Source organism: Epinephelus lanceolatus, chromosome 10 (genome assembly GCF_041903045.1).
Source record: "Epinephelus lanceolatus isolate andai-2023 chromosome 10, ASM4190304v1, whole genome shotgun sequence".
Taxonomy (NCBI): Eukaryota; Metazoa; Chordata; class Actinopteri; order Perciformes; family Serranidae; genus Epinephelus; species Epinephelus lanceolatus.
In genome coordinates, this window is record NC_135743.1 from 6,654,209 (window position 1) to 6,771,855 (window position 117,647).

The window sequence follows — 117,647 nt, forward strand, 5'->3', positions numbered from 1 at the left end:
AGCATTTTTAATTCAGGGGAGGGAGGGGAAGGTGAGGACCAGAGCGGTTGAGGGAAGGGATGGAGGGATGTGACGTGAGTGAGCGGGAGTATGGAAACTGATCATTGCAGGCAGAGCAGTGTTGGATAATTCTGCTCTCTCTCTCTCCCTCTCTCTCTCTCTCTCTCTCTCTCCCCACTCCACATCCCCAGCGTTGCTGCTCTGACCAGACACCGTTGGAGGAAAACAAACACCATCCACATACTCACACACTGACTTGCAGCAGAGAGGGCTGCCTCTGCTCCTTCGTCTGCTCTCTTTCATACACAGATACTCACACTCTGTCTAATTACAAACACACACTTCTTGCCTTGCAGCTGACCGAAGACCCAGAGGAGGAAACAGCAGGAATGTGACTGAGGATCTTCATCTGAAAACATCTGCCTGGAGGACTCCTCCCTCACCCTCTCTTGGCGGTTAACCCCAGCTCTGCAGCAGGTGAGCTTTATGTTGTTACCACATCTCATTCATGGTGCTGCATGTGTCGCAGTGGCCACTACCTACCGTATCTGTGTGTCGTGGCATCGGCAGTGTCTCAGCTGAGCTCTCCTGTCAGTGGGGTGCATAGCGCATGGATCCACGCTGAATTATCTTCACCGCATCGCTGGAGGACAGTAAAGCCGATCTGATGACATTTGTGGAAATGGATTTTGATTGTTGAAAGGATGCCAGCCGAGTGTTATGCGAGGATGCACTGCAGTTAGGCAACACCGGAAAGACAGAGAGGATGATTACAGTGCAGTGCACAGCAGGAGTATACTGCACACATCAGTACTATATTAGAGATGGTATCACTGTGTAAGACCTGTGGGAGATTTACGATTAATAATAAGATTCTCTTCCAGCTCCTTTTTTGCTGTATGAGCGAAACATTAAATGAGACCTTTGCAGAGTGTTTTCTGGTTGCAGCTCCAGCGGCAGATCAAAGTTTATGCGAGGGAGGCTGATTCCCACGCACCCAGCGTGTTCTCACAGAAACACTGGTGGCTGCACATCATGCTGGCTGTTGCTTTCCTTTTTTTTTTTTTTTTTTTCATGTAGTCTATATAATAACAATAACGGTGCTTCCTTAATAATTCATATGGCTTTTGTTTATGCCTTTGCCCTTTTCATGCAGCAGTGTTTCAAGGTAAAATGTGGGAACAGAAGGGATGTTTCTGCACATGTATTCACACATGGATGCACACACACACTTGCATGAACACGTACACACGAGTCCAAACAGAATTAGACACAGTTATACCTCGCTAAAAAGCACATCGATATCTTTTATTCACAAACACACACATCCACCCCTCACGTGAATGAACATGTCCACTTGTTGATCCACAGTTTCAGTAACTGGGGCAAATGCTTCACTGGCGATTTAACACACACACACACACACACATACACATACACCCCCACAGATGCCTGAGTGGCATCGACACAAACATACAATTACGTGCAAACTCGCTCTACACAAGATGGAAAGCAAGGTCATATAAATCTCAACAGCTGTGATGTTGTATTAATCAGTACAGCTCTTATGATCACATACATTAGAGTTGAACTGATAAATCAGCTTGACTCTAAGCTTGTATTAAATGTCAAATAACAGTGAGGCATGTTATCCACCCTCTGATATGAGGGAGGTTCCGTATGCACGACAGCTACATAATAAAACCCTTGGTAAAGAGCATCATTCTGTCTAAAACAGCTGCTGCAGATGCAAACCCTAAAATCATTTGTGTCTCTGTGATGGATTAAATGCTGTTTTAATAGCTTTAGAAGAAAAAATGCTGCTCTAGCAGGAACACTTATGGTTTCTAATTTACCTCCAGTGAAACACTAGGTATTGGACTCAATTCAATAACGTAAGTACCAGCCTACAAAGGCAGATTTAGCTTGAACTTGAATGTGTTGTCATCATAGCAACCAGTCAGGCTGATGATGCAAGGTCATTTGAAAGCAGCACCAACACAGCTTTGAATGCCGAAATCAGGCTTTTATTTTCACACAAGGACCCTTCCACTTGTTGCAAACATTTCACTATGCTTCACTCCGAGCCAATCTGCTGAACTGACAGCAGGTTTTTGTTGGTTTTCACTCCCATTTGCTGTTAATGTTTTTCTTTAATTCAAAATATCAGTGTGTATATAGAAAATCTGGATATTCCAATTGTAAAAGGAGAATAATAACTTCAAAAATCAATGGAATGATGGGCTGTATTTTCATTTTCCAGATGTTGCAATCACATTTCTATTATGTTGCTTAATACAGCATAGCACTAATACTGCACGTCCTGGGTTGAGTGTTAATTTCTCACTTTTTAAAACAAATGAAGCATGTTTTTTAATCTAATTATATATAAAAAATGTTGCACATGCATAAATAAAAGTTTTGCCTATTTAGTGTCATCTAGTGGTGAGGTTGCAGATTGCAACCAACTGAAACTTTTCCATGTGCCAAGTGTGTCGGAGAACTACAGTGGCTGACGTGAAAACACAAGTGGGCCTTTCTGAAGCCAGTGTTTGGTTTGTCTGTTCTGGACTTCAACTGAAACAATATGGTGCTCGTCGTGGAAGAGGCCCAAGCCCCTTGGAAAGGGCACTGGACTTTTAAACCAATTTGACACAGTGGCCAAATGTTAAATTAGAAGTCCTGGGACCATCACGTGATACCACTGTGTCCAATGAGACTTTCCCATAGATTTACATAGTGACAGAGATGTCTGTCATCCAGTAGGTACATATTTTGGAACATCACAACCCCCCCCAGAATTGATTGATCTCACCACTGGGATTTCATTCTTTTGGTCCAATAATATTTCGGAAGTCTGCAAGATTACATTTTTTTTATACCCATTCACGTTAGCCGAGCACTAAACTGGAAGTTAGCTGCTCAGCCACTATATGTTTCTACTGCGTTTGCTCTATGGGCCTAGTAATGCATAAGATCCGGTGAACTTCAGATTGTGGAAAATGAGCTTGTTTGGCTTTGTGCGCCATTGATCCTGTATCCAGTTCTCTGTATACATCCATGAGGAGAACCTGGTCCCTCTGTGGATATAAACAGCTAATTCTAAAGCCCTGTTCTCACCAAACACTTTCTGTATTGTACCTTTGGAACCAACAGTATCCCTTCAGACATGGTACCAAGACCCTAGGTCTGTTTAGCATCTCCACCGCAAACAGTACCCTTAAATATGGTCTGGGTTGTTGCTGTCCAGCACTCACTGTATTTCCTCATAGATGGAACATCTGCACCTCCTTTTAATGTCCACAGAACATGGTTGCACGCCGACATCTTCAGAACAAAATAGAACATGCTGCAGCGAGAGTCTTAAAAAATTGCGGGTTTGTGCATGTAGTCCTTCTTAGGCAAGCAAAGCCGGCCGAAGCCCACAGGAAAGACACTATATGATGCTTTTTTTCCCCTCCAAGTGAGGATTAGAATGTATAAGGTTCACATAGTCTGGTTGAAATTAATATATATTTTTAAACCCTTGAAGCTCCATGCATTACTAAAAGTGTCTGTCATCCAAGAGAGACAAAAAACAACAAAAGTAATGGTCAGAGTTGTCATATCGAAATTTAAGGTGTACTGATGGATTCACGTCGTCGACTCATGCATTGAGTAATATTACAAGTAAACGTTCCACCTTAAAACCAGCCACAACTCAGCCCTGAGCAGAGTGACAGTCCTCTACTGGCCAATCAGACTGCAGTGTTCACAGCTCCACCTTTTAGTACCAGATCTGTGTGCTAGGTACCCCAACAGAGGGGGGACCAAACATGGGGACGGTACAGAACGGTTCTATTGGTACCATCCACAACTTTTCACAGTGGAAACAGAAAAAATGTGTACGAAACTGAACCATACTGCTTGGTGGGAACGGGGCTTAAGGTAACACAGCACAGGAAAAAACAATGATTCTTTGTGTCAGGTGATAATATAATAATAAAAACATCGTTATCATTATTATATACCCTTTCTGCTATATAGCCCTCTATACCCTACACACTGCTCCTTTAAGAGATACATAAGTACATTATACTGGTTATACTCTCCGTTGTTATTTCTCAAGTTCAGTTTTTCTAAGCACATCCTGTAATGTGATTTTAAATTGTCTGTTAACATTTGTCTCAATCATTTTATAATTATGGTGGATTCTGTGCTCTGACTTCATCCTACACTGGCTGACAAACATGAATGTCAGTGCCTGAAATGTCAAGTCTTTGCAACAACTTGGCGATCGGCAGACAAAGGGACATTTTGTCTGTCATTTTGCCGGGTATGAGATGACAAACAGGCAGGAAGATGGGGAAACATGACATATCAGTGTTGTGGGAACTGAGGCAAACTGACATATCTGTATGTACTGATATATCTACAGTATTTCTGACCTTTTACAAGCCAATAACACCCACAGCCTCTAATTACAAACAAGCCCCACTCTGCTCATATTTGTTGTATTTAACCTGCTTTGTCATTTTCACAGCCTTTGAGTACTAAGAGATGTCTGCAGCTGTTAGTGGAGCAGGTAATCTGATGTCTGCTGTTGTTTTGCAGTGTGTGACGCCCCGCTGTGTGTTGCTGCCTGGGGAATGCTTGGTGGACGGACAGACAAGGTCTAAGCACAATGAGCAGCCAGGACAAATGGGTCACACTGACCCCAGCTGAATTCGCCTTGCTACAAGAATACACTCAGTGTGAGTAAGAAAGGTACTCTGTGTTTGTGTCTGACTGTGTAGAGCACAGTCTGTATCCTTCCAGGTGTTTCTCTGTGCAGTACGCATGTGTGATCCTGTTCTTTAAGAATTTTCCAGGTGACATGACGCTTTCAGGCAGCCGTGGTGCTCAGCCCCAGGCCAACAGCTGCAGCCCACACGGTTTCACATTGATTAAATGTTATAATCTTTAGCTTGTGCACCTCCGAACAGAACAGAGTAGAAATGGATATTTTCAGGGAGGTCTTTAAATTTGCACATGATGAAATTTGACAGATTGTGCATCAAGATAATGTTAGCATCTTTGCTAGCTTAACTGCTCGCTCTGGATAGCTCCATTCTTCTTAAAGCTGCTCTACAACCTTTTTTTTTATCAACAATGGATTCATGCCGAGTTCACACTACACAATTTTTGTTCGTTCCCACCATCACTATGACAGATTAGGCGATTGTGGGGTCAATAAATTGTGCAGTGACTTGGCCGACAGACGTGACACACTACATGTTGGTCCACGACCAATCATTCCTGGTTTTCTTTCACGATGTTTGTGATGTCATCGTATTATTCTTGTCCAATTTTTATTATTTTTACTATTATTTTAGTCACTGTGGCTGTTCATGTCCCAGCCGAAATGTTATTGTAGTAACGTAAAAAACACCACCAGATGTCAGGAGCTACATTTGAAGTGCCGCACGCAAACATGCAAGTTACTGAATCCTCCACAACAAGTTCCTGCAAATGTTTCACAATAAAAGCCTTTTTAGAAAATGAAGGGATTCTTCTTCTCCCATGTGCATTTTTATCAGCCTTGTTTCCAGCAGCAGCAGCAGCAGGCAGCTGTCTTTAACAAAAAGCATCAATTAACAGCAGACGGACAAAGTAAGTGAATGGCAGGTGATCATAGTGGAGCATTTAGCAGCTAAAGAGCCAGATAATTTCCCTTAGGAGCCGCTGGAGACCAAAAACAGGGCAAATTTTACAAGATGATATATTGTATGTCAATGGTGTGTTACTCCTTGTGCTGCCCCCAAGTGGCCAGAAAAATCAATGAATGCAAATTTATAGTCCGTGTAAAGCAAAGATAAATATGTCATGGTTTGTCACACCGCAGAAAAATGTGTCATTAACCACCGAGCCAAATTTAAATGGTTTTAAAAAGTCGCCAAGTATGTAAAATTAGGTTTCAAATTAGGTTTTGTTGGGGGGTGTTTGCTGAAGGAGCTGAACTGAATATCGAGCTGCTGCCATGCCGCTGCAAAGCCAGGGACTCTCATTAGGCGTTAACCCAGTAGCACACAAAGCACATATTTATATAGCAGGGGACGGGTTATGTTACAGGATGGCTCCAGAACGTCATTGAGCAGGCTTTTAGGCCCACCCAAAAATATAAATGCTGGACATATAAATGGTGAAAAACAGTTTAACAGTCTAAATCCACAATTCTGTACTATGCAGTTTGCAGACTTTTCACGTTTTCAACAAGTCTTCTCTAAAATGTATAATGTGGTTAGAGAGATTTAACTGATTTTGCTTTATTAAGACTTTAGCAGATACATTCACATGTGACACTATATTTTTTAACCTTGTTTAACATGTCCATATGGTGTTTTTTAGTTGCCACAAGAAATGTCATGAGCAAAACAAGCAGTCAGTGCCATAGCTGAGCATTTCTCCCTGAGGAACCAATCCTATCAACTTGAAAAAGACCTGGTGATCAAGGTTTATCTGACATTAGCAACACATTATAAGCAGTCTGATGACACAATGAAGCTAAAGGCTCATATTATCTATCACTGTTTCCAAGCAGAGGTTTGTGTGTTTGATGAGCAGATTTGAAGGTGAGCAGGTGCACTCAGCTGAGGGGCAGAGCCAATTTGCACATTCATAGATAATAATAATATTAATCAATTGTATTTGATATAGCACCTTTCACAGAAATGAAATTCACGAAGTGCTTCACAAAATGCAATAAGGCAGTCAAACAATGAAACATCAACAAGAAGAAAGTAAAACATAGAGCGAATAGGCCCCAGACAGAAACATACCAGGGAACGAGCGCTGGACAGTTTAGGGTGGGACAAATGCCATTTTGAAGATATGGGAATTGTTTTCAAAAATTTCTCAAGAGACCGCAGATTGTAAATCTAAAGGAAGAGAGTCCCATAGTGTTGGAGCCACGACTTTAAAGACACAATCACCTTTTGTTTTGAGTCTGGAGAGTGGGACAGCCAGTAGGTCCTGTTCTGAAGACCTGAGGGACCTACTGATGATATACGCATCCAGGTATGCTAAATGAGGCAAGATGTAGAGTTACATCTAAGCCATTTTCAGACATTAAGGGATTGTTTTCACAGACTCAGCTAATAATAATTCTAATGAACAGAAATGACTTTTTAGGGTTTTATTGAAGCCCAGAACTTTAAGAGTACTTGTTGCCTCAAATTTACTGGCTTGTTATTGGTACATTTGACATCTTATATTTGCCTTGAACCCATTTCAGGATTTAACACAAATCGCTCTCCAGGTTAGCGTACTCTATTATAACACCTGTTAGTGGAACATCACCTACTGTATTATATTTTACCATTCGTCTTCATGACCCCTGCGACCATCTTTGCTAATGGAACGCTCTGTTTTAACATGATATGTCTCCGGCGTCCATGTCACACCAAGTTCTGCCATGTGACAGCGTTGTCAGCTGTAATAATATATTCTCATTTCTTATTTAGGCTCTGCAGTGTGAAAGTCTTTATTTCACATGTGGATTACAAATTTTGTAAATGAAACTTGCCCCCAAATGAAGTGAATCAGATAGCCATAATTTGGCAGCTGATTATGCTTCTGATCAAATCTCACCAATGTGCACCTGCTGGAGTTATTCATCAAGTTGAAACGAGCAGTTTATGACAGTTAGGAGAGTTTAGTGAATCTGAGTCAGAGCACTCGTACGAGCAAAGTAAGAATTTCCTACTGTTTCCATTGCTGTTCATTGCCTTTTTGGTTGCAGTCACTGTGTGGGTCAGGGGATGAAAACATTCAAAGAGGTAAATGTAATAGAAGTTTCACCTGCAGAAATATTTTGTAGGATAAAAGAGATACTGAGGATTAGACGTGTGGCTCCTATTACTGGATTCTCTTTGTGAGGTTCTGCCGTCCTTGTACCATTTGCCAAGGTGTTTTATCACAGTTGGAGGAAAAAAAATACAGCAATGCAGAGTTGATTTTGCTTTGCCTGTTTCTCGCCTAATGTTTTCAGAAACATATTTTAGCTTACTGTTGAATTGTGGCAGCAAGAGGGCTCCTGGTTCAAACCCAGGGTGGGGGGGCCCTTCTGTGCAGAGTCTGCATGTTCTCCTCGTGTCAGCGTGGGTTTCCTCCAGGTGCTCCAGCTTCCTCCCACAGTCCAAAGACATGCAGGTTAATTGGTGACTCTAAATTGTCTGTAGGTGTGAATGTGAGTGTGAATGGTTGTCTGTCTCTGTGTCTAACGACCTGTCCAGGGTGTATCCTGCTTCTCACCCAATGTCAGCTGGGATAGGCTCCAGCCCCCCACGACCCCCGACAGGATAAGCAGTTACAGAAAATGAATGAATGAATGTTGAACTGTAATAACAGATCATTTGTTATCAGCTGGCTGCCATGCTGTTTTCGGATTGGCAACTCACATCACATCACCCACCAGCGTTTGTTGGTCCTCTGTGGCGCAGTGAATTTTGGTAGTTGTAGGTTTTCTGTATCTCAAGCAAAGACAAATGCCACAACTTTTTTTCTCTTTTTTTCTCTGGTCATGTAGCACCCAAATCAAAAATTAGTTCTGATGTGTAGACAGCTTAGTTTTATAAAAAAAAAAGGCCATATTTCCAACAGTGAAATACTTCTACCACAGTGTTGTCACAACATGAAATTGAAAATTGAAATGTAAAGTTTTAAAATATCTGCTACATTTTATTTTTTAAACAAGGTATTTTTTATAGCAGAGTATTAATAAACAAACACAGAAACATTAAGAACAAAAAGACAACCCCTCCCGCCCATCAACCCAGGTACAAACAGAGAAAGCCAGACTAGTCAAAGGAAATCTAATAGAGAAGGAAGAAATATTTGCCACAGAAATTAAAAGATGGTTGCCAGGTGGCAAAGAAGTGTGCAGTCGATCCTTTGATAAAACAACACTTGTTCTTCAGTTGTAAATATACATAACATCCTTGATCCAGTGTCCATATGTTGGAGGTGAAGAGTCCTTCCATTTACACAGGATGAGCCTTCTGGCTTGAGGTGAGCAGAGAGAGACAATGTCTGCTTTATCTGCTACATATTATTGTAACATTTTCATGATTTGCCGAAATGTTCAATACCAACACCATTTCTGGTGATTGGGTTTCCTCAGTTCATCAAAGATTGTTGACACAAGGCAACTTTTCACTTCATCAGTTATTGTTTTTGGAAAGTTGGTGTGAGTCTGATTCCTGCTTCCATATCTTCAGTAACCTTCCTCTCACGTTGAGACAATAACAGAAGAAGACATAAATTCTCTCTGACAGCATCAATCCACCGAGTTAACAATAACCGGAGCATTCCTCTTGTCTGCTGTGAACTGCAGCATGGATCAATTCACCGTGGTTAATCACCTACATCCCTTCCTCTAATGATAAAATTTTGACGTTGTAATTGTAGACTTGATGTTCATCTTGCTGATGTAGGAAGCTCAAGCTGCTCAAGCGTCTAATTCGTGTGGTGCCGCTTTAGCTCTGAATGATTCATTCTCGACCCGACAAATGGCTCCCCTGCTCAGCAGCCTGTGCTCTGGATGCCTGGAGTTTATGTTACGCTCCAAGATGTTGACACATTTCATCATTTGAAATGGTACCAGGGATGGAAAGTATGACGATACCTGGCAGGCTAACTGCGGGATGTTGTGCACCACCCACACGTATTTTTGGACAGACTTTAAAAACACAAGTCACAGTAAATCGTTTGTAGGAGGCAAAACAATGGAACTAACTGTGGACGAGGAATAGAGTCGTTAGGTGTCCAACTCTCTTGATCCTAAGTGCTTTTTTGCATCAGGGTAGACACGGTGGTGGAATATATTTTACAGCTATTTTCAGTGTCAAACACGACATCTTTGAGGCATTTCAATGGCTGCACTAAGTATGAATCTTAATAATTAATGCTTTTCACCCAGGATCTCTTGTTCCAGTGTTTCACTTAGTAATGACATTTCTCCCTTTAATTGCTCTGCGCCTGGTAACAACATTGTTCCTTACTCCGAGGAGCTCCCCTGCTCTCTCCGGCATATGCTACACTTGAACCAATCAGGTTCTGGCTTTTTGTCTCTGTGTTTTCCTCCTAATGTTTGCTTTGTGGGTGGCTAAGGAGTTTGTTGAATTACACAAAAACATGTTTCAGAGACCTGAGGTTTAACAATGTAGCTTGAAATGAAAACTGTGTGGTAATAAAAAAAGGCAGAATGACAAAAAGCAAAACAGCAAGAGAGAACCAAGGAGTGTGTGCACGGCTGCGTGCAAGCTTGTGTGCACGCTAGACAGATTTGGATAATCATGTTTCAACGAGCTCCGGGCGACTCTTTGTGCGGCGTGCGGCTACATGCTATAAAATATCCCATTCTCTGAGCAGCAACAATGGGCATCACGTTGCCTCACCTTCCCTCCTCATCTCGCCCTTCATCTCGCCTCCTACTGTATCCCTCCCTTCCTTCTCATTAAAGAGAGCCATGCACACTTTCATAACATTTTAATAGCTGTGTGCCGAGTCAGGCACCTCGGATCTGACTCACAACAATTAGAGTTTCTCTTTATGTGATATATTTGCTAATGTGCGTAGTGTAGCAGAGTGCTGCTTTACAGAGGGAAAATTCTTTGACTTTGAAAGGTAAAGAAGATGTTCAGTGTGTTAATGAACCTAAAAACATCAAATGAGTCTTGTCCTCTGATTATTACTGTGTGCCACACAAGGGTTAAATCATTAACCTGATTGAGAGAATACATTGTATTTCAGCAGCGCCTGCTGAATGTGACAGGCAATCAGTGGATACATAATCAGACGTGGTCAATAATAATGACACACACTCAGTCCAATGTGAAGCAATTATTTCTAGTCACTGTTGGTAAAAAGCATCCTGAGAAAATCAAAGGTCTGAAGCCATTAGTGTGGAGGCGACGAAATGTAACAAACAACTAAAAGCTGTTAAGAGAAGCTCAAATGGACATTTAAATGGCTGCAGCCATGACTTTAAAATAATTGTCCTCTTTTCTGTGACATTTATTCTACAGTATCTACAGTATGCAATCATAAAAATGTTACAGCTTTTGTCCAATGGAAAGTCTAAAGACCGATATTTTAGGGCCATTTGACCTTAATAGGATGAAAAACATAAACCAGTGGGGGTTAAGTAACGAGGTACATATATTCAAGTACTGTACATATGTACAATTTTGAGGTACTTTTACTTTACTTGAGTATTTTTTTTTATATAATTAATTTTTTTCATCAACATATACAGTACAGGCCAAAAGTTTGGACACACCTTCTCATTCAATGCGTTTTCTTTATTTTCATGACTATTTACATTGTAGATTCTCACTGAAGGCATCAAAACTATGAATGAACACATGTGGAGTTATGTACTTAACAAAAAAAGGTGAAATAACTGAAAACATGTTTTATATTCTAGTTTCTTCAAAATAGCCACCCTTTGCTCTGATTACTGCTTTGCACACTCTTGGCATTCTCTCCATGAGCTTCAAGAGGTAGTCACCTGAAATGGTTTCCACTTCACAGGTGTGCCTTATCAGGGTTAATTAGTGGAATTTCTTGCTTTATCAATGGGGTTGGGACCATCAGTTGTGTTGTGCAGAAGTCAGGTTAATACACAGCCGACAGCCCTATTGGACAACTGTTAAAATTCATATTATGGCAAGAACCAATCAGCTAATTAAAGAAAAACGAGTGGCCATCATTATTTTAAGAAATGAAGGTCAGTCAGTCCGGAAAATTGCAAAAACTTTAAATGTGTCCCCAAGTGGAGTCGCAAAAACCATCAAGCGCTACAACTAAACTGGCACACGTGAGGACCGACCCAGGAAAGGAAGACCAAGAGTCACCTCTGCTTCTGGGGATAAGTTCATCCGAGTCACCAGCCTCAGAAATCGCAAGTTAACAGCAGCTCAGATCAGAGACCAGATGAATGCCACACAGAGTTCTAGCAGCAGACCCATCTCTAGAACAACTGTTAAGAGGAGACTGCGCCAATCAGGCCTTCATGGACAAATAGCTGCTAGGAAACCACTGCTAAGGAGAGGCAACAAGCAGAAGAGATTTGTTTGGGCCAAGAAACACAAGGAATGGACATTAGACCAGTGGAAATCTGTGCTTTGGTCTGATGAGTCCAAATTTGAGATCTTTGGTTCCAACCGCCGTGTCTTTGTGAGACGCAGAAAAGGTGAACGGATGGATTCCACATGCCTGGTTCCCACTGTGAAGCATGGAGGAGGAGGTGTGATGGTGTGGGGGTGTTTTGCTGGTGACACTGTTGGGGATTTATTCAAAATTGAAGGCACACTGAACCAGCATGGCTACCACAGCATCCTGCAGCGACATGCCATCCCATGCGGTTTGCGTTTAGTTGGACGATCATTTATTTTTCAACAGGACAATGACCCCAAACACACCTCCAGGCTGTGTAAGGGCTATTTGACCAAGAAGGAGAGTGATGGAGTGCTGCGGCAGATGACCTGACCTGACCTGAACCCAATCGAGATGGTTTGGGGTGAGCTGGACAGCAGAGTGAAGGCAAAGGGGCCAACAAGTGCTAAACACCTCTGGGAACTCCTTCAAGACTGTTGGAAAACCATTTCAGGTGACTACCTCTTGAAGCTCATGGAGAGAATGCCAAGAGTGTGCAAAGCAGTAATCAGAGCAAAGGGTGGCTATTTTGAAGAAACTAGAATATAAAACATGTTTTCAGTTATTTCACCTTTTTTTGTTAAGTACATAACTCCACATGTGTTCATTCATAGTTTTGATGCCTTCAGTGAGAATCTACAATGTAAATAGTCATGAAAATAAAGAAAACGCATTGAATGAGAAGGTGTGTCCAAACTTTTGGCCTGTACTGTATATAACCATAATAGTAATTAAAGGGAAATTTCGGTTTATTTCAACCTGTCTCCTATCGTCCTAAATTTGTTTCAAGTGACTAGTGACATCAAAATAATAGTTAGCATGTTAGCCGTTAGCCTAGATACAGCCAGGGCGCATAGTAGCATCAGACCTGTTAAAACGTAAGTGAACGGGCAACCTTCAAGTGCAAAGTTAGTCCACTAAACAAGCTTTTTTTCCACAAAGACCGCCTCATATCGTTAGGATAAATGTCAGAGAACATATAGAAAACGACATGTAAATGTGTTGTCTTACCTTACCGGTGTGCTGCCATGTTTGTTTACCATCTAGCTCTGCTTTCCAAAGCGCGGCCGAAATATCGCGAGAACAAGCAGCAACAGCTGGAAGGCAGAACCGGACAGTAGCCTGAAAAGTTCATTCATTTATTTTATGAAAGATTTATAGAATAATGGCTGACTTTTTGCCAGACTTCGACTTTGTGGAGGAGGAATTTGATTTTGCAGAGTTTGATGGCCGCCCTTATTTATTTGAGCCAGAATACACTGACGAAGAGCTTCGTGAAACTGAAGAATGGAGGAGGAGAGAGAGAGAGAGAGGCGCAACAGGTAGAGGACGAGAGAGGAGGAATGGCTGCTGCAAGGCTGCGTAGCTCTGGAGATTGGTGGTGTACCTGTGAATGCTGTGCCCCAGTGCCCACAGAAGAGGAATGCCTCTATTGCAAGGAATGGGACCAGTTACAGCCTTATTTTCAAGGTCTGGATGTGACCGAGGACGAGACACCTCCACCTGGAGTAGTATCCAGCTGGGCTTTATCTAGAGCTTGCGAGATATATTTCAGCCGCGCTTTGGAAAGCAGAGCTAGATGATAAACAAACATGGCAGCACACCGGTAAGGTAAGACAACACGTTTACATGTCGTTTTCTATATGTTCTCTGACATTTATCCTAACGATATGAGGCAGTCTTTGTGGAAAAAAAGCTTGTTTAGTGGACTAACTTTGCACTTGAAGGCTGCCCGTTCACTTAGGTTTAACAGGTCTGACGCTACTATGCGTCCCGGCTGTATCTAGGCTAACGGCTAACATGCTAACTATTATTTTGATGTCACTAGTCACTTGAAACAAATTTAGGACGACAGGAGACAGGTTGAAATAAACCGAAATTTCCCTTGAAGCAACCACGGCGATACCACTGAACACCATATCATTACAGTTCAACAGACCTCATGACCTCTTAAAGCTTTCAACTCCATATCTGACCCGAGCTCACATGTTCATATGACACACTTTCTAACATAGACTCCTTCCATTTTTCAAAATCTGGAGGTCATATGCTCTCCCAGAATCTGAGAATCACTCGAGCAGCTGTGACGACCCCGACATTTATCACAACAAGGTCATATTGGATACATTCGGCAATTCTATTTGGTGTACTTGAGTATTTTAATTTGATGCTATGTCATACATCTATTCCTCCAAATTATATATGTACTATATAAATGCTGTACTTTTTTCTTCACTAAATTAATTTGATAGCTTTAATTACTTTTCAGAATTAGATTATTAATACAAAATATAAATCAACTAATAAATGATTATATATTATAAGTTAAGCTGCCTAGCACATTATAAAGTAGTTGAAATTAGCTCCACCTTTACCAGCTGCAATATTTAAGTGATGAATGCATTAATGCATCAATAATTATAATACAGTAACACAATATTTATCTCTGCCAGGTGTAAGCTGTGAGGGGAGGATGCATTTGGTCGTGTGCGTTTGTGTATGTGAGTGCGTGTTTCCATCTGTCCACAGCTAATCTTGCAAACTACTGGACCAATTAGCTGACTAAAGGACAGCCACTTAACACAGACAGCAAACCAGCACGACGACATGGCCAAATGCAAGTATGACACTGTATATTAAACTGTGTGGACCTTGAACTCATGACTAAGAAGAAATCTGGACCCCATGGCAGGACCAGTTGGGAACCACTGGTCTACCTAACGGCAATGTACATTCTACTGAGTGCAGTGCTCACATTCACACCTACGAGCAATTTAGAGTCACCAATTAACCTGCATGTCTTTGGACTGTGGGAGGAAGCTGGAGTAGCCAGAGCAAACCTACGCTGACACGGGGAGAACATGCAAACTCTGCACAGAAGGGCTCCCCCACCCTGGGTTTGAAGTAGGAAACCCTCTTGCTGTGAGGCAACAATGCTAACCACTGCACCACTGTGCCGCCCTGCTGAGGTAATTGTTGCTGCTGAGGTGGAAACACTTAAACAATAATCAAAAATAAGTGTACGAGAACATTTGAGGTGAAGAAGGCAACACAGTAACAGAATCTTGAGTCATATTTGATCAGCACTGCATAGTTTCACCGTTTGATCTCAGATTGGTCTGTATTTGAGCTCTCTCTCTCTCTCAGTCCGCTTTTACTCTTTGTGCCTGTGGTGGCGGACAAACCAAAATGAGGAAGTATAATCACTAGTTTGAACAACAGTCCTTGAGCCAGTGAATATCCATGTGTCATGTGGTAAATTTTAGTTAGAATATGAGCAGTTAGATCTGGGCGCTAGCAACATAGAGGTTAAATTAAACACAGTTCATTTACAAACTTTACCCACATTGTTGTGATACAAAGCAGAGTGTACCTTTAAGTATGATTTTCAATGCAGGACTTTTACTTGTAACAGAGTATTTCTACACTGTGGTATTACTAATTTTATTTAAGTAAAATATCTGAGTACTTCTTCCAAACTTCTAATACAGTTTCACCAAGTTCAACTGACTTTGAACAGAGAAATCCAGTAAGCACACTTTTCCTGTTTCCCTTGTGAGGCTGAAGCACCAACACACCTGCTGATTATCAATCAGTGACATGCTGTGCAGATTCAATTCAATTTCAATTCAATTCAATTCAATTTTATTTATAAAGCCCAATATCACAAATCACAATTTGCCTCACAGGGCTTTACAGCATACGACATCCCTCTGTCCTTAAGACCCTCACAGCGGATAAGGAAAAACTCCCCCAAAAACCCCTTTAACGGGGAAAAAAAACGGTAGAAACCTCAGGAAGAGCAACTGAGGAGGGATCCTTCTTCCAGGACGGACAGACGTGCAATAGATGTCGTACAGAACAGATCAGCATAATAAATTAACAGTAATCCATATGACACAATGAGACAGAGAGAGAGAGAGAGAGAGATGCAGGTAATGACAGTAGCTTACAACAACATTAATGAAAGTAATAATATTATAGTTATAGTTCTGGCTACTGTGGTACAATATGTTGAAAGTATGTATTAATATCTGACAGTATACTTGTGTGACAATAGTCATATGTGTATAATAACAGTAGAAGTATGACTAATGACTAATGATGGCAGCAGCAGCAGGAGGCATCTGGCAGGACCACGGCAGCAGCACAACCACACACGTCACGCTGTCCAGGCACCGCTGCGGTATGAGTTAATTCATCACCAGCAACTTTTCCTCAGGGTCCCTGGCTTCTCTGTTTAGAAAACGGCAGGTTGGAGCACAAACATTTCTCAGGTGCAGAACTGCACAAGAAGCAGATGTAATTTCATCAGCGGTAGGAGCCAAAGATCCACATTTTGTTGAGCTAATGAATCCTGTGAAGGGGTGAGAGAAGGTAGCGAACATGAAGCACTAACTTCACCAAGCGTCTTTGTGAGAAATGAGAGAGGCCCTCCAGTGCATGTGAGAAAATGGTACTTCTAATTAACTTCTGTAACATTCACAGCCTGGTATCTGTGGCGCAGCAAATTGATTTAGCAGTAAGGCTCATAAACGCTCTGCAGCATGCAGTAAATATCACAGCAAATCTCTGTCTGATCAAGTTATTTTTGTCTAGAACTGAGTGCCAAAACAACCCTCTGTTTTCTTAAAGCATCCGACAGTGTGGTCAGACTATTTAAATCTGTTTATGATACAAATGTATTTGTTTTTATTCATTTTTAAAATATCAAACTAGAACCTTTATTATGATTTGAGTTCCTTTATACACGTGTTTGCCCGTTAGCTAACCTGTGTGGCTAACAGCTGTAGCTGATATGGCACACCCCTTATGTGTAGTTTTTGATTGCAAACAATATTATCTTTGGTACTCTTTTTTTTCCAACTGGCGCACAGTAACGTAACTTAATGTTTGTTTTTCATGGTTCTCTCTTGCAACTTGATTGAATGCCTGTATTAGTCACAAAGTAGATGTGGGGAATTAAACGTCGACTTGCTGAGAAAAGCGTTATCTATAGTTGATTGTTGAAATAAAGGAAAATTTAATGATTTGTGGCACACTTTTTAAATACTTTTTTAATTGGACTTGGGGAAAGGTATCAAGTCTCTTTGACTTCTCCCAAGTCAATAGGCTCAAGTCCAAAAGAAGTGATGAATCATTTGTCTTAATGTCCAGGACAAGTTGCAAATCTTTATTGATTTTATCATGTCGAGTCTTAAGTCATCAGCTTTTTGACTCGAGTCTGACTCAAGTAATCAACTTTGGTTTAACTACTTTAAGATTATTTATTTTCCAAGTCTGCAAAGCAGTTAAAACGACCTAATATCTGTATGATTATGGACAGTACAGTAGGTCTGAAGTGAGATTCACCTCATGCACTGACACGACCTTGGTACTCAGTAGCCTGGGCTTCTTTTTTACATCTCTGACTCACTAATGGGGGTGAGTCTCCCTGCAGACATCATGATGCTGCATCCCAAACAAACATATAATCCAATCAGGGTGCACTGCATTGTGCTGAATGCTTCTGCAGCTCCAAGAGATGCTGACACAGTCAAGAAAATGTATATCCATAAATGAGATTGCAGCCTGGGCGACCACTTAGTTCAGATTACCTAAGAAAATGATTTTCGGTAACAAGATGCATTTGTTGCTGGAACTCTATAGTCCCCAGACATGCCGTTCTTTGCTAGATGTAAGCATAACTCAAACTTGTACAGTAAATGAATGTTTGATATGAAATATACTCTCAGTGTGAGAGGAAACACAAACAGATCACAACACAGAAACAGAGTAACCTGTCCTCATTTTTTTCCCCTCAGACTCAACCAAGAAGCTGAAGGATGTTCTGCAGGAGTTCCATGGAGATGGTGTGTTGGCTAAATACAATCCAGAGGAGGTATGCTCAGTTTGTAATCTATTAAACAGCAAATATTTATAGACTATTGTTTCCAACTGTGCTAAGCACGCCTATATTCACAAAAATGGAACAATGACTATTTCTGTGTTTCTGTCTCCTCTTCTCTGAAAACCACAACTTTATGCCATAAAAAAAGCTTGATTTTGAACAGAGAATTGAAATTGAACATATATATATATATATATATATATATATATATATATATATATATATATATATATCTTATATTTGTTTTCTTTTTTTGGAAAACAATTCCTTTGCATACTTTTTTTTAAAATAAATTTTGTGTTACAAGTAGAATCAATAGAAGGGACATTGAACTTTTTGCTGTAATAATTTGACTAGTACAAAAGAAATTGGGGATTGTTGTCAGTTGTTATAGTAACAATTTGAGAACTCCATTTTGGACTATTCTTAAGCGGCCTTCACATGATAAGAACAACATGCTTCGCTCACCGCCAGGTGCGGCGGAAGTAGTAAACTCGATCAAAGTTCAAATAATTTCAACTCTGAGCGCAGCGCTCGGGCGGAAAATCCAAGCGGTGCGTGACGCCAAGGGTAGCGGTGCCGCTTTGTCAGGCGTTGCCGCCCTCTCCATAGACAAACAATGGGACAGCCAGCGCAAAGCAGTTTTACAGCTGATCATGTGTAGAGGCCTTTACACCTGTTTTCCTTATTGAACAGAAAAATACAACCATACACCAATCCAACTTTTTCTCTTTCACTGAACCAAGACCAACATTAAATGACCTCTCACTAAACCCCATGCCCTAAGCATGGAGCCCACACTGTAACTAACTGCACTCCCTGAAGAACTATTATCATATTTTTTGAAACAGTGATTCCAGAGAGAAGCAGACAGAGGGGTCTACAGTCTGTGTTTGAAGGATATATCCAGGATGTCAAACTGACTCAGCAGCAACAACAGGTTAAAAAGACAAAGATAGTTAGAAGCTAAAGCCGAACTATAGGCTACAGATCACAGTGTAAAAGTGAACCACCACATCACTGCTGATCACCACACAAGACAATGAATATAAAGGGAAACTTTGCTGATATTGAACCAGCTGTGTGGCATCACAGTGTGTGCAGATGAATGTGTTTGGCTTCACACCTGTGCTACTGCCAGCACCTGGACCTCAGTGATCTCTGGGGGAAGTCAAACAACGTCCATCCGCACACAATGCAGTTGAATATCAGCAAAGTTTCCCTGCTTCCCTTCACTGGTTCCTGTACAGCAGGGTCGGCCTTTGTTTCACTGTTATAACCATTAAAAAGCTTGTTTATGATGAGCTATGCATGGATTAATAATTGTTGCATGACAGTTATAATACCCTTAATGTCGTGGCAGTGAATCAAATAAACTAGACACTGTAAACCTGCAATCACAGACATCATATCTTTGTGGTTTTACAAGCACTGCTGTACAGTAATTTGGACATTAAGCACATTTTAAATGTGATAACTTCATAATACGTCCATGAACATGTTCTTTCTTTCTTTAATGCTGCGGGTTTAGAAGCAGGAAATCCTCAGCCAGGTAACTGTTATCTCTTCCTCTCTCTCTGATTTGTTGTTGGTGTGTTTGCTGAGTGTGCATATAGCTTTCTCGCTGAATAATTCAACTCTCTCAAGCAGCAGTAAAGCAATAAAAAATGTCCTTAGTGAGAAACAAAATGGAAGGCATTTCTAGAGGACATGCAAACATTCACGGGGAAATGTTTCTCACCTAAAATGTGTTTTCTTTTTTCTTTTTTTTTTTGGATAAACTGATAATAACAGTTTATTAGCAAAATGTAAGACAACATTAACGACTCACAGATTTAAACAATCAGCCAATTAGACATTCAGAGGGGTGAATGACGCTGTCAGCCTTAATGGATGGTAGAAAAGACCACAGAGCATACACTGAATGAAAAGATAAAAGCTGCAAAACCACTGAAACCACTCTAAAGTAGATCTGCACCGCCCACAGCCCAAACAACACTTTAGCCATTTTCCTGAGTGCAGAAATCTGTCACATGAATTCTGCAACATTTCTGCTAACAATCACAGACCCCCCCCTCCCCCTCCCCAAAGTGAATCATACCAGCATACTCTCTTCATATTGAAAATCATCTCTGTTTCCTTGAGGCCTTTAAGGCGACGACTGCAGCTCAACATGACAAATAACACGCTATGTTCCTGTTATGGTGTTTTAGGAGATTGACTTTGAGGGCTTCAAGGTCTTCATGCAGACGTTCCTGGAGAGCGAACTCCCCGAGGAGTTCTGTCAACACCTATTTATGACGTTCAGCAACAAGGGACCAAAACCCAGTCCCTCATCCTCTGACAAACCCAGAGTCTCTGGTAAGTGTAGAAAGGAAGTCTTAACAATAACAAACCCTTGAGTTGTTTATCCCAGTGTGTTGGTGTTTTGTAGTTACTGATATGTGTAAAAAAAAAAATCATTGCAACTTTTGTTGCTAAAGTGCAGACAATTTGTCACTTGCCGTTTGCCCTCACAGCATTTTCTTAGTGGATTGTTGTTTTCGATTTTTTCAGATGAGCTACTTTACTTTCTTTGCTGTGTAAAAGCTGCACAATTTCTGTTTATCTCTTTTTTGTAATAACAGATTGCCTGCCAAGTTCAGCACAGTGGCACACAATGTAAATTGTAGTGTAGAGGCTGCCAATTGTCTTGGAGATGGTTTTGTTTGTTTACTGCACTTGTAATAATTTCATTCTGGTATAGTAGTGAGTTACCAATATTAAAGCCAACATTCCTCTGCACTGACACTCAGCTTCACACTTCATCAACTGCCTGATATTTCAGGTGAATAATAATAAGTGGAGATGCTCTTGCTATGGGATCTCTCCAGCAGTGATACAGCGATCTGTGGCTTAAAGCGAAAATGGGCCTGGGGTGTAAAGTAGGGAGGCAATAGCCCCTTCCCTACTTCTTACCCACCCACCTCTGGAATCCTTGCTTGGACCAAACCCATCATCCAGCTCAGCCTTCATTGTGATCTCAACCAACAGATGATTACTTATTTTTTAACATTTGGAATTTTACATTGCAGCTTTTAATAATCACCACAGTCTCAGGATATAAAATGACATGTAGTGGTTTTAAATAAGGATGCATGATAGCGATTTTTTTAAGCTGATACCGATAATTGATACTTACCGACTTCTCATGGCCGATAACAAAAAGCTAACCAATAATGTCACATTTTTGCATTTTCAAAAGATGTTAACAACCTTTAGTTTCTGCACACCTTGGGGTAAGAGGGGCTAAGATGTAGTGAGCAAAGATGGATGATTTAATATAGTAAATAAGTAAGCAGTGCACCCCACAGTCCACCTGCACACAAAGTGACAGGGCTAACCATTAGCATTACACAGCTAATATTACTTTATGGTTATTACAGACTTAGATCATTTATTTGTTTTTAAAAAAATTGATAGGACAGTGGTAGCATGAAGGGGGGAGAGAGAGGGGACATGCAGCAAAGGGCCACAGGTTGGAATCAAACATATGGCCGCTGTGCTAAGAGCATAGCCTTTGTACATGGGATACTTGCTCTTTCAGGTGAGCTACTCAAGGCCCTGGTCATTAATGAGCTTAGCGACACAGTCGGCCTGTTTCGCTGTTGGTGTGGTTTGTTGGGATCATTTAACAGCTTAATGTTGGATGTTGGCCGCTGTTGCTGTGTTAGCTCGAGCTAACCAGGCAGATGTTGAAACGACTGTTCACTGGGAGGGCAGTGACTTGCAGCACAGTCCTTCAGTGCTGTATCTGACTAGTGTTAGCGTAGCAACAGAAAGAGATCAGACCCCTGCCACAATGGTGTTCCTCGAAAATTGTGAAAAACATCCATACTGGCGAAAACATGTTTGGCTATCTAGTTAGCATGCTGCGCTTACTCTTTTTCTTCTACTCTGGATTAATTAGCGGTGTAGATGCTGCGCCACTTAAGTCAATAAAAGCAGTTTGGCTTTATATTGTTGGCTCAATTTATAAGCTATAGTTTCATTTTAGGAATAATAAATAATATAAATTTCCCATGATTGGCTGATCAGCACGATATGTATCATGCATCTCAAGTTTTGAGCTGCCTGTGGGAAGAATGGAAATGTAAGACCCTGTCCATTCTTGATTTAAACCTCTGTTTTTGCTATCTACTTTTCTCTCTTTAGAACATGTCGTGTGATCCGACTGTTGTTTCTCGTCTCGCGCGTGTGTGTATGTCACTCACTCAAGTCACAATGCTTATCAGAATGCACAAATTTGATGGGCTGAGTGGCATCCAGTGAGATTATTTACATTGCATGCAGTTATTGGCAGAACTGCCTTTGTGGTATTCCCTGCTACTATAGGTGTCACACCGAAACAAAGACCCTCAAGGTGAAAACAATACCAGCCTCACTGCTGCAGTGGGTAGTAATAAAGTCTTAACTCTTCCTGATTTGACCTTGAATGTAATGTTTTCAATATCAGCATCCACTTCGACGCTTGTGTTTTAGGCTCTAACAGCTTCGAACACTTTGTCCAATGTCAGCCTCTGATGAGAGTACACACAATTAGTGCTCATATTAAAAGTATCTTTGCATGAATTGCAGATGACTTTGGAAATAGGACACAAGCAAAGCCTGAAAACAAAATTATCATATCTGACATCCACAGGAAAACAATCTTGGCGAGGAAGAATCCTCAAATACAGTCTAAAATATCTTAAACAAAAGCAAATTTTAATATTTAGCTGAATGGACATGGAAAATGCATGTCCAAATGCTTGTGTAGTTAAAATAAGTAAGAGTCACCTGAGTCGTTGAACTGTGAGACTTTGTCTTTGTGAGACTGATGTATGGAAACCAACAAATTTAAAGGTCTATGTTTCTCACCAGCGTAAGCCTTTTGTGTTGTTTTCGCTCATTAGGGTGATAACTGAGCTTGATGCTTACAGCTGGACATGTTGTGTATAAACATATAGATGCTGATGTCCAGAAAAAGGCGCGGATGTAATGGTTAAAATAATGAAACTGCCTTTTCTTGGCAGAGATTGTCCTGCCATTGAGGATCTAAAGAGTGCATTAGAAAATAAAATAATGGTCTCCAGTTGCTGGCAGCATTCAGATGCTGGAAACTGAAGAAAAATCTGCCTGAGGATTGAGCAGCACTGAAGCACATATGCAGTAAAGTCAGGTCGCCAAAGCACAACTGTAAATCTGTGAATGCAGCAGGGAAATCCCAGGCTGGCATAATTTCAAACCTAAAAACAAGTTGTTAACCTTTTCATTAAAGCAGTTCTTAACTTGTAGTGATGTATTGAATAAACTATAATCTAGCATAAGTTTATCATCATAAAGGCAAATACTCCATTTATTTATGGATTATTGTTATTATTTTAGGGGGCACAATCCCAACTGGAAAAGCAGCAATGGTGGCTAAAAACCTGCAGGAAACACAGTGGCACGTCCTTAAAAAACACCTATGTTTGGGGGCTGAAAAGCACCTGGAAAAACAGCCAAATCCCCAAACCACTCATGTTTGGGGATAAATAACAGCAAGAAAAACAGCAATAGGTCCCTAAAAAACACCCAGATCTCAGGGCAAAAAAGTCACAAAGGAACCACAGCGGCAGGAAATAGCACCCATGTTTGGGGGCTGAAAAGCTGCTGGAAATGCAGCAATGAATTGCTAAAAAACAAACTGGTTTGGTTTGCTGTTGGTCTGGGAACAGCAGTTTGCAGCGTGGCAACCGTCATGCCATCCACCGTCCCCTCCACCTCTTGATGACAGTCAGCTCATATGCTACGCCACTTCAGAAATGTTAATATGATACATACGAAACTTGCACATGTTAAGTATTCATGGTTTGCAGAAATGCACAATGTTAACATATTCCTCTGGTGACCACACTGTTCTACATACACAGCAGGTAAGTTTGATATTACATCGACACACAAAATACACCCTACATTTTTTTTTAAATCTTTTTTTTTTTTTTAAGCAAAAACTATCATTACCATCTTTTTAAAATCTTCCTCTTGTTGAAAAAATAAACTATTTATTACAAGAAATGCGCATATTCTCATAAAGAATAAGAAACCCAAATTCTGTACATTTAATGTAAATTTGACTAAACCATATAATGTCAGGCTCAAATCTGTGAAGTGTTGGACTTCACCTCACATGACACATCCTTTTGGTAGCAGTATGACTTGTGTGCATTCAATATTTAATGCACATTGTTTGCCCCAGTTACCTCAGAGGGCATGACAGGAGCTGAATCAGTGCAGCCTGCTCTTTGTGAGGCTGTTGTTTAGGCCTCATTGATCCACTTTTGTTAATTGTAAGCCCTCCCACTACCCCAGATACTCATCAGATAGGAGAACTATGGAGTCCCATCTACCATAAACTGCTGCCGTCTGCACACAGGAGCCTCTGTTTGTAACATTATTAATGGGTTTATTTCCCTGTACAAGTACTTTTAGTAGCAAACAGCATAATAACTTGTTTGAGAGTAGAGTTTATGGCTGTTGTAGTTGCGTGTTCGCACAGGCTTTATGAATAAATTACCGTAGCACTGGTGAGAGCACTGTAGTGAAGAATGATAGCAGATTCATTAATGTGCCTTCAGTGTGTGGTGCACAGCAAGAGTTTCCATAAGTGTGCCAGCTTTTACCGTCTCGGAAATTAGAATTTACTGCATAGTTTGAGGGTGAATCCAGCCGTCCTGCAAAGAAAGCCCATTTTGGCTGCCTGTATTTACAATGTCATTTTTGTCATCATTACCCAAAGCTCATGACCATAAGTGAAGGTTATAAAGTAGATCGACCAGTAAATTGACAGCCTCACCTTCAGGCTCAGTTCCCTCCTCACCATAACAGTCCTCTGTAATCTTGATGTGTACCTACCTTAACAAAGACAAAGCCTTTCAAATACATGGAAGCCCATTTCCACCGGAAAAAAAGATCCTGTACAGGTGTGATTGAATGGTGTCCAATGTAGACAATAAATAATGCTATCATCAGCATAAAGATGTATAGATTAATTAATATTTTGACCCATATCATTTACATAAATAGTGAAAGTGGTGGGTCCCAAAACGGAACCTTGTGGCACACCTTTGGTGACATAATAAAAATGGAGGAAAGACCACCAGGTTTTACACACCTGTGGTTTGATATACCTGCAACTGTTTCTGTATTTAAGCTTGATGAAGCGCTGAGTGAAACATGTCACTCATGTCAGTGTTAATAAATCAAACTTGATTAAAATAATTTTAATAATGATCCATCCCATCCATCAATCTGTCCATCCATCCATCCATCCATCCATCCATCCATCCATCCATCCGTCCATCCATTTATTTTCATCTGCTTATCTACCCCAGACATCCCTCTTCCCAGCAACAATTTCCAGCTCCTCCTGGGGGGACCCCGAGGCGTTCCCAGGCCAGATGAGATATATAATCCCTCCAGTGTGTTCTGGGTCTGCCCTGGGGCCTCCTGCCAGTGGGATGTGCCTAGAACACCTCTAGCGGGAGGCACCCAGGAGGAGCCTGATCAGATGTCCGAACCACCTCAGCTGACCCCTTTTGACACGAAGGAGCAGCGGCTCTACTCCGAGCTCCCTCCTGATGTCCGAGCTCCTTACCCTATCTCTAAGGCTGAGCCCAGACACCCCACAGAGGAAACTGATTTCGGCCGCTTGTATCTGCGATCTCATTCTTTCGGTCACTAACCAGATCTCATGACCATAGGTGAGGGTTGGGACGTAGATGGACCAATGAATCGAAAGCTTGACCATCTGGTTTAGCTCCCTCTTCACCATGACGGTCCGGCGCAGCACCCGCATCACTGCAGATGCTGCACCAAACCGCCAATCCATCTCACGCTCCATTCTACCCTCACTCATGAACAAGACCCTGAGATACTTGAACTCCCTCACTTGAGGCAGTAACTCTCTCCCAACCCGGAGGGGGCAATCCACCGATTTGTCAGAGAACCGTGGCCACAGTAATGATAATAACTTTATTTATGTAACACCTGTCAAGGCGTTTGGTGACCTCACACTCCCACCAGCAGTGAAGATATAACCTTTCATCTGCCCTTCAGTACTACCTTGTGTTTTACAAATGAAAGTGCAGTTTAACATTAATTTAACAGGAGGTAGTGTGCTATAAACCTGATTTGACTTCTGACAGTAGCTGGTGTATGTCAGATGGTTATATTAGTTCATCAGAGTGGGGAATGGATGGGGGAAAGTGTTAATGACTTTACTGTGCTATGCCTCTGAACACGATGTGATGAGGGTGTCTCACAGTATAGATGTTGAATCGTTTAATTCACTGGCAGTAGCACAGCTCTGAAAACAAACTCTTTGGTTAGGCTAAAATTGGACAGTTTGTTTGCCTTTTAGTGAGCTGGACACCACCCACCATTGATCAATCCAACTGTATGACTAATGTCAGGCCAGCAGGTTGTTAGGCTAACATTAGAGGCGTTTGTGGAGGATGTTTTGACCTTTCATTGCCGTCTCCCCACAGGGCTGAAGCTGATCAAAGGCAACTCGACCCCTCTGAAGACGACCGCGCTGCCACAGCCTCTGGATACTGTGCAGCTGAAGGACATCGTGTGTTACCTCTCGTTGCTGGAGGGCGGGCGTCCTGAGGACAAGCTTGAGTGTGAGTGTCTCTCCAGGTCACATGACTTTTGGTTTTTCTGTTGATCTGCAGCAAGCATCTGAAATCCAGTGATCAGCTGAACGTAGAAAAGTCCTTGTACAAGGTTTATGAATGGCAGAGATACAAGAAACACTGAGAACTAATAAAAAGATTAAATGCACAACCGGCCAACTGAGCCATCAGGGGGCAGAAGTAATGTCACCGGCTGAGTCAAACCTTGGTGGGCGGAAAGCAGTTTTCAAGGCTAAGTGAGGTCAGACTGAAGCCCAGTGGAAAAGACAAAGGCTAAGAGAGGACAAACCATCTTTGCTCTGCCGCTTTATGGAAAAATGCAGCATCAAGCCGCACTAAGAAGCTCATCTGTCAAGTTTTAAATAACCGTGGTAGCCTTTAGTTGTAGAGAAAATCTAATGTTATCTAAAAGCTGCTTCTTGCCGTCCTTTTGTAATATGAAAAAGCAAAATATGCGGATATAAACCCCATTCAGACTGAATTAATTTCTGTAAGGGAGGTGGAGTGATTTTAGCATTACCTGTGCTGGTCAGTGTTTTTAATCGTGCCTGCAGCTCCAGTGTGGGCACTTACTCGCCCCCACCTTAGTAATAATCATCGCTGTTATTACTTGGTGTTTTTCAGCAAACTTGCTGGCATTTAAATACTGTCCAGATCTCTGTCGGAGAGATGCTCCTTCTTCTACTTTTTCTTTCAGCTCAGTGTGAAATTTAACTTTTGAAATTGTAGTACGTATTTGCTTATTTGACAGAAACACGTTGACACCATTACAGCAACAGTAAAGATTAAAGCCTTTAGGAAAGCAAGAGCTCATGAAATGGTTGCTGTGATGTCAGCTATAGGTTTGTACTGGTATTGTCTTTTGGCTTATCCTGCAGAGCCCTGCATGGGGCTGCTTTCTTAGTCTTGCTCCTGCTGGATTTCTGACCATAACCGCCCACTACTGCAGTGTGTGTATTCTCCTACCGCCCGCTCTCGCAATGTGTGTGTCTGCTCCTGCCAGCACCCACAGCCTGGATGGGGGCAGGGTGCTCGGTTCAGGTCGGTGAGGGCTGATTAGAGATGTGTAGCAGTCAGTTAAGGTTGCAGCATTAAACTATGCAAAAAATATCAAATGTTGATCTCATTTTCGATTCAATTCAATTTTATTTATAAAGTCACAAATCACAATTTGCCTCAGAGGGCTTTAAAGCATACCTCATCCCTCTGTCCTTTGGACCCTCACAGAGGATAAGGAAAAACTCCCCCAAAAACCCTTTAATGGGGGAAAAAAATGGTACAAACTTCAGGAAGAGCAACTGAGGAGGGATCCCTTTTAACAGTACAAGCATGATGATAATAACAGCAGCAGTAGGAGGCATCAGGCAGGACCACGACAGCAGCGCAACCACGATCCAGGTGTAGCTGCGATGTGAGTTAACCTGCAAGACATTGGAGCACAAACGCTCCGGAGAAGAAGCCGAGTTAGTGACATACAGTAAAGCTGACTTAGCGATATGCAGTAACAGGACATGAATGCTGAAGAAGACAAATGACGAAGAACCAACTTTTCAGAAACTAAGGCTCAGGGCTCAGTGTATCACAGGAGGCAGACTAGGCCTAAGTCAGCCTAACTAGGGCCTGGTCCAAGGCAAGCCTGAGCCAGCCCTAACTATAAGCTTTATCAAAGAGGAAAGAGGAAAGTCTTAAGTCTAGTCTTAAATGTGGAGACGGTGTCTGCCTCAAGGACCGAAACAGGAAGATGATTCCACAGGAGAGGAGCCTGATAGCTGAAGGCTCTGGCTCCTGATCTACTTTTGGAGACTTTAGGGACCACGAGTAACCCTGAATTCTCAGAGCGCAGTGTTCTAATGGGAAAATATGGCACTATGAGCTCTAAGATATGATGGAGCTTGACCATTTAGAGCTTTATAAGTTAACAGTAGGATTTTAAATAGGGATGCACCGAATATTCGGTCACCGAATATTGCAAAAAAACACACATTCGGTATTCGGTGGAATAAGTGAAAAGCAAGGTCGAATAATAGCAGCGTGTTTTGATAACGCAATCAAACAGCGTGCAGTGACGGACAGAGTAAAATGTCGGCAGTGTGGCGATATTTTACTCTGTCCGTCACCACACTTGCATTTGTCAGATTATTTAAAGTTTACCTGACTCAGTTGTGATTGACCAGTGAGCCCACATGCTCTCATGTGCACCACAAAATGGGCTGGTAAAGAGAAAGACTCTTAATATACTGATCAACACTAGCACTCCTATTTTTGTTGTATCCAAACAAATCGTGGGAACCAAAGTTTATTTTTGGACTGCATGCCCCTCCTTGCAGCAAAATGAAAACCGTCCGCTCCCGCAGTATTTCTGTTGGGTCCTCCAGGACACATGAGATCCTAATCCCAATGCAGTCCTCTACTGCAGTTTTCATGTCTATCAGAGACCACTTGAGTGAAATTACTGAGAAGCACAGTAAATATTTAATTCCTCATCTCCTCCTGTAATATTAATCCCGCCCGAATGGAGTTTTAGACAAATAAGGTTTTACTGGAGAGACAATGGAACAATAATATTCAGACTATCTGTATTCTCACAGGAGTCCTTCTTTCTTTGCTGCAACACAAACAAATCTATTTGATGTTTTTATGTGAGTGATAATACATGATGAAGATTTCTGAATGCAGCTGAGTTGATTAGTTGATCAACAGAAAATTAATCTGCAGCTGTATGGATAATCAATTAATCGTGAAAAATGCTGAATGTTTGCTTGTTTTAGCTTCTCAGATGTAAAGATTTGCAACTTTTCTCTTTTATATATGCAACCCAGTCATCAGCATAAATGTTGGCGTTGTGCGCTTTTGCAAACCACAGTTACGTCACAATTGTACATAATTATGTAGTGGAAAGTCGAGAGTTGCAGAAGAAAGTGTCAAGGCAACCTCTGAACATGAAACTGCAGTGTTTTGTTGTGACCACACTAATTATTTCTATGTATGAAGCTGAGGATGGAAAAGGACAATCACTAAGAGAGGATCAAGACTTTACGATGAAATCTTATTGAGAAGGTTGAATTAACATGCTGTGGAACCTGGGGATGATGGGACTGTGATGTCACCTTCCTACACAGCTAGCTGCTTAGCCACATTCATGATGACAAGCTACAGAGGAATGGTGACAAGTGTAGATGAGACTGATGCAGCTGCACATGTTGTTCTGAGTCAGTTTCGGAAGAGTCAACATATCAGTGTAAAAAAAAAAGGGTTGCATCCATATTGACCGTAAATGTTAGCAGGACTTAAAAGTCACTCCCTACTGACTGATGAAGGCAAAGCACAATAACGAACCCCCTTCCGACAAGAAACCTGCTAACATGAACACGATGTCAGTCTGGATGAATGAAGTGAAACAAAGTGGTAACTAGCTGAAGACGTAAAGCCAGAGAAGTTTAGAATGTGGTTAATGTGTGGTTAGGTTTTGGCACAAAAACCACTTGGTTATGGTTTGGAAAAGATCATGTTTTGGCTTAAAATACCTGCACAGTCACCGCTGGAAACACAGTGATGTGTCAGTAAAAAAACAGCCATTTTCCGTGCCACTATTCCCACTGGAAAAAGAAGAAGAAACTTGTTTTGTTATTTGTTGGTCTCAAGCAGTGCTCTGCAGCTTAGCAAGCGTCTTGCCATCATCCTCTCCACCTCCCAATGGAAAAGTCAGCTCATATACTACGTCACTTTAGAAACACTGATAATATGAGATGTATAAAACATGCAATGCCATCCCTTTTTTCTGGCAACTGGGCTGATAAATGATGGTCAACAAAATATCTTTAGGTTTTAGACTGCTGGTTGAATAAAACAAGACAAAAAAGTGAATTATTGAATCGAGAAAAATAAACAGCAGATTAATCAAAAATGAAAATAACAGTTTGTGCAGTCACAGTCCTGATGTATGAAAACAGCAGATGAGGTGGAGGCTGTTTGCAGTCTGTGCTTTTCTGTATATGTGGAACCTCTGAGTGTATTGTCATGTTGATGCCTTGGTCACTAATCCAAGGAAAACAAGTAAGGCTTTGTCCTTTTTTTTTTTTTTTTAAACAACTTTGTTTTGTAGTCAGTTTAACACTGTTACTGTTGCTATGGTTACCTGCAGTATGATATAACTTTCTCACTGGTTGAAAACACCACTTGAACTGTTTGACTGGATCTTTGTTTGACATGTTCTGTTAAACAGAAAAAGATTGCTTTATTTATTGTTTATTGTTGTAGTAGTAGTATAGTGACTGATCTGACTGACTATACACTTACGTAGGTCTGCATCAGTAGTGGAAGAAGTACTCAGATGTTTACTTCAGTAAAGTAGTAATACCTCAGTGTTGACATTCTCTGTTACAGTTAAAGGTCCTGCATTCACAGTTTTACTGATGTTAAAGGGCAAAACAATCAAATTAAACTTTAAGTATCAGAGTAAATGGGCTCATTATGCAAAATGGCCCATCTAAGATAAATTGATATTAAAGTCCAGTTCCTTGCGTATTTTCGTTCAAAATTCTTGTGGAGTTTGTTAATGTTTCCATTTCTTTCAAACTCTCTATAGTGGCCATTTGGGATTTTTTTTTTTTTTTTGAAATATCAAAATGTGGAGAGTGATTTCGCCTTTAAGTCACCACAGGAGGTGATGGCAGCACCAAAATGTTGTCTATATGAATACGACATCCAGCAGGACGGGACTATGGGCAAGACAGGTGTAACGTTTTGAGTGTGCGGCCAACTGCAGGAGATTTAAAAAGTAGCTACTAGTAGTTAGCGGCTAACTCAAAGTGGCCGAAAATGTCCTCAAATTGGGAAAACAGTGAGATCCGAGAGCTTCTTACCCGCAGAGGCGAAGGACGAGATCAGCTGCCATATGACAGAGGAGGTTAATGATGGTAATTGCCATGTTAATGCCATTGCTATTGTTTATAAAGCACAGCTGACACGTATGTAATATGTCACACGAGAGTCCAACGCTGTTGTGTTAAATGTCAGGCCCATCATGCTACTTTTGGTTCTGCAATGCCGGCATGCTGTCTAAAATCAGACACTGGAGAGGAATGATGCTGCCGTTGTTTGGTTTTGTGTTAATTGCAGAGGAGGCACAAAGAAATGATTTAGTAGCGGCCCTCTGGTGCGATCTCTGTGTAAAAAGGGCTTATGAGTCAGATCCACCCCTCATTCCACCACAGCTCCACCCTCTCATCTAAATGAGAGTTTGGCCAAAATGCCAAACTCGAGGCCTCAAAATGGCAATCCACAAACCAGTGGGTGATGTCACGGTAGATGCTTCCATTATTTTTAGACACTCTGTGTTGGGGATGGCTGCTAAGGGCTACAGGCGACAGAATTGCATGGTGAAAGCAAGGCTTATAGGGAACCAGTCTAAATGCTGATGGTGATAATTATTCTATAGCCATTACTTTGTGCAATCAACATTTCCTTTGTAATGAGAAGTTAAAGCAAAACATTTATCTCTTTGAGCTTTAGTGTTGCAGCTGGTAAAGGTGGAGCTTAGTTTCCACTATGATGCACTTGCTTGAGAGACTTTCCACCATTCCTTTGTTTATCACTAAAGCTTCAAATTTCGGTCACAAAGAAACAAAACAGACAATGTGAAAAAACACACAAACAACTTTTTTGTTCAGGTGTTGAGTCCAAGAAAACTGTAATTGAACTGTGAATTATATCTCCCAAAAGACTTGCAACACGTCTCTATCACACGTTTGGAGCTCAAATTGGCTCTGCATCAGCCACAAAAAAATGAAAGGACACAAAGAAGTGAAAAACCAATTAATCATTCATATTTATTAATCGTATTGTCCATGTTGACTTCTCCACTGTGGTTTTAATCAACCATTGAGATTATTTCTGTCTCTGTTTCTTCAGGCTGCATACGAATAACATCCAGTCTGTGAGGTTAACTTGACATCAGGAACAAGAACATGATAGTAGAGTTAGTATAATACCCTTTTAAATAGCAGTTAGATATTGGGTTTTCTATGAACAATGGCAGCATTGTATGTCGTATTGATGCTATCTATTTTAGCTTTTTTTTCACAATTTCCTCTCTGTTCCTTCTTTATTTCACTTCTCTGGAGACGATCTTTGCAGCTCCCACAAAGCTTCTCCACAGATGTTTTCTGCCTCGTGGTCGCAGTTTATCGACACGTCTTCACTCATCTCTTAATTGCATTTATCACATCATTTATTCACAAGGTTGCATTGCTTAATTGGTCATCAGACTTTTTATTCTGTGTTGCAGTAATTCTCATCCATCTGCTGAATTATTGAGTAGAGTAGCATTCATTAAGCACAAGGACGACTAAATAATTCAACTGATGCTGCCTGTGTGTGAGCACATCGTGGATTTAACTATGGATGATGCCTTATTGAGCTCTCTCTCTCTCTCTGTGATCTACACTGCTGTTATATCTCAGGTGGATGTTTCCCTCTGCTGGTCAGCTGAAGAACTGCTCTGGTTTATATGCAACTGATGTTTTTCTTACATTCGAATCATCTTAAATGAGTGAATTCTGGTTATCCAGCGCAGATGTCTGCAGTGCAAAAAAAAAAACAAAAACAAAAGAAACATGAACTTTTACAGAGCAAAATAACTGCAAAATCTAATTTCTCTTGCCCCAGTGCAGTTTCAAATTAGGGACATTAAATTGAATCAGAAGTGGAGAATAAGGCTGAGTCAAGCACTGGATGCAAAACAGTTCTTCAAACATAGTGTTTTGTGTTATAGGTAAGAAATAAATTAAATATTTATTTTGAACTTTTTATTATCCTGTTAAGATTATCTTATTTGATTTTTTTAACATCCAACCCACTTGCCAGAAAAAATGTAAAAAATACAAATACAAAAACAGGTCAGCACACCAGAAACTGCTCCTTTTGGAAATTTTAAATGTACCACCACACCACATGTGACGTTTCAGGCACCAGCCCTTCATCAGACAAGTACAAAATAAGAAGACACACCTCTATATATGTGACCAATGGTGGCTGCCCAACAGATCATGTAAGAACACAATCATGTAGCCATACAGAAACCTAGTGCAACACCGCAAAACTATTACAAAATTACACCACAAGAATATATTTACCAAAAAAAATACAGTGACAAAAAATAAAATGACAAAAATACATTTACAGAAAAATACATTTACAAAACATCAGGGAAAAAACATAATGACATGCAAACTCAAGGTGAAATTCTAGAAGATGTTTTTAGAATTCATATATTTATTTATATATTTATTTATTTATTATTTTCAAATAGAGGCGCCTCCTAAACCACAAAAAGTAGTGATACTCAATGAGAAATACCACAGCAATATAATAAGCTAATCTTGAGCAGCATGTAAACATCCCTCCCACAGCAATGGAAAAATACATGATGTAATATAGAACCATATGCTGGGGTTATATATCCATACAATTAAGGCACAAGCTTCACCCGTAAGTACAGAACAATATTTACAGAAAATTCCTCGAATCAAAGTCATCATTTAACCCGCTCAAAGCCAGAGTGTCCAAAGTATAAATCCAAAAAGCTTCCCTTCTCATAAACTGAGAATTTATATCATCTCCACAACAATGTTGTTTGACCAGTTCAATGCCACAAATACAATTTTTGTATTTGTTCTTCTTAAGTAGCAGTAGTCTGCAGTTTGGCAAAGAACAGCCTCTTGTTGTGGCACTGTCCCCACTGACAGGTCATTGGTAATTAACCATGTTCATGTTTTTAATGAGCTTGGCTTCTCAAAAGTTTCCGCTCGATGGGTCCCACGTCCTCTGCGCACACTTGTCGCTCCATGTCAGTAAAGAATTTGGAGTTTGAAGCTGATGTGGACAAAAGAACAGTCAAAGCAATGGAAGCATGCATCAGCTCTCAGCCTGAAGGCCAAGGTCACGCCTTCAGCCGGGAAGGGGATGGCATCAGTTTTTTTGGGATTCCCGAGTTTTGGTGCTGATTGATTTCCTTGGAATGGGTCCTACCATCACCGGAGACTATTACTCTGACCTACTGAAACACCTCAAAGAGAAGGTCCGAGAAAAGAGGTGAGGAATGCTAACCAGAGGACCAGAGGAGTCCTCTTCCACCGTGACAGTGCTCCAGCCCGCACCTCAGCAGTTGCCATGGCAATAACTCATGACTGCGGGTTCCAACTTCTGCCTAACCCACCCTATTCACCAGACCTCACCCCCCTCGGACTTCCACCTGTTCTCCAACTTGCAAAAAGCCAACATCATGACATCATGGAGGCCTTGGAGGAGTTCTTCGGGTCCCAACCTGAAGAGTTCATTTCCACTGGAATGAAGGCGCTTCAGCACTGCAGGAGCAAGTGTGTTGCCCTGAAGTGGGACTATGTTGAAAAAATAAAAGCACTGAAAAATCTGTGTCTTGTTTTGTGTCCTTGAGGCTCAAAACTTTTCAGTCACCCCTCGTATCGAATCTCACCTGTAGGAGCAGCTGTAAATGTCTTCTTACATTTTTAGTAGTAATTTAGAGTTGTTTTTTTAGAAACAGACTTTTTTCTGTCCAACCCATTTGTACTGCAGACAGACGTTAACAACACTTTTCATCATCTTTAGTAGTTTATTACCTCTTTAGGGCCGCTTTGGGTCACCACAATCACCTCCTCATGACACCATCAGCCTCCACCCAACACCAGACACCAGCATCACTTCCCCCTCCCTCTGTCCCCATCAGGAAACTGGCACTTAGCTCCTCGTTAGTGGCCTGACGAACCGCCGTCTGACGTCAGCGCCTCGTGATGTTAGCACCCACCCTCTGCTGCACCTCGACCACGCTCACATGAAGGCCCATGGGTGGAGGGTGGAGGTGGAGGAGGAGGTGGGGGGGCAGCCATGGGCTAGAGCGGCTCTTAAGTATAGACATTAGCGTGGAAACAATCTGCAGCCAGGTCATGTTGTTGTTGTCACAATTCTGATGTCAGACAGTCACAGCCAATCACAGCTGATGTGATAGCTGTCTGTTTCCATGGTGACATGTTTGAGTGGTAACTGGGGGACACTTAAAGTTGCAACATTCAGATGCTTAGGACTGCAGAGATTTGGGTTTTGGTAAACAGTGAAATAAAAACTGTTTTATGGAGCAGTGAGTGCTGCGTGCGCCTCCTGCCATGAACTGCCTCTAATGTTCACTTCAAAGGGTGGAGAGGGTGGAGAGGGCTGAGGCTTGACATTTTGTTTTTCTGTCTCCACAGTTATGTTTCGCCTCTATGACACTGATGGAAACGGGTCATTGGACAGCTCGGTAAATATTTTCTTCTAACTGTCATCTGAAATTTATTGTTTAAAAGTGAAAATATATATTATTGTTTTTACTGTTAAAATATTTTAAGTCACCAACAAGTCTTTTCTGATAAGTTTATATTGTGATGTGAGTACTCAAGACAGTTTGTCAGTTTATAAAATGTCTGTAAAATCAGAAGCATCAGCACAAGGACACAGAAAAACAAAGCACTGAGAGAAAGAATTCTCCTGTCTATAAACCAACAGTTACTCTAATTATCTGCTGATTATATTCTCGATTCATCTATAATTTGTATTGATTGTAAAATATCAGAAAATTGTGAAAAATGGCAGTCAAAATTTCCTAAATCCCAAGGTAACTCAGACTCAAAATATTCACTGTATTATCACAATGACATCACACTGTGCTGTGTTTCATCTTCTTCTAACCGCTTCATTCTCTTGAGGGTCGCGGGGGGGCTGGAGCCTATCCCAGCTGACATCGGGCGAGAGGCAGGGTACACCCTGGACAGGTCACCAGACTATCACAGGGCTGACACATAGAGACAAACAACCATTCACGCTCACATTCACACCTACGGACAATTTAGAGTTATCAATTAACCTAGTCCCCAATCTGCATGTCTTTGGACTGTGGGAGGAAGCCGGAGTGCCCGGGGAGAACATGCAAACTCCGCACAGATCCCACGCCCAGGATCGAACCGGCAACCCTCTTGCTATGAGGCGACAGTGCTAACCACCACACCACCGTGCCGTCCGTGCTGTGTTTCCTTTAAAGATTATTTAAACGATTAATCAGCCACTAAAATTGACGATTATTTCTCTCTTGACTAATTGATTAACCTGCTACTTATTCCAGCTCTTTGTGTTCGTGTATGTGCAATAAACACAGTGTAGTTATTTGATGTTGACAATCAGAAACCAATTCATAGACTCCAAAAATCCTTTGTAAGAATTGCCACTAACTCTCTATATTTAGCTCCATCCACACCTCTGTTTAAAAAATTACAAATACTAACAATCTACGATGTGAATAAGTATCAAACAGGAATCTTGATGTACAAAGTTATATGTTTTCCATTTTCTTTACCCAAGCATTTTCATAATTATTTTGAGTTTAATTCTTATTATCATTCTTATTCCACAAGAAAGAGGAATGATTTGCATATCCCCTTCTGTAGAACCGCTGTTGCAAAATTTTCATTTATCTACCAAGGTGTTGTGCTGTGGAACAGTTTAAAACATCTAAGTGAAACATGCTCAACATTATCTGCATTTAAAAGAAGGCTGAAGCAGAGTTTAACGATTTTTTAACACATTTGTGTTTTTCGTTTTATTCTTATTTCATTCAAATATATCTTTGGACTATTTAATTGTATTCTGAGGTATCATATGATTCTGAGATATCATTTATTGCATTAATTTGAGTGTGTTGTGTGTGTGTGTGTGTGTGTGTGTGTGTGTGTGTATAAGCTCAGACGTAAGCCTATGTCCAAAGCTTATATAGTTTTGTAATTGTTATTTGTTAGGAGGGGGGGCCGCTTGTAAGCCCATTCGGGTTTTTTATGACCTCTCCTGCACATCTTGTCTTATTTTCTTTCTTATCTGTGTAATGTTTCTTTTTTATAAGTGCAAATAAACAAACAAACAAACAAACAATAAATATACGCGTACAAATAATCAAACCTACATGATATTAATGTATGAGGACATGGCAAGAATAGTGGGTAATAATTAACTTGTGCTTTACTTAGGTACAGTTCTGAGATACTTCATTGAAAATATTGAATACATTTGAAACCATTTATTTCACTGCGGTAGAAACTTTTAAGATCAGATTTTTATAAGTAAAACATCTGATCAACTCATAAAATAAACAGTTATAGATTAAATAACTGCCTGTAAACTTGTTTAAATTAGCATTACCTCGATAACATGCTGCTTACACATCAGTGAATCAGTAATAATTGTCAAAAAATATGTAGGATTTAATATAATTTATTAGGGGTGTGAATCGCCATAGGATCCATGATACATTTTTACTGCAGTTTTAAATATGTTGCAATAAGCTGAGTATTGTGATAAAATACATATATAATGTAAAAATATTTTATGTCTATTTTTTGCAGCAATAAAACATACCTTGTGGACTGAAAAGCAGTCAATTATATTAGTATAGTAGGCTATAGAACATTTAATGTGTAAATGTAATATCAATAATTTTGCAATACTATGCTGTACCGAATTTTCTCCCCACCCCTGTAATTTATCCACGCGACTCTGAAGTATCTGCTCTGCTCTAATCTCTTGTGTGTGTATAGTGTAATCTATTATCTACTGTAATTTATTTTATCTAATTTATTTTTTCTACCCTATTTTATTTGATCTACTCTATTTTATCCACTATTATCAATTTTATTTACTCTTATCTATTTAGTGTACTCTGCTCTTTTATCTTTTCTGCTCTATTTTATCTTCTCTACACTGTTTTATCTCTTTTATTGTTCTAACTTCTCTGATCTGTTTTGTCTACTCTGCTTTATTGATTTACTCTAAACTATTTTATCTGCTTTACTCTGTTTTAACTTTTCTCATATGTTTTAGCTACACTAATCTATTTCTCATCTCTATTCTATTTTGTCTTCTCTACTCTAATCTTCTTTATTTACTCTACACCCGGGGTCTTTTTTTTTTAAGATATTTTTTGGGGCATGTTAGCCTTTAATTGATAGGACAGACAAGTGTGAAAATAGGGAGAGAGAGAGAGGGAGTGACATGCAGCAAAGGGCCACAGGCTGGAGTCGAACCCGGGCCGCTGCGGCAACAGCCTTGTACATGGGGCGCCTGCTCTATCCACTAAGCCACCAACGCCCCTACACCTGGGGTCTTTAACGTTTTTCAGGCCAAGGAGCTCTTAGTTTAAAGAGATTAAAGATACATACAATATATAAACACACCCTTATGTGGTGCATACAATACTGAGCTATTAAAATAAGAATTATTTGCAGATTCACATATGTTTATACATAATGTTTGTTTCTGAGGTGGACGGTGTGTCAGAGTCTCTTGCCTGAAAAAGTTAGAAAACAATTCTGTGTGGCTCACAAGAATGTCTATGCTTGAAATAATACAGCTAACCGGCCAATGTGTTTCAGTAGTACATAACTGTTATTAACTACGCACTGATTTAACATTAGATAGTGATAGTGATTCATGGGTAACATTTAGCCCATCATTAATGTTGTGTACTGTAAATTAAATCGGTTTGTTGTTTTTTTTTTTGTTTTTTTTACAGATAGATGAATTATCTTTGGTAAAACTATGTTATTATTGGCAAAGATAAATATTATTATATTTGCAGTAACTTCGAGGACCCCCTGTTGAAGACCCATGCTCTTCTCTGATATGCACTTACTGGCCACTTTATTTGCCTTTAGAACTGCCTTAATTCTTCATGTCATAGTTTCATGTTGTTTACACCAAATTCTGACCCTACCATCTGAATGTGGCAGCAGAAATCCAGACTCATCAGACCAGGCAACGTTTTTCCAATCTTCTATTGTCCAGTTTTGGTGAGCCTGTGTGAATTGTAGCCTCATTTTTCTGTTGTTAGCTGACAGGAGTGGCACCTGGTGTGGTCTTCTGCTGCTGTAGCCCATCTGCTTCAAGGTTGGACAAGGTGTTGTTGCTTCAGAGATGCTCTTCTGCACACCTTGGTTGGAACCAGTGCTTATTTGACTTCATGTTGCCTTTCTATCATCTTGAACCAGTCTGGCCATTCTGCTCTGACCTCTGACATCAGATTTAAATTTTAATTCTCATTTTAACAGGTAATACATTGAGTTGAGTTAAATCACCTTTCTTCATCATTCTGATGCTCAGTTTGAACTTCAGCAGGCCGTCTTGACCATGTCTACATGCCTAAATGCATTGAGTTGCTGCCATGTGATTGGCTGATTAGCTATTTGCATTAATGAGCAGTTGAACAGTTGTGCCTAATAAAGTGGTCGTTTAGTGTAGCTTATCTACTCTACTCTATCTTTTCTACTTTAATCTAAATTTTTAAAGTGTTTTAGGGGTAAATAAATTGCTCCCATTCCGTACATATAATGACCTCAACACGTGATGCATGTTCATGAATGGACGGGTGACAGAAAAGAAGAATTAAAGAGAAAAGTTGGCTGTGGGTTTATTTATGAATGAAAGCACACCAGTGCTTATGTGTATGTATAGAAAATGCGTAGGAGGGAGTCGGGGCTTGGAATTAGAGGGTTAAATAAGGAGAGGGCAAGGGTGGAGTGGGTGGAGGGGGATTTGTAATGTAACCCATTATTAGTGTCCCATTATTGGCTGGGAGAGAGAGTAATGAAAAGAGCACAGAGGAAATACAAAACAATGAGAGATATTCATTTAATGTGATGCAGATTTTAGAGAAAATATAACCACAGATTGTTTTATAATGTGTGAACTCTTGATTTGTGCTCAACATCTTAAAGAAATCCAAAGTGCATCATAGTGATTCAGTATCCCACTAGATAATAATATCGCCCCCCTCTGCCCCCAAAAAGCAACCACTGTAATTAAACCATCAGCCTCTGAGCTCTTCCCACGCTGCCTTTGTTTTTCTCTGTGCAACTCTTCTGTGCTGAAGAATGACGTTCCCAACCTGCTATTACACGCTGTTTATCAGTCTATTCACACCAGTGACACTAAGTGACATCGACTTGTAAGGCTGCAATATACAGAAAGGTAAATACAGTATTTTCGGGCCTGTAATTGACTCTCTGTGGTCTCACCGCAGGAGCTGGAGCACATTATCTCTCAGATGATGCATGTGGCAGAGTACCTGGAGTGGGATGTGACGGAGCTGAAACCAGTAAGAGACATTTCACCCAGTTAATAGAAATTAGTAATGATGTGAAGCAAACCTCTCGGCTTGTTACCAGACACTTCTTCAGCTTTCTGAGAGCTATTTTTTAAACAAATACATAATGCAGCTGAACTTTTATACTAAATTATGACGGTAAAGAAATTGACAATGGGCCTAACAAAGAGAATATATTTGTTCTTTATACACTCAGTGAATGTGTTATTCAGGTCCCACAGATTTTCCCTCAAACCCACGATGAGCCCCTTCTATGAATGCAGAAAGTTCAGCCTGTTCTCTTTTGACTTACTTTTCGTTTATACCGTAGATCCTCCAGGATATGATGCGGGAGATCGACTATGATCATGATGGCACAGTGTCACTGGAGGAGTGGATCCAAGGAGGCATGACCACCATCCCACTGCTGGTCCTGCTGGGCCTGGAGACGGTGAGTCCATACAGAGACCACTTCCATTTACTGGTAACTCCAGTCGCATTCTAATGCTCCAAGAAAGAAAGTTTTAGAGTGGACATTTCAGAGAAGGACTGGAGCACAGTGACTGATTTGCTCCCAGTTTTGTGTTTACCTCGCAAAATTACTAAATTTCACACGTGTGGTCAACGTGGAATAGGTGTGTACACACAGCAAATCATTCTAGCTGCACATTTGTCAAAAAGCAATATTGAAATGACCATTTACACAACTGAGTCTGCAGCACTGATACTCAACTCTAGTGGCTGGCCCGTGGGCCGTAGACTGCCACATGGCCCACTGACCATTATCCAATTCACAATGAAAACAAATTGATGTATATTAATAAGGTGCTAAGGTGCATAAAAAAGCATCTAACAGTGCTTGTTTATCAAAAAAAGGTGCAGGGGGAGGATCCCTAGGACTACGACAGAGGTCTGGTCTAATTATTTATATATTAATTATTTGTTTGTTTGTTCTTATACTGGCCCCTGGCCTCCTGTCATTTTGCAAAAGTGGTCCCCAGACAAAGCAAGTTGAGTATCACTCGTCTACAGCTGTGCTAGCAGCTGTGTGAGGCTGTACTTAGACACAGCTGGGTTCGGGGCTAAATGCTAATGTCAGCATGCTAAGATGCTCACAATGACAATGCTAACACATTGATGCATTGCAGGTTTAATATTTAAAATGTTTACCATCTTAGTGACGCAAGTTAGCGGGCTAACATTTGCCAATTCGTTCAAAAGAGAAAGTACAACCAAAGCTAGATATTATTTCTCCAGATATTTGGTCATAAGCCGAAGCACTGGACCTATCCAATATTTGAGCTCATAGATGAAAATAAGGGGATCGCCAAAGTTGGTACAATTCATCCTGTGCGGGGCACAAGTGTGTGGACCAAATCTAGTAGATGCCAAGACATGGCGGTACTGTGCTGCAGTGGTTAGCATTGTTGCCTCACAGCAAGAGGGTTCCTGGTTTGAACCCAGGGTGGGGGAGCCCTACTGTGTGGAGTTTGCATGTTCTCCCTGTGTCAGCGTGGATTTTCTCTGGATACTCCACAGTCCAAGGACATGCAGGTTGATTGGTGACTCTAAGTTGGCCGTAGGTGTGAACATGAACGTGAATGGTTGTCTGTCTCTAGCTCCAGCACCCCTGTGACCCCTAACAGGATAAGCAGTTATGGAAAATAAATGAATGAATGAACAAACGTCAGCATTCTAAGATGCTCACAATAACAATGCTAACACGTTCATGCATAGCAGGTTTAATGTTTACCATGTTCGCCATCTAAGTGGAGCATGTTAGCAAGCTAACATTTGTTAATTCATGCAAAAGAGAAAGTAACAAAACCTAATGGTGAATGTCATTATTTCTACAGGTATGTAATCATAAACCAAAGTACTGGAACAATCAAAATTTTGACCTCATGGTGGTGCTAGATGAACACGCAGAGGGTCACCAATGTTTTTACAGTCATCCTAAGGGGAGCACAAGTGTGTGGACCAAACATGAACCACTTGGTGGCGCTGCAGGAAAAGTCACAGATTGATCAGAATCAAAAGTGTTCATCCTCTGGGCACCACACACACACACACACACACACACACATCTGTAACAAATTCCATTGCAATCCATCTAATAGTTTCTGAGATATCTCAGTCTGGACCAAAGTGACAGACCAACATGTCATCAGTCTCAAGAAACGCTAAAAAGTCTTAACAGTAGTCATGTAATGTAATCCAAGTCTTAGGTATTCACCTTAAGGTCCAGTGTGTAGGACTGAGGGGAAATATTCATGATAATGCTTCCATTAGTGTATATTCAGGGGGTCGTGGGGCAGCTGGAGCCTATCCCAGCTGACACTGGGCGAGAGATGGGGTACACCCTGGACAGGTTGCCAGACTATCACAGGGATTTTCTATCGGCCAGTTGGTCAGTAGCAGGTTTCTCTGCAGGTGAGTGTGACCTGCCAGAGTCCAGGTCCAGGGAAAAGACTGTGTCCTCGATGTTGCTGTCTTCACTGTCCCGATGAGTGGTCAGTGTCTTTTGCTGAGCAGTCAGGATTGCTTTCAGTGAAACAAGGGTTGTCATGGTTTCTAAGGAACTTCAGGGACTTGAGGGTTTATTCTTTTTCTTAGCAGCCACTAATAAGCACCTGACTGGTGACAACTTGCAGTACCCCCCTACGCTTCTCTGTACCTCAAGGAGTTGTAGATTGTATGATTAATACATCTTTAACACTTAAATAGTCAATCAGACAACACTCATAAGTTCTTTAAATGACCGATTTCACTGTGTAGGCTTTGTGGCATGATGATTAAAGTGGTGTGACACTGGAAAAATAGTGAATTTCTTGCCATTCTTAACAGTATACAGGGTGTACTGTACACAGCATCTCACACCAGGTTTTGAAACTTAGGAAACTGATTTTTTTCTGTACATTAAACATCTATTAATAACTTGAAACTTAGCGCAGCTCCTAACTCAGCTCTTTTTGTCTGACTGTACTTTATTTCATTCCTGCAAGATGATGATGCCTATAACTCTGAGGTCACAGGAGTACTGTAACATCTATTCTCTAATGGCTCCACTGTAAATTACTGAGGTGCATAGTGTCAGCTAAATTATTAGAATTTAAAACTGGAATTTATTTTTCCTTCTGGGCCAAGCTACTGTCCATGGATATCTAAAAAACCAGTGGCAGTGAATTAAAACAAAGACGTTCCTTATAATTATTAGACCTCTGTGGTTTCCTGAGCTCATCCCTCTACATGTGTGTCCTCACTGCTGCTGTGTGATCCCCAAACTTAATGAGAGCTCCATCAGCTCTGCCTTCAGTTCATCATGTGTCCACTAGATGGAACTATTTGACCATCTTCTGCTGAAATCTACACCAAGTGTCATTTTTTATGAATGAATATTACTGCAAAGAGGAGACAGCAGAAACTTGTCCTCTGTCTTTACTGCATTGCAAAACACAGCAGAAGAACTAAAGTAAAAATAAAAACACAACTAGCGAAATAATCAACAAGCTACATGACAGTTAAATCAGTGAAATGATTAGCTGATGATTCCCCCACCAGATACTGATGTAACGAAGCCGTTGATCATTCAGTAATCATTTGATGTGTTTCTGTCACCGCAGAATGTTAAAGACGACGGGCAGCATGTGTGGAGACTGAAGCACTTCAACAAGCCGGCCTACTGTAACCTGTGTCTCAACATGCTGATTGGACTGGGGAAGCAGGGACTCTGCTGCTCATGTGAGTAATTCACTTACCATTAAGGGTTCGACGGATGCATCGATTTGCACAGACAGATACAATATACAGTGTACTGGGCCGGTATTATCTGTTGAGGTGTTGCACTGACGATGTTATGCACGTTACTCTGTGGTTGAATTTACGCACAAATATTAGCATCTTATTTTTCACATGGCCTTTAAAAAAAGAAAAAAAAATAGGGTTCCTGTGAATCTTTAAAAAGTCATTAAAGGTATTAATTAATCTTAAGATAAGGCCTTAACTGGTATTATTTTAACTAATTTATTAAATGCTTCTTGTGTTAATGTCCCTTAGATAAGGATAGTGCAACCAACAATACTTCTATTTCGTTTCGAGCTTAGATGCTCAGAGCAGAGGATCCACCGCAGTGATACTCAACTTACGACCCGTGGGCCAAATCTGGTCTGCAGTTGGGTGTCAGTTGGCCTTTTGATGATTTTCTAATTCACAATGAGAATAAATTGATTCACACAGGGATATTTTTTTGTACTTTGAGTGTAAATAAAGTGTTTAAAAGCATCTAAATAGAGCTTGTTTATCCCAAAACAAACCATGTACCAGGGGAGGATCCCCCGCAGCCCCTGACAGAGATCAGGGCTTACATACACCCCTGTATACACCTGACTTGTCCTGGGCTGCGGTGACCATAGATAAGAGATGACAAAAGGTTGAAAACGCCAAAAATATGCCAAAAAGTTTTTCAAACTCGGCACAATCCTATGGAATCCTATGTGTAGAGGGAGAAACAAAATATCGCCTAGAGAACACGCCAAAAAACAGCAAGTATTTGTCCCCTCGTCTGCGCCATGAGACAAAAAAGTCATGTTTGATGTTGCAAAAAACATTTAGGCAAAATTGTCCCTGACCTTATGTAATTAATGGGGTTTTTTTCCGTCAGTTTTGGTCATTGTAAAATTTGTCTTAACTTTATTTCTGATTGATATTAAAAAAGCTTTAAATCTAACGTGTCTTAAACTGTAGGAGCTCTGAAAATGATGCAGTCAACCTGAGATAGAGCCGAGAGTTTCCAGTGTCATCTCATAGTTTGAAAGCTGTTTTTCAATATTATATACTAAGAGAGGAAAAGAAAATCACCACAAACTATCAACTGAGGTTAAAAAAAAAAACAAAGGTCAGATAAACCTTAATTCTGCTTTTTTATTCTGAGAGTATCAAACTTGTTTCAGCCTGGATGCCCATTTTCCTTTTTTCTACAGTGCACCAGCCCTTTACTCTTCATAGAAGCTGTTTTTCCCAAAATATTGGCAACAAGCTCCTTCAGCACAGCCTTCACAAACACATTACTCAAACCGTAGTCTTCTTTTCTTCCCTCTATGTTCCATCATTTCTTAAATTGCATTTTTTTTCTTCCCCCAGTCTGCAAGTACACAGTCCACGAGCGCTGCGTGGCTCGCGCACCACCGTCTTGCATCAAAACCTATGTCAAGTCCAAGAAAAACACAGAGGTGCGTCCAATTGGAGTGTTTACCAGTCGGCACGCTTGGATCAGCAATGTTCCACGGGGCTCAGGATGAGGGCTTCTCTTCTTCTAATGGAATTAAAACAACTCAATCTGCTACTAAGCATTGCTAATTACCAGGACAAGCCTGGTTTAAAGACACAGGCATTGTCATTCTTTTGGCCTTTCTTTCTCTTTGCTTTGTCCGTCTTGCTTGTTTTCTCTGTGTCCTGCTTTCTTTAATTCTCGTGTCACTTGTGTCTTTGTATACATCTTGTTTTTCTGCACCATGTTTCTTTTCTCACTTCTTTCCCTCCCTGTTTGCTGTCTCCCCCTCTCTCCGCAGGTAATGCATCATTTCTGGGTGGAAGGGAACTGTCCCACCAAGTGTGACAAGTGTCACAAAACCGTTAAGTGTTACCAGGGCCTGACTGGGCTCCACTGTGTGTGGTGTCAAATCACGGTAAGCCGCCACCCGAGGAGAGGCAGCCACCTCCTCATTATATTCCCACTGCTTCTTGTTTTTTAGGGTTTGGTTTTAGCACCTTGGATAACTCGCAAGTCATTCCACCAATTTACACCCAGAAAACACTTGTTTGTGGCTGCGAGTTAATAGAAAATAAAACATAGACTGTGTCACGTGTTAATGCAGATAAATCCTGAGCATATACCTACAGATGTACACCTCGACATGTGCTGTTACCGGCACAAGTTGGCTGTTAATAACAGCTTGCCACCTCCTCCAGCTCCATAACAAGTGTGCCTCCCATGTGAAACCTGAGTGTGACTGCGGACCCCTGAAGGATCATATCCTGCCCCCCAACTCAATCTGCCCCGTCGTCCTGGTAAGACTCCCCTCTCCTCACTGGTCAGCCGTCCCGCGGCGGAGTGAACCTGACCTTGTTTGACACTGTGTTAACTGAGGATGCAATCATCAGCCTGTGTTCTCCCACTGAGCTCTCAAATGGCAAAACTGGATTCATTGCTTTAACAAGATTATTTCCAACATGGTGCAAATCTCTTTCATGTGAAAGGAATGCACCTAAAACTCCTCAGTACTTGTAATATTTGACTTCTAAGTTGCCAAGTTTTGTATAGACAAGGAAAAAGTTTCATTTTAGAGTTTAAAAATACTGAAGTCAAAGTCCCCCAAAGACACAAAGAAGAAAGTCTCTCCTTTTTTTCATATTTTGTTTTTCAATATTTCATTTATTTGGATGATAATGATAATAATAACACATTTTATTTATGTAGCACCGTTCATACAAGAAATGCAGCACAGACTGACAACTGACAAAGGCTGCATCCCCGATCTTCTTCCAGCTGTTTCTGGGAACTTCCAATAAACCAGCAGCAGATGATCGCTCTAAAATACTAGCTGCTTGTGGCCGAACAGCACAATTTGCTGTTTCTGTTTTAGAGTGTCAAAGACGAATTTATGTGGGTGTGAAACTACTTCGACAGGAAGGCAATCCAGGCACTCTGATGCATGACAGGTGAAACAAATAGAAAAAAATAGTTAACTTTCTGGATATCTTATCTCATATCACTAATAACTATTTTTTTCATTATTGTCTGTTTGTTTAACCTGTCATGTCATTATATGGGTCATGTGATGGCCTCTGATTGGTTCCTGCCACTATAGAGGTGGGGTCATACCTGTATTGTATGTTTTTTTAAGCCCTGCAGTGGTCGAAACATGTTGGCTCTTTTAATGATTTGGCCACTACAATAAAGGCATTTTAATATGTCCTTCCTTGTTTTTCTATATATTTTTTCGGAGTGCCTGGATCCCTTTCCTTCTGATGCTGTTGTTTCCTGTTCTACACGAGCACCCGACACAAGGTTTTGATCTGCGTTTGTATACACAAAGCAACCAATCGTCTGTCCCTCTTTTTCTACTTCAAGGTTTATTAATAAAATACATCATATCGGATGGCGCAGAGAGTCGTGTACTTCCCAAAACCTGATCCAGAATTTCAGGCAGTATCTGAGGCATTTGCGACACTGATGTTGGTATCTGAACACCTCTAATTAAAACCACGGTTTCTGAACTTTGTCTCAACTTGCCCTAGAATTAGAAAAACATGAATTAGTTATTTCCAGGTAACTTGCTGGATTAATGTATTATTTTTGAAATTACAGCCCCATAAAATAAAGTGATTTACTTTCTAGCCGATGGTATAAATGCAGTTTCAAAGCCTTGCTCATACTGCCAGGAATACAAAGTATCTCAGAAGATGCTGAATCACTTAATATTTATATTTTAATTCCTTCGTTCATCAGAAAAAATGCCAACGCCATGACCTCAGTGTCCTTAATGGTAGCCACAGACCTGGTTACAGCAATACGTATAAAATAAAGAACAACATAAACAGGCCAAGACAACTGCCACACACTAAAAGTATGACTCATGTACAGTTAAGATGCATGTACATGTCTTTGAGTTTTTGAATAATCCAAATGAAGTAAAAGGTTTATTCAAAGTCCATAACTTTATTTGAATTTGTTTTATAAGCCCTAAGAATGAAAACCACCTTTTAAGATCCTCTAACATCTTTGCTGTTTGACCTCTGACCCCAGGAAAGACAGTCGACGCTGAGGAAAGACTCCCGGTCCAGCCAGTCGAGCCGGGGGAAGATGCAGAGGGCCAACTCCGTCACAGTGGATGGTCAAGGACTGCAGGTGAGTCGTTTTAAACCTCAGTGTCAAATTCTCCTGCTTTAATTTGCTCTGTTTTTACCATATCATATAGTCGCATTATTGCAGTTGCAGGAAAATGTGCCTACGTACAAAGGATCATTCCATTCATCCTATATGGGGGTGCAGAATATCTGATTTCACATAAAGTGGCTTGGTTTCTCTCAATGAATCATGGTATATAACCTATTTTGGTATAAATGTATTATTCAGAGCACTCACATGAGAACATGGCGGCCATAGAGCTCTAAATATTGTTTGAGCTTGTGAACGGCCCTGTCAAAGTCAGCGGGGGGAGGCAAGTTAAAACAGCTTAATGCAGCGTCTCTCTAAGAGAAAGTCGAATGTTCTGTTTGTAGCCGCGGAAAGCAAGAAGGAACTGAACATAGTGACGTGCTTTGTCTGTCTGTTGATGTGTTGAACTACACGCTCACCCCGACAACAACAGCGCTATAAAATGAGTTCCTATGAGAAGTCAAGATAAATTGTTTAATGGGATGTTTCACCTGTTTTCTCTGGTGTGGGGAAAAAAGGAAACTATTGTCGCAAATGAGGACGTGGATCAATGGGTAAAAAAAAAAAGAGAACGACTATGACGACTAAGATTCGACTTCCACTGTAGATAGGTGGGGTTTTAAAAGTTTATTTAACCAGGAAGTCCCATTGAGATTGAAAATGAGAGACCTGGCCGAGGTCACAGCCACTCAAAACACATTTAAAATGCAACAAATACAACATATAATAAAAAAAATCCACAATAAAACAAAAAGTATTCAAACATCGTGGCCTCTCAAGGAAACAAGCACATGTCTCTGTCATCACATTCTTTATGATGCCCTGAAATTCATCAAAAGATATAAGTATACTTTACCCCGGATATAACCCGGGGTAAAGTAAAAAGCAACCACTTGGAGGAGTGTAGCTGGTAACTCCCAGAGCTGATACACAGAAGGGTGCAGAGGTAGGCTGGAAGTTTGCCCAATATTGCTTTATAGATAAAAATCTATCAGTGCTGTTGTCTGTGAGTGGTCGATGACGTCCAACCCACCAAATTATAAAGAATGCAGTAATGAGTCAGTGTTAAAACTGTAAAAACATGACACACTTTTTGTCTTGAGCCTGATTTTTAAAATTATCCGATAGCCAGATCTGAGGTGATTTGTTGCTGAAAAATGGGGTAAAGGATCTTAGATTTAAAGTGGGGCCAGACTGTAGTGATTCAGAGTGATCAAGAGAATCCTGAACTGAAATCTAAAACGAACAGGGAGTCAGTGTGATTCAGCAGGACTGAGGAGGTACTGTATTTAGCTACTGCGTCCTGCACTGATCGTAGACCAGCAACGTTAACATTAATTTTAAGAGACTATCCATGCATCAGACCTTTGTTCTGAAATGAACCTCTGCAGTTGGTCTGAGGACATAAGATGTGGCTCTGCAGGCCCTGCTGGTAATCAGTATCATACAGCAGAGCCCAGTCCGCCCTGATCCTCTCTAATATCTGTCAGCCAGCACGCCGGCGATGGAAACCTGCCGCTGTCTGTGGCGACTGCTCGTCTCCGCGTGGCTGGGAGAGAAATATGATGAATCATATCCCAGGCACATCCATCTATGCCTCTCGCCGGCTAACCAGCATAATAATCAAGATTATTATTTATAATTACAGGAAGTAATGGATCACTCTGGACTGGACAGGGAGCTCATTAATTCACCCTTGGCCTGCTGGGATAGCAGACAGGGGGAGTTAAGCGCTTCATCTGTGTCAGGGAGAGCACGGGGCGAGTTGTCTGCACGGTTCAAACAGGGGGAGCCGCTGGATTAGAGCTTGTTTATGTGGCTCTTTGTGAGCTTGGCCTCCAGGCACCGCAGGCTCTGTCTGTCTGTCTGTCTGTCTGTCTGGTCACTGTTTCACTTCACTGCTCAGAGAAAATCCTTCCCCACGTCACCCGAGACAAACTGCCCTGCCAATTAGGAAGCGGTGACAAATAACTATAATGACTGAATTGTGAATCATGAATTATCAGGTTGAGAGTATTGATTGGCTGAGAGATGGATGGGTTGTTTTACTGTACTGTGTATCCATGGCTGCCTGGTTAGTAAAACCTTGTCTGCATTTAATATCATCTGCCACCATATCTCTAAGAAAATGGTAATATCTGCTACATTTGTGGGTAAAAACTGGAGCAAAAGTGTGATATCATGTAGTTTTTGTGACATATTTTGCTTGAGATACTCTATATTTTTCTTATTATCAACAAATTTTATTTACACATCTTTTATTTAGCGGGAACGTCCCATTGTGGTACAATATCTCTTCTTCAAGGGATTCTTTTAATCCATAATCCCATGAAAAGACCAAACACTACAAAGTCTAATATCATCCCTCTGTGCCATAGAGCTCCGTTGTTGTCCAAAAAGTATAAAAATAGATCAGTTAGTGTAGTTGATGACTATTTTTCACCACTGAAAATATTCCCTAACAAAATGCACCACAGATCAGTCTCTCTCTCACACGGGCTGTTTTTCTGATTGTTGTGGCCTGAAATTCTGATTTCACAGCAGCTTTTCAAAAAAAATGTGGTGAATGTTGCAGTGTTCATAGGCATTCTTTTGCAACTAAATTGCAGGGACAAGTGAAAATTGCAAAAATAGTTGTGACGCTGTTTCAGATTCGGAACGTATTATTTTGAGAATTCAGTGTTCCCCACAGAGTTAGAATCTATTTATGATGGTAGGCGGGTGGGGCAGCAAGAGCTGATTAACGCAGCGCTGAAGGAACGCTCTCTTTACCCAGTTAGCATAAGCTAACAGGGCTTAACATGATCTCATCACTGCTTGTCATATTTTGCTGCTTGGGCAGAAGTCCAATCTCAAATCATCACCGAAACGGCTCAACTCTGTCGTTAAATGTTTTCAACGTCAATTTATGTTCACTAAAAGTTCTTATTTTTGCCACTGACAGGCTCAGAATCTGCCAATGTTATGGAAAGGATCCCTACAGAGATAGGCATTTTTGTTAAAGAGAAAGATCCTTTTTGTTTAACCAGAAACAGCCCGAAATCACTATTGCCAAACCCACCAGACTCCATTTAAATAAACAGTAGTTTTATCATCGTAAAAACACACCTCATTCAAACTCAAGAAACAAAGTAAAACACACAGAAACCATTGTGTGGTTTGTCTTTCCACTGTTTCAACAATTACCAACTCTGCTTTGGTTGAAATAAACCCTAAATTCCCTCAGTTAGATGTGAAAATACGCTGGATCTATACATGCTAAAATTACTGTTTATTAAAATGGAGTCTGGTGGGATTGATGATCGCAATTTCGGGCTTTTCGGATTAAACAAAAATGCTTTACCCATGCTTTTTGTTTGGCTGTTGGTAAAAAAGTCGTGAGCCTCCAAAGACCTGTAGTTCGTGAAGTTGCAAATCCCTACGTGATGACATCATAGCCCATCATTAAAATGGCGCTGAGTAATATTAGCACTGTCATACTGTCTCCAAACGTGCATGGAATTCACTAAAACACACTAGTCTAATACATTATTGCATTAGTGGCTGTAATGTACTAATGTTATGATCATTTTAATCATAGTGATAGTAAATATAATAGTGTCTCCTATGTGAGTTTCGATACTTCACTTGCCAGTGTTTGCCAGCTGAAGGAAACAACAGTTTTTCCCCTTGCAGACTCCGCCCTAACCACGCCCCCTAACCATGACTGTATCCATTTACTCCTGCTTGAGTTACGTTTGCTGAAAGTGACAGTGCCCAGCTGTTTTAAGGGAATTATTGAGACTTTAGAGAAATTAAACAGTTTTTACAGATATGTGTCTTCAATCAGAATAACAGGGTTTTGGGGCTGAGTGCCACAGACAGAGTGGGGAAGTCAAAGTTTTGACATGTGAACTGACACATTTAATGGGACCCTTTGAATATACTACACCAGCTGATCAGAAAAAGAACATTTATGTGATTCATTTTGCCTTAGCAATACATTCTTTGGGGACTTTATCACTGCTCTCCTTTATAATTAGATATTATAATTAACACAAGATTAAATTTGGACTCAGGCAAAGAATCGGTGAGCGCCCACACTTTGCCGTAGCCAGGTACCACTTGTGCACCTCTGCAGTGAAACAGGAAAAGTGTGAAATGAATCCGATGACTGGCATTGCTTGGAAGTGCCGTATATACTCGACAAAACGTCTGAGGGATATGGCTTGAAAGTGAATTCCTGTGAAGCATCCTGCAGTCTCCAAACACCAACGGTTTGTTTTGACATCTCCCATTCAGATCACAACAATAGAGGGCACTCATCCTCTGCTAGTGTTTGTCAATCCGAAGAGCGGGGGGAAGCAGGGAGAGAGGTAAGTACACAATCTGTCTCAACATGCTACAAGAGGCCTCTGAAGCTGCGCTCCTCAGCCGCAGAGGGAAGTCGGCACCGTGGCCTCTGGCTGCCAAGTGCTCTAGGCTTACTTAGTCAAATAAAAACACAATAACATTAACCTAAAGCGCCGGACGCCTTCACCGTCAGCTCATACCTCCCCACCTCCCACCCTCCTCACTGTCACGTCCCTGGCTGGTCCCCTTTCTTTAACCCAGGGCTAATTGGGTTATTACTGAAACATATTCATTCACTCCTTATTACGCCGGCCCTCATTTGTTTAAATTATGAGATCAAAATATGACTTCAGCCAGTTGATATAATGAAATTGAAATTAAAATGAATTAGTCTTTCTAATGGTTTCTCCTCAAGGGGACTTTGGGTATGTCCCACCCTGCTGTCCACTCCGCTGCCTTGTCAACGCTGTGATTGGACGCCGGTCTGCGTCGGCATTTACAGGACAAAATCTGGCACTGAATACACATTGTTTTAGGCCTAATCTGTGAGATGTGATTTGAATTTTTGCATTATTACTTCTGTTTGTCGTCTTGATGTTTTCTGATCTCTCTATATTTTCACTCCTGTAGGATTTACAGAAAGTTCCAGTATCTTCTGAACCCGAGACAAGTGTACAACCTGGCCAAGAATGGACCCATGCCGGGGTACGTACTGTGTTCAGACATGGTCAGATCACTTCAAGGAAAGGGTCACATTTTTTGTCTTAAAGATCAGATGCACATATGTACATTAAAACAGTTTTGCTTGCTGTAATGGTGGAAAAAGTATCCGCAGAAGTAAAAGTAGTAGTAATGCTCTGTAAAAATACTCCTAAACTGAAGAAGTAAAACTAAAAAGCTTACACTCCTAAGTAAAAGTACTTGTTGACAGTAATTTTATTAGTGATCCTTTAACTGTTAATGTTAGAACTGGTGGAGGTGAAGCACATTTTAAAGCTACAGTTAGTAACTTATAAAAATAACTTTCGTCATTTTTGGCTGAAACTGTTACAATATCCACACAGAAGTACATGACAGATACAACCTGTGATAAAAATCATGTTCCTCTCCCTTTGCTTTTAATGGCATTACTGCTTGTGAAGGAAAACAACCAATCAGTGCCGAGGAGCCTCTAAAGCGGCTGTCAATCATATTGATCACTCCGTGAACTGTAATCAAACTGTCAAATAAGGCAGTGCTGATCAAATATGAATCAAGATTCTGATGAGAGCTGTTTTAGAAAGTTTGCTCTGGCTGGTGGGTGGTGCTTCGTTTTTGCTCGACTGTTTCCAACATGGCTGCTGGGTCACTAACTGTCTTATTTAACAGCTAAACAGTACACTAAAATATATTTCTGAAAACCTCTGAGGCGAGAAATAGACGATGCAGTAACAGAATCTTGATTCATATTTGATCAGCGCTGCCTAGTTTGACAGTTTGACAGCAGTTCACGAGCAGTGATTTACATGATTGAAAGCTGTGTCATAGACTTTTCGGCTCTGATTGGTTGATTTCTTTCAGATGCTGTAGATTCTTGCAAATGCCATCAAGCCCAATTCAGACCAAAGATTTGCGATGTTCTAGAAAAGTTTTGCCTCATTGTGAATCTTTGGTCTGAATTGGGTTAGGGTTAGGGTTAGGACATGATTTATTTCCAAAAAAATTTTCTGTTGTCTATAATGCTGTGTGGATATAGTGACCGTTTCAGCAAATATGACAAAAGGTTATTTGCATGCCAACTGAAGCTTAACTCCTTTGTAATATATACTTTAATTAAAAGAATAGTATCATATTTTGTAAATTGATAGCATTTTTTCATGAAATCTTAATCTGTAGAGTAACTTAGAGTCAGATAAATGTGGAGCAGTAAAAAGTACAATATTTCCCTCTGGAAATGTAGTGGAGGACAAGTATAAAGTCGTATAAAAGTGAAATCCTCAAATTAAGTAAAAGAACCTAAAAAATTATATGCAGTGTCCTTCAATCACAGCTCAGCATGGAAACACAAAAAGGAAACTTTTTACAAAAACACAAACTTTTGAATATTTGTTGGGAAGGGATCTTATAATGTTTTAACAGGATGAAGGAAAACTGCAAACAAAAACCATTTTCAGTTCATACGGACATGTCAGCTTGGGTTTAAGAGACAGACTTAAAAATCATGACCTGATCCTTTAAGTTTACCAGATACATAAAGTCCATTTTCTATGTTAAAAAAGAAAGCAGGTGTAATAACTCAAATTAATAACTGCTTAGAGACAAATAACTTTTAAAAATGTGAGAAAAGTGCCAAACTAAAACAAAGAGATTTTCATAGATCTATGTTATACACTACAGTGATGAACAATTTTAGGTTTTCAGTGGCAAAACTACATCTTAAATACATTATTGCATTACTTATTACTTATTTTTGTTAATTTATTTTAAAAGTTATGAAATACACTGCAGAAAACCTTTCACAAGGTTGCAACACTTTTTGAAGAAGCAAGATGAGAAATATTGTTCAGAAAAGATAAATTAATCCTAAATGTGAATGTTTTGATACAGAATATGACACTATTCACATCAAGTTGCATTTCAAACCCCTTTTAGACATTTGAAATACTCAGTAATGGCATTAATTGTTCTTGGAATCAAAACAGAAAGAAGGAAAGACTGACAAATCATACAGTATCAGATAATGATCTTGTGTTTACAAACAGGCTTGTTGTTGCTCACATATAATAACCACCATCACATGCAAGAGAGGCCTTTAATATTAGAGCCCCCTCTCACTTCCCTCACACAGCACAGACACAAATGAGGTGAGTTCACACATAACAAATCCTGGAGACGACAGCGTCATGCTGTAGTCTCAGATGAGCAGCGGCTCCATATGCATAAGCCTGCATGTGAACGTAGAGCCGGTGACACAGGCGACTGACGGATAGAGAGGTTCAAACTCTCACCATACCACATGTGATCATGCATACAGACGAGGAGCTCTCTGCAGGCTGTAGGTGCAGGCGGCATCAGGTTTCCTATGGTTCACATCTGTGATTAAGAAAATGAATGGATCATTTACATGCATAAGGCTCCTTCGCCACTTTGGTGGCACACAACATACAGGAATGCCTGTCCGCCGTGCTGCCACGTTGTTTGGCTTTGATTAGATCTGAAAACAGACTCTTTGTGGCTTATAAAAAATAAATACACAGCAGCACACGCAGGGTGCAAAAAAACCTCCACGAGGTTGTTTCGACTGTCTGTGCGTGAAGCTGGCACAGCTCTCGCGCCACAGATTGTGCCAACGCAGCTCCAAGTTTTTGGGGCTGACCTTGTGTGCCCTGTTTTGTCTCTCTTCTCTTGGTGTCCCTGCACGTGGCCTGAAACATCACCTGCATCCCCTCTGCTGTCTGGAGCCGAACCCAGAGCTTCTCCTCAGAGCTGACAACATTCCAGATGACCTTGCCCCGCTGTAACCTTGTTAATATTTAGTCAAGTGTACGCACTGCCGCACACATTAGAGAGGTGAACGGTCACCGTCGGACACTGCAGGCCGAAGCAGCCGCACGCACTGCTGTCAATTAGCTGCCTCACTAATGCAATTACAACAAATTAAGTGTTTGTTTCTTGGTATTTAAATATCCCCAAAGTTGCCTTTCATGTTTGCGGCCGTCTGTTTTGCGTCTAATGTGGTTTGTGGTCCCAGTTGGAGAGTAATTGAGCGAATCATTTACCCGCCATACGAGGCTTGGAGGCTGGCTCATTCAGTTAGGGCTTTGTTATTGTGAAGGAACGGAAGAAGTTGGACTGAACATTGCCTGTCATGATCCAATTAACCCCCGAACAGGCAGGCTAGCTTGCCCAATGAATAATTGTCAGTGCGACATGTGTTATTTTGTGGGATCAGAGGGGGTTTGCAGTGAAGCAGCGTGCTCAGAAACATGCTCATGATCTGCACACAGATCTGTGATCACTTTTCTTATTGTCAAGAGAAAAGCTTTATGTCTTAAAGAACCATTCCTTTGAACACTTGAACAAAGCTATCATTTTTAGAGCAAAATAAAAAGAATAATTTTCTATAAAACAAAACATGACAGTACTGTATAGCAGAGTAAAAAACCTTGAAAAGGAAGCAGGAATACACAGAATAGTGATAACGCAGCACTGAATGTATTCCATAAAGTGATTTTTTTTTTAACTTTTTTATCACCTTTAGAGCAACAGGATATAAAACATAAACCTGACACAATACAGTCATACAAAATAACCTAGGCGAGACAAGCTGCAGACCACTGTTCGAGATCAACAGACAGCAAAACCAGTTGTGTTTTAGTGAGTCATTGCTGTATTTCCAGCTGTTTTCTTGGCTCCAAATTTTGGTGTTTATAGCAACCTATCAGCAGGGATAGTGCCACGAAAAGATGTCTTTTTTTATTGAGACATTGGTGCGTTTAGTGCCACGACTAGCAGTTGTTTGTTACAGAGACATGTCTGTGTGTCCTAGTGGGATACTACCACAAAAAGGGGTTCTTTTTTACCGATATAAAATTGTGCTACCAACAGCAGGTATTTTAAGCTGAAATATGAAATTTTCCTAACCATAGCCAAGTGGCTTTTGAGTCTCAAACTAAACCTCAACCACAATGTCACTGAAACAGAAAGTTTTAACCTATCGATAACATAGTAACGTGCAGTGTAACATATCTGTGATTTGCAGAAACATACAATGCCAATATTTTTTCTGTCAATTAGGCTGCAACGTCCTTCGGTATATATATATAAGAAATAGTCTCTAAATGACTGTTTGAGAAACAACTGGTTTATATATTTGTTCATGCATCACCTTTATTACATGTAAAACATGAAATATTCCCTTATTTGGTTTAAAAACGATGTTTTATGGTCATTTCTGTATTCTGTCGCCTTCAAATGTGCAAAGACAATTTGTGACAAAAATAGTTTACCTAAATAAGTCTCTACATATTGAGTCTTAATAAGGTCAGAAAAAGATTAATAATAATATTTATACCAACACAGCAGAACACAAACAATGAAGCATGTCAACAAACACAAGAGTTACATTTTCAGCCTTATATCAGCAGTCATACGGTACGTTTAAGGGTTAATTTTCCCACTGAAATTATTGGTTGAAAAGAGAAGCAAATCTGCATATTGTAGAATAAATGTCATCATTATAAAGATGTAAACATTAAAAGTGTTCACCAGAGAGATGATGACAAATTGTAAATAAGCACAAAACATTTATAACTTTTGCATATTTGCAGGATAAAACACAAAGTGAGAAGTGATGTACGGAGCGGACTGTGTTTGTTTGCAGGCTGAACTTCTTCAGAGATGTTCCTGACTTCAGAGTGCTGGCCTGCGGAGGGGACGGCACTGTGGGCTGGATCCTGGACTTCATAGGTAAAGAACATTTTGTACATTTCATAATATTTAATCACAGTGTTATCAAGAATCTGGTCCCAGTTATTATTTTACACATATTAAAATCTCCTGAGGTGTTTCGTTATATTTACTCATATAGACTCTCTGTGCTGGTAATGTAAGGTAACATTATAGAACTTAAGCAATTCATTTCCTTTTTTGGTAAAATTGCATTTGTTTTTATTAGTTTTCATAGTCAGCCTGTTGTTCAGCCTGAAATGGTAAAGTGTACTTTATAGGCTGTATATAAACACTTTCATTACATGCGAGCCTGCGTATTCAGGGGTGGTAAAATGGAATGATTACGTGAGTTGGAAAACAACATGCTTGTCATCATTTGATGGGGAAAAATCACCTGGCCTCCTCCTATTTGGTCTCGAAGACATGTTACTTGTTCTGGCTCTCAAAAATTGCCTCAATTTTTTATCAATCAAAACAAAGAGAGGTAATAACGGTCTCTTGAAATAGACTGTACAACTGCACGCTCATATTGACTTGTAGGTTTACAAGTGGGGCTGCAAAACGGATTTGATGCTTTCTTTGCAAGTCATTGCAGTGAGTTTGTTTTTCTTGGTTTGGCCTTGTTTCGCATCGTGTTGTGATATTTTGTCCCGCTGCTCCAGATAAGGCCAACCTGGACAGGAACCCCCCCGTGTGTATACTTCCTCTTGGCACGGGCAACGACCTGGCAAGATGTCTGCGATGGGGAGGAGGTACTGACAGAAAATAGATACATCGCAGTGAAATACATGGCCTTAATTCACCTTATTACATTCACAGCTAAATACAGTGTGCATTCTACACATATACAGATACAGTAATCTACAGATTATTTTTAAACTTAATGGATTAATGTCTATAAAATGTGTAGAAAACAGTGAAAATGTCCATCACAGTTCTGTCTTCAAAGTCTTGTTTTGCTGTAATGTATGGAAGTCCTTTTCTGCCAGTGTGATGGAAAAAAAAAACATGTTCCGTCATATAATAAGAAACTTAATCAAAATAATTACTCAGTATTTCAAAATATTGTCTTAAATGATACTTCCCTTGCAAAATGATTATTTTTGTAACAATTACTCACAGCGTGTTAACTTGAATTTGTGAAGAAAACTCCACGTTGAACGGAGAATCCAAAAAAGGCGAACATTTATCATAAATTAAAATAAATGGAGAGCACGCTGAAAACAGCAAAACTATATCAAACTTTCACACAACTCATGCAGTATAATCCAAGACTTATTTATCCACTTGGATGCTCAGTACTTCTCAAACACATATTTACACTAAAACATCATGATATAAAATATGTCAGTACAAACAGTCTCCTGCAAGGCCGAGTACTGTGCCCGGGCACGAGTGTGCGTTTGGCCTCTGCTCAAGCAAAGCTCATGCGTACGCGCAAGCTTAGGGCACCCTACTCAGAGGCAAAATTGTTTTAAATCATAATGTTTTAGTGAAGGGAAGTACAGGATAAATGAGACTTGGATTATACTATAGTTGTGTGAGAGTTTGTAAACTGATGTTGTGTTTTCACATCTGCCCTCACATATGTTCGGTTCGGTTCAATCAAACTCAAAGTCGTTTGCCCCCAAAGTGTGGTTCGTTTGGGCAGGTGTGAACACAGCAATCACACTCAGGTGTGCACCAAATCAACCGGGCCGAGACCTTCTTGAAGAGGTGGTCTCAGTCTGGTTACAAACGAACTCTGGTGCGGTTCATTTGTGGTGAGAAGGTGTTCCGACCTGGATCTGAACCAACTGCAGTCACATGACACATTGTTTGGGTTAAACATGAGCATGTTACAGTCCTGGAGGATTATTAATGTGCACCTCCTCCTGTACTGCCTTAATATGCACATTCAGCACATCCAAAATTTAAATTCTGTTAAGGGCAAAATCACTGATACATAGCACCAATAAAAATGTGCATACAAAATCAGTTGAGCATTAAATGAAAATCAAAAGTAAATAACAGTAAAAGAAAATTAAAAAAAAGATTTTAATTACATATTACTAGCTGCACAAGTCCCTTTTCTGAAGCTCAAAAGAAAATCACCCAATATCATCCCTATAAATCAATAAACCCAAGCAAACTCAGACATAGTCTGCACTCATGTTATTGTATGTCACTTAAAAGTATCAGTCACTTAGCTGAAGCTGTTCTGGGCTCATTTAAACACACATCTTGTGTTTGTTTGTTTGTTTGAGGCTATGAGGGCGAGAGCCTCCTGAAGATAATGCGGGACATCGAGAACAGTTCAGAGGTGATGCTGGACCGCTGGAAGATTGACGTCACACCCACAGACAAAGAGGAGCGAGGGGACCCGGTGCCTTACAGTATCGTCAACAACTACTTCTCCATCGGAGTGGTGAGTCAGACTTCAGTCACTGATCATGAGGCACTGATGAGACAGAGGAATGGGTAATGTATAGATTATATGGTCTTTGGTTGACAAATGTGAAGGGCAAACTTTTTTATAACTCTCCTTCATGAGTTTAATGGTTCATACTTTAGGTTTGCTGTTGATAGTTTATTGATTTCAGTCAAGGGATACCTGGATTTTAAAAAAAGAGGGCTGTCGCCTTCAAATCAGAAAACTGTTATGTGTTGTTGATTTATAGACAAGTGATTTTAAAGGTCATATTTAATGGATAAGAAGCAAAAAGACCCATTCAGGACTCTGCCAAGCAGTATTTTGTAACTAGAGCTGTCAAGCGATTAAAAAAAAAAAAAAAATCATGTAATCTAACCTATTATATGATTTGAGATTAATTATTCTAAATGAGTCACATATATCAGCTTTTGCTGTGAAAGTATTTTAAAATTTCAGTTTAAATGAATTTTGACAAATACGCTGTAGTAAAGCTGTTTTTGGACACAATTGTCCCCTCGACCACCGAAACTGGTCTGCAGTCCACTGCAAGTACTCTAAAAATTCCTTACTGCCGAAACTGCAGATAACTTTGCTCCTGTCAACAGTTCCTTCGGGTCCTTTTTGCAAATGTTAATGTTCCATTCACGGGGCAAAGCAGCATGTCTCGTCTGCCTCCATGTGACAAAGCCACTTTGGCCTTCAGTGACGCACCAGTCAATATATCAATATAAGGCATTACTTTGGCAGCCCTAATTATAACTTTTGTTTTTGCAGGATCTTTTAAACTCTACTTGCCTGTGACTGAAGGGTTACAGTGATGAGACACTTGTGCGCAGCTGGTGTAAGAAGCATATGGCAGCTTTTCAAACCTTTCACACCAAAGTTAAGTTTAATCGTGGTGACAAAGAGTCTCAGTCGCAGGATATCAGAGGTGCCAGTAAACAACTTAACCCAAATACAAACTCAAACAGAACAAAGACAAAAGGAGGATGGACTGACAACCAAAATTCTTGGTTCTGTTATTAAAGGCTGAATAAATAAAAACGCACAGTACCTGCAGTAACAGCGTAATCAGTCAATTTATTTGTTTTGATCACATCCAGGTTCGGCCTTTATTGAGATGTGCTCAAGCTTCAACCACCTCTGATTGATAAACAAGCCGTGTTGTGTCTTTGCATGGTGTTACGTAGCCGTCAGCACCCCCCCGTCCATCTCCACCATAATGACACTGATTTCACGTAGCTCATGTTACCCATTACTGATAAATGTCAGGGGGAAATATGGTAATTGACATTTACAGGTGGCAGAGGAGGGAGCCACTCGGTGTTGTGAGATTCATACAGACTGTGGCAGGGACATAAGTGATGCATGGCCTTACAAATGTTAGTTGAATAACACCTCCAGCCTGGGCCCCTAATGACCATGTTGGAGGATATTAGAGGACAGGTCTTGTTAACATTGTGATAGAGGAGAACAATGGCTGTCATCTGTCAGCAGTGTTGAACATATGGTGATGTGCATGGGGGGAAGTGGTTACAGTGTCAAATACATCTCTGAACAGTTGTCCTGATGGTTGAGTACATTAATACAAAGTATAAATGTCAGAACACAGTCATCTTTGCTTCAAGCTATTTTTTTTATATGGATTTAGTAGATTTGTTGGATTAGGGCTTCTTTTGGACGCCACTGTCAAGACAACTTATTTATAAAACATTTAAAGTCCCCCTCCACTCAAACATTGGTTTGTCTTCTGTTTTTGTTCCCTAAAATGTTTGACTTTAATCCTGACTTGTATCTGTACAAGTTTTGTGACGAGAGCGATGTTTTCAATTTCCTCCTCTGTGCATTTACCCCAAAATCTGAGATTCAAATGTAATTCGGGGAGACCATCAGTGTTGGGCAGCAGCGTCCCTGCAAGTAGTGACATCACTAACTTGACTACATTTCTCAGTAGCAACGTCACTACTTTCTAAGTCAAAAAGCTTTTCAGTAGCCGAGTAGCGTCGACAAAAGTTACAAGCTATTTTTCACAGGAAAAGCTCTGATGTGCAGTAGACTTTTTTTCCTGCGTAGGTCTGGATAAAAATAAGGATAATTAAAATGAGGATAAGTCGAGTGACTGACGCCAGCACCACCGCAAGGTATGTAGACGAGGGAAGCACCTCAGTATGACATCACAAACTAATCCTTCAGTTTATTCTGCTCGCCGCAAGACCCGCCCTACTCTGCCTCTGATTGGCTACATTGCTTTTCTTGACACATCTCTCTCGTGTCTCGCCACAGACTGTACATATTTAGTGGATTTGCAGTGGACACCAGAGAAACAGACACAACAAGAGCCGAGAAAAGAGCTGAGAGACAGAGGCATACTGATGTCACGTGTTATTTCCAGGACATGTTCTAAAGTCCCAAAAAAATAACAGTTTTAATTTAGGTCTGTTATTTTTTATTGTTTTACTGACTGAAAAATTGATTTTGGAATTCTGTTTGTGAATTAGTGACAGAGCCAGAGAGCCGACTGAAAGAGGCCGAGACAGAGAAGTGTGTTAAATAGGAAGAGGAGAGAGAAAGATAAAGAGCGATGGGCTGACTGATGATGTCATGTTATTGAAGGAAATGTTCAAATGTCAAAAAAGCCACAAAAAAAGTTTTAATATATGTCTGTTATTCTATAATTTACAGTAATTAAGTTAGTTAACTGTTTTTCCCTGCCTATTTATTTGGCTGACAGTTTTTCAGATCACTGAAATTTGACATAAAGAAAAGAAAAAAAAGTAGCATCGCAAGTACGAAGCTACTTTTATCATTTTCGCGTAGCTTAGCTTGCTACATTTTTCTAGAGGTAGCTTCAGTGTAGTGAAACCTTATTTTGATGTAGAGTTACTAGTAGCTAAGCCCACTACATTTTCCAAGTTGGGGACCATGGGTGTATGAATTAAACTGGATACAGCAGTGGAGGTGGAGCCCAGTTCATTCCTATGAAAGTTGCTAAGTTGCATAAATAGAAAATGCTAACTACACCTAACCATTCTGATACGTCTGCTAGTCGCTGATTATGGTGCACAACAGACTCAACATCTGAGTCTGGGTCTGACTTAGGCTCAAACTTGTACAGCTGAATCTCTCCAATGTTTAATCTAATGCTAACGTTAGCCATCCTGATAGCACTTTTACTGGTCATTCTAGTGTGAGCAACAGTGGGAAAAGCAGAGTGCATAACCATCTGTGGTGGGCGGGACGGAGGCCAGAACCAGAATATCTCAATGAGGGAGAAAGAGTAGATCTGCTTCTGCTATTAAACCCTGATCACACAGAATGTGTTTTGGCAGCTGAAGGCGGCTTTTTGTAATTGTTTTTAATGAGAAGCCTTTTACTTGTTTTAGCGTTGCTACGCGCCTCACATTTCTGTGCTCTAGGCACCTGGTGTTTTTGCTGGGGTGCTCTGAACTCCTTGAGTTGGAAAAAACTTCAACCTCATCAACATCATCTCCGCTTTTTTTCCCATTGTCCAATCCGATGATTTGAGAGGCGGGCCTTCTGTGGTGGTCACGGCAACAAGTTCACTGTTGGCAAACAGTGGAGGAGAAACTGGTGGTGCTCGGCAGGACCAATAGACTCCCTGTAGTTAGTGTTCATTTTTTGTATGCTAGGCCCGACGATAAACAGCAGGTTGTCAAACTGTCCCGGAGTCACCCTAAAGTATAGCCTATCTGGAAACAGCCATCATGGAGGAGAAGCTCCTGGACCAACTGGTGATACTCCCCATGATCCACCCTCTTTTTTAGGGTCTCATGTACCCACACAGATTATACTAAAATAAATAAATAGTAGATTGATTACACAGCAAGCATTTGTTTTGTTTTTTTGCAAGTGGCCTAAAAATTTAAAAAAAAAAAAAAGGCAGTGCGGTGCGCCTCACATTTCTCAACCTTCAAAGCGCTTTCTGTGTGAGCGGGGCCTAATGTAGGAGAACGATGTTCAACAAAACATCAGTAAAAGTATGAGTATTAAAACGTGTCTGGAGGGGGACATTAATGAGTGTGTGTTTACTAAACAAGGAGAAGGGACTGAGAGATTAGAAAACCTGTAGAAAACGTGTAAGAAAAACCAGCACATAAGAAATTCAAAGAAAATACATTTCATTACATTTCATGCCCTACTTTGAGAAAAAACAGCTTTTCACCCCTGAATAGTGTCTTTTGTTTTAAAACTTTTTCTTTGCTAATTTTAAGATACAGGCAGTACATTTACTCAAGTACTGTATTTAAGTGCACATTTTTACTGTAGTATTTCCATTTTACTATTTTAGTGTTTTACATTTCGTTCACTCACAGGCAAATATTGTACTTTTACTCCAGTTTAACTTAAATTTATTTTTTATTTTTACATTTCTTCATATCCTTCCTGTCCAGTGAAAGCCATGTATCTCCTGATGTTTTAATTTTGAACGTTTGTGATAGACTGAAGGATGAAGTGTTCCTTTATAGGTTGAGAAAATTCTCCTTCTTCTAAAGATATATAAACTATTAAAAAACAAACGTATGCATACGACACACAGCCCTTTCTGTGTTTACATGTGCGTACAAGGTTGTAAACAATGCAGGTGTAAAAATATTCAAAAGATCAATTACACTGCACATATTTTGTGAGAGAAAAAATGTATTTGACACATTTATTTGGCCTCAAGGGTACACACAGTTCATTTATGTCTGAATGTAAACATACATTTTTCTTGTTTACAAGAAAACTCCACGGGGAAACTTTAAGGGGGAACTCGACAACACATCAGTGGAGCTTGTAAAAAACAAAGACTGATATCAAACGCTTATATAAAGAGGATAAAAAAAAAAAGACAGAACAGGAGTTACAAATGTTAGAAAGGAACACATTTTAGGTCTAGATTTCAGATTTCTTTTAATGTCATTGTACAAAGATGCAATACAATTCAGGTGCAATCAAGGACCATGCACACGATGACTTTGGGGAAGACACTGTTTATGAATCTTGTGGTGGACACTTCAAACAGGTGAACTGTTGCCCTTCAAAAAAAAAAGTTTGGTTGCAGAGTTTTAGAAAAAGAGACACAAGGTGAGTGAAGTGATGTGCTAATTTTAGATGTCATTTCACTACTGTTAGTTCAGGAGGCAGGTTGTGGCCTCTAATGCAGCCCCTGTCTGTCTTTTTAAAAGTCATTCATGCCGTTAACTAAAGCTACAATACGCTAAAAGTTACAGTAAGTTTTCATCCTCTAATGGGACCGGGTAGATTCCTTCTTGCTGAACCAAAGAAAGCAGCTTTGGCCCGGCTGGTTCATAAAGTCATTATTGTCTCTGCTCTGTTAGTGGGATTAGCACCCAGCAGGCGTGATGATGACAAATGAAGTTGTTTGTGGGGGATTAAGAAGACTTTGAGCTCTCTATGGATTTGAGTGTGATATAATATTTTGTGACACATTTTTACATCAATTTTTCTTAGCTTTCCGTTGAATGAAAAAAAAAATTACAATAAAGATTATAGGACAAGTCAAGCTAATAATTACCTCGGAGATTATGCAGATGAAGAGCAGATTGTTTCTGTAATGACACTGTGGAAACCAAAAGATCAGCAGGAGCAGCCGCTGTGGACGGTTTGAGTCACCACCAACGTGTGCTTGAATCTGAAGTCATTTAAAGTTCTTTCAATTTATATTTGTCTGATTGCTCTAAAATCATTAGTGTCAGCAGCTGATGAACAAACAGAAACATTTCATTTCAATCCAACAACTCAGGTGATTCTTCCAGAAAAAGAAGAGCCATCTTTTTTTTCTTTTTTTTTTTGAGTAAATTCTTCCAACCTAACCTTCTGCCATGGCCCAGTTGGATTGAGAATTAATGGTCGCCATCCCTTTGGGAGGATGTGGAAGTGACGTGAAGTGTAATGATCTCAATCAGGGCCAGGGGTGAGAGACAGAACTAATCACTGAGTGCGCTCCACTACCATAATGCAGTCAGTCGCCCTAATGACCCTGGCGCTCCTGTCAAAGCCATTACTCTCCCCCGTAGTGAAAGGCACATCAAACCGCTGGGGCCCACTCATAATTGGACTAAACTTTGAGCTATGAGAGGACATTACACATGTCCTGTATTAATTTGGGTGCCAGATTTTTACATTGGTAATTATTTGAGGGCAGCTAGGGGGAGAGAGAGAGTGAGTGAGCTGACGACGTCCCGACTGCCGCGAGGGGGTCAAGAAGATGTGAATGTGTCCTGCATGTGTTGATGGTGCGACTGACTCGGCCCGTTACTTAGGTTTTATGCTTTTGTTTTCAAATAAGGATCCAGATGAGATAAAATGTTTTAAATATGTCTTAAAATATATAGGTAGTTGACCACAAAGTCCATGTAGTGGATATTCTGAGGGTTTCAGTCATAACACATGGTCTCTGTCAGCAGATAGAGTTTATCATGGAATTGTCATTTTTTTTCCTCCATGTTGGTTTAAAAGGTTTAAAGTTCATTGTCGACCTTGTAAACAGCAGTTGAGACTCACTACAGGGTCCATTTAGCAGCTGTTCTGGAGCTTTAATTCTCCCATAATCTTCATCAGCAGATCCTCAAATGTGACCTAGAGTCGTCTCCTTTGGTCTGAATCAGGGACTGATTCTGTTACAAAGTTGTATAATTGCCTAGAGTTTGTTCGTGTTCTCACGGCAGCATTTACAAGTGGACCAGATCAAATGCCTTGTGCGAGAAAGCTGCTCTTGATTGATCAGAATTTCCATGTGGGAAAAATCCAGGAAGTAAAGCAAACGTTGAAGAAGAGTACACTTGCAAGATAAATGTGACACTTTCTAATGTCACAATGGAGGGACAACTACGCAGGTTGATTTTAGCGCTGCTCATCGTGGACTATATTGCTGTCATTGTTCATTTTAGTCAAACCATACAATTTGAAAACGAGGCGCGGCTCCAACTAGAAAACAATGTTTTGATGCATTGGATGTGCTGAATGTGCATATTAAGGCAGTACAGGAGGAGGTGCACATTAATAATCCTCCAGGACTGTAACATGCTCATGTTTAACCCAAACAGTGTGTCATGTGACTGCAGTTGGTTCACATCCAGGTCAACTACCATAGTTAAAGGTCCAGTGTGTAGGATTTAGGGGATATATTGGTGAAATGGAATATAATATATTAAGTATTTTTTCCTCAGTGTTTAATCACCTGAAAATGAGAATTGTTGTGTTTTTCTTTCCTAATTTAGCTTTTTATATCAACATAGAGAGCAGGTCCTTGTTTGTGGTGATCATCATGTTGCACCACCATGTTTCTACAGTAGTGCAGAATGGACAAACCAAACACTGGCTCTAGATAGGGACAGTCGCCTTTTTGTGTCGGCCACTGTAGTAAGAAGCCCAGACAGACAATGTTGTAAAAACATAGCTTTTCTAAACTGAGTCGCGTTATTTGGTGTTTTTACCAGTTAAAATCACCTGGTGCTTTTTTTTTTTTTAAATCTTATTTTATTGGAAATGAAGAGACCTCTGTGGATAATTTGGCTCCAGGTCAAAACCTCCTGAGCTCCTGAAACTTAAGTTATCAGAGAAAAAAGGTGAAGTCACATAGCAGGTGCTGGGCGAGCAGTCTGTCTGTGACGTGCCAAAAAGTGTTCGAGAAACACTGATTTGAAACATGAAACTGCTTTATTCAGTGTTTTTACCAGTTGTACTCACCTGGGTCTCATTTATAAAACAGTGCGTAGGATTTATACTAAACATGTACGTACAGACAAAAAATAAATAAATCATCATCATCAGTCAATTCTGTTTTGTGCAACTTTTGTCTGTTTGTTTTGGAGAGGATGAGACCTCTGCAGATAATTCAACTCCTGGTAAAAACCTCCTCAACAGTGTACACTGCAAGGAATTGTAACCAGGAGAAATTTCAAGTGGTTACAGTCCTCATTGCTGGACACTACTAAATCTCCTTAAATCTTACACACCATTCCTTTAATGCTAGTGGGGGCTCCTACTTTCAAGCACTTTGTAATTAAATACAAAGTGCTATATATACATACATATACATATATATATATATATATATATATATATATATATATATATGTATAAACACACACACACACACATTTATGTTAAACTGGATTATTTTAAAAGTTTTACCCCTTAAAGGAGACAAACGCTGCATCAGTGCAGAATGACAAAGTGCTTTATCCACTCCCGGTTGCTTGAAATCACTGTTTACTGTTGCAAAAGCCGCAGCTCCACTTGTACAGATCTCAGATAATAGAGCCCAAACCAAAGGGGAGACAACCTCTCCTCGCTTTTGCTCTCTTGTTTGCAGCTATTGTCCTGTTTGTAAGAAAATCAAGTTACAATCTCTCAGATATATCCATCATCTCACCTCTCTGGCTCGCGTTGGAAGCGTGAGGTGAGTCTGCGGGGATCTTGAAGAATTCTTTTGGTCTTGTGCTTACAGCGTCTTGAAGAGACATCAAGAGAAGCCCCATTGATTTTTTCTCTTTTGGCTTCTCCTAAATTTCTGTACAGAGAGCTAGCAGGGGGTCCTCCCTGTAGGTGCTGTTTCAATAGTGCCACTCAAAAATGGAGTGGGTCAAAACAGATTGCTTCAGTGGGAGGGGGGGAGGAGGGGGGGAAACAAGCCCAAAAAGTTTACAGCAACTTTGTCTCACTTCTTTCTTGAGGTGTTTTCAGAGCACACAAGTTTGTCAGAGTTTGGTGTGTTTTTCATGAGGCCTTGCCAGCATTTTCTGCTGACGCCGACTTAGAAGTGTAAATTAAAGGAAATTTCAGCGTCCCTCCGTAGTTCATTACTTGAGACTTACAATCTGTTCACAAGGGCCTCTGCAGACTTTATGGCTTAATTGATCTCTGATATATGTAGTTTTTATAGTAATTATTTGTTTATAATAAAAACTTTGTTTAAAAGATATGTCATTAAAGAAGTTATTAAGTTACTTCTCAGGCAGCAGTTTTGTCTTCTTGCAATGTATTTAAATAGTCAACATGCAGGTTTATACAATTTAAAAGACCATTGTAAAGTTTTAAGTTTAAGAATGTGCTTTAAACTTTGTGAAGTTAACACTGTTGGAGAGAAAAAAAATCAATTAAAGGAATACTTCACCTGCAAGATGACCCGCTGCCTTACAAACCATTTATAATCTGAAGTTCTGTCAGTGCCTCAGCAGCAGGGTCTCACCCATATTGTTTTAAGATAGAAGTCTGATACAGACTCTTTTGTACTGAAGCTGCTGGTTTTCAATATCTTTAAATATGACCACAGTCAGTATTCATTGTTATTTTAGAGAACTGCACTCTGGTCAGGATGGAAAAAATTTCAGGAATTATCTGCTCATTGTTCAAACCGCTCCTGACACCTCTTAGTGTTCACAAGTGCATCAACATTAGTTGTGGAGAATCTTTCAGTGGGCCAGATTTGGCCCTTCGCTGGGCCAGATCTGATCCCCAGGCTGTATGTTTGACACCCCTGGTCTAAAATATCGTTGTGAAACCTGATCATATTGCTAGTTAGCCCACCCCCATGCACTCTGCGTTCACTAACACTTTCCATTAACATGCCTGTCTATCAGCAAACTGCATCATATGGTCGTTACTCTAAATATATTTTATTCTGTAAGTTCACGCTGAACCCGACTGAGATGGTGTTAATATACTGTTGAGTGTCTCTGTCAGTCACACCACGCCAGCGTGTGTAGCATGAACTGTATCACTGTAACACTGAGACCTCCAGTGAGGCTGCACTTTGTGCCCCAGGTCACAGAGAGAGTCGGGAGGAGGGGGTGGGGGGCAGAGAGGGTGAGAAGAAGGTCGAGAGTGACTTACAGAGAGACACAGAGGAAGGAGAGGTGGAGGAAGGGAGAGGGAAAACAACTTGGTTGCCGTGGTGTCGGCAGCATCCTGTAGGTTAGCTGGGAGCTGTGATTACTCACAATGTGTGTTTAATTAATTAGCCTGTGTGGAGATGGCGTGCTGTTCATCAGGGTTTCTGTCAATACCTCTTCATCCCAGGTTCAACCCCGCTGCCACTGCCTGCACACAGCTTCTTTCATCTCATAGAAATATACTCCAGAGACACGCGATGTGTAACTGCACTGTGTGGGAAGTTGGGGGAGTTAGTTAATGAGGAGTAAGAAGTGTCTCGGATGTAAAATAGTTATACTTCTGTTCAGGCTGTTGAGAAGCTTTACATGTTCTCCAGACATCAGCAGGATATAAATGTGACCCCAGAGCCATAAAACATCATATTTCTATACTGAAAACAGCACATGGTAGAGCTGCAGCAGGCGCTCATCATTAGTGGATAAGCACGCTGACACCAGGATGTAGAGTCATTTGAAGAAGGCCCAAACTGTAGGCTTTTAAGTAGGAGGAGCTGAGAATCACTTTCCACAAACTCAACATTGTTCGTAGCACCTGAACTAAAGGTTCAATTCTGTCTTTCAGGACGCCTCCATCGCACATCGTTTCCATGTTATGAGGGAGAAGCACCCTGAGAAGTTCAACAGCAGGTAAGTTTGCTTCTTTGTCAGTACAGAAGATGTGAGTTTTTGACCCAGTGGTTCCCAACTGCTCTCGTGTCAGTGTCCATACAGTTATCAAGTATTGTAAAGGAGTTACTGCTAATTAAGGCTGCTAATACTGCACACAGCAACTGATTTAAAAAAGGAATCTGCAGCTGCAGTGCTGAAAATCTTCCTTCCTTCCTTCCTTCTCATTTAGTCAAAGTTAAACCAAACAAAATATATTTCGTTTCATACTTGTGTTCAACCAGTTGCGGAGTTAACTTCCTTTCAGTCTCTTCTACAACCAGTAAAGACTTAAAACAGACCTACTGCCAAATTGTCCCAGCGCTCACTCGTGGTAGTGCAGCAAAATAAACTCTAGAAAGCATTTTCTCTATTGATCACCATTAAAAAGAGAGAATAAAACTGTTGCCAGGATTCCTTAAAGTGGAAACAAGGTCAGTTATGACTCTTTGCATTATGAGTTTTTACCCATAAAGTTTTATCTTTGAAAAATTTCCCAGAGTCAAGAAAAGTGTCAAGAGATTTTTCGTGCAATTTTCTTTTAGATGGGCAGTGCTAGCAGGAGCAACACTAGTGAGCATGTGCAGTAAGTAACCAAGAAGCTAGAGAACTTTAACCTATCCCCTCGGCAAGCAAACTGTTGCGTCTTTAAGTCCAGTTCTTATAATCAAATTTACATCCATGCAGCAAACGGAGGTTGTTGTGTGTTGTGTCGTTAGAAAGATGGAAATGATTTATTAAAGTTGTACAAAAGCAGTATGCCAGAAATCTCTTCCAATTGGAAGTAAAGACGACCCGCTGTATTATGTTCTATCTGAACTCGTTATTATGTTCAAGATGTGAAAAAAAAGAGGTTGTAAATTTTTCTTGAGACGGATGGAGCCTTCCAGCTCTTTCACTCTGCAAAAACTATGCTCTGGTGTGTATTCTATATAAACAGTATATTCTGTATTCACTTATACCCCTTGTCCACCAAAATAAGCACGTTTACGCAGGTTTTTTAAACAAGGGTAAACCTGCTGCTTGTGGTTTTTCTTGGTGTGTCACGTTTGACATCACGGAAAGGCCGAAAAACAGGTAAACTGTAGAGAGGAGCATGGAGGCATATGAAAACTTTATGATGGTTACTTCTTTTCATATATCTCTTACTTTTTAGTCTCTCAAACTCGTTGCAGGCTAATTTGGATCAATGTTTTAGCACTGCTTGGGCGGAGACGGACAGTATTTACAGTAGTGGGTCGTCATTACATCTTGCCGAAAAAGGAGCAAAAATGAATATGTTCACTCAGGTGTTGTGGTCCAAGATGTTAGCGGGTGTTAGAAGGGTATTCATGCAAAAGGAAAAGGGGCTTTATATTCCAAAACTTAGGAACTGACCTCACAATGTTTTCAGGAGACCAGAGCTGCCCCTTCAGAGTTTTAAATCTTCTACATTTATTGCCAATGTTGTTAATTTCGTTGACGAAAATTTTTCATCAACATCCTTTTTTACCATGACGAAAACGAGACGATGATGAGCTAAAAACAGAACTTGATAATAAAAGCGAAGACAAAATCGATGCTTAATTTTCGATGACGAGACAAGATGTGACAACAATGTTCGTGGTGGGCTATCAGACATTGAGAGCCGAGAACAGTGGTGTTTAGCTAGCCAGCAAAAACACTCACACCGGAGCAGCATCAGCTGTTGGTGAGTTGTGAGCTGTAATTCAGCAGTAAATAATCAGACGTGTGTGTCTGACTGGATGGTGAAGCTGCTGAATGGATGTGTGGAGTTTGTTAGTTGCAGCGGTAGCTGTTAGCAGTTAGCTCCGCCTGTTGGCCGCTGAACGGCAGTGGGGAATGACAAAAAAAGTTTAGTTTGAATCACCAACTCTGTGAGAGGACACGAGTTTAAACCTCCAGACAAACATGTTGCAGATGAAGAAAGAATTCAGACTTTAATCAAGTTATTTCTGAACAGTCAGATGGATAAGTCAGAGTTTACAATGAACCTGGGGACAAATCCTAGTTGTCTCACATGAGTTATCTGTCCTGTCAAAGTCTTTGAGATCATAAATAGAGAGATGCTGAGCTTTTTAAATGATGATCATTGAGTGTGTGTTCGTAAATCAGCCCCAGTCAAACACTGCTGGAGAAATGACAGTTTATAAGTGTGCAGAAATTATTTGTCTAAATGAAATTATTATACAACCTGTCATCTTGATTCTAATTTCTGATACACAAATTAGCCTCTCTTGATTAGTTTAAAGGTAAAAAACATAAAAAACATAATTTTGTTGACTAAAACTAGACTGAAACTAAGAAGGGTGAAAATGTGACTAAAACTAATGAGCGTTTTTGTCTCAAGACTAAGACTAAATCTAAAATAGCTGTCAAAATTAATACTCCTGTAGAGGCCCGAGTACGAGGCTGAGTAATCTCCAGGCTCCTTGAATGAAGGTAATGTTCCCTCTTTTTATTTTTAAACCAGCGACCATGATGGAGATAAGTCTACATTTTTAAAAAGGTAAAAAGCAAATATCAGTCTCTTCCCAGTCCAAACAAACCTACAGTGAATTTACAGCCTCTCCCTCAGCGTGTCCCCTTCCTGACAGCAGACAGCGTACCTGCTCTGGAGCTCAGCGTGACGGATGGACGGGCCTCATATTTAGCATTTGTGATTACCTCAAGGAGATGCGTTCACCTTTGGAGATGAACAAATGTGGCATCTATGTTTCCATCAATATTTAATGTCTCCCATACGTCTCCACTAGCACCAGGGAGTAATTGCAGGCCTAATTGAATTTGCTTGGCTAGTTTGACATCATGGATCAGTCAGACTGATGACACACAGCCTCCTAATAATCCCATTTGTACTCATTATCATATTTTACCCTGGTCTTAGTACAACATTTAGCCAACTACCCCTCTGCTGCTTGTTGCTTGAACACGTCGGCAAAGTGGTCCAAAGGGAAGTGACGGTGGTTTCAGATAAACACAGGCCTGTTGTTTAATAGTTACAGATGGACATGTGGGATGTGGAGAGGCTGTTAAGTTATCTGAATTTTCTGATTGAACAAAGAGGGTGTAACTCCAACATGTGGACACACAGCTTGTACATTTTCCTGCTCCAGTGTTGTTTCTCTCACATTCAGTCACACAGACTGCATCTCTGTTGTTTCACACTGGTTTTTGAGCCTTTTGTGAAAAATGATTTAGATATTTTAAGAAAATGATTCCGTCTGTTATTTGAATTCAATTAATAATTCAGGAGGGGGAATGGGTTTAGGATCTCTCTATTACACACTATCCTTGCCAATTCAATAATGCATGATTATAGTTTTTCAAGGTAGCATAGATTTTGTTGGATTTGTCCAAAGGGCTCGTGTCCATTGGAAGTGTATTGCAACTCATCACAGAGTCATTTTCCTGCCGCTGGAAGCTCTTTCTCAGGAACTTTGGTGACAGCGGAGGCAGCGTGTCTTTATTTCACTCTTATCTGCAATTGAAATATGTTTTTGGTGAGAATTAATGAAAAAGAAAAGATATTTTTGATGAGTTTTTAACAAGATTTAAGCACCATTAAACTTAGACAGTCACACTGGAAGCTTTTTGTCAAATAAACAAATGATAACCCCAGAATTTAGGTTTTTTCTGTAGAGATAGTGTTAGGTCAAGAGACAGAGACTCAACAATAAATAAATAATAAAAACCACAATGGTAAGGATAATAATTCCAAACATTTTTCAGAAACATCCGACTACCTGCAAAACATAGACGTTAAATTAACTACAGAGCACAATACGAACAAAAAAAAGTTTTCCATCAGATGCAAGTGACAAATAAATAAATAAATAAAGTTATATCTTGAGTTGTAAATTGTGAAGTTATTTTGCATTTAAATCATCTTTTCACATGAAGACAACACAGAACAGAAACAGCATCTTCACATGTGGTATTACACCAAACCAAATTATAATTAACAGCTTTTTAACAGTTACACAACCTCCCTGCTCCTTTTCCAGATGTGGAATGTAATTAATTACTGCTCCACCTGATTAATTTTATCATATATATCCTAACTTTGTGTTTTCTGTCAGAAAGTAGGAACTTTCTTCAGAGCTGTCTTTGTTGCTTCCTGCTGCTGTTCACCTCATTTTACAGTAAACAAGGTCGTCTTGAAGCAATATTTGAATGTGTGTAAAACCCTGATGAAAATCTGACCTGCCTCTGAGATATCTGGGTGTGTTCACACTTCACAGTAAAATTCATTATCATGCAGAAAAGAAGCGGCTTGAAATTTAAATGTCTAATTATTCAATGTTTCAAAAGTAGACTCAGAGTGGATTTATAATATTGTTTATTTTATAATGTTATTAAAAGGGAGTGAAAAGATGATTGTTACTGTAAAAGGTCTTGTAAAGTAGATTTGGAGCCTTTTTTTTTTGCAAAAGTTTTATTTCAATGTATGTTATTGAAATAATTATGTATTTTAGTTTGTGATGCTTAAATTTAGTTAATTTCTTGATAAATATTCTACGTTTTCTCAGGATAAAGTATAATCTAACATCAAAAGTATTTACTGAAGCATTTTATGCCCCTTTCGAGACCAACCTGCGTCAATCTCTGCATCATACAATTACTTTAACATCTCCTGTTTGATACAAAAAATACTAGAAAAAGAATAAAAATCTCCTTCTGATCATGTTCAGCCTGCAAACAAAATGTACTTTGGACTAACAGCGCTGTTGACAGAAGAATAAATAATGTATCTGAACAGCATCTTTGCACATTTTTCAAAGATAAAAGACAGTAACTGTCAAATGAACAAAAAGTAAAAGAGCAGTCCAACCATTGAAAAACATGGTTCTCGGACCCTCTCCAACAATGCAGTTATTTATTGAAGTATGAATAAAAAACAAAAATAATGATAAAATCACATTTTAAAAAATTAATTAATAAATAAATTAATTTCTATTTTATTTCTCTTGTTTAACTTGTTGGGTGTCCAGGGAGGGTTGGTGTGTGTGCTTAAAGGTTTGTGTGTATGTCTATTTAAAAGAAAAAACATAAGAATAAAGTTTTAGGGGGGAAAAAAAGTCACACAAGTAGAAACAAGAAGAAAATCTAAGATATAAGGATATAAAGTACTCAACTTCTTTAAAAAAAGGGATAAAATATAACAAATAAAATATGGAAAAAAGTGAGATAAATCAGTGGTTGCATAAAGAGACTAAATGTGAACAGGAATGTACTGTTTTAAATATATATACGTAACGATATCAAAGCCACAGAGGTTTGTTAAGTAATCGATAAGTCAATTGAAAGAAAATTAACGGCCAGTTATTTTGATAATTGATTAACAGTTTATGTAATTCTAAAAGTAATGTTGAATATTTGCTGGTTCTAGCTTCTTCAGTGTGAGAATTCTCTGCTTTTCTTCGTCATTTATGACAGTAAATGTGGTTTTATAGACGACACTTTGGGCTCTGGAAAATTTTGATGATCATTTTTTGACATTTTATCTCCAAAAGAATAATCTTAAAAATAACTGGCAGATTAAGCGATAATAAAAATAATCATTAGTTGCAGCAGTTAGTAATATACATGGAATAAAGTGCTCATTTTTATGTATTTATATTGTTACCATGTATTTCTGAAACCTTGCCTTTGCTCTTTAACTGGCCTCAAAGTCAAATTAAATAGCTACTCAACTTGTAAGATTTCCGTACGAATTTGAAAAAGAAAAATGTCAAACATTGAATTATTAGATTTTAATATCTGACAGCAGTAATGGCTCTTCACTTCCCATATGTACCAAATCTATACGTTTTGTCGCTGGTTTGACCTTAAAGAGACTGAATATTTAATGAGCTCTAATTACCAGCCAAACAACATCATGTAGCTTTTCTTAATTATGAAATGAGGGGATTTTGTTGATGAAATGCAGGGGTCATATACTCTCTCTTCCCCCCTTCATTTCTCCCGTTCTATCTATCTTCTGTATTTGCACCTTGGGGTGATTACCAGGGCGAAGGTGTGAAGATTTGACACTCGGCAGATAGATTCATTTACTGCCACTGCCGGACCTGGAGGTGATAATGAGGTTGAGGATTAAAAGCAGACAATCAGTCGGCCCGTGACGAGGGCCGCGCCACCTCCTCCCCCATCACCACTCCTCCTCCTCCGCCTTGTTAAAATATACTACTCCCTTTTTTTTCACCCCGTTTTTTGCTGATCTCCTATGTAATTACACGCTAATCTCTGACTCTGAGGGAAAGAGACGGATAGTGAGGGGGACGAGGAAAGAGAGGTGGAGGAAGAGAAGGAGAGAGGGTTTAGAAAATTAAGAACTTTGTGCTGTCGTAGTTACATTCTTATATACTGTTCATTTTTATTTTGACAGACATGACTTTACATTTCTTTTTAGGACAGGTTTTATTAACTCAATGTACAATGTAACTCATGTCCAATAAAGTGACACCAACTGTAGGCACAGTAACGGTAACAAAAGACATAATGTCTGTTTTAACATTTTGACTTCTCGAGCAAAACTGTCACAGTTAAGTTCATGTATATCCAAAATAATTAAGTCAACAATTTAATTTTTAAAAGAAACAGGAGATCATTTTGTGCAGGTCTCGATTAGATAGCGCCACCATTTACCCTCTTCCAGGGCATAAAATTAACACCGCCAAGCGCCAGTGGCGGGTAAAAAATGAATTTGGCATGTAAAACAAAAACACACACCCACCAGTGGCCGATGGAAAATTTTGAATTGCATGTGGATTTTTTATGTGCTTCGACCATTTCTGCCAGCTGTGTCAGACCATTTTGACTCTCGCGGCTTATTGTACGTGTGCCAAGAACGCATGACGTCAGCTACCGGAACCCTGGGCATTCTATGGTAACTTCTGAGCAAGATGTGGCAACACATTTCTGCCGTGAAGCCACCTCCAGAAGAGGAAAAACGAAGATGAACATGTTGGATTTGGACAGGAAGAACAGGCAGTTAAACGGAGTACAAATGTCGCACGGCATTTTATTGAAAAATGGAAACTAGACAACGCTGGCCAGCCGCGGTCATGGCTGACCTACGACCCCCACACCAACACAATGAGCTGCAGCCTTTGCCGCAAGCACGTCAAAGAAACACGGAGGACAGGGTTGGATTTTCCTAAAGTTGGATTTTCATACAAAAAATGTCAGGTTATTATTTTTAGTCAAACAAGGCACGATTTTTTTTATTTGGCTGGTGAAAAATATGTTTGGCCGGTAAATTTTTGGAAGTCACTAGCCAATGGCAAATGAGGTAAAAAGTTAATTTTACACCCTGCCCTCTTCTACATTACTCCTGAACAGTGAAGTGCCTTTGTGCTTTTGTGTCATTGATAGCCTTGAACAGAGGAATTATGAGTTTGGGTTGTCCGTCCATCCATCCGTCCCATTCTGATGATCCCGATTTCTCAAGAAGGCCTTGAGAGAATTTGGCACAAACATCCATTTAGACACAATGATGAACTAATTAGATATTGGTGGTCAAAGGTCAAGGTCATTGTGACCTGGTCTGTCTCATTCTTGTGAATGCCATATCTCAAGAACACCTCGTGAGAATTCCTTCAAATTTGGCACAAATGTCACTTGGACTCGATAAACTGATTAGATTTTGGTGGTCAAAGGTCACTGTGATTTCACAAAACATGTTTTCGTCCATAACTCAAGACTTCTTCAGCTAACTATGACAAATTTTCACATAAATGTCTGATAGGATAAAATGATGAAGTGATGATTTTATATCCAAAAGGTCAAAGGTCAACTTCACTGTGACATCATAATGTTCTGCAAAAACACTTTTCTGGCCATTACTCAACAACTCGGGAACAGAAGGGGAGACACTTATCTTGGGTGGCTACCCTAGAAACAATTTTTCGAATAATCCCCCCCCCCCCCCCCCCCGGAGCCATGCACACAGAGATCCATTCATCTTTAAAGGCCTGAACATACTCAGGCAGAACGTACGGACTCAAAGCGGACGTCCACAAGCCCTGTGCACGCAAAGCTCAGATTTTATGACCGCGCGGACTCCACTCCGCGCACCAGTGAGTGCTTGGCATGTATTTTTCACATCGCGGGGATTTTTCACGGACATTTTTACAGGAAACTACAACGCGGAAGTGCGCTCGACTATGAAAGCCCGAATGACTGTGGACATTCCTCGCGGAGTAGTAGTCTCTGCATGTTTCTCCTGTTTGTAGAAGAGCATCAAACTAGCTGGTAGCCCATCTCACACTGCTGTAGCAATCCTATACTGCCCTCCTGCGGTTAGGAGCTGAATTGCATGTCAAATAAAGGGGGGAAATAAGATGGCGAATAGTAATAGTCGCATTAAAAAATCAATTTTTCAAAAATAAAATGACTATTTGAAATTCGAAAATCGTGACCCATCCCTAATTTAGAAGACAAGTACTCATAGCAGCTTCATGTAATCATGTATAATTTGTTGGCATTCTGAAAAAAGGTGGCACTACAGCAACATCCTAAATTTTAACAATCCTATCAACAGACGAGAATAGCGCTAATGATTTTTGCAATATCCCAGCAATGCAAACCGTTTTTTGTGCCTTGGGCACGTGTAGTGACACTTGTTATGGTTCCAAAACCAAAATCAAACTCTGAAAAGTAAAGAGTCAACGTCAGCTAGCTTCATAGCTAGCTAGCTAGGGAAGGTACAGCCTACTTAGTGTATACACATGCTGCTTTTGCTTTTCACCAATTATTACAGTGAAACAAAGACCGACCCTGCTGTACAGGAACCAGTGGAGGGAGGCAGGGAAACTTTCTCAGATATTCAACCACCTGTGTGTCATCACAGTGTGTTTAGATGAATAATGTTAAGCTTCCCACCCATCTGCTGGCAGAGGTCCCAGTGCTTGTGGCATGGGTCGAAGCCAAACATGTTCATCAGCACACACTGTGATGCCACACAGCTGGTTCAATATCAGCAAAGTTTCCCTTTATATTCATTGTCTTGTGTGGTGATCAGCAGTGATGTGGTGGTTCACTTTTACACTGTGATCTGTAGCCTATAGTTCGGCTTTAGCTTCTAACTATCTTTGTCTTTTTAACCTGTTGTTGCTGCTGAGTCAGTTTGACATCCTGGATATATCCTTCAAACACAGACTGTAGACCCCTCTGTCTGCTTCTCTCTGGAATCACTCTTTCATTTCTCCAAAAATATGATAAAATATTTATTTAATATTTCTTCAGGGAGTGCAGTTAGTGAGTGTGGGCTACATGCAAACTCTGACAGCTTGACGGGCCATCACAAAAATATTGTAGTTCCCAATGGTGTTAAGATAATACTGATTTAAAGACAACATGAGCTCTATGAGGCAAAACATCTGATATGGGACGTTTCAGCCGCAGCACCAAAGCTGCTGTGGCTTCACCTGCAATGTTTGTTTATTCTGTGGCATCAATCATGGTGCCTTGATGTTCCCATGATATTTGCTCTGCATACCCAGATCTATTTTTGGTCCCGAGACATCTAACACCGTCACGGCGCTCCTCCAGAGCCGCTCTGCCCCCGTGCGCACACAGGCTCTCGCTGTGCTGTGTAACCATCCTGAGTTAACCTTTCCTGAAGGCACAGGGAAGCCCAGGCATGGAGCACTCTTTAGCATAATGAGTATGTTCATCAAAGCCCTGCGATGTGCTGGATGGAGCCACCGGAGTCACCAACACACGCACACATCAACACACCTAATGCTAATGTGCGTGTAGGCATGTACGTGTGTGCGTGTTTCCTGCTGAGCTGGGAACAGGGCCACAGGTGATGGCGTTCTAAATTACACATGCACACACACACACACACATGGTGGACCTCTGTAGTGGCCGCCCTCGGACCTCATTTGAGGATGAAATCGTTTTTGTGACCAAAGTGTCATCTATAATTAATGACCACTTGTGTGTAATTTAGAGGGATCTCACCTGTGGCCCTGTCCTCAGCTCAGTGGGAACACACACACACACACACACACACACACACACACGCACACACTGAACACAAACACATAAACTCAAATGAACTCACACACACGACTCTGCACAGACAGTAGTAGGGCTGAGCAATATGGAAAAAAAATTATATCACAATTCGTTAACAAGTTTACTCTGATAATATTAAACTGAAGATCCATTTTTAAAAGATTAAAAAATGTTAATTTAAATGATCATCATGGCTCCCTGATGTCTACATGCGAGCATGATATTATCTTTTAAAAGATCATTTTTTGAAGTCCAGCTAAAATTTAATTACATGTTTGTTTTTCAGTAACTAAAGAGAGACATTTTTATATATTTTTCAACAAGTCCTCCAACTCATATGACCACATTAGTTGTTCAATATGACCCACAGGAGCGTTTCCTAAAAAAGCATCCCTAATGGTTTTATACCTTAATGACAGAAGCGGTTGTATACCAGGGTTTCTAACACATTCATTTATTTGTGGTGGCCCGCCAAGATTAAAACATCTGCAGCCACGTTCTGATGGTCTATATATTCCGTTTGGATATCACTGCCCTACGTTCACAGTGCAGAGCGTCCTCTGGGCACAGACGGAGCAGCAGAATGCCAGGCACAGAGAAAGTGAAACTTGGCTGTTCATCGTGCTGGGTCTCAGAATTTACTTTCACTCCCAAACAGCTGCTCCTCTCATCCATTGATCTGATCTGATCAGCTGTAATCAGATCAACTGTACAGTAATCCACCCCGCAACTCAAAACTCCACAAACTGCTGCTGAGGAAAAATTCAAAGAGTTTCGTCCGTGCTGCATTCACAGATGCACAAATCCTCTGAATTGACCCTTCACTAAGCCCCGCCCCTTTGTGATGGACCGACAAGCTGTCAGAGTAAGCATGGAGCCCACACTGTAACTAACTGCACTTCCTGAAGAAATATTATCATATTTTTGGAAAAATGAGACAGTGATTCCAGAGAGCAGCAGACAGAGGGGTCTACAGTCTGTGTTTGAAGGATATATCCAGGATGTCAAACTGACTCAGCAGCAACAACAGGTTAAAAAGACAAAGATAGTTAGAAGCTAAAGCTGAACTATAGGCTACAGATCACAGTGTAAAAGTGAACCACCACATCACTGCTGATCGCCACACAAGACAATGAATATAAAGGGAAACTTTGCTGATATTGAACCAGCTGTGTGACATCGCAGTGTATGCAGATGAACGGCTTAAATTTCAAAAGGTCAGATGAGATACTAAATGTTGTGGTCCTCATTCTTCAACACCACTGATCCTTTATTTTTTAGTTCATTAGTTAATTTGTCAGTTGTTACAGGTAAAAATAACATGAAACAGATGCAATTTCTCGCCATGGCTGTTTTGCACACCCTGTCCCTGGTCAGACTTTTCTGCTTTAAAAGCTTGTAATCTAACAGTACAGGTTTGTTTAGAGATTTCTGACTACGTTCAGACTGCAGGCAAACCACATTTTCTTCTCAAATCAGATCTTTTAGACAGACTGTCAGCAGTCTTTATTTGCAAGTGGTCAGATTGGATTGTGTGTCCAAATATCACCAACCTATCTGCATGGGTTGCTGTGGTAACGAGGTAGGTGTCAGTAACACCTCAGCTATGCTGGTAATGTGGTTTTCCAGTGTGGAAGAATGAGAAATACAGATTCGTCATTATGCCCTCCAGACGTTTGTGTAGTCAGGTCGCTGTGCAGAACGCTTTTGTCCACCAGACAAACTCAGTAACTGAGCACTTTGTTAGTCACTGTTGAATTTAGAGCGTCCGCAGTACCAGGACTGGACAGGACATTTTATGTGTGTTTTATGCCTCTGCACCAGAGATGGCCGTGGCCGGAGGCGTTATGTTTTCAGGCTGTCTGTACATAAACCGATCAGCCAAAACAAGGAAACCACTGACAGGTGAAGTGAATAACTTTGAGTATTTTGTTCCAATGCATTGTTCTGCTGGGAAACCTTTGGTTCTGGCATTCATGTGGATACCACCTGACATGTTCCACCCACTCAAACACCGTGGCACCCCCATGGCAACAGTACTCCCCAAAGGCAGTGGCCCCCCAGCAGGATAATGCACCATGCCACACTGCAAACATGGCTCAGGAATGGCCCAAGGAATGTAACAAAGACCTCAAAGTGTCAACCTGGCCTCCAAATTCCCCAGATCCCAATCTGAATGAGCATCTGTGGCACGTGCCATTAACCCACCTCACAACCCACTGGACTCAATGGATCTGCCACCAACGCACTGGAAGACACACCCAGAGATCCTGTGTCCATGCCTCGACAGGTCAGAGCCAAGTCCAATACAAGGAGGCCCCACCTTGGATTAGGGTACATCTGGGGTACCGGCACATCACAGGAATCCTTGAGCAGATTGGGACCTGGGGAATTTAGAAGCCAGGTCACACCTTGAGCTTTTTGCCACACTCCACAGGCCATTTCTAAACAGTTTCTGTAGTGTGTAGTAGTGTGTAGTACGTACCTACATCCCATTCCTGTAAACGTGATATCGCAAGAACGCCTTGAGGGAATTTCTGCAAGTGTTGAGCAAACATCCACTTGGACTCAGCGGTAAAGGTCAAGGTCACTGTGGCATTGTCTGTCTCATTCTTGTGAACACCATATCTCAAGAACATCCTTTGCGTATTTCTTCAAAATAGGCAGTAACGCTCACTGGGACTAAACAATGAACCTCTTAGATTTTGATGATCAAAGGTCACTGTGACCTCACAAAACATGTTTTCAGCCATAACTCAAGAATTCATATTCTAAGTATGACAAAACTTCACACAAATGTCTAATAGGATAAAATGACAGTGATAACATTTTACATCCAAAAGGTCAAAGGTCAACTTCACTTTGACATCATAATGTTCTGCAAAAAAAAAAAAAAATTCTGGCCATTACTCAGGAACAGAAGGAGAGACATTTGGTCAGATACCAAATTGGAGACACTAATCTTGGGTGTCGACCTTGAAACTGTGCTGATTACATAGATCTTCTGTTTTTTGTGTTGTTCTATTTTTTGTGTGGGTTTTTTTAAGCTGTCCAGTCTTTCTAAAATTAAATTGGACACAATCTGGGAATTCCAAAAAAAACAGATTTAGTCCGAACAAAGTCTCTGATGTTTCTCCAAAACGTGCTTAGTAATATATATAAGTAAGACAGATTAACAGTAAACAGTGAGAAATCAGAAAATCAGGTTGACATGGTCTTTGACTGCAAAAAGTGACACCATTTGTAATTTCAGCTGGATTTTTAATTTGCTAAACTGCTGACCCACTCCTGTTATACCTGATAATGTTGCTTCTGAGTGACAAGGTGGAAGCATGTCAGTGATTGACAACTACAGCGTTCTTTAATAGGCAACTCTCAATACTTAACGGACAATGATAAGATATTCAGTTGCACTCTCACTGTGGAAACGCACTGAAATCAGACTAACTTCCCCCTGCAGATGTGTTGCTGGAGGTGTCAGACCTCAGATAAACACGTTGCTGTAACGCCCCGAGCCTTGTAAACAATATGAAATCATTAATTAACAGCATTGCTTTGTTAAGTTCATTTCAGGTGTCAAACAGCTCCCAAAATTAATGGTTCTGCAGTGGAACAGTATCACAAATGAGATGCTGTTTGATTTCAACTTTTACATTATTGTAATACATGTTTTTAATTGTTCAGCAGCCCTTCAACAAAACACACGTGTTAGATTCAATGACAGGAATATCTTTGATATTCAGTAAGAGAGATATCTGTCCAATGGAAGGCAACCAAACACTCCTGCAATTAACACATTAGTTGAGTGAAACCACAGTATTTATTCATGATGAAGTGAAATGTAAAAACAATCAGGTCACTTCTTTGTGTTTTTAGCAGATCAGTTTTTGTATTTGTTCCTGAAGATGTTGGATCTGTTACATTAGTTTCAGCAGTTTTGGTAAAACGGAGAAGAAAAGAAACCTTGGAATCATTGCAGTGCAACAGAAAGAAATACATTTTTCAAACTGCTCGCTGCTTCTCTGAAGGCAAGACGATGCAACTCAGGTCATTTCTCAAACTGCCAGTCGGAGTCGGAGCGCTCCAGGCGGTGTCATGTTAAACAAAACAGTGCATTGATGCAATGCACAAAGAGTTGGTTATGTCAATGCGATATTTATCACCTCTGATCAAGAAGAAATTAGTGTGAAAATAAGGTCGTAGATCATTGTGGGTGAGATTAAGTGTCAGAGGGGAAAAAAATCAATGGCTCTTTGCCTCTGTGTTCAGTGTGGCCAGTAGAAAGTGCATCTAAAGGTGCTGTGGCCTCGGGACAGCAACGCTACACTGAAGCTTATCGCCTCTGACATCCTTTAATATGGTGACCAACCAGAGCAGGGTTGATGAACATGGTGTGTTTTTCAGACTCAGGCTGTTTGAGCTACATTTGTCTTTCTGTTGCTTCAGCACAGTCGCCAAAGAAAATGTTGGCTTTGTACATTTCTGCAAATCATCATTCTGAAGTGAAGTAATATATAAGATGTCATCAGGAGGTGGAGCAGATGATTGATCTGCCAAGCTGCAGACCACTGTTCGAAACTAACAGCAACACTTGTGTTTTGGCAGCCCTTTGCAGCGTTTCCCAGCAGTGTTGACACTCCAAACCTGGGTGTTTTTTACCGACACATCGATGTGTTTCACAGCGCTTTTTCAGCCACCATATCGGAGATTTTCACCAAAGATTCATGATGTTTCCTAGTGGCGTATGAGCCACTGAGCTCATGTGTTTTTCACAGATGCACTGTGACGTTTCCCAGTGGCTTTTGATGCACCAAAGCTGGGTGTTTTTCATTGACACATCGCAGTGTTTCCCAGCGGCGTTTGAGCCACAGAGCGTGGGTGTTTCACATGGACAAATCGCAGTGTTTCCCAGTGACATTTGAGAAACTGAACCTGGGTGTTTTTCACCACTGAATGTGGGTGTTTCTCACAGACATCACATTTCCCAGCCACATTTCATGCTCCAAAACTGGATGTTTTTCACCGTCACATCCTGAAATTCCCAGCGCTGTTTCAGCCACCATACCTGGGTGTTTTTCACAGACGCATCATGGCCTTCAACAGCGGTGTTTGAGCCACTGAACCTGGGTGTTTTTCACAAACACATCTCAGCGTGTCCCAGCGGCGCCGTTTCAGCCACCATTTCTGGGAGTTTTTCACCAGCAATTCACAATATTTCCTAGTGGCGTTTGAGCCACTGAACTTACAGCTTTGGGCACACCAAACCTGGGTGTTTTTCATGGATACATAGCAGTGTTTGAGCCACCGAACCTGGATGTTTATTGCCAACACATCGTAGCCTGTTTCCCAACAGCACTTGTGGCACTGAATGGGGGTGTTTTTCACAGACTTGGCGACTTTATCCAGGTACATTTTATGTTCCAAACCTGGATATCTTTCACTGACACATCTCGGGGTTTCCCCAGCGCAGTTTCAGCCAACAGATCTGGGTATTATTCACAGACACATCACAGCTTTACAACGGTGTTTGAGCCACCAAACCTGCGTGTTTTTTCTCGGACACATTGTGGTGTTTCCCAGCAACATTTGAGAAACCAAACCTGGGTGTTTATCACCAACACATCATAGCTCGTTTCCCAGCGGCACTTGTGGCACGGAATGGGGTTGTTTTTTTATAGACACATCACAGCGTGTCCCAGTGGCCTTTGTATCACCAAATGTGGGTGTTTTAAGCCAAAACATGATCTTCTCTTAACCATTACCAAGTGAATTTGTGCCTACTAAACACATGGGAAGCAAAGCATTGCTGAGAAATGTAGAGTTTAATCGAATCCGCTACAAAATAGTGTACGAATGTATTATATTGGTTGTTTGCAAAAACGCTCAATACAAACATTTTTCTGGCGTTGGGTTGGTTACTCAGCTCACCTGACTTTTTCCTGGTATGAGGTCTTTCTCTAAAACCCTTTTTGGTTTTGTTTTTTTGGTTTTGTTTCAGCCACACAGTTTGTATATGTCCTCTTCTTTCAGTTTTGTTTTATGATTTGTTTGTGCAAATAAACGACACCTCAGCGGCTCTGGAAACCTGAGCCACTGTTTTCTTTCGGTACGCCAGCTGTGACTAAGCCAGCTGATTTCACATGCACACCACTAAAGTTATTATTGCAGTACACTTTGCATTGATACACTGCAGGTAAAATCACAACAGAGGCTTTGCGGCTACTCAGAGAATTGAAAACCTGCTGCTGAAAACACAAATCGCTCCCACGGGGATATAATGAAGGAACTTATAAGATGATCCTGGAAAGATGCAGCAGCTGAAGTCAGCCAACAGTTTAAGGAAATGGGCACTTTACATTCACATTTATTGCACTTACCATAAAGTAAAGTCCTCCTAATCTACTTTAAAAGTATCATCTTACGCAAATGGACTCCCTATTAATCGTAGCACGAGCTGGCCACTGTTGAAGACGCTCCTCACAGTCAGTCTGTCAGAGGAGTCCGGTGTTTAGCATCAGTCGGCAGATAACAAATGACAATCCGATCCAGCCAATGAGATGCTCCTAATTACCTAATGAACAGGGACATGAGGTGATTTGTTGCCATGGTGCGCTTGTTAGGTTAAGTGGTGGGAATCGACAGGATGGTCAGATGTTGTCTCTTACTGTATCTGTACTTACAGTGTGTGTCGTTAGTGTCCCGGGTGCAGGTTGTTTCTGCTGCACTGTGAAAAACCCGACATCGCTGTAGAGAAGATGTAGCTGTGCTGTAAAATTTGAGGAGAATCAGGAGGTTACAGGAGCTTTTTGTAAAGTGACGTAGGTAATTCTTTCAGGTAAAGTCATAACAAATGTCCATTTAACACATGAATTATGTGGCAACACTGCAGTTTTTTGTCCTGATGAAAAAAAATCTAAATTAATGCGTCCACACATCCTGTGTCCTCGTTAAAGCCTGGTGCTTACACTACCCACAATGCAACTCAACCACTTACAGCATAGTTGGAGATAAAGGTATACATCGGCCTGCAATATGCGTCCAGAGGAGGCTCTCAACACCAGGAAAACAATCCAGCTTCCTGCGAAGACGGCAACAGAATAAACACAGGTTGAAATGTGTCTTCAAATTTCTACTTTAAACAACTTATCAAATCCATCTTTGCACATCCACTCCTGTGGTTCCATTGACTTTTCACCTGTAAAACCTGCTTTGGTTCAGTTTAAACAAAGTTTCAGATATCAGAGGCTCCAAAACCTGCTTCAACACAGCAATAACAAAGAGTCAACACATCCCTGTGTTGTATCTGGCTTCATTCTCTCATCAATCACCAGCCACTCATTTTGAATATGCTTTTCAGTGGCCACCTTCATTTGTTTGTTTGCAAAATTGCCCAGGCCGGTGTTCATGTGTTCTCTTGGGTTTGACAACTGAGCCAACAGACTGATGATGATGACGATGATGATGAGGATGGGGAAGATGTGGTGATGTGTTGTTGTGGAAAGCTTCTCAGCATGGCCCGGTCGCTCTTCTGCCTCTTCCCACCTCCCTCTGCTCCCATCCCTCTTCTATTGACCATGTTGCACATTATAAATCAACTGTGAGTTGGGCTACCTTGCAAGTACCCTAATGAAAGCTCATTTATAAAGTGGCTAAATGGTCCTGACAAAAGTCCTAATGAGGAAATCAATAATTCAGTGATTGTTACTCTTCTTATACTAATACGTTCCTCTTGTAGCGCTTTGATTCCAGCTAAGAGAAGCCCATTTTTTACTGTGTTCAGTTCTGCATGTCAGCACTGTTGTAGGTGTTTTTTTCTCCTCCTAAAGCTTTGTGATGAATTGTGTGTTGTTGTCTGTTGTTTCTTGAAAAGATTAAAAGGCTTTTGCGATCTGTGGGACGCCGTGACGCTGTTTCAACGCCATGATGCTGCTTCCCGTGACGCACATTTTGATTTCCATGACATCAGCGACTGCTGTTTACTCTTTTTTCCTCCTCGATTTTCTGTTGTAATCACTTCTCTACTTATCTACTCTGTTACTCTATATTTTATTTTCATATCAATACCATTAAGCTTTGTTTTTACTAGTGCGAGACAGCGTGCCATGGGCAGATGGAGCACGGGCTACAAGCATGCACAGACGCATTTATGCTCAATGTGTCATTTGTTGCAATATGCACCGCAACGCTAGAAGGCAACAAGGAAGAACGTTACCGGAGAGTAGGCTGCCTGGCAACAGTCGTAAACAGTCGGCAAATGTTACATTTGTGTACTGTAATTATTGCTGTCGCTTACCTCCAAGTCGAAATTACTTTATACCGCTGTGCCACTCTTTCCATTAGACTTTTTTTTTTTTTTTTTTAGCTTTTACAGTGATCTCTCATATACCTTTGCACCCTGCAGCAAAAAGCCTCTTCTTTCCCCACTGCGGTGCTTTTTTTTTTTTTTTTACAATAATTTGAGGTCATTGACATCCCTGTGGTGTCTTAATAAAAAGCCATAGAAATGTTCCTGACGTGCTCCGCCAGTGTTCCCTGTTGAACTCCTTAGTTGAACTGTAAATGAGCAGCATGCACACCGGGCGCCTAGTTACAAAAATTCATGGATGGACAACCCAGCTCTCCAACACCTTTTGGAGCAAGCTAACTTAAAGCAAAAGGGGTGATTACATCATTTTCTGGCAAATGGACCTCACGCCAGGAACAAAATGGAAAGCATAAACCACACTTTGGAGGGTCGCCAGTGTTGTTGCACTGTTAGCTTAGCACCAAGCCTAGCCTAGCCCACAGCTGATGTAGTTAACAATGATTTGTGTTAACTATTCTGCTTCTGCAGATAAGGTGTCTCAGCTAAAAAGACTCGTCTGTTAGAACACCTCATTTTTGCTAACATTACCGTAGATGTCACTGGTTCTCCAGATAGCTTTCACCCCAGGCTTGATAGCAGGCCTGTTAGCAATAGCACTATGTTTTGTGAACCAATTTTATTTAAAGGTAACCTTAATATAGATTTAAAGGAAAACCTTCACTTAAGGTGCTTTGTGCACCAGGATTGACCCCAGGATTGCACCGTAAGACATCTGGTTGCGTAATGAGCATGAAAACAACACATGTTGCATCACTAATAAAAACATATTTATAAAATATAAAGGGTTCAACAAATAATCAATACCTAATATAGAGAAGAGACATTCATGTACTCATGAGAGAATATAATGTGCCATAGCAGTGTGCGGACAGATGGTGACTCACCCCTGTGAGGTCACTGATCATCAGCCTTTAGCAATGGGAGTGTGTGCTGTAGGAAGCCCGGGGAGCAGCACCCCAGTCCTCTGTTAATTGCAGGGGCAGTTAGATTACCCTCTCACACCCCTCACTGGGCCTTAATGTTGGGCATGGGTAACCACTGGCCACCCCATGTGCTCCCTCAGATGCCTCCTTAAACTGGCTTTAGATTCATCATCGTGCTTCAATATGTGATTAATGAGCCACATTATGCATTCTCTGGAGATTAATGACTGTGTGATTTTGGTCAGCGGTAAACATCAGAGGTATATTTCCTGTGTAGTTTGGAAGATCCCCTTTTTTCTATCATGAATCAAACACACCTTTACAGAGCAGTGTCTTTTTCATAAGCTCAGCATATAAGGGACAGGAGGCAGAGAAGAAGAAGAGGTGCTGTGACTGTACAAGCTTCAGATTTTGATGTGGGGAAAACACTCCTTAAGTTTCCTCTCTTTTCTTGATCCCTTTGCAGTTCCTGTTGTCTTGTTTCTTTCAGAACAAAGAATAAGCTGTGGTACTTTGAGTTTGGCACTTCGGAGACCTTTTCGGCCACATGTAAGAAGCTCCACGACTTTTTGGAGGTTGAGGTAAATAAAACCACATATTTTCTATTTTTTGAGCCCTATAGGAAAGAAAAACAGAAAAGAAACTGAAGGAAGTAAGGATTTTTTTAAAGTCCCCTTTTTATGTGAATCCCAAGCATTTATACGTTCTCTGTATATTTAGGAATATTTAATAATACACATAAACGCAGACAAGAACTTGGGTAGGAAAAACAGGAATATTCTGATCAACCTTTGTTCCATAAATGGCACAAATTTGTACAAGTTTCAAATTCACCCAGACAAAGTGATGATGTGTGAAGGCTATCTGTGCACCTCCCCGCCCGCCTCTCGCTGAACATCAGTTGAACACACAGGTAATTAGCCCTACACGACCCTGCTGTGTGTGATATTGAGTGATAATGAAGATGGTGTCTATACAATTCATCTTCCCTCTTCTCAGAGCTATCCACACAGTGCAGAGGTCTTCATTAATTAGAGCTCGATAAGTACCTTCGGTACTGGAGGAGGTATGATGACCCATACTGAGATAAAATCCACTATTTAGGGTATCGCTGGCCTTTTCAACACAATCACATCTAATTGACACCAATGGTGGTTCTAAAAATAGGCTCAGGCTAAAACAGAGAGACTTAGGTTCAGGCTCAGCCAGAGCCAGAGAGACAGCTTTAGGTTAAAGCCTTAACAGAGAGATTAAGTTCAGGCTGAGTCAGAGAGACGCTAAGGCTCAGTCTTAGAGACAGCTTTAGGCTCAGACTTGAACAGAGAGACAGATATAGATTCAGGTTCAAGAAGCAGAAACAGACTCTAACCTCTGAACAAGGACACTAGACTGAAACAGACTTGCCATCACTGCAGCTCACCTGTGTCATGTGTTTCTGCTGCAGTATTATTCTGCAGCAAATTCAAATGCTAGAAAGAAATTCTGTTGTTTTCAGTAACCGTTTTGTTTTGTTTTGTTCTTAAGCTGTTGCCTGTCACTGCACAAACACTGAAATACAGTTTACAACAAATGCAGCTAATTACGACAAACGTACGATTAGTAAAATCTGTTTTTTTTCCCTCTGTTTCTCTCTTTTCCAAAAGTGTGACGGTGTTACTCTGGACCTCAGCAGCATCTCCTTGGAAGGCATTGCAATTCTCAACATTCCCAGCATGCACGGTGGCTCCAACCTCTGGGGTGAGAGCAAGAAGAGGAGGGGTAACCGTAAGGGGGCCAAAAAGAGCCAGGACAAGAGGGCACCAGTGCTCGACCCCAAGGAGCTCACGTTTGCAGTTCAAGGTAGGATTCTTTCATTTACGACTGTTTTGCAGTTTTCTGTTGGTATGAATCCTGCAGTCAGTGTAAACTAGCTCATGGGAGCCCACATCAAACCTGAAAACCACTGTGCCGAAGTAGAGCCTCACAGAGCAGTTAGCTTTACTACTAAACCTTTTAACAGTGATGAAAGAAATATTCAGATCCTTTACTAAAATGAAAGTAGAAATACCTTTGTGTAAAAGTGCTCCATTACAAGTAAAAGTAGCAAAGCACTGCAGCTTATCATATACCGTAAGAATACCATATGTTTTTATGTGTAGAAAGTACCTATAACTGTCAAATAGATGTAGTGAAGTAGAAGTATAAAGCAGTATAAAATGAAAGTACTTGAGTAAATGCATTTAGATACATTCCACCGCTGCCATTTAAAGACGTGTTTTTAGAAAGTCAGACAACTCGCCACACTGTGAGGTCGGTAATTGGTGAGTCATCAGCAGCACTTTGAAAGCCCTGCATATATTGTAGATCCTGGTTGGTTTGCGTTATTGGACAAACAGGTTTGACAGTGTAGGAGGCTCTCTCCCCTGAAGCCCACATCAGACAGTCTGTGTCCTTGCTCCTATCAGATGGATCAAAGACTAAACTTTCCACCAAACTTTTCCCGAGTGCATGAATATTTCACCGACGACAAGGTGAATCATAGCCAGCAGGTTTTGTTTGCAAAGAAGAGGTACAATCATGTCAGTGTTTGGAACTGTCACTTGTGTATTAATGGTCTGTGTTGGCTTCAGTGGACAGGCTCAGTTAATAGGAGCAGACTGAGGGGGGTGTTGGGCATACCCCTGAATCCATTTACGTCAAAAGGAAGCCCATCAATGGGAATATGTGAATGAGTATGAGTCAGCTGCTCTAACTGGTGAAATAGTGGGAGCCACTTTAGGGACTTATTAGCTAAAGCAAGAAGAATCCACAAAGCTTTGATAGAGGAAGTATTCCACTCCAATATGTGAAGGTATTAAAGAAGCATTTCACTGCTAGAAAGATGGTCTTTTCATAAAGCCGGGTTGTTTAGAAGGATGCAAATGTTTTTTTAATTGGTGCTACATGACCAGAGAAAACAGAGAAAAAGCTCTGTGGCATTTGCTTTTGCTCAAGAGGTACAAAACCTGGTGGACAACTGAATGCAACCTGCTGGTTACAAACAATCTTGAATTACAATTAAACGGTAAGCTAGATCATGTTTCTGAAAACATCTGAGGCAACAAAGTAACAGAATCTTGACCTATATTTGATCAGCGCTGACTAGTGTTGCAGTTTGTTTGGAGGTTAAGGGAGAGAGAAAGGATCCATCTCTTCAAGAAACCAGTTTGAGATGATGTGAGCTTTGTTACATGGTGCGTTATCCTGCTGGAAGTAGCCATCAGAAGATGGGTACACTGTGGTCATAAAGGGATGGACACGGTCAGCAACAATACTCAGGTAGGCTGTGGTGTTTAAACCATGCTCAGTTGGTACTAAGAAAATCTCCCCCACACCATTACACCACCAGCAGCAGCCTGAACCATTGATACAAGGCAGGATGGATCCATGATGCCAAATTCTGACCCTACCATCTGAATGTGGCAGCAGAAATCCAGACTCATCAGACCAGGCAATGTTTTTCCAATCTTCTATTGTCCAGTTTTGGTGAGAAAACCCGTGTTAACCGTAGCCTCAGTTTCCTGTCGTTAGCTGACAGGAGTGGCACCTGGTGTGGTCTTCTGCTGCTGTAGCCCATCTGCTTCAAGGTTGGACAAGGTGTTGTTGCTTCAGAGATAGTCTTCTGCACACCTTGGTTGGAACCAGTGCTTATTTGACTTCCTGTTGCCTTTCTATCATCTTGAACCAGTCTGGCCATTCTCCTCTGACCTCTGACATCAACAAGGCATTTTGGCTCACTGGATATTTTCTCTTTTTGGGACCATCCTCTGTAAACCCTAGAGATGGTTGTGTGTGAATATCAACCAACAACCATGCCACATTCAAAGTCACTTAAATCACCTTTCTTTATCATTCTAATGCTCAGTTTGAACTTCAGCAGTTCGTCTTCACCATGTCTACATGACTAAATGCATTGAGCTGCTGCCACATGATTGGCTGATTAGCTATTTGTTTTAACAGTTGACCCCAAAGTTCAGTTTGTTTGGTTAGTGTGAAAATTGTGCACCGTACACTGTACACTGACCCATGTCCAGGTCCTCTTGAAAAAATTTTCTTAGGTTAAATGCAATTCAAAAATAAAGAAAAAAAACCCACCCAATATCAGACTTAGCTGAGGAACTGAATGAAAATGAAAACATCTGCATTCTCAAATCTTTGCAAAAATTATATTTAATTAGTGAGCTTTTGGTCAGATGCTTTATTCAAGGCATGAACAGGTAGCTACCACCCTGAGCTTGCTAATCAGATAAGATTTTTGCACAGACTTGAGTGCGCAGATTTTTTTGTCATGCAGTTTTTCATGTTGAATATAAAATCAGTATGAAAGGACAGGACTCCAAACCACGAGAAACAAGTATGAAAAGGATGTAAATAGGAAAAGAAATAATCATGAATGTATTTTTTCTCTTCACAAATGAGCCGTTGCCATGAATTCAGGATTTGTTGGTTTTTATTTGTGTTTTATTTCTTAGCATGTCTTACTCCTGCCTGCTCAGGTGACGCACAGTATGTTTTTAGGTTTCATGGTGAGATGGTGTTTGTGCTCAGGGGTGAAATGGATGTCACAATCAGTGTCGGGCTTGAAACATGGCGAGTCAGTGAGAATCTCCAGACATGGCTGCCAGTGATCCCTGATGGGACTTCACTGATCAGAACATGACTGGTGGAAAAAAAAACATATCTCTGTGAAGCTGTCTATGAAGCTTTATTTGTGTTTTCCTTTGGATTTCAGTAGCTGTTGCAGCTTGAAAGTAAACCTTGTTAAAATCTGTCAATACATGACAAATTTGTCCCTAATTTACAGCCGCAACATTTATTGTGTGTGCAACAAAAGAAAACGTGTTTTGGTTGTTGGAAAATTTGAGAGAACAAGTGAAAGTATTGTTAATCACAGCGGGGACAGTGAGGGAGTTGAAGAATCAGCTCATTCCTGAAATAATGAAGCAAACCAGAAACACTCTTCTAACAAGTCCTGTTGCATGCTGGGATGCTTATAACTTCCCAAATGGGATGATGTGACTTAGTGCTGAGCAGTATGACCAAAAATTTGTATCAAAATGTTTTTTTAGGATTCTGACGGTATATATTTATTAATTTATTTATCTATCATTACTAAATGTATTATTATTATTATTATTACCATTATTAATAATACTATTATAATATAGGTTTATAATGGGTCATTCTTCTGTCAGGAGTACATTAAATACCTATAAAAAAATTCAGCGTCACTCCACTGTGACAGTGAAGGACTCTACTGAGACACATACATGGAATAAGTTAACATTCAGTGTTTCCCAACTGATCCAGCCACAGGGTCCACACACTTTTAATATATTCAGCCTCATGCTTGTGTTTGGTCATGTCATTGAGCTATTTTGCTGTCTCTGTCAAGTCAATGTGTTAGTCACTCACTCTACAACAGGGAACAGCACTTCAAAATAAAAGCTCCGTGCCTGAAATTCACTGTACTCAAAGATAAAGTGTGTTTTTTACAAACTTGACACGTTCCCGAGTCACTTGTGGTCCATACAGAATGGACCCGTGAACCACTTTTGGGCCGAGGTCCACCAGTTGGAAAGCACTGATATATAAATTCACTCCCATACAGTTGTCATAAACAGGGAGATTAACTAAAGAGAGGAAGGCCTTTTTTATATCAGTCAGTAAACATGTTTATTTCTGCTGTAAAGTTGGGCATTTTAACATGAAGGTCTATGGGGATTGACTGGCTTCTGGAGTCAGCCTCATGTGGCCATTCAAAGAACTGCAGGTATGACACGTCCATGTTGGCTTCATTTTTCAGCCGCGGTGGTTGCCTCTTGGTTTTTCCTTTTTAAAGAGAATTACTGTGGGTTATTAATGGTAGTGTTATAAAGTTATAACCGTTGGCAAGAAGGGAACACAGTTAATATGGACCCTCTCTCCAACCGTAGCACTCACTTCTGCTTATTGAAGAGCTCCAAGTGTTTCAGCTACACACCAGTATGACTATGTAGTATATGAAAACGAGTAAAGTGGATGATCCAGTATAACACCCAGCACTATTACAACTCTTAGATTAAGGTGCAGTGTGGCTCAGACTGTGAGGGAGATATTTGATCAATTTAAAGCCCAACTTTGTAACGATGAACACTCCATTAATCCCTGAATAAAAATCAATCAGTGTGGTTTAAAAAAAGGGGCCACCGTCTGAACCTGGAAAGGCACTTAGTGTGAGTGGGGAGTGTGTATATGTGTGTCACAACATCTCTGTCTGTTTGTGCCTGTTTATTGATGTGTGTGTGTGTGTGTGTGTGTGTGTGTGTGCACCTGTGTGTGATGCCCTTGTGGAAGGTGCCCTCAAGGTGAGCAGCCTAACTTGTCAGATCAAGAGAACGACGTATTTAGAGGTAAACACAGGAGTGCATTAGCCCAGAGGGGGCACCGCAGAGCACGGTGCACGGATCAAACTGGTGGCAGGGATTATTTTGTGTGTGTGTGGTTGTGTGGGTGTGTGGACGGGTGGGTGGAGGGTGGCTGCGGGATAAAAAACCCTGACCTTTCGGGAGCTGTTAAATCGTCCCGGTGGTGACGCCAGGAGACAAGCCCCTCAGGTGGAAGGGAATGGCTGCGGAGTGAATTATTTAGAATGGGACTGAGGTTTTTGCAGGGCAGGGGGGAGGGTGTCCATGTGTGGGTGGAGGGGCTGACGCTTGGGACTGATGCCCCGTGACAAGCCCTATGAAGCTTTCATTGGAGGATCTGCCTCCTCCTCCACCTCCCGCCATTCCTCTTTAGTTTAACTTTCAGCTGATGGGCTGCTGGTTCTGCTCTGCTCCATCACCAATGTTGGCATTGTACATTTCTACAAACCAAGCACTTGTCGGTAGTCCAATGTTTTCCCTGTGAAAAAAAATAATAAAGTTACACTAAAATGATGTATAACAGAGCTTTCATACAGCTTTGCACACACATTACTCTTGGATGGATTACTCGCGAATGCAGGCTCGCACAGAAATGCCACGCATATCACATGAAAGCAGAGCTTTCCAGTGATACCACACACATCATTGTGCTGTCATCCCATCACGCTATAAATACAGATTGATTGTATACAAAATAAAACCTGACGAATTTCTTTACAATCCATCTTGTTATCAGTCACTTCATATAGTGAGGAATATCGTATCTTACCACGTCTTAGGCTTGCGTGTGTTTCTCCCTGTCTATCCACATTTGTAGTCCGGCTTTCAAGATGCAAATATCTCCATATTGTCCAGTTGACACTCCATCAAACTTTGTATGACAAGACCAGCCACTTCACCTTTGCGCACCCAGACAACTGTAGCCTAATTATGCATGCTGATAGGGCCGTAGTCACCTTATACATTGAGGGGGACATGACCCCCCCCTTCCAACGCCCAAAATGTCCCTCCAATATATAACTGAAACTAAAAAACAACAACAGAAAATACTGGCAAACATGTCCGCCTGGCACAAACCACATGTTTTGGACAGCTGTGAAGTGATAGAATGTCCTACCATCATGGTTCTTATATTGCCAGATTCCAGAGAGTCTCCCCTCTTCATATATGGCAGAATATGTCAACATCCAACTTGCTATGCTGAGATACATGTAAAAATGTAAGAATTTAGTAACACGGATTTGTTTTTTTCATTGATATAAAAATTAATATAAAATACAGGCACATAAAAGGACGTGAAATGATGGCAAATCTGGTTAGCCAGCAAGATATAGAAAACAAGATATAGCATGTGTATGTAGCCTTTTTAATGACTGTGATATGAGCTTAAAAGTAAAGGCAGTAAAAATACCCCAAAAATGCCTAGGGCCCATAGGGTTAAAGCGGTTAATTATTTTTTACCAAGACATAGCTGTGTTTCCTTCCAAGATAGTACCACAACAAGCAGTTGTTTATTACCGAGACAAAGCTGCATTTCCTGCCAGGATAGTGCCACAAAAAGAGGTAGCTTTTTACAGACAACGTTGCATTTCCAGTCGGGATAATGCGCCATGGAAGAGGTTGTTTTTTACCGAGACATCACTGTGTTTCCTGCCAGAAGAGTGACACAAAGAGCAGTTGTAATGTGCCAAAACAAATCTGTTACCTGTGCTTTGTGTCTAAACCTAACCACACATTAGCTACAGTGTTGTTGAAATGTAAAGTTTCAACATGTCAGCTACATAATAACATGTTAATTGGATGTGTCCGTAGTTCGCAGGATTGTACAATACCAACAGTTTTTCTTGTGATTGGGTTGCTATCACTGTCTCTCCTTTATTCCTTTGCTCTCTCCCTGTTGCTCCTCGTGTGTCCCTGTGCACCCAGCGGCCTCGACAGGTAGTTGTTTGACAGTGACAAGGAAGCCGTTTCTTACCCCCCACTCTGACAGAGAGAGACATGGCTGCTGAGATAAAAGCCACAGTGCTTTGCTTCTGTGAATATGGACTTTCATTCACAGACTCTGTGTTGTCACCTTCTGTGCCTGTTTGTTTATCACAGTCAAATATTGCCTCCAACGCTTGAGTGAGACACATAATGTTGATTGTAGGTTAGGTAAGGAGTGTTTGAGTTTATATTTGGCCACAGGCTGCTTATTTTGTGTGTTAATATTTCAACATCCTTCTTGTGTAAACAGTAAGTGTGACTCCATTTTTCTCCCAGTTTATCTCTGGGAAGTAAACACGATGGCTTCTTCTAAATTTGGCACACCCCACTTTTGATTATTGTTCCAGGTGTTTCATTTGCACTTCTAATATAAGACATAATGGTTGGTGATTCAAAATGAAAATGGAAAATCACCAGTAAATTGTAGCAGTTGCAATGTGACTGTCACTTATTGAAATCATGTTTCTGCAATTTATTGAGTTGCAATAATCATTTTTTGCCTCTTGATTTATTGTCTTAGGTTTTGGCTTAACTGAAACAGTATATTTAACTATGGTGGTCGACACAAGAAACGTGAATGACCCTCTCTCGGAGATGAGACGCTGATCTAGAACCTGCAAATGTGTGTTCACCTTTTTTCTCTGATAAATGAAGATTCAGATGTTCAGAAGGTTTTGACCAGGAACTGAATTATCCACAGAGGTCTCTTCCTCTAAAAAAAATGTACCCGGTGATTTAAACCAGTAAAAAAACACATTATAAACCAGTTTAACGTTAAAAAGTCAGTGTTTATCTGACGTTGCTTATTGCGTAGGGGCTGGTTACCGACATGAAAAACCCTCTCTAGAGCCTGCAAGGTGTGGACACCGGATAGAAATGACATGAACTACATCACAATATGAGACTGTGAAAGTGTTGTGACTGTTAGTGTGATCACTCTGCTGATGGAAGGTTGAGACAGACTCAAGTCATCACTCCTGCACTGCATGTTTCCAGTTTTCCACATTTTGTAATCATTTTATTTCTCGCACTATATTGTTATTGCGTTGGGTGGGAAATGTTTGTGTATCCCTGATGAGATCTACCACAGACATTATCACTGCATGGTCATATCCTATAGCATTTAATTAACTCACTGTCATTCAGTGCTTGGAGAATATTTCTCTGACCTCTTTGTGTTTCTGCCATTTTCTTCTCTGCTTAAGGGTGCTTTCACACCTGCCCTGTTTGGTTCAGTTCAATCAAACTCAAGTTTGTTAGTCCCCTCAGTGCGGTCCGTTTGGGCAGGTGTGAACACAGCAATCACACTCAGGTGTGCACCAAAACAACCAGACAGCTGAAAGCTTCTTTAAGAGGTGGTCTCATTTCGGTTACAGACGAACTCTGGTGCGGTTCGTTTGTGGTGAGAACGTGCTCCGACAAACTCAAAGCAATTATGCAACTTTGTAACAAAATAAGTCCCCGATTCAGACCAAAGCAAGACAGCTCAAGGTCTGAAGGCATCCTGTGAAGGTCTTAAACCTATTAAAAGTTCTCCTCCCTGCTCCTAACAGTTTTTCAACTTAGAAGCTCTTTTAAGGACTAAAATGCTTTGTGAATGACTTTTATTTTCACCAGGAACTAGTCTGAACTTTAAGGGGAAATTCTAAGAAAATGTCACAAAGAATTTCCTAAGAAATTTGTCACTACTTTTTGTACTGGGAAACTTTCTGAATATGGCCCCTGGGCTACTGAAGAAACACGGCAGTGTAGCAAGGTAATCACTGTCGACGACGACCTGCTTCCTATGTCGATATCAACGGCTCATTCTAAAGTCAGGAAAACACAATGACTCGTATTTTCAGATAATTATACACTTAAAAAACATACTTGCTGTATTATATTTCATTTCTGCCAATATATTCTCCTAAATCCTGCACACTGGACCTTTAAATGTGTCATTAAATGTTGTTATGTGTGGCATCTGTCACATTTTTAACAGGTCAGGCCAGGCTTAAGTCTCAGCAAGAAGATGCAAAGATGTTTTTTCCCAAAATGTCAAACTATTTCTTTGAATTAGATTTACATGTTTGAGACTGTGAGTGGTGTGTTTACATTAGTAATGTTTTCAAACAGACACAGAAACAGTTCTCAGTAAGAACTGGTTTGAATATTCCCCAGGTCATCTAGAAGTTAATAGTTTTACCCTGAACATGCAGGTCAAACATATTTTGTTGTGTTTTTATTATCTACTAACATCTGGTTGTACAGAGTCCTCTTGACCCTGTTGTATTTGGCAGAGAGGCTCTGTGGTCTCTCCAGCAGTAAACACTCTTGGGTATACTGCATCTTTGTAGCTCCGGGCAACAAGGAATCCCTATCGCCATGGTGACGCTGTCCATCATATGTGTCAGCGCGGGGCCGTGTGAGCCGTTTGCATTAACGTGAGAAGTCACGATGGGGGGAGCAAGCTTTAAAGCCTCGTGTCAGCAGGTCAACCTGCTGGGTATGTACACACACTCTCCCGCTCCGACCCTGGAAAGCACTGCACTCACAGTCCAGCACAGAGATAGGGGCAGACGCATGTCCATCACCATGGTGACAGCTGGACACCACAGCTCGGCAGCGACAACAACACCTCGACAACAACAGCAACATTACCCACGACACTCCTTCAGGAAACCGGCGCGGCTCAGATAAACATGACAGCGATGGAGCAGCGTCGGTGACAGCGAGCTAACTCACTTGCACGCACCGAGCGCCTAAAAATGGGTCTTAGTTTCAATTAGTGTCTGCATGCTCCCAGCAGCGAGGCAGCAGCTTCTTAATTTGTGGAGGGACGAGTCGATGGAGAGTCGGAGGCAGAGCGGGCCGCTGAAACAGATGGGCCCTGCGTGACACTGGGCTTCCAGCAGGGGCAAAATCAATGCTCATAACTGCAAAACAGAAGAGAAATTAATAATTATAATATCACAAGATTGCTTTGCATTGCCGGTGCAATCTAATTAATAGCTGTTTTGTTTGTAGCTTGTTGTTCTTGCTGCCTTTTTTCTTTTTTTCTTTTTTAACTGTGAATGCTAAATGTCTCTGAAGTGAGGAAACATCACGTCATGTTCTTTAATTCATCCTCACTTTCCTTCTCTCCTTCCTCACTTTCTTAATGAATTCCTCTCATCTCTTATTCTTCTTCTCCCTGTGGAAGTCTTTTGGTTTTCATATGACATCAGCAACATTTAAGGACAACAATGAACATAAATGTTGTTTTTATTCAACCATCAATCGAATTATTTTAAAATATGTAACAGTCTGAAGCACTGCTTCATAGCTGCTGAAATGACTCCACTTTAAAGGCACATGCATACAGTAATAGATTTATGGCATGTACTCATGTCTTTACAGAATTGTAATTTTTCTAATATTTAAAGGTATACTCTGCAGGATTGTCGGTGACTGTTTTTAAACGTGCTCGCCTGCAAAAGTTCAAGTAAAAGCCAGCTTCAGATTCACTCATTTGGTGTTTCATCTAGCTATATTTGTGGGGTTTTTGTCTCTGTGTCTCTTGGATACCTGCTGCTTATGGTCTGGCACCTTATTGCCATCTTTTTATAAAGCCCTGATCTCACCTGAGCGCTGTGGGGGCACACACCCATAAACACCCTGAGCATAGGAAACAAGAAGAAATTATGAAAATACAGACAGAGGGCAAAGTCTCTGCAGAACAATACACCACCACACACTGAGAGTGGGTCACATGTAATGATTGAGATTGATTACTTGTGTTTGAGTCTTTATGTTGTTTTTAGGAAAACATTGCTTATTCCTTCTTTAAATATTGCTTACTGCCTTGATATAAACACAGCTAAATCTTAAAATTGGCCTTAATGACAGCAGCAGCTTTGGTTTATTGGACTTAAAGTGTATTTAAAGTTGACGTTCTTTGTGTTTCAGACCTGTCCGACCAGCTGCTGGAGGTGGTGGGGCTGGAAGGAGCCATGGAGATGGGTCAGATCTACACCGGCCTGAAGAGTGCAGGAAGACGCCTGGCACAGTGCTCCTCCGTCACCATCAGGTTGGTGTTCATTTGCACCACAACTTACTTTTTTGTCATGATTTGTTCTCCATTTTATGAGCATCTTTGGTAGATTTTGTCAGCATTAGGTCAAAGCCAACGGTTTAATTTTAGAATTTAGGTATTGAAATGTTAAGGAAACACACCGACGGTGAACGCTACACGTCAAAAAAAAATGTCCCCTTTTCAATGTACAACCCCACATAGGCGGTGGCTAAAAACACGGCAGTTTACGCTGCTAATTTCCAGCCTTCCCAGCCCCGGAATTGAATGTAAATTTTCCCACCTCACTCTCTGTTTGTACATACCAGCTCCTGTAGCAGCTCTTTTTCTCTGCTCCTATGGCAGCTCGACTCCTCTCCTCACCATCGATGTTTAAACTCTGTAGCTGTTAATTTGTCTTGTGTGTGATAAAGAATGATGATGAAATGATGAAAAGAGACTCATTGAGGTCAAGAAATATCCCACGCTAAACCCATAATCCTGTGATTATAAAGACAGTGGCCAAAAAGATAGTACCTGGCGAGTCATAGCTCTGGAGATCGGCTCTTCGGGTGGGTAACTGAGTTTGATTAGGGGCTCTCAGCACATGATTTCAAGCTAATGTAGAGGTGGAAGAAGTACAGATCTTTCAGTAAAAGTAGTAATAACTTGGTGTGGTTGTTTGTTGACAAGCTGCAATGCGATGTGTCCAGTGTGTGTTAGGAGCTGCACTTGACATGCGTTGGTGCCGGTGTGTTTTCAGCTTTAGAGTCGACATCTACGGGTGTCTAGAGGTATCAGACACTTAAATTTAATGCCGTTTTTAGACATTTTCAATAACCAAATTTAAGACAAACCCTTTTTTCTCACTCAAACATTGTAGGTAAGTGTAAAGATAAGTATAGAATATGTGTAGAGGGAGGTTTTATGTAGGAATATGGTTATTAGAGTGAGTTAGGTTAATCTATGCAAGTATAAAGTACACAGACAGTGATAGGTTTGAAGATTTGTAACATCTGTACTGTCGACTTTCAAGCTCAACAGCGTTAGTCATTTTCACAAAAATTAGAATAAAAATTAGATAAATGGTGTGGCAGTTAAGACTAGTATTTATATAATTAAATTTAAGACCTGCAGACATCCTTATTAATTATTCTGGTGTAACATTTTCTGATTAAAAGTTGAATTGTAACATGTCTTCTTCCCTGACAGAACCAGTAAATCCCTTCCCATGCAGATTGATGGGGAGCCTTGGATGCAGACTCCCTGCACTGTGAGTCATTAACCATCTCTAGCACCTTTGACGACACCCATCTTCCATGTTGTGTGTCATCTCAAGTGTGATCGGTTACACCTGTAACCACATGTAAGGGTGATGTACTGAAGATACTTCTCTACATCGCTGCAGCAAGGTGACAACTTCAACTACAGGAGTTGTTCATCTTAAACTAGCTTTTCAGCTGGTTTTTATTTACTCTCATTTGATGGTGTGATTATTCGAAGCCCCCACACAGACAGGCTACACCAGAACAGATGGTTTCACCTATTTTGCCTGATAAGAGTTCCTCTGTTTATTGGTGATTTATTTCGCTGCCTCAAGCGCCTCCACTGATCTCGATGATTCCATTGAAATGAAGTGAAATTGCAGCAAGCATTAAGACTCATGCAGAAACGAGTTGTTAGTACCCAATGATTTCTGGGATTCACCAATGTTTTGTTATCAGAGCACTCTTACCAAGATTGTTTTTAAAAATCTCATTTTCATAGTCTGCAAATTATTAGTTTAACACAAGAAACACAAGTTTTAAATATGAGTAACATAAAAAAAAAGCATAAATATCATGAAATCAAATTTAGATTGTATGTTTAAGTGTAATTAAATTGACTGGATAATTAAATTTGTGGGCTCAAGAACTGCTCCATTAATCCCAATTACTGTAACCTCAGTTACTGTGCGTCCCTCGGGTGACCAGTGGTGGAATGTAACTAAGTACATTTACTCAAGTACTGCACTTGAGTACAAATTTGAGGTATTTTAAAGCCCAGTACAGACCAAAGATTTGCGACAAGACAAGTTGAAACAGGCGACGACTTGCAATGTGCTGCTCTGCAACGTTCTAAAAACCTGCCAGTTCACACCAATGCAACTAGATGAGACAGTGTATCATCTCTATGCAACAACTCTCTGTACAGTTGCTATGGTCAAGTGGGATTCATCATTCAGCAGGCCTGGGTAGGAGCAGATTTGGATGTTTAAAACTGTTATGTACATCTGGAGTTGACTTCTCTTCTTTTTTCTCTTAACAGAAAATTAAGGGAAAATATAAGAGAATTTTAAATGCCATCATTATAATGTTTACAATACCAGAGTTTACCCCACTCACTAATTTATGTCTTTAGTTTCTAAACAGGTTGATGTTTAAAAAGACAAAACACATTCAGCGGAACAGCACTGCACTAATGATATTCTAACACAACAATCTGACAGTGAATATAAAAGTATTTAACGGCCTGGTTTCAAAATAACAGACAGTCAGTGTTCCTGTCATTTCTCCCACAGATCATTGTTTTGTGTTTATTGATGCAAGTCTCACTTCTCCTAATTTTCTTACCGTCTGCGTCTTGAACATGTGCTTTGACGAGTGTTTGCCCTCTGTCCAAGTTGTTCATTTTTCAAAATGAAACTCCTCAGTTTGCGTTGATTACGGTTGTGTTTAGCTTTAATTACAACGCCACTGCAGATGAAGTGCTGCCGAGATTTACATATGGATTGCTCAGGCATCGCTAAGAAACCCAGTGCATGACAAAACGAGTAGCCTGCAAGGGCTCTTGTGTCCGCTGGCACAACTCCACCAAGCAAAGTTAGGATCTGACAATCCATAATTGTGCTGCAATGATTTCCATGGTGAGTTATTCATACTGTATGTCGGGGCTGAATTTGAATCAGTCGACCTGTTAAATGCTTATAAAAACACCGCAGTTCAAATGGGATGTTAACCCACTAATTATTAACAACAACAACTATGCAAATGCACCTCAGTTCCTCTGCATGCATAACATATTTAACACCATCCAACCATTTGCATTTTTAAGCGACATATGACATGAATCACAGTCTCTTTGATAATTAGCTCTAAAATAACAAACTGAAATTTTACTGTATTCCCAGATGTGATTCTGGTAAAATGTCACTTTGTTGTTTCTTAAATATAAAACCTGTTTAGTTTTTATGACCTTGAATGACTTTTGATGGTATTGGAGTGTATTACAGAGATAATTTGTTCTAATTGTTTTTAATTTTTAAGAGCTGCATAGCTCTATGTAGCTCTGTATCTGGGGCTCTTGATGCTTATAAATGCTTGATGTTGCATCTTTAAAACAGAGCTCAGTTATCATCCAGATTTATTTCAGGTATTTCTTTAGATCTCCCTGATGGGACCAGTGTCTTGCCTAGAATGGTTGTGATTTTTTGTCTTTTGTGAAGTGCCTCAGAAACATTAAGCTCAATCACGTCTAATGATGGCAGAAAGCCTACAAAAGCTGGTAATTGCTACCGAGTCAGAGTGCAAGTACAACAAATGGCAGCTTTCCTTTGAAGTGAATGTGGTCCCTTTTAATGCAGATGGCAGCATTTCCTCTCCCCATTACTGCGTTTAGACTCTTAGTGCAACGGTTTAATGAACTATGTACTTGATTTGGCAACGCGAGATGGTTGATATTTGTAGTTCCACTGATGGCATCATTGTTGGGAAACAGGATATTGTCAGATGCTATACCAATAAAGCCTATACTTTACTAGAATCCACCATAATGTATGTTACCATTCATTATCAGACAGATGGACCCCTGGGATTCTCAAAGTTTGTCATATTAAGGACCCTTAGAAGTGCATTGAACAGGCCCTGTTTGACAAGAACCCATATGGACCCATTGTTGTGGATGTATTGGATTACATTCTGCAGGGAGACAGCAGAGGATTAAAAGATAAATATCATTGTTTAATTGGAAAAGAAATTCTAGTGATTTAAACTGCAGTTAAAATTATGTTCCTCATAATGTGTAGGACCCAAATGAGCCCCTTTTTGGACCCCTGTAGTTCTCAGGTGAACCACTGATTTACCTTAAAGCTGAAATTTTCCACATTGCCCTCTCCCATAGTGAAAGCGAGGCAGCATATTTAAATATACTCATAATGCACACCCCCATATATTCCTAAGTGCTTTATCATAGGCAAATGGACTTGCTTGAGTTTCTTGAAGATGTTTCACTTCTCATCCAAGAGGCTTCTTAAGATTCTACTAGATGAGAGATGAAACGTCTTCAAGAAATATAAGTCCAGTTGCCTACGATATAGCACATAGGGTTACCAGGACCTGGATGAGTAAGAGTCTTCACCAACACCCCATATATTCAATCAATCAATCAATCAATCAATCAATCAGTCAAATTTATTTATATAGCACCTTTCAAAACAAATCAGTGTCATTCAAACTGATTTACATTTTGATTGAAAAATACAGAGAATAAAAAAGTAAAATCAGAAAAAGGACTGGATATATTGATTTAACAAAAAAAAAAAAAAAAGTACTATGCTTTAAAAGGCATCATTGTCCAAAATAACCTTCAGCAAATGTAACCATAATTATAAATAACCTAAACTGTTGCCATCACTATTAATACTGGTTCAAGTATTGTGGTGTGCTTCAGTTCTGCGTGTGGTTTGTGCGTGGTGCATGACGTACCTGAAAGCCATACTTAAGCAAAAGTACAGATTTCTTGCCAGAAAATGACTTTAGTTGAAGGTATTAGAATATTACTTAAGTAAAAGTCTTAAAGAATCTTATATTTAATGTGCTTAAGTATCAAAAGTAATTTTATTATAGTAAATGTACTTAGGTTTTGAAAGTAGAAGTCAAGTAAATTATGGTAATAAAAAAGTGACTATTTTGTACATACAGTAAAGGAGTATAAATGAGCCTTAAACCTAACTGTGACCATTTCACAACAGTAACCACATGTTACAGTGTGTGTGTCAGCTGTGCATCACACAGATGGATTGTGGTTTTTATCTGGTATGTTTTGTATGTCCTATTTTTGCTATGGACCCTCTTATGATTTGGAAATAAAGTTTGGATTTGAATTTGAATATGCAAAAGGAGGGCCTGTGCATCCATGTAAGGGCTCGTTTATGCTCAATGTAGATACAGAGACAGACGGAGCCTTCTGTCTGTACTCTGGCTTTATTTCATCCATATTTGTGCACGTTTCCTTAAAGCTTATAGATACGGACAAAAAAAGCAGTACCACCAGAGACCGTGGAGACAGTGTAGTGTAGTTCAAGCAAGATACGACCACAGGAGACAACAAAGAAATTTAATGGCAGAACAAAACCAATTGTTAACATAGTGAAAAGAATTCTCCGTCTACATGTCCCGATGTATTTAAGACCTCATAGACCACAACTGTCTACAACACTGCCTGTTATGTTAGCCATCATAAAGGACGCATGGAAGTATGAGGGCAGTATGAGCATGTCTGTTTTCATATGTAAAGGCAGTATAAATGAGTCTTAGGACATGGGGCGTGACCGTTCGTCACTATTTGATGACCTGGGATTGAAAACAGTTTGAATCCACTGCCTGGGAGAAGGGGTACGTCCCAAGTCTCTTATTTTATACTGCTAACTCCTTACTTGAACCGGAAGTCGTTCGAGCTCCGCCATCTTTAAGGCTGTCTCATGTCTCTTATTCCTGCCAGTAAGGAGTTAGCGTTAGGTGTTAGGAGGGATCTGTTAGGTGCGATGAGTAAGGTAACACGAGAGGTTCCTAACAGGAAGTCTTTTTCAGCTTGAGGCCATGACGTATAAATACCCGCCCCCTACGTCTGGCTCATTTGAACGAGATGGCGGAGAAACAGCGCAAGTGTACCCGTTACATGCATTCTTTGCAATGAAATGCTGTAATTCACATGCCTACGTGACTACAAAGAGTAATGTTAATGATATTTCATGCAAGACTGTCATGTTGTTATTAAGTTTATTTCATTCACAACCCGTTGCGTTGTTCAGCGGACTGTCGGTGATGTGTGGCTGTTAAATGTGCAGCTGCTTGAGTGATATAACACCACGCACACACACATACACAAACACATTTGCCCATCATTAATTGTCCTGCATGTCATGTGAGTGGAATAATGTTTAATAGGCTGTAGGTAATATTAATTATTAATATTAATATTAATTATTATTATTACTTTCATTATGTTGTTGTAAGCTACTGTCATTACCGTCTGTCCTGCATCTCTCTCTCTCTCTCTCTCTGTCTCTCTCTCTGTCTCATACGGATTACTGTTAATTTATCATGTTGATCTGCTCTGTATGACATCTATTGCACGTCTGTCCGTCCTGGAAGAGGGATCCCTCCTCAGTTGCTCTTCCTGAGGTTTCTACCGTTTTTCCCGTTAAAGGGTTTTTTTGGGGAGTTTCTCCTGATCAGCTGTGAGGGTCCAAAGGACAGAGGGATGTTGTATGCTGTAAAGCCCTGTGAGGCAAATTATGATTTGTGATATTGGGCTTTATAAATACAATTGAATTGACTGAGGCAGACTGACAGGTCTGATATGTCTTATTCACTCAGCAGCTGACTTGTTGAATGATGGCGAGTGGATTTAATAATAGTGATAATAATGATGATGATAATAATAATGATAATGATGCTCATCACAGTGACAGTGGCAGGGCTACAGACCGTTCTTTAATTGCCACAAACTTTTGCAAAAGACTCAATAACAATGGTAATACATGCAAAAGTGTGTGACCAAAGTCGTGGGGGGGGTTACGGCTTTGATCAGCGGATATAATGTGACTTGGGATGTACGCCAAACGCTGGCTCCGTTATGCAGCAGATCCAGCAGCTGTGCCGCCCATAGGTGCCGCCGTCATCAGAAAAGAACGTCGCTTTACGTGACGCTTCAGAGTAAGGCCGTCTCATGTCTCTTATCAGCAATCCTCGCTCTTCACTCCTAACTCCTGACTCCTTAAATGTTTTCCTAAGTGGGAGGGACTAAACACTTAGGTAAGGTGGCTAGGTTAGGTGGTTAGCAGTAATTTTAAGGGACTTGGGACGTACCCAAGGAGAAAGAGGAGGTTGAGGGGCCTTGGAAAGCTCTACTCAGGTGTGACTCATAATGCTGATTAGATTAAAGCAGGTGTTTTAATGGGCCACAGATTCTTGAAACATGTGGGACAATGGACACACAGAAAACAGGAAATGGTACATGGATATTAGCTCAATCATTTCCTCACATATTCTTTGAAATGCAACAAGCAGCTCCAAAATAAAACTCAGCTTCTTTGCCTTTTTTCTAACACCAGATTGAGATCATCCACAAGAACCAGGCTCCCATGTTGATGGGACCCCCACAAAGCCGAAGCTTCTTCTCCTCGGTCATCAGACGAACACGCACTGAGAGCAAAGACTGATCGGTTCAAGATCTTCGAGTCCTCAGAAGCACATGCAGAGCAGCGGTCACAAGTTGATCATCACTCGGCCCATTAGTGAAGAGGCGGGGCCTTTGATGCCTGTTTGATAGCCCAGCGTAAAGTAGCAAACTGTAGGTTCAGTATGTATCGCCGGCAGCGTGGAGACGTGACTGAGAAGCCCTGATTTTATCCAGAATGAGGTGTGTTTAGGACTGATGCTTCGATCTACAGTGTGCAGAGTAGTTTGGCTCCAAAAATACTGAAGCTATTTCGGGAAGTCCAGTTTTATAAAAAGTCTGTTTTTATTTTTGCTGTTGTTATCTGTGTCACGTGGAAAAAAAACACAGATGAATGTGTTTTTGTGATATGATGTATTTATTTATTTATTCATATTTTGCTGCTATTGATGTTTTTTAAACCGTTTTTTGCATTTGCATACCCCTGATGCATGACGGACAGTGAAAGAGGTTGCTGCTGTTGAAGTTGACATATCTGGAGCTTGCAGTCGATCTTTCCAAAGTGTTTAGTAGGAGGTGAAGTTTCTTTGCTCAGCATTTCTTAAGCGCCTCACTCATGAATGGCTTCAAGTAGTGAAAAGACAGAGAATCACTTATGCTTTCTTTTAATGGTTCCTGCAAGTCATCCTTGTCATGTTTTGATCTGCTGTGTTGCCGCTCCGTCAGTGGAAAGATTAGGAATGATTATTGATCTTCATAAAAAATGCATGACACTCTTTGTTTTACGTCGCACGAGAGATTTCCAGACAGTTTTACCAATTGTGTGCACACCTTCCGTTGCATGAGTGACCAAGATCTGGTTTGACACTTGTGGAAATTGATCGTTGTTTTTTTTAATACAGTGCTGCTCGGTTTAACCATATCATACTTTACAAGATGGCTGCATTTCAATGAGACCCTGTGTTTTTCTGAACAGGTACTCAGGTACTTTTGAAGTGAAAAACAATGACTTTCCTGTATGAGATATTCACAAGAACTAGTCTGACTGCCTCTGGTCATTGATTTGCTCCATTGTCTACAGTTGAGTGTTTACAGTCCGCTGCACACAAAGGCGTACATTGACCAATTAAGGTCTAAATACAAAATGACTATTGACATATATATCTAGTACAAGCTTGATTTAAAGAATCAATACTGAAAATCAGTCCAATCCAATCGTTAGTTTTAAGAGGAATTTTACAGCCACTCGTGCTCACATGCCATCCATAAAACAATGCTCCTTTTAAAAAATTTGATCATATGAGAGTCTCCTTATACAAATAAATGTCATTATTCTGATTCAGTACCTTTTTTGCATTCAAGTAACATGTATCTCATTCAGTCTCACCAAAGACAAACTAAATCTTTTGTACCAGTGAGACGCACACCCGATAAATGTGTTGTTTTTAACTGACTTGCACTCCTGCTTGTTTTCTGAGAATGATTTTAGGCTTGACTGTTTCAGTCTTTAAAAGTGCCATACGCTAGTGGAGGCTGAGGTCTTATGAGTCTCCCATCTCTTTGCTTTGTACGGTGCTGCATTTGTACAGTGAGGTTGTATTTTTGTACACAGTATTTATTTATTTTTTCGCTTACTGCTTTCACTCTAGAACTCACACCATGTTGTTCTGCCTAAAAAATTCTGCCTGCCAATGTTGACTGAGAAAAGTGATAATGAAAATAATAATAATAAAAAAGCCTTTGTTGTTTGACATAGTGTTCTGGTGTTCTTTGGCCATTGACCTTTGACTCTCTAATTAATACACATTATGGTACTTAACGTCAAACTGAATTTGTATTCTTCTGGTTTTGTTAGAGGGAATGTAAACTATAATACTGCAGGAAGGAGTCCGAAAAACGAGTTAGCATTTCAGCACCCCTGGTTCTGTCGTCTCAAAACTCGGTGGGATTTTTCATGGGTTTTTTGTTGGATGAATGGATAAACATTTTGAAGCTGGAACAAGTCTTAAAAAAACTGCAAACCAGGCCAATTATGACTTTATTTTGAATTTTGGATCCATCAAGGGGGCAAATAGGACAACTTCTGGTTTGCTGTTACTCAACTTAAGGAAGTTCTGTGCCATCCAGGGAGATACAGCTGTGTGTCATCAGCATAGGAGCGGAAGGAGATGTAGTCTTTTTTTTAATAATTTAGCCGAGAAGAAGCAAGTACAATGAAAAGAAAATGGGACCTAAGCTGGATCCTTGAGGGACCCCACAGGAAAGAGTGGCTGAAGAAGAGGAGTGATTTCCTATCCTGACAGAGAGGCTTCTATTTTTGAGGTAGGAATGAACCATTGTAATGCAGTGCAACCAATGGAGACACCAAACTGGATGTGTTGTATCAGGTGTTGTGATCCACAGTGCCAAAAGCTCACCGAGGTCAAGAAGAATTAGCTGTGAAACGGCTATAAACAGCTCAGTTGTTAGCTACGACAGACCCAGTAGCTAACGATATATATTTTTAATGGTAGCTAGGTACTGAAGTTAACAGTGGACCCCCTATAGCAAGTGAATTAACTTTTTAATTCTTGCTAAATACTGAAGCTAAGAATAGCTGCCTAAGTATAGCTAACAACAGCTAATTTGTAAGCCATTGAGAGCTACTGTAGCTAATGTCGTACTTTAGCTAACAAAAGCTAATTTTTTGGCAATGGTAGACCCAATAGCTAACAAAATATATTTTTAACTAGCTGAAGTTCACAGTAGACCACCTATAGCTAGTGAATTAGCTGTTAAACTGTTGCTAAATAATGAAGCTAACAATAGCTGTCTAGGTATAGTTGACAACAGCTAATTCGCCATATAGAGCTACTGTAGCTAATGTCTAACTTAAGCTAGCGAAAGCTCATTTGTTAGCCATGGTAGACCCAATAGCTAACACAGTATATTTTAAACTATAGCTAAGTACTTAAGTTAACAGTAGAACCCCAATAGCTAGTGAATTACTTTTTTAATTTTTGCTAAATAATGAAGCTAACGATAGCTGTCACACTATAGCTAACAACAGCTAAATCGTTAGCTACTGTCGCTCCTGCATTGTTGTCTTTTCTCTTTATTGAATCCAATGGTGGAAAAAGACCACACTGTCAAAACTCAACAAGCACTGTAATCTCGGTGTGTTTCCAAATTCTTTCAATCATGACACTGAAACACAGAATGACATTAAAATAATTAAAATCAGTTATAAATCGCCAACAATGTTGACTACTTTAGTGCCTATATTGCTTCAATCAAATTACCAGTACCAACATTGTCAGTTGTTATAAAGATGCATGTCCCCTTGGAACAAAACTAGGCTAATGCCGGGGTTGCTATCAATGCAGAAAAATAAATACAAATTCTTATTAGAATTTTAACAAAATAAGTTCAAAACAAACACCAAGATACTAAATTCTTAACAAAAAATAAATTTATATTTCTAGGCACGTAGGCTACCATTGGACCTCGTTAGACTGGAGAAACAGTAGTGTCCTCACAACTAAACCAAAATAAATCTGTCTATGCTATTGTCTGGAGTGGCACTTTGTTTACTGCGTGTCTCGGTGTCAGATGGGTGGACGCCTGCACTTGAACTGCATTTCTCCGTCCTCAGGGGGGTTCAGCAGGAGTGACACAGTACTTCACTTCACATCCACTTCACCTGCCTGGTAATGGAACCCTGCCTGGATCCAAGATGGCATCAGCGTGACCACTGCTGACTTCCGATATGTCCGTCTTTCAGTCAGGTGTTCAATGCAATGGTAAAGTTCCCTTTATCCTAGATCTGTCCTATATGTAAGTGTAGGGGAAATCTTTGTTGATTGTTGCACCGTAGAAACACATTTTAGCAACCACAGTTACAAAACAAATCAGGTTTAATCCTTGTTGCGGTAGGAAACACTACTTTTCAAACTCACAGTTTACTTTTCTCCACCACAAGCCCTCAGAGTACTTTCAGGTACAACTCCTGTTAGACACAGATGTGCCATCAAATGTTTTATTTTTTGTGAAATGAAAAGCTGCTTAAATTTATCTGGATGATATGCTATGAAAGAAAGCCATTAGAAGACAAGTCAAGTCTGTTTAATTTATGCAGCTCAACATAGTCTCAAACAGCTTTACAATCTGTAACCTCTCCAACATATGACACCCTATAGAGCCTCAGTTCAGATAAGAAATACACACATGGTGCAGAGTGAAGCAAATCTACCAGCCACTTGCATATTTACCAGGATTTAGCTGGTAGATGGTGCTAATACTGTACTCTGATATAAATTAATTAATTTTGCCCCACCTTCATCAATGTCAACATCCAAGAGATGTACACATTTATAAACCAGTAATTAGAATTCAGTGATACATTATTCTGAAATGTGCCACTCTGCATAATAAGTACCCTGCTTTTACTTTTGGTACTTTTTGATGTGCTTTTACTTTGGTAAAATTTTGAATGCATGACTTATTTGTAACAGTATTTTTACACTGCCACATTGCTGCTTTTACATAACTACATGATCTGAGAACGTCCTAAACCTGAACACTAATATACAAACTATGTAAGGTCAGGAAGAAAGACATTTAAAAAAAGGCAAGATAACAGTTAGAATGAGGATATTATGTAAGTAATGCTCTTAATATGTACTAAGCCAAAAATTGTTAAAGATAAAAAAAAACAAAATAAAAAAACAGGTAACAATATAAAATCTGTTGGGAACATTTGCAAAAGTTGTTATCAAGCTAAGGCTACGAGTATACAGAAATACTTTTTTGATCCCCGAGGGGAAATTGTTAGTTGTTATACCCGTTATAGTGTAAAACTTCAATTAAAAGCCTCGTCCCAATTCAACGCCCAGCCCCTTTCACTAGCCCTGTGTGGCTACACATTTTGACAACTAAAGGCCTGTCTCAATTAGGGGCCTGGTCTGGTTGCCAAGCAGTTTTTTTTTTATAGTATTTCTTTGGATGTGTAAAACCAGGTTGTTGACTACCCACCTGAACTAACATCAGTTAGCTGGTTGGATAACACATACAAATATAAATGTTTAAACTTTTGTTAATATGGAGATGCTACCTATTGTTAGCTCAGTTAGATTCTCCACAATCCAATCATTCAGTTCATTTTACCGAAACCACAGGCACCAGAGACGACCGTTACTCATCCAGATGTACCGGGATGACGAAAATAAACAAGTGGTGACTCCCTTCCTCTGAAGCTGCCATAAAGTCAGAATATGTGTCCATTCCTCGATTACCAGGTAAGTTACTCACGTCCCTTTAGTCCGTAAGGGTCCACTGCTGAATAGAATCAAAGAGGGTTTTCGTAAAAATGTATCCATGAATGAATATTGAATATTGTTTAACAGGATAAAACGGTGTTGTGTCGATATGCCAGGTGCCGTAATCCTCTTTGACGCCTTGTCTCTTGGAGCCACATTAAATGAATGGTTGACTGGTTCAAATAAACAATTGGATCATATTTTCCGATCTTTGCTGAGCAACAGTTTTGTATTGAATGAATTAAAGGCCTGTCCCATATAGACGCCTGTTGAGTTCAGTGATTTAAGCAAATAGTAGCCCGGGCTACTAATTGAAATTTTACGATAGCTTGACTGATTTAGCTAGTAAGCTAGCTAGTATGTTCGCCATACTATCCATTGGCTATCAACACAGGTACTCTTGCTGCTGGCCTTCATTCTACTTAACTCAGACCTGTTGTCCTTGTTCATGGTCACTTTTTTGTGCCATCTAGTGGTAGTAAGAGCACAATACACTAATCCATGTAAAAACAAGATGGCAGCCATCTCGGCCAAGTTAGTCTGCAGCTAATCCCGAAACAAAAGTGGAGAAGATAAAAAATCTGATCAGATTTATTGGTTGAAACTTGATTATTTATGATTAATAACATATGTAGTTTGATATGGCAACAAATTTGACCAACTTTAGCAACGGCAACAAGCTAATACGCTGTTAACTGAAAAGTAATCATTTGAAGACAAGTATTTAGTTTTTTATAGTCCTACTAATCCCAAATAGCAAGGTCTATATGTGTGTGTTCCCTCTTAAAGTCAGTGGGTTTTTTGAATTAGGTTAGATGTCTGAAATTAGGTTGGTAATTGACACAAGCTTAAGAAACGGTAACGTTTTGTTCTATATCATAAAATATGACAGTAAATACCCCACTCGTGAATTTTGAGGCTTTTACATGTCTTTAAAAATGCGTTGCTAACAAGTAGCTAAATGAAACTGCGGAGGGTCGTCAAGCCGACCACAACTTTACAGCATCATTGTGTTGGGGATGTTAAATCATGTGACCGTAATGTAGTTTGTTTATAGCCTAAAGTTAGCTTTTTACTTCGGTGACTGAATTCAGGCTTCAAAAATCATAAAAGTGGGATCATATTGAACACAACATGTAAGTATCATAAATGGTTGATTGCCTCAGAGTTTGTTTTCTGCAATAATCCAAAATCCAGTGGAAAGATCACATAGGTTATTTGACAAGGGAACCAACGTCATCCCCAGAGCACTCTGTTATAGATTATATTTTAAATTTTATCTCTGCCTGATCAGCATTTTACTTTCTGAGTAATATAACATTGAGTTCCCGGTGTATAAACCAGAAAGCTGCAGAAAAACAGCAAGATTAAAACTCTCCCCTCTACTCCAGCTTTAAGGTCAGGACACTCTTTTTTTTATCGTCCATGTGTGTGTGTGTTAGGAAGCAGTGTTTAGTTTTTTTGGAAGCTGTCCTCAGTTTTGCCCAATGACCTGTGCTTTACTTCCAGGTCACTGCCTTCTGCGGGTCCGGCACTCCCA

The 117,647-nt window shown here is 40.4% G+C and overlaps 1 protein-coding gene across 2 annotated transcripts; it reads left to right on the forward strand.

Moving 5' to 3' along the window:
• The first annotated feature begins 215 nt into the window (after positions 1–215).
• On the forward strand, positions 216–112,561 carry dgkb (diacylglycerol kinase, beta). Of its 2 annotated transcripts, XM_033641666.2 has the most exons (25): positions 216–477; positions 4,594–4,733; positions 17,982–18,058; positions 19,599–19,619; positions 20,281–20,428; positions 26,617–26,754; positions 36,027–36,076; positions 40,877–40,951; positions 41,271–41,390; positions 44,563–44,680; positions 46,079–46,167; positions 46,507–46,623; positions 46,907–47,005; positions 48,744–48,845; positions 53,157–53,230; positions 53,838–53,912; positions 58,570–58,655; positions 59,300–59,389; positions 60,884–61,044; positions 71,533–71,597; positions 91,423–91,513; positions 92,576–92,771; positions 103,271–103,391; positions 104,586–104,646; positions 110,746–112,561. In XM_033641666.2, exons 2-25 carry the CDS (start codon positions 4,664–4,666, stop codon positions 110,851–110,853), a joined length of 2,352 nt encoding a protein of 783 aa, XP_033497557.1. In that variant the 5' UTR covers positions 216–477; positions 4,594–4,663; the 3' UTR covers positions 110,854–112,561. The 2 variants fall into 2 exon arrangements, with proteins under 2 accessions (XP_033497557.1, XP_033497558.1); XM_033641667.2 differs by lacking the exon at positions 19,599–19,619 and having other exon boundaries at positions 338–477.
• The last annotated feature ends 5,086 nt before the right edge of the window (positions 112,562–117,647 follow it).

What these genes read in the sequence shown, in the direction of transcription:
- dgkb (XM_033641666.2), top strand. Translation starts at nt 4,664, where the DNA reads ATGAGCAGCCAGGACAAATGGGTCACACTGACCCCAGCTGAATTCGCC. An exon ending in AAGAATGGACCCATGCCGGG is followed by an intron (nt 53,913 to 58,569) that starts GTACGTACTGTG and finishes GTTTGTTTGCAG; the next exon opens with GCTGAACTTCTTCAGAGATG. An exon ending in CCTGAGAAGTTCAACAGCAG is followed by an intron (nt 71,598 to 91,422) that starts GTAAGTTTGCTT and finishes TGTTTCTTTCAG; the next exon opens with AACAAAGAATAAGCTGTGGT.